Source organism: Xenopus laevis, chromosome 3S (genome assembly GCF_017654675.1).
Source record: "Xenopus laevis strain J_2021 chromosome 3S, Xenopus_laevis_v10.1, whole genome shotgun sequence".
NCBI classification, from domain to species: Eukaryota; Metazoa; Chordata; class Amphibia; order Anura; family Pipidae; genus Xenopus; species Xenopus laevis.
Window position 1 is genome coordinate 88,885,516 of NC_054376.1, and position 144,179 is coordinate 89,029,694.

Genomic DNA, 144,179 nt, shown 5'->3' on the forward strand with positions numbered 1-144,179 from the left:
TGTTAATGTGAGCCTGTAAATGTGATTTAGATCATCAAGATTAACAGGGCAATAACTTAAAACGGAGAGTGGCACCGTCACACCTAAATTGATCATCCAACTCTTTCATTTACAAAATAGCTTCAGAAATAAGATCTTACAAGTTTTCAGAAAATCCACACCTACACAAACCTTGAGTACACAGGTATCTGAAATATTAAACATTTCTGTGTATGACTAAAGGCAGGTAGGTGTACTATGAACCAGCAGGAAAATGTAAGTATGACAAATGCTTAAATCATGAAGGATATTTACTTAAACATGCACAGACTCCTGTGTATTAATGCATACAAAGTAAGAAATATGTACAATCAATGAGAAGTTCTTTGATTTAAAAAACAAAACCCTTATGGAGTGAGGTACAGACTTCAGTTTCAGGGGGCCCCGTTGTGATTTGCAGTTCTAAAGTTCTAAAAGTTCCCTGACCTGCGTGTCTGAATGAGTTTTGGGAGGGGGACAACTAAAGTCCTCTGGTCACCCACCCATTTTATGCACACGGCCTTGTAAACCAACGTTAATATCTTTATATCCAGGATTTGGCCTTTTTCAGCAGGATTTGGATTCAGCCGAATTCTTCTTCCTGGCAGAATGGAATCCTAATCCTAATTCACATATGTAAATTAGGGGCAGGGAGGAAAATTGCATGATTTTTTGTCACAAAACAAGGACGTAAAGGCAAGTAGAAAATGTTTTCCCCTTCCCACCCCTAATTTGCATATTCAAATTAGGATTTGGTTCAGTATTCGACGAATCTTTCGCAAAGGATTCAGGTGTTCGGCCGAATCCAAAATAGTGGATTCGGTGCAACCCTAATCTTTATAAATGCAATTAGGTGTGCAATATCATATATATCCTTAGCAGCTCTGCCCCCCCCCCACTCCTGCCAAAGCCACTCAGTATTCCCATAAAAGATGCTTATATGGCAACAGATCTTTGTATCTGACTGTGAAACTTACGAAGTACTAAAGGAGGTAGGGGCACAAACATAAAAATTTAGTATGGCCAGTATAGTTTTGTAGAAAAGGTGGTATAGGTATACTGTATATCCATTTAGTTTGGATTCTTTGTTCAATCAACACTTTCTTCATTGTCTTAAAAAATGTAATCACCTACTCGTGAGGTTCCAAATTTTAATGTGTGCTTATTATGTTGATATACTGAATTTGATGGATTTTTTTTCTCTATTCCCTGTAAAGTTTAGAACTTTACAGCATGCATTCCTATGCGTCTGGCCACATGATGGAGCTGACACACTTGTTGGTATATATAGGGATTTATAAGCAATATGGGTTATGTACAATAATGAATAACCACCTGGTGAAGGATAACTGGAAAATGACTGGATAATTGACTTGGTTCTTCAGAGTGAAATTTGCGCTGACTTATGAAGTCTGGATGGTTTGACGGTACCCCCAACTCTGTTTAAAGAACCTCAAAACAAACTGGACATTTGGAGAACATCACCTACTTTACAAGAATATATTTGAAGCATCCAGTCACATCATCCATTACTATCATTGCCAACAGGGGTGATTCTGCCATGAGGCAAGTTGAGCACTGTGACTGCACTTCCCCAGATGTTACTAGGGGCGGCAAAAAGTCTCTCCTGGTAACTTTAAGAGTGGCATTTCCAGTTAAACTGGAAATTTAATTTTTCTAGCTCAGAGAGAGCAATTACACTCTCTGCGCTAGGGATGTGACCCCATCCGACCCCCACCAGCAATGTGCACCTGGGCGCATTGATTTCAACTGAGAAACTGCAATCCCAGGGGAATAACATATGGTGACAGGAAACTAGGATGGGGGTCCAAACTGGTTCATGCTAGGCAAAATCTGGGTTCACATGATTGTAGACAATATTGGAGAACAACATCCAATAAGTTGTGCACCCCAGTGACTAAAGTTGTTAAGCTTTCCCCAGGATTGTATATTGTATTCTTTAAAAAAAAATGAATTCTTTGATTTAGGGTCCCCTTAAAAACTGTTACACAAGTCGGTTTTATGCTACGTTATTACGAAATTGTAATATGACTTAAAAGGGTAAAAAAATATAAGAATTTTTATAGGTGTATACCGACCAGCTAGATGTACAGATATTTCATGCCATAATTTGTTCTAAACTCTCCCACAAATCTTTGCACAACATTACATCAATCAGAGCTTCATCACACGTATTCCTGCATACAATAACTTGATGTGCAATAATGACAAACCTTTTGTACAGTGCATGATTAAGCATGCTATGCTTATATCAGTATTGACTCTTGTAATCATCACTGGCACCAAAATGCCACATAAAAATGCAGCATCTGGTGTTTTTGGCTAATACAGTTATGGGATCTGTTATCCAAAATGCCTGGGGTTTTCTGTAATTTGTATCTTCATACCTTAAGTCTACTAGAAAACATTAAATAAACCCAATAGGTTGGTTTTGCTTCCGATAAGGATTCATTTTATATTAGTTTAGATGACGTATTGTTTTATTATTATAGAGAAAAAGGAAATAACTTTTAAAAATGTAGATTATTCAGATAAAATGGATTCTATGGGAGACAACCTTTCTGTAATTCAGAACTTTCTGGATAATGAGTTTCCAGATAATGGATCCCATACCTGTACCATCATGTAAAATTAGTAGTGATAGTAATAGTGATGCTTATTTGGTGTTTTTACATTGACATTGGCATGCCTGGTACACCTGGGTGAACAGAAAAATGGTGCCATCAATTTGTAGAAAAGTAGTCCAGACCTGATCCTTTTTTAAAAAGGCACACAGGCTCCTATTAATGGGGTACTCTGGTCCCACGGCTCTTTTCCTTTACTTGTCGCTGTTGCTCCTTTCTGAAAATGTTATATTCATTTCTGCCCTGTATTTATTTTGTGTTGTAGCATGTTGCAGGCACAATAGTTCTCCAGCAGTACATTCCCACAGCCATTTGGCTGTGTGTTTGAGGGGGTGTTTTGTACTGCACCAGACAGTCTGCCTTGTGCAGAATTACACTGTCTCTGTCTGGAACTGTTTGGGCAATCCTAGTGTTCACTGTGCAATAAGGATGCACCTTTTATGGTCTGATCCTGTCAGTAATATGTGTGTGTGTCTTGGCAGGTCTCTAGCGCTCTACAGTCTTTTAGTTCTGTTTACACATGTTGGCAAATAGTTCTTGTAAAGTAGCCTGGAGGTGTGGAATGAAGAAATACTCAGCATAATTCATCACTCTCGCTTACATTAGATTTTATGTTTGGCTTTCACTTAGTGCATTATAGTTTGTAAAGTGAAATAATGGTTATTGTGGAAAAATGTTTGTCCAGCGCACATACACAAAAGAACTGGTAAATCAGGTTGGTGAGCACTATTTGCTTAATCCTAAAGCATAGAATAAATGGATTTGCATTTCATTTCCAAGCATGGAGAATAAAGACAAAGTTGAACTGACGACATTTGGTCTCATTTAAAAAAGGGACAAAGTGCATAGTACAAAACACAGGTTCAAAGTATAATGTCTTTGCACTTTTTACCCTTATGCCCTTGGTGTATTACATCCCACTTAAATCACTATGACCATGTAACCTTCTTTTATCTTTAATGACAAGCTAGAGGCGGAACTGTCAACCCATCTTGATTTTCCTGGAGGCTCCCAGATAGATATGAAAAGCTGCAATGTAACTGGTGGTGTATTAGGAAGTCCCAGGGTGTGAAAAAAATCTTCCAGAAATCACCTCCAGGAAGCTGACATCTCAGTACAGGTATAGCATTGTGTTTTTGTAAGGTACCTGAGTTTGGAGTTCTGTAAAGAGCAGTGGGACTCTTGCACCATGTGTAAAATATGTCTGCATCTGAGTTTAATACAGGGAATCATACTGTAGAGAAGAAGCAGACGATAAGGTCCAAAAGCAAAGTGGATTCAGAGACATATCAATCCAAGATTTGTCCAAAGAACATAAGCCAGTCTGCAGGCAAGCATAATCCACATTTAAGATGGGTAAAAATCGATAAGATAAATATTTGATGAATAATTCAAGTAAGAAAACAGATCCTCATCTATAATCAAACACCATCTTACAGATGACTTAGTTAGGTTATACCTGGATGCATGAAAGTGTAACAGGCCTTTTAGCAAGGTCAGGTCCAAAAACCTCCCGTGGCACAGCAAAACAATGTGTGAGCAAGCAAGGGTTCTGGATAGACACAGATGCCTAGAAACATGCAGGTACCAAATTGCCATACACATCACAGTGATATTTTAATACAGGTACCATTTCATAATAGTACTACAGTAGCTGGGCTCCAGCCAGGTGTAGTATTGTGTTTAAAGGAGAATTCAACCCATAACTAAAAAAAACCCCTACCCTACATTGACCCCTCTCCCTCCTCCCCCCCCCCCAGCCTAGCTGCCCCCCAGGCAAATGCCCCTAACTTTTTACTTACCCCTCAGAGCAGATTCAGGGATTGCAGTTCATCGCAGCCATCTTCCGGGTCTTCGGTAAACTGAGACTGAGACCGGCGAAGCAGCGCATGCGCAGTTGGAGCAATTTACCGGTTTGAGACAACTGTGCATGCGCCGAAATAGACGGAAATTGCCAAAGCGCCAGAAGAAGATACAAAACCCAGAAGATGGCTGCGGTGAACTTTGAAACCTGAAACTGCGCTGAGAGGTAAGTAAAATGTTAGGGGCATTTGCCCAGGGGGGGCAGCAAGGCAGGGGGAGGAGGGAGGGGGGGTCTACGTAGGGTAGGTTTTTTTTAGTTATGGGTTGAATTCTACTTTAAGGTAACAAACATTGGCTAATATGGCCTGGAACTGTGGGAAAAATTACCTTTTTTGTTTCAGTTAATTTTGTAGAGCAGGTTTTGGCCTGGGCCATACAATAGTTGTCCCCCTACCCATATTGTTATATATTTCAGTTTTAATTCAAAATGTATGCTTTGTTTCCAGTTCCCAGGTGCTGCACTGACCAATATTTTAGTGGTGCTGTATATAGCATCAGCATGCCTCCCAACATTTGAAAAATGTAAAGAGAACCAAAAACACCAGCCGCATATTATGAAAATTTGAACACATTTATGGAAGTTTTGGGCAATGTTTATGTTATAAAAGTTTGGCTAATGAAGGTGAAATTGCGTGCGTTTCAGTTCTCCCAAGAGACTGGCTTATCTTAAATAGTTACAATTGTTTCTTTGCTTAACGTTTTACAAATGTATCGAAGTGAAGATGCCGAGTTCTCTGCCAAAAAGGCTCTTATTTTAATTTTAAGTTTCAGAAATCTTTTTCTGGCATCAGTGCAGGAGATCTACCCGGGACTGTGGGCTGAGCTGTCAAAATCGTAACTATCAAAAAACGGGACAGTTGGGAGGTATGTACCAGTTTTTTAAAGTTTACTAGTGTAACACTATTATGGGCTATACAGACCAATGGGGTTAATCACCAGCTAGTGCACTAGAGCATGGGTTACACGTGACCGCAGGCTAGGGCCTTCGCTAAATAGAAGAATACAGGTGTAGTATAACTAAAACTCCCACAGGCTATGGTGCAATAAAACAGGAAAGAATGGCGCCAGGAGGTACTTGCAGTTAAATAGAATAAACTTTTATTTGTCAGAGACAAATGATTCACAGGGTACTTACATAAGTACAGAGGCATTTGCAGAATATACAGTATGTAGGAACACACATAGCTTCAGAGGTAGAGGCAGGTACATAAAGTACAAGCACAAAGCTGCTCTTTCTATTTTACCTCTCTGCTTTTCTCTCCTAGAGAGTCTATAACATTATATTCCTGCCACTCACTAGCCTCATTCACGGGGGCCCTGCTCCCCGACTTATCTCTCTAGAGGTACTGGTCCCTCTAGAGCACATGCCTTTTCTGGGCCTTTGCTATACCCAGGCTTCCCTGGGCACACCCAGCTGGATCAGCAACCAGAAGCCAAAGAGGATGTGGTCACAGCGCCTCCTGGCCAATAATATAACTATGCAAATGACATCTAGCTACATGGGCATCTGCCCAGCAACTAGGGAGATCAGGAAGTGTAGTGAATAAAAGCCATAAGGACACATTAATCCTATGGGTCCCTATACTAGCAAATAAATACAGGGTGCCTACATGCTTCCCTCCCTCCTGCCCATCAGCTACTGACTAACTCATTCAGCACTGTATTTTTGGGGCAAGCATCAGGTCTCTGAACAGGAGGCAGAGACTTGCAGCAATATAGGTAAGGCAGGAAGTAGAATAAAAAGGCAAATTGGCAAATTCTAACAAATCATTTTCTTTTTTAATAATCACCCTAAGGGGCAGATTTATCAAAACGTGAGTTTAGATTTTAAAAAGATAAAAACTCACTCAAGATCTGTTGATTCCTATGGGATGTTTGGAAACTTATTTATCAAATGATGAGTTCTAGTTTCACCCCAGGGCCGCCATCAGGGTGGGACAGGAGGAGCGTTGTCACGGGCTCAGAGAGTTTTAGGTCTTATGGGGGCAGAACGTGCTGCACTTTCTTGGATAGCCGGGCGGCCCGGGCCCCCCGTTGTCACTGAGCTGCAGACTTCGGAAGCAAGGGTGGGCAGAAGCTCCGATGGCTGCATCTTTTTTCTAACTGCTCTGATTTGCTGATGAAGTCCTGGTTAAGCTGCATGGGGATTCGATGGGTGAAGTTTGAACCTCCCCTCTAGCTTATCCAATCTCCATGCGGCATTACCAGGACTCACACTGCACTGGCAAATCAGAGCGCAAGAAAGCTACAAATGCAGGCACCTGCGCTCCCCCAAACTCTGCAACTGAGGTAAGTGCACTGTTATTTGTTTTTTTATTAATAACTTACAGGGGCCCTGGCCACCAGTTTTTTTATATAATTTATAGGGGCCCTGGTCACCAATTATTTAATATAACTTGCTGGAGCCCTGGTCACCAATTTTCTTTATATAACTTATTGGGGCCCTGCCCAAAAATTGTTTAATATAACTTATAGGGGCCCTGGCCCTCAAATTTTTTGTAATAACTTGTTGGGCTCAGTGATTTCTGATGGCAGCCCTGTTTCACCCATTGATAAATTTGCTTTTAGAAATACCATAGGAATGAATAGAACTTGGGTGAGTTTTTATTTATTAAAATCTATGTTGATAATTCTGCCCTAAATGTTTAAAATGGCAGCAGTAAATTTTTTTGTGCAGAGTTTTCTGTATTTGCATGCATAAAACTGCTCAATCCATTAAAGTTAGACATCAGCTTTAGCTGTTATTTTAACTTTCAGAAGGGGTGGGAAGAAATGTTTAGTGTAATAACATTACAGCCACCTACACCAAGTTTCTTTACACCAACACCTTTCAGGGATATAGGCAACTGCTGCCATTCAATCTATGCCTGGGGGCAAGCAGCAGATTACAGTCACCACCTCTGCATTCATTCTCTTTCCCAATGTAAATGTTTATTGCATCATAGGAATAACTGTAAATGAAATGTAACCAAGTAAATATCAAGAGTAAAGGACCTCAGATTGTATTTATTAAATCTATGAATCCTTGCCAAACACATATGAAATTTCAGAGGGCTACCAAGAATATATGAAAAGAAATAGAATTTCACTGGAAAACATGTGTATGGTCCGCACTCTCAGGCCTTTCTCAAAGTACAGACAAACAATGAAAATGCCTTAAATACATGATATGGCGGGAAAGTTAGTCTGTTTGGAGCTGATGTGTCAGCATCATCATCAGAATGCGTCAAATAGTTAACTAACACATTCAAGCCATATACAAATTAAATACTGAATACACAAAACGCCAACATTTAAACTACACCTCCCCTACAATGATACTATTGTATATTGATACTATATTGATACTTAATTTGGACACTGCACCCAGGTATTTTTTGAACCTTGTATTGAGAGTGCTGACTCCTCCTTGGACTGTATATATATATATATATATATATATATATATATATATATATATATATATATATATATATATATCCAGAACCAAAGCGAGCACTCTCAGGTCTTATTAGTCCAATAAAAGTGTTTTGACGTTTCGGCTAGCACTCTAGCCTTTCTCAAAGTGAGAAAAGGGAAAGGCTAGCCGAAACGTCAACTTCTGTTTCTTAAATAAAAACACTTTTATTGGACTAATAAGACCTGAGAGTGCTCGCTTTGGTTCTGGATATTCATGATGCTTTTTTGCTGATAGCACCCAGGCAAATAACACAGCGGATTACAAATTGTGCAGGCTCTTCACGGATTATATATATATATATATATATATATATATATATATATATATATATATATATATATATATATATATATATATATATATATATATATATACAGATATGGGATTTGTTATCAGGAAACCATTCTCCAGAAAGCTTCAATTTACGAGAAGGCTCTCTCCTATAGAATTAATTTTAATAGAATAATTAATTTTTTTTAATGTATTTATTTATTCTCTGTAAGAATAAAACAGTACCTTATACTTGATCCTAATTTAGATATAATTAATCTTTATTGGGGGCACAATGATCCTATTGGGTTTATTCAGTGGCATATTTATCAAGGGTCGAATTTCGAATTGAAAAAAAAGACCAACTGAAATGAAGTCGAAGATTTTTTTTGGTTTTTGGTCGAATAGGTCCGTTTTCAAACGAATAGGTCCGTATTCGAATTGTACGAATCGAAGGAACAGCACATTAGATCGAATTCGATTCAAAGTTTTTCCCAAAAAAAACTTTGATTTTTCAAAGTCCACCAATTGACTCCAAATAGGTTCTAGGAGGTCCCCCATAGGCTAAAACTGCAATTCAGCAGGTTTTAGATAGTGAATGGTCGAAGTTGAATTTTTAAAGAGATAGTACATGATAAATTCCGATATTTGAATTTTTAAATTTTTTTCAATTTCTAATCGAATTTGGACTATTCCGTAGTCGAAGTACACAAAAAATAGCTTGAAATTCGATTTTTTTTCATTTGAAAATTCACCTCGACCTTTGATAAATCTGCCCCTCAATATTTAATTGATGTTTCAGTAGACTGAAAGTATGGAGATCCAAGTTACAAAAAGACCCCTTATCCGGAAACCCCCATGTCCAATACCTGTTTATATATATTTGTATCAGTGTCCAGACCTGTCTAACGTAGAAAAAATCCAAAGGCACACAGGATCAATGCAAGCAAGCTGCCTTGCGTGTTTATTGCGAAGAGCACTTTTCGCAATAAACACGCAGCTTGCTTGCATTGATCCTGTGTGCCTTTGGATTTCTCTACAGAATATTGTTTGTGAGGGGCCAATCCTCTACCTTTGTGCACCAAGTATCGCTACTTTATTTATCAGAGGGTGTGCGGGAGCCAAAGTTGATTCTACCAGACCTGTCTAACTTCAGTAATACTTCAGGAGCTTGATCAATATGTATATGTACTACCAGCATATATTTATTAAATTCTGCTTTCCAATTTTCCAATGCTTCAAGTGATAATCTGTCGCTACAGGGAACGAAGTGTTGGAATGCACAGTGCAATAATAAATATGGCCCATCACAAGCGCCCTTGTTTTAAAGAGACTATAAAAATTTATATGTGAAATGTGTCATTAGCATCTTGATTTTTTTTCAAACATAAAGGTTCACTGTGTGCTACATATTACTCACAGAGGGAGATCCACAAACCCATTACTGGGCTTGCTGTTTATTCCACAGGGCACACGTACAAAGACAAACTTGTAGGCGCTGCCCTTTTTGCAGCAGTGGAGTGTTTGTACATATCCAGTTGTGAATAGATCCGTTTATATAACTGCATAATAAAATTGCATGAAGAGTGATCATGCTGAGGGCAGGCAGAGGACAGCAACGGCCGTTATGTTACAAACAAACTTTTAACTCTTAAAATAAGTGCCTACAACCAATAGCCTAAAATACACTATTTTGTGTATATTTCTCCCAGAGTGTTGTAAATTATTCTACATATACTACATAAAGCAGAGCATCTCAGGTTTGACAAGGAAACTATTGATAAATAATCTGGTAACCAAATGCCCTCCTTTTTTAAAAACCATAGTTTACCAAAATGTTGCTGGACTACAACTCCTAGCACACTTTATAATTTTTGCAATTGTTAAAGCATGAAGCGTATAGACCATGAATATCACTTAATATTTAATTTCATGTTATTGAAGTTACTTTTATTAACTTAAACACATTTATTCTCCTGCACCCAAGATCATAGGTAGAAAACGAACATTTCTACCCGCATTTCTGGTTACTTCTTTTATACAGTTAGAAATCTGTCTAGAGAAAATCATGTTTTGTCCTTAGACATTTACATTTTAATGTGTTTTGAAATTCCAGCATTTCAAAATTCAGAAGCTCAACCTATTTTAGAGTCTGTACGCCCAACTTAGCCTAACCATTATAACCCACAACTTTGGATCTATTTGTTACACCATTACTACAGAACCCAAATTTATAAGACCATTAGATGGAAATGTTCCTCAAAACAGTTGTGGCTATCCATCTCAGGCCCCTCTTTGGACTTACTGCCATTTTTAAATTATTCTTCACCCCTAAAGTGTTTTGCCACCCACTTTGCATTGCGAAAACGCATTTGCATTGTCAGATATTCGTTGTCAGTTAGATCCAATATATTTTATACGGGGAGCTCACTAAAATAACTGATTCCAGTACAAACAAAATCTAACAAAATAACTGCCTTTTGTACAAATCCTGCATGTAGAGAGACAGGTTTTCTGGTGGTTTTAATAGAGTGAGCTCTATTACATCTTCCAGGCAAAATAAGCCCCCCGATGAGATATATTGGGTCTAACTTTCAATGAATATCTAACACCCAACTCCTGCATGAAGAGAGAATAAAGAGAAACAGATGCTGAGAGAGGAATAGTGAAGATAAACTTGATTAGTTTAGAAACAGCACAGAATATTTTGTATTTAGAAAGTTTATATTTTCAGTATGATGAAGCTAATATTACATTTTCATGTTTGTGATAGTCCCCCTTTAGTCTTTCCAACCCACTTTTAACAAAAAGATCCAGAGCTGCCCCCTCCCAGCCCCAATCTGCACATTCTCTATCCCTACGATGTTACTATCCTGTGATGTCACTGCCACGCTGCACCTACACAGGCTCATATGTTTACAGAAAAAGGTGGCAACCCTACTGTTAAATAGGTATATGGGTTTCAGATAATCAAGAGGCTGTAATATTAGGAGATGTATAATGAGAAGTCTATGTCTGAGTGTAGGTTTTCGGGCTTTTCGGGCTTTTCTTAGTTGCATACATTTTAATAAAATCCATCAAAATAAAAAAACACATCAAAAGCAGATACAGTCTTGCCTTTGCAAATAAAGAAGCCTCATTTATATCTGATGTGTTACTCCTTTAGTTGTTAAGATTGTGTCTTTCAATCTAACAACCTGTGATTACAAGGGTTATTTATTAAAGTCCGATTTTTTTCTGGCACAATTTTTTTCATATAAAAAAAACTAGAGTTTTTCGAGATTTATTAAACTCAGATGGTGTTAAAAGTCTGAATAAAAAAGTACTCCAACTCCTGCCGAGTTCATGTAGAAGTCAATGGTAGGTGTCCCGTTGACATTTTGAAAATATACTGACCTGCGATGGGTTTCGTACAATAATCCGAAGATTTTGTGGTTTTGAGCGTCACATCTGAAAAAGTCGCAGTTTTTGGTGACAAATCCAAAAAGATCCCACAATTCTGATTTTTGTTTCATGATTTTATCTGTTTTTTTTCTGCACAAAACTTTTTTGTGAAAACTTATTGATAAATAGGGTGCAAAGTCGGTGCGGATTTGGTCAGAGTGGTTTTCAGAAAAAAGTGAGAACATTTCATATCCTGATAAATAACCCCCTACGTGTCTGATGTACATGAAATGCTTACGGCAATCCTTATGTGTACCTAAATAAATTACTTTTGCTTTTTACCCTGTTTGGGAGATTGCTTCTTGAGTGCCTGCTTTCATCAATACGTTTGAGTCCGCTTCACTAGCTGAGTTTTGTGAACCACTCTTGGGAATTTTGATGTTATTTATCGTCTTTTCGTCTATCACTCTGGGCAGCTTTTTGTCCAATGTCCCTGTAAGGGAGGATTTCTAAATCTGTGCATCACCCATTATAAAAAGCACACAGACATCAAATCCCAGATTGGAACAAGATGAGGGAGGGGTTTTACTGTTAGCCTATTGGGAATTGGTTTATCAGGGTCAGGCATATCATGGATCTGGGGAATCAGGTATGTTTGTGTATATAAATACATTTATATTTATTTTCTGAAGTTCAGGTCGTATTTTTTTTTCCAAAAAAGGGTATTTATCATTTAAACTGTGAGATGCTTTCGGTTCAGGGGTCTGTCTGATGGAAAATGAAATGTTATCTCTCTCCAGATTCATCTCAGGCATTACCCTTCTTATATCTACACAATACCCTTATTTTTCTTTTTACCAAAGGAGGAACTGTATTTTACATAATACACAAATGCCAATTAGTCATATGATACAGTGACACATCACTACCGCATCAATATAACAATATCTTTACAGATTATTCATGGCTCTTGTGCCAATAATCAATAACAACAAAATTACAAAATTGTATGGGTATGAATTGCTTTTGTGTATTATATACTGATATAATAAATAATTATAGTAAAATAACTCAATATATTAGTACTTAATATATGCCTGTCTGAATCGAGAGAGTTTGTATATGTATATCATAAGGTTGTTGTACCAACATACAACTGACAGCAAGCAACAACAAAAGAATTGTCCTTTTCGACTACTACTACTTTTGAGTCATTCCAACTTTTTTTTCTGGGCTGAAATTTTTTTCTGTGATACCTCAGGGCCCTCTAGTGTTCATGGGAACGAAATATGCTCTCTCTTGCTAAAATAACACAAGGTTTAGCTCTGTTATGGTGTATGTTCATGTCTATTCATAGAAAAGGGTCAAAGCTAACATATTTTCTCACTATATACTATGTTTTAATAGAAACAGTAATGATAATGCAATAGGTCTATGTAAGTTGAGGAACCCATGGAACAGTTTATTCTAATTAGTTTCTGGTCAAATCATTTTTTAATGCCAGTGAGAAAACCACTGCATCATGGGACATGCTAAAGAAAAACCATAGCTTCAAAATGAATACTTAACCAACAGATAAAAATGTACTTATTCAAGTATCTTACCAAATTGACATGTATAGTAAGATTCTTTAATAAACTCAAGGTAACCCACATAAAAAGACAATGTTTAAAAATGATATATATGGTAACCTTTTACAGCTTTGCCCTGGGCCCTCTAAGCAACCTTTTCAACTGTTCTAATTTAGAAAAAAACAAACACCGCAGAAGAGCTCTATAACCTGTTCAAAACATGGTAAATGGTTGCTTTATTATATTTTCTGTCCTGCCAAACCTTGAAAAAATACAAGAATATGCAGTATCTGCAGTATCTACGTCTGGTTCCTTTAAGAGCCCAATTGCGCTCTCCGCACTAGCGTTACTGCCTCCCCCGGAAATGTAATCAGGATGGGGGGGCGGCATTACTGGAGCTGCCTCAGGCAGCAATGCGAACAGGAACGGCACTGGGTCCTTACATGCAGGGCTGGAACTAGGGGTAGGCAAAAGAGGCATGTGCTTAAGGTGCCCTAATGGGGGGGGGACTGGGCATGCACCTCTTATGTCTGCCTTCTCCTTAGTCTCCTTTGGAGGCAGTGTTGGACTGGCCCACCGGGATACCAGGAAAACTCCCGGTGGGCCCAGGTGTCAGGGGGCACTTGTGCTGCTAAAGATTTGGCCTATTTCATGGCCATTTCATATTTCTTTAAAAGGCTAAATAGATGGAATAATATATTATAGTATGTAAAGAATAGAGACTAGGAGAATAGAGGTTGAATGAGGAGAAAAATAATAAAAGTACTGAGAATGGGCCCCTGGTCTAGGTTTTTTGGTGGGCCCCTGGTCTAAGGTTTTTGGGTGGGCCCCTGGTGTCCCAGTCTGACACTGTTGAGAGGTGTTAGTGTGCATGCCAAGGAGACAAGTGGGCACATGCTTGCCTTTGGCACCCTCAAGTTCACACCCACCACTGCCTACATGCCACATATTTGGTAAACATATGCATAACAGGTAGCAGTCATATTTAGTCATATTTTAGCTTGGCACCTAATGACCTGTGGGAGGTAAGATCCTGTAAACTGGTGATCTAAAAAAAATATTTTAGATTTTTAATAATTCCTTAAAATATGGCATCCTTGGCAAATCTATTTCCAACTTGAAGACCCAGACAGATGGAGGGCTGACAAACCCCTAGACAAATTCTCGATTGATGTGTGGAATTTGCCTATGTTGCCAACATTATTTATACTTATAAATCATTTTTTTCTGTTTCCCTTAATTTCTTTTACTCCAACATTGTTTAAGAAACTTATGGTATTATTTATAAGTACTTCCTTTTAGTTTGTAATCTACCTGATCAAGATTTTGTTTAATCACAATTAGAATTGTGGCTGAGGAACACATATCGGGCATTGCTACTGCTACTGTGATGTTGTATTACCCTTTTACCTCATTCATGCGCTACCTTTTGATATGATAACTGTGCTGAACAATTGTTAAAAGAAAAAAATATACAGGTATGGGACCTGTTATCCAGAATGCTTAGGACCTGGGGTTTTCCGGATAATGGATCTTTCCGTTATTTGGGTCTTCCTGCCTTAAGTCTACTAGAGATTCATTTAAACATTAAATAAACCCAATAGGCTGGTTTTGCTTCCAATAAGGATTAATTATATCTTAGTTGGGATCAAGTACAAGCTACTGTTTTATTATTACAGAGAAAGAGGAAATCATTTTTAAAAATTTGGATTATTTGGATAAAATGGAGTCTATGGGAGACATCCATTCCGTAATTCGGAGCTTTCTGGATATCAGGTTTCCGGATAAGGGATCCTTTACCTGTATATATATTTTGGAAGCATTTTTAAAACGGATTTAAGCATACGCCTAAAGTGGTAGACCCCCCCTCAATATTTGTATTTTTTTATTAAAAATACATTTGTATTTTTTTATTAATCTTGAGAATATTTCCTATATAAAGCTGCCATCTTCAGTTTTTTTGTTTCCATGGTGTAGAACAGTGGTCCCCAACCAGTAGCTTGTGAGCAACATGTTGCTCACAAACTCCTTGGATGTTGCTCCCAGTGGCCTTAAAGCAGGTGCTTATTGAATTCTTGGCTTGAAGGCAAGTTTTAGTTGCATAAAAACCAGGTGTACTTCCAAGCAGAGCCTCCTGTAGGCTACCAGTACATATAGAGGCTACCAAACAGCCCCATGGACTTTTTCATGCTTGTGTTTAAAAAAGGTTGGGGACCCCTAGTGTAGAAGCTACATAATTAGATGGCCATTCTATCTGTTGCAGAAATTAAACCCAATCAACATTATATTAGCATTGTTATTCCATACAGATTACTGAAATTGCAAACACTAGAGCTGCTGAGCAAAAGCTAAATAACTGAAAAAACACAAATAATATTTTTTTTCAATAAAACATTTAAAGTTACTTTTAAGATTAACAACCTCTTTTATTTTATACTTGAAATGTTTATTGATTTTCAATGTAACAAATAAAAAATGCAATAAAGTACAGCATGTATTCAGCTGCAAGTTGCGGAACATTCTCAGTATCTGGTCATTTCCCATGATTTCTCAGGCTATTCCAATTCAGTACTATTCATGCAGCTGGCTTGTAGATGGGGAAGAAGGAACAGTTATTGGGAAGGGGGAGAAAAGAAAAGGGGGGGGGGAAGTTTAAGAAGAGAGACAGTTATCATAGCTACAATATATCTTTACCAGATGACATCTTATCTATTGCATTGTTCAAGTAGTTCCAGATTCAGGGGAGTTAGACTCAAATTGGGTTTCCTCCAGGTATCGGGCCCACGGATACCACTCCAGCTCCCCTTCATAACACTTGTCCAGAAGTATATTTCTGATAGATTCCATCGCTCGGATCCAGTTTACTTTGGTTATCAGTGATTGTCGAACCAGGCAATTGTGGTCATTTCCAATTCGCTGCTAGAAGAGATCTTGCTGCTGTCAGGATGTGTGTGGCTAATTTATGGGATAGTTTAGAATTAATGGTATTGATTCTCATGCCTAATAGAAATGTGTGTGTCTGTTTAGAATCATCTTCCAGAATTCCTGGGCCACTATGCATGTCCACCATGTGTGTAGAAATGATCCTTGTTCGCCACATCCTCTAAAACAAGTGTCGTGTTCTGGGTTGCCACTAATTTTACTTATGCGTGTTGGAGTATAGTACCAGCGATAAATGATTTTATATGCCCCTTCGCTGGAGGTTGCACATATGGATGTTTTTTTGGCATTTTCCCAGATATATGACCATGTCTTATCTGAGATAGGGAGATCTAAAGGTTAACAACCTCTTTAATACACACACACTTGTACTTTTGTTTTGCAAAAAAAGTACTTTGATGAATAAATGAATGAGCCCTATAGTGTTAAAAAATACATAAATATCACACTTATAAAACTGGTTAACAAAATTATATTACAAAAGAAAGTACTTAAACTACTAGTACTTGACCACTAGTCAGCAACTCCTTATATTATCTGAATTTGCTAGCTATAAGTAGGTGTATTTTGCATTATCATGTGACAGGCTAGGAAAAACCTAGTGTCAAGTGTTTTGTTGGCTGTGGGAAGTGCATGCCAAAAGGCGCCTGTGACATTGTCCTAATAAAGTTTTAACAAATAAGCTGCTGTTGCAGCTATTTAAGTTAAAATTGCGATATAGGACGTTTGTTTAAATAAGTAATTCCTACCTGTCGGCAAGATGACATTCAGAATAGTCTGTTGATTCAGTTCAGTGTGAAAATAAAAACTGTGTAAATAGATAGGCCGTGCAAAATAAAACATGTTTCCAATATAGTTAATTAGGCAGAAATGTAATGTATAAAGGCTGGAGTGACTGGATGTGTAACATAATAGCCAGAACACTACTTCCTGTTTTCAGATCTCTCAGTTCTAGTCAGTGACTTGAAGGGGGGCCACATGGTACATATCTGTTCATTGAGTTTGCAATTGATCCTCAGCATTCAGCTTAGATTCAAAAACAATGGTTATGAACCATGTGGCCCCCTCAAGTCTCTGATTGGTTACTGCCTGGTTACCAGGGTAACCAGTCAGTGTATAATTAAAGATCATAGAAAGCATGGACATGTGCGATATAAAGATAAGCTTACTGCTTTCCACAAAGAGTCCGGGTGCACATGCTCCAAATCCTCAGCAAAGGGGAAATACATACAAAGACCTAAAATATCAAGCTGGCACCATTCCAGAATCCCAAAAAAAGTTGATTAGTTAGTAGAATCCAGGAGTCCAAAAGTTTTAATAAAGTAATACAAAAATCTTTATTTACATCTTGTATAAAAAAATAATAGCCTGACGCATTTCGTGTCCCCACAGGACACTTAATCATAGTCAAGTCAGTGTAAACCAAGAGAGCTGCAAAGCAGGAAGTAGCGTTCTGGCTATTATATTAGACATCCAGTCACTCCAGCCTTTATACATTACATTTTTGGCTAACTAACTATATTAGAAACATTTTTTTTTGCACAACCTATCTATTTACCCAGTTTTTATTTTTACACTGAACAATTCCTTTAAGGGCCATATTGATACATAGGCACCGTAGGTCTGTTCCAGGGTGGCAGCTTTAGGGGCAGCTGTCGGCTGCATATACATTAAAAAATGGTAATAAAAGAAAAAAAATACCCCCAACCACCACTCAACTGGCAGTAGAGCTAGAGGAGGGTAGCTCTTACATTTGTGTGATACTCAAACTGTACTGCATATGTACCAGTTGCCAAAGGGATGGTGAGTGGTCAGAGTTCCAATGTTTAGGGCAGCACCAGGCAGAAATACAGCTCTGAGTTAAGATGAAACATCCTTTCTTCTAATATTAATGGATGCTCCCACATTCGCTAGAAGGATCTACTGTTGACTAAAGCATCAGAGTTTATTATATGGTCCCCTTATATTGTTATACATAGTTATGTCCCCCTTTTGCACCTCTTCTCCAGTGTAAACATTCTCAGCTTGCAGTGGTGTAACTAGATGTTTCTGGGCCCTACAGCAAATTGATTTTAGAGCCCCCAAAATCTCATGAGGTTGTCCTGTTTTACAAAAATATATGAATTGCTCATTAATTAGGACCTCATGGGGTCTCCTGTATCTCTTGGGACCCCAGCAGCCACAGGGTCTGCTTCCTCCGTAATTACGCCTAGGGTTGCCTAGGGAGACCGGGCAGGGGGCGGGAAAGTGACATCAGTGGGTGTGGCATGATGTAGATAGGCGTGACTATGACATCAGGGGCTGTTCTATGGCGCAGTGTCAATCAAGGGAATCCTGCCCGGTTTTCCTTATTTGGGAAACCGGGCAGGTTCCACTTATCTGCATTGTGTTTGACCCGGGCAGCTCTTCAAAATATCGGGCTGTCCGGGTCAAAACCAGACAGATGGAAACCTTAATTACGCCCCTGACCAGCTTTTCTTCATAAGGGAGAACTTACATACCTTTAACCAGCTTATATGGTCATTTTCTATTCTTAATTATATGGCACCATTGTATACTTACTTAATGGATTACAAGTGTCACTGTTCCTTAGAAGGGTAAGTTCAGTTTAAAATGGATTTTTGGTATAATTCTGACAGTAACAAAGTAAGACAAGTTGGAGCTGGGTTTGCAGCCTATGGAATTTTACCAGCCATATGGTTGGTAATGGTAGAGCTTCATAAAAGAATAAAAAAGACTCATGTTCATGAGACCCTGTGGCTGCAGAGGGGCCCCTTGAGGCCTTAATTCATATACAGTTTCAATAAATATCGGCATACCTCCCAACTGTCCCTTTTCCAGAGGGACAGTCCCTCTTTTGACAGCTCAACCTGCAGTCCCTCATTTGTACTGGAAAGTCCCTATTTTCTCTGCACTGAACAGCCAGAAAAAGAAACAAAGTTTCTCACTTAATTGGCTTTTAGCAGAGAGCACAGAACAGCTAACAGGTACAAATAAGATACTTTGTAACACTTTTGAGACACAAAAAAAATCCAGTTTAGATAAGAAGAAATACTTTCATAACCTGCCAAATTTTGTAAAATGAACATGGTAATCAGGGGTGTGGCCAAAGAAAAAGTGTGAATAAGTGCAAAAAAAAATGTTGTCCCTCTTTTTACGTCCAAAATTTTGGGAGGTATGTATTGGTAAAACAGGTCAACCAATAGACATTTTGGGGGCCTGAAAAATAATTTACTGTGGGGCCGTAATATCTAATTATGCCACTGGTTGCTATGGTCAGTGATCCTGACAACATGAACCAAACTGATATTCAGACTAGTCCCTGGCATAGAAAAGAGAGGTTCGTGAGTAAGAAGATTCTGATGCAAGTCCCAGTACTTTTCATGTACGGCACCGACAGACCATAGAAGCCTACTAACAGACGGTAGTGACGTTACTCAGCGATTACAGGTCATCCAAATGGAACATTATGGCAATGTATTTATTTCTGTGCAACCAAGCAATACGCCGCCCTGATTCAGTCTTTCATCACATTTGCCTCCTTTCCAACTGCTTTCTTATAGGAGGAAGAGGAGTCAGGGGCAGGGCATGGACGCGTTGCGTCAGCACTACTGCCATTTATTTATTTATGCATTTTATATACTTTGGTGAGGATTCGCCATCTTTGTCAAGGGCTGCTTAGCCAAACCACAGCACTGACTGACTGCTCACCGTTGTCATTGGCTTCTTCCTCCTTGCGATCCGCCGCTTCGTGCCGGCCTTGAATGTAGCTGCTGTGACGTGTCAAGCAACTTGCGCGAGCTTCTTCCCCGCCCTGTCTCCTACCACATGGCAGGCAGTCAGGAAAGGGGCGGGGAGGAGGAGAAGGAGGAAGATGTGTGAGTGAGGCGCTAGATATATTGGGAATGTCACTATGCCTTGAGCTACAGAGTTGCACTTACGAAAAGCTGTCGTTTCCTCCTTCTCCACTCTCCCTCCCCATACTCCAACTACAGCCCGAGCCCTTCAGCTTGCTTCCTTTATTTTGAGGGGAACTGAGACCCCCTGCTCGTGGATATGGCTGCCTATAGCCCGTGGAGGATTGCTGCTGGTCTCCTGGCCAACCTGCTGTCATCTATCTGCATTGTGTTTGTAAACAAGTGGATTTATGTGCATTATGGATTTCCCAACATGAGCCTGACGCTGGTGCACTTCCTGGTAACCTGGCTTGGACTGTACATGTGCCAAAGACTGCGGCTCTTCTGCCCAAAGAGTCTGTCTGCTTCCAAAGTGGCCCTGCTAGCACTTAGCTTCTGCGGCTTTGTCGTATTCACTAACTTGTCGCTTCAGAACAACACCATAGGTACTTACCAGCTGGCCAAGGTCATGACCACTCCAGTCATCATTCTCATCCAAACAATGTGCTATGGGAAGACTTTCTCCTTAAGGATTAAGCTCACGTTGGTGAGTGTGCCATTTTGTGCCTTAAATCCAGGGGCAATCCTGGCCCCTCCGCCGCCTGAGGCAGCAGCAGTTGCTGCCCCCCCCTCCCCTGTGCGCTTATCTTTTTGCTCCTGAGGGGGTCCATGAGGGTGGCAAAGAGGGCCAGTACACTTGCACAAAGAGGCTAACTGCGCTCTCTGTGCTAGAAGAGCCGAATTTCCGGTTTGAAAACTGGAAATACGGCTTTTAAATAACCAGGAGTGGCATTTTTGCCGCCCCTGGTACATAGTGGGGCGCTGCTGCCTGAGACGACAGCCTCAACTCGCCTCATTGGCGAAGCACCCCTGCTTACATCATCTTCAAACAGCAACAGGGCATTGACCAAGTTACCAAGCCGCTGAACTCCAGACCAGCACGCGCCAAACTAGCCCTGAAATATTGAATTCGCAAAAGTCAGATGATTCAACTGCTATGAAGGAGGTGATCCAGTTAATCTTGGGTCTAGTTATAGAAAAGAAATGTGCTAAACTGACAATAGAAGTGTTGTGTGTGTGTAATGACCATATCTTATCATTAGATATATAAATATTTATTTTTGTAGGAAAATAAATCATCAAACTGCTGCTGGGAGTACAATGGGTGTTTTGACATATTTTTCATATTTTATTTATATGACTTTTTAACCTCACAAGTTTTCCACAGTTTATGGGCTGTTATCTTTTAAGTGAATTTTCCCCAGTGTCTCCGATTTAGGGATGTCCAGACTATGGTTGTAGAAATTATCTACCATAAATATACAGACATAAGCAAATCCTTGGCATTTAGCACCACAGTTGACAAAATAACATGTTAGTTTCTACTCTTTTGGATGTAAGAGAATGAGGAATAACCCTTAATGCAGGCCCGGACTGGCAATCTGTGGGTTCTGGCAAATGCTACAAGGTCCCATAGAAAGTCAGTATTTAGTGGGCTGTTTGGGCCTCTATGTGGGCTGATTGGGCCTCTGTGTACCTGAAATGCGAGGGCCGGACCTGCCTTAATGTATGAATGTCCTCTACAGCACTGAAAGCATATAAAACACAAGAGCCATGAATATCATGTAAATTAAATCTTTATAAACAGTACTTAGTACGGATGCACCGAATCCACTATTTTGGAATCGGCCGAATTCTTTGCGAAAGATTCGGCCGAATCAGAATTTGCATATGCAAATTAGGGGTGGGAAGGGGAAAACATTTTTTACTTCCTTGTTTTGTGACAAAAAGTCATCCGGTTTCCCTCCCCTAATTTGCATATGCAAATTAGGATTCGGTTCGGCCTGAACCGAATCCTGGATTCGGTGCATTCCTAGTACTTAGTGGTGTAATTTCACATGACTCTGAAACATGAGTATTTTAATAAATACCACCTGTTGTAAAATACAGTATAAGCATACAGTGGTGTGAAAAACTATTTTCCCCCTTCCTGATTTCTTATTCTTTTGCATGTTTGTCACACAAAATGTTTCTGATCATCAAACACATTTAACTATTAGTCAAAGATAACACAAGTAAACACAAAATGCAGTTTTTAAATGAGGGTTTTTATTATTTAGGGAGAAAAGAAATCCAAACCTGTGTGAAAAAGTAATTGCCCCCTGAACCTAATAACTGGTTGGGCCACCCTTAGCAGCAATAACTGCAATCAAGCGTTTGCGATAACTTGCAACGAGTCTTTTACAGCACTCTGGAGGAATTTTGGCCCACTCATCTTTGCAGAATTGTTGTAATTCAGCTTTATTTGAGGGTTTTCTAGCATGAACCGCCTTTTTAAGGTCATGCCACAACATCTCAATAGGATTCAGGTCAGGACTTTGACTAGGCCACTCCAAAGTCTTCATTTTGTTTTTCTTCAGCCATTCAGAGGTGGATTTGCTGGTGTGTTTTGGGTCATTGTCCTGCTGCAGCACCCAAGATCGCTTCAGATTGAGTTGACGAACAGATGGCCGGACATTCTCCTTCAGGATTTTTTGGTAGACAGTAGAATTCATGGTTCCATCTATCACATCAAGTCTTCCAGGTCCTGAAGCAGCAAAACAACCCCAGACCATCACACTACCACCACCATATTTTACTGTTGGTATGATGTTCTTTTTCTGAAATGCTGTGTTACTTTTACGCCAGATGTAACGGGACGCGCACCTTCCAAAAAGTTCAACTTTTGTCTCGTCGGTCCACAAGGTATTTTCCCAAAAGTCTTGGCAATCATTGAGATGTTTTTCAGCAAAATTGAGACGAGCCTTAATGTTCTTTTTGCTTAAAAGTGGTTTGCACCTTGGAAATCTGCCATGCAGGCCGTTTTTGCCCAGTCTCTTTCTTATGGTGGAGTCGTGAACACTGACCTTAATTGAGGCAAGTGAGGCCTGCAGTTCTTTAGATGTTGTCCTGGGGTCTTTTGTGGCCTCTCGGATGAGTTGTCTCTGCGCTCTTGGGGTAATTTTGGTCGGCCGGCCACTCCTGGGAAGGTTCACCACTGTTCCATGTTTTTGCCATTTGTGGATAATGGCTCTCACTGTGGTTCGCTGGAGTCCCAAAGCTTTAGAAATGGCTTTATAACCTTTGAAATTGAACTCAGGTGTGATAAACCACAGTTAAGTTATTTTTTAACAAGGGGGGCAATCACTTTTTCACACAGGCCCATGTAGATTTGGAGTTTTTTTTCTCCCTTAATAACGTAAACCTTCATTTAAAAACTGCATTTTGTGTTCAATTATGTTATCTTTGACTAATAGTTAACGGTTTTTGATGAGCAGAAACATTTAAGTGTGACAAACATGCAAAAGAATAAGAAATCAGGAAGGGGGCAAATAGTTTTTCACACCACTGTATATTTTCCATGACCTGTATAAAAGCACTCGGCCTTTGACGTCTTGCCTTTTCACTAATATATAGATATATATATATAGTATTACACTATTGTTTGTAAGATGCACACTGTTAAAAACAGTTACTACCTAAGTGCCTGTACAGGTATGGGATCTGTTATAAAGAAAAGCTTTAAATTATGAAATTGCCATAATAAAGCAGTACCATGTACTTGATCCAAACTAAGATATAATTAATCCTTATTGGAAGCAAAACCAGTTTTTTTTGGGTTTATTTAATGTTTACATGTTTTTTTCATGAAATGTATTAAAAGATCTGAATTTAAAAAGCACAACCGGGAAAAGGTAGTAAAACGCTGAATGATCCAAAAAATACAATTACCTCTAACAATTACTAGTGAAAAAAAATCAGAAAAACTATAAAAGTCCAAATTGATTACTAATGGACCAAAAAGTTTAGCGCAGCTCTCATTGAATTCTATAGGACCTCAATGGCTACAAATTTTTAGAGATTCGTGGAAAAATGTGATTGTTAATATTGTCCCATTCTTAGTCTTTAAGGCGGCTTATTTCAGGACAGATGCGTGCAATAATGAACATTTTTGCTCTGTGTTCTTTTGCAGATACCAATTACATTGGGAGTGTTCCTGAACTCTTACTATGATGTGAAGTTTAATGCTCTGGGAATTCTATTTGCTGCTCTTGGTGTTTTGGTGACATCAGTATATCAAGTGGTTTGTACTTTTTAAATTACTACTGTTAGTTATATGGAGAGGCAGTAACGCTAGGGGGAAGTCTCAATCACATATCTCAAACAATGTTAAATACATACATACAAAATATTTTATCAAGCTACTGGAGGACCTCAGCAGGCCATGGTATGCATATATTTTTCTTTTCAAATGTTTTTGGCCACATAGTGGCCTTTAATAGTTTGAGCCAAAACGTTAGCTACAGATTAATGAACAAATGGCTTGCTGGTCCATCTTGAAAGTCTGACATTTGAATATTGCTGCATAAATATGGCTTAAAACATGATCTGTTTTTCATGCAAGTCCTAAAACGAGATAAATAAATTTTAAAGGACCAGTAACATAAAAAAATGTTTAAAAATTCGTTAGTGCACAACGAAAAATAAACACCAAGACAAATGAAACTTTTAAATAGTAAAGCCTTTATTAAGAAATAACTTACAGAAAGTCCACTTCCTGTCCTCTTCAGAAACGGCGACCATCCATCCTGCAGCGATCGATTTCTCATCCCTGGCTATTCACTGAAAAGGCATCTCCTTCATCCTCCTCCCGGTGTCCAGCAGCAGCGTTGTCCAGCATCAGCAGTGTCACGGGCTCTCCTGCAATTTCCCGACTCCTGGTGTGACAGCAGTGTCAAGTTTGTTCCTGTGCTGGCGCGATCAACTCACATCCCTTCCACTAGAGTCTCCCGACTCACACTTGTTCGTGTTAGTAACTGTAATAGTGCTACCAGGACAGAGCGCAAGACTTCCCCGGGCGCAGTTTAGTTCCAGCCGGGCGCAGTCAGCCTTTCCAGAAGCCGCTTTGCTGCCTCTCCTCTCAGTCTCCTCCTCGCTCCGAAATCTAACTGATCCCCACACACACAGGGGCTGCTTATTTTAAGGGCTGTTTCTTATTTTCACCAAAGGGTTAATCGCCTGACAAGGTGAAGCCAGAAGCAGCCAAAGTGCGCTGAACTGGAGAAACCCCTGGCGCAAGACGAAGCTCTTCATTCATTAGGGACAAGAGAAAAGGAACGAGAGGAGAGGCAGCAAAGCAGCTTCAGGAAAGGCGGACTGCGCCCGGCTGGAACTAAACTGCGCCCAGGGAAGTCTTGCGCTCTGTTCTGGCAGCACTATTGCAGCTACTAGCACGAACGGGAGACTCTAGTGGAAGGGATGTGAGAGGACCCGCTGCTGTTAGTTGATCGCGCCAGCACAGGAACAAACTTGACACTGCTGTCACACCAGGAGTCGGGAAATTGCAGGAGAGCCCGTGACACCGCTGCTGCTGGACACCGCTGCTGCTGGACACCAGGAGGAGGATGAAGGCGATGCCTTTTCAGTGAATAGCCAGGGATGGTGTTTATTTTTCATTGTGCACTAACACATTTTTAAACATTTTTTTTTATGTTACTGGTCCTTTAAAGCACCACTGAAGATAGATAGATAGATAGATAAGAAAGTGATCCATTGTCTCAATCTGTGTATCTTATGCGTCAATGCTAAAGACAGATTTATATTTTAGTGGGTTGGATCGAAGCAGCATGAGTTACAAGTGAATTCCATGCAACTGCTTTACTACCAGGCCCCTTTGTCATCTGCTATGCTGCTGGGTATCGTTCCCATATTTGAACCAGTTTTTGGAGAAGGGGGCATTTTTGGACCTTGGTCGCCTTCTGCTATAGTAAGTTATATTTGTCATTTGTCTGTTAATCTCTGTGTTACATGGAGTTGCACTTTGTTGGATGTTCATGAAGCAATCATTATTTTTCTTTCACAGGCCATGGTACTCCTCTCTGGTGTAATTGCCTTTACGGTAAATTTATCCATCTACTGGATTATAGGAAACACTTCACCTGTCACGTATCCTTTTCTTGATTGTTGCAGTTAAAGGGGAGGTTCACCTTTTGGACAATTTTGCTAATTTAACAGCCTATGTCATAAAAAAAAAATTTTTGTTATTATTTTAAATGTTTCTTCAGAGATACATACCATTGGCTGGCAAGATTCAGTCAACTGTATCAAAGTTATGCAAATGAAGCAGGAGAGAGAAGACATGCACAGTGCAGATTCAGTCCTGAACTTCCTTATTTGGCAACCTGCAATTTTTGGTATGAAAAGTTGGTTTCTTTAATTATGCGGAAAAAAATAGGGGGCACTATTAAGATACTGGTAGAAACGGAGATCTGGAGTTGTTCACATGTAATGGTGACATAGGGACCACTGTTCAGAAATGCTCAACCAAACATTTTTTTAGTGAGCCCCATGCTTTGCCACTTCTTCCAGCATTCAGTTGTTTTCATAGATAACCATAGGAAGCAGTGACATGTAGACAGGGGCATTTGGCCACTGTTGTTTCTTGTTGCAAGTGCCAGCAGTGATCAGATTTTTCGGTGTACCATTATTCTTAAAGAAGAGAGTTTGTAGGATAATGCAAATAAGGATCACTACATAAATCTGGGCGGTCTTCCGGCTATTCCTGAGCTGCAGCTTCTAATATCATCTGTATGAGTTTATCAAAACCTGGAGGGTGAGAAACTAGATAAGCTGAAAAAGCTGAAATATACAGTGTCTGTTTCTAAGGCTTGTAATACGGTAGTGACCTAAAACCATTCAAATTTAAATGTAGTCATCTCGGCTTTTGTATCTGTTGTAGCATTGTATGTATAGTTTTATTAAATGATTTGTTTTCCCAAATACGACTTTAGTTTAAGAGCATGCATAAAATATATATTTAAAATGTAACAACCATCCTTAACAAACATCTTTCAGGTACAATATGTTTGGACATTTCAAATTTTGCATTACTCTTTTGGGAGGATACCTACTATTTCAGGACCCCCTTTCTCTGAACCAGGGCTTTGGAATTCTCTGCACGCTTTTGGGAATTTTAGCTTATACCCACTTCAAAATCAATGAACAGGAAGTGTTTAAAAGTAAATTAGCTCAACGACCATGAGATTTTTTTTTTTAAGTATTTTTTAAAAGACAATTTAATTTGAATGCTGATAGAATTCATTTGTCTGAAAGGAAGAACTGTATTTAATAACTATATTCAAATAAATTGTGTCGATTTCTACATACAATTTTGTAATCCAGCATATTATAGCATGTCATCATATTCAATTTTGTTTTCACAAGATGTTTTTTTTTATTTTTAAAATAATTCTAGAGATGTTCCATGTGGCCTTGAAGCACAGACTGAAGCTTGTCCTTTCCCTGAGGAAACTACTAGAATTTGTCAGTACAACATACAAGGGTGCAGTCTCTTTTACCCCCCTACAGGAAGATCGTTTCAGTGAAAATTGTATTGAATATTCAATAATATAAAGACCACACAAATATTTATTGAATATACAATTTCTCCAAGTGGAACCTGCAGAAGAAATACACATTTGCATACAAGTGGTTTGCTTTAATCCGCTTTATAAACTTCCACCAAATGTATTTCCTCAGGTGTAAGGTAATTTTGTTTGTGTTCTATCCATGTTCTATCTATATCATGCACTGCCTGTGATGAATGGAATGACTCCAACCTACTATACAGCAAATAATGGTTATTTATATATTATATACAGTATATTACATTGTAGGTGAGATTGAAAAAAAAGATAGGATTCCACTTTTTATCATTAAAACCTGCCAAACTTAGAGGAAGGCACCCCCAAGTTCTAGGCAGATGACACACAGAAATGCTTTAAAAGGTGACCTGTCACATTAAAACATGTATAATAAAAATCCCTTTTATAATTAAATATCCATAGTTTTTATACATTATTGCCTTGAGCATCTGCACAATCACTACACATTCTGCATTCCACCTCCCTCCTTGCTGTCTATAACCCCCACATCATTTCCTACTTTTTGGCACATACACAAGATTTAGGGATGATGCAAAGCTTGCAAGTAACTCCACCTTTAAAGTGTTACTCTTATTTAGCATTCACCACCACCAAGGGGTTACAAAACTTTCCTTTAAAGACCTTGTTTAGATGGGTACTCACAAACACATATTGTCAACTTGCATGTAAAAAAAATCATGAAGTACGTCTCCTGGTAAAAGCTGTAAGATGACATGCAGCAGCAGATAGTGTAAAATACCTTTTTATTTTTTAAAAAGTAAAATGTTAAAATGCACTTACATGGTGTTTGTTATAAAAAAGCATATCTATGCCCCGTCCTGCTGGAAGCTCCCCCTTGAAATGTCCGCGCAGAGTCCCAAAAGGCGAGCCTTTTTTTAGGGAGTTGTAAACTTAGCTTATATCGTCCTTTCCTCGTGTGTGGTATGGGGTGCCTTCCAGTGACGTTACTTGCCTTACATGTTTCGTCCTGCGACTTCCTCAGAGGCTTAATTCTACTGCGCATGTCTCCTGGCAACACTTCCGCAAATCCTACATTCATTTCCATGGGGAAGCGTACTTCTCTGTCTCTTATGTTTAGCTCCTCCTACTACTGCGACCCAACTCTCCACAGAGTCCTAGGTCCTACAAATGTTCTACTTCAACTTCTGATCCCCATTTACAACATTTTTCACAAATACAGTGCTATTATTAATTCGATTTTAAACTCACATATTTACACAACATTGGTCGATACTAAACGGTTATAAAGGATCTCTTACATAAAAAAATGTTTATAAAGGATCTCCTATATAGAAAAAGGGGGTCTCCTATACAAAAAAAATGTCCTATATAGAAGAAGGGGGAGGCACCTATAGAAACATTTTTCTTTGGAACAAAACTTTCAGATGAAATACTCTACATTAACACCACCTTATAGACATATCTCTATGTTATCCAATAAGTTAATGTTTTTCACTTTTCCTGTTTCCCCTTCATCTGACCCAAGAGTAGACGACTCATAGGAATGCTCTTAGGTTTATATCTATATTTATCCAATTGGGTACAGATGATTCCATTTTATGTATCCATTTACTCTATACCTGACTTTTGGACTGCATAAGGGATCCCCTTTAAGGAAGTGTAAAAGGGGTGTTTTTTTGTTTATTTGTCTCCAATTAACAAAATATATACCAAAAATATATACCAAAATTCCTGACGTGGAGGCAAGTTTTAGATGCATAAAAACCAAGTGTCCTGCCAAATAGATCCTCCAGTAGGCTGCCAGCCCATTTAGAGGCTACTAAATAGCCAATCATATCCTTTAGTTAGCACCCCCCAACAACATTTTTCATGCTTCTGTAGCTCACTAACTCTTTTTTATTTAACTGTGGCTCATGGGTAAAAAAGGTTAGGGATCTCTGTTCTACGGTAAGATCTGCCTTCCACCATATCTAACTCTTAATGCTTCATGTCCTTAACCAAAAGTTGTTTTCAGGTAGTTTCACCAGAAATAAAGATTTTTGTTTTTAAAATGTTTTCTATTTTGTATTTTTGACCTTTTTTAAAATATTGAAGTGATTGAAATATTTAAACGTGAACTTATACAATAGTTTTTAACATACCACAGAGTTTGCAACTGGATTACTGAACTGCCAAACACCTGTTGATTATGCAGCATATATTAGATTAGCAGAAAACCATACTCTAGGTATGGGGTATTTACTGAAGCTTGAATTTTTCTACTCGAGTTTTAAAGGGGAAAAATAATTTTTTTTGAGATTAAAAAACTTGCATTTTTCAATTTATTAAATCCTGAAGTTGCTAACAAATTGAAGCAGTCTGCCCGCATAGTCAGGAAATCAGGGATTTTCTATCCAGAATTCGACCCCCGGGTATTCAGTGGGTAACCGACTCGGGGGAGGACTCTACCACCAGCAATTCACTTAATTGCTGGTGGGAAAGCATTAAGAAGAGATTAGCCACCTGCAGAAGAGTTATCGTGGGGGATTAATCTCCTTGTGGACAACTGCACTAAAGGGGTGGTTCACCTTAACTTTTAGGGGGTTATTTACTTTTTTTTTTTTATAAAATCAGACTTTTAAAAAAAATCACAAATCTTTCAGAATTTATTAAACCCCGAGGATAGAAAAGTCTGAATCTGAAAATCCGCCATATCAGACCTGTCGAAGTTGCATATAAGTCATTGGGAGAAGTCCCAATGATTTTTTGATGTGCTCTGGGTTTTTGGCAATTTGGAGTTTTCTGGTGAAAAATCCGGAAAAAAAACTTGAAAATATAATGAAAAATCCAAAATTGGATTTTTGCAATTATTTCCTGCAAACAAAATTTTCGGGAAAGTGTATTATTAAATAAGCACAAAAAACCTCTGAGGATTTGGTCAGAGTTTTTTTTTCAGAAAATATTGAGATAAATTCGGACTTTGATAAATAACCCCCTTAAATAGCCAATTCTCAGCAACAATTTATCTTAATTTTTAATTTATTTGAAATATATTTGTTTTCTTGTGGCTCTTTTCAGCTGTCAGATGGGGTCCAACACTATTGCTTTTTGAGGCTACAATGTTTTTGTTTTTTTTATTACTTATCTCTCTATTCAGAGCCTCTACTATTCATATTCTTGTTTCTTATTTAATCCACTGGCTGGTGACTAGGGTTATTTGGACCCTAGAAACCAGATAGCAGCTAACTGGAAAGCTGATGAATAAAAAGATAATTAATTAAATAATAAAAAATCAAAACTAATTGCAAATTACCTCAGTAAAGCACTCCCTACAACATATGCCTGAAGGAAACTTCAGACGACTTTGTGATGCATTGGTGTTACCATCAGCGATTTCAGTTATTGTCATTCAATCTCATGGTGTGCCATCATTGAAGGACAATTTATCTTAAGATGTGAAAAGGGTTTTTAACAGTGAGAGATGTGAAATGATAAATTTTCTACTTAAAGAGGACCTGTCACCTTGAGACATAAGTAATATATATCTTTTCCCTCCTTAGTTTAACCCTTTAGTCAGCTGTTTTTGTCTATATCTGAAACGGATTAGAAAATCTCCTACATGTAAAAAGTGCTTCATAGGCGCTGCTATGTTGAAACAGGACCCCTTTGTTTTCTGTGTGTGGATTGTGCCAAACTGCCAAATCTCATGGATGCTTAGTGATAGAGTATACTCTGTGATAGACTGGCTCTGTACCACTCATGTCACACCAGCACTTGATATTCTATAAGGATTGTTTGAAACACATTGTTCTATTCAGATTGTGTGGGCTTTTACTAAAAAATCTCATAAACGATGAAATTACCGAAATGCTAAAACTGTGCAGTTCTTGGGGCCCATTCATAAACACTGGGCAAATCTGCACCTGGACAATAACCAATTAAATGTTTGCTTTCAAAGTTCAACCTGCAGCTGCCTGTAAAAAGCCAGTCACCGATTGGTTGCTATGGGCTACTGCCCAGGTGCACATTTGCCCAGTAAATGAGCCCCCTTTAGCTTAAAGTCAACCCCAAACTAAAAATGTGCCTAATGAAATAAATAAATAATAAATAAAGACACTGCTGGGATTTAGGGTTAAATATAAAAATCAGGAAAGTGTGTGTGAAGGGTAAAGTAACTCAATACTTTTGCTTGTCAAGAGTAGACTAATTGTTTACATGAAGAGCAGAAAGCAGCAGCATTATGGTTAAACTTTAGCTGCTACTTCTGCTAATACCGGCAAACGGAGCTCCTTATCTGACATATGACACCCCCTCCCTTCTTCCTCCTCCGTGCTGATAAACCTTACCGATGTTGTGCTTCCCAGTACTATCTGTGATTAGAGCAGAAAGCAGCAGGACTATAGTTAAACTTTAGCTGCTACTTCTGCTCTGTAATGCCGGCAAACGGAGCTCCTTATCTGACACCCCCTCCCTTCTCCCTCCTCCGTGCTGAACCGATGTTCTTCCCCATTCTGTCTGTGCTTTTGAACTCCTATACAAATTCACGACCTGTAGTCCTCCAGCCCCTGACAACTGCAGAAACTGGAGATATCGTGAGAGGAGTGTGCAGGGCTGATTCTACCCATGATGCCTTGCTCTCCTGACTTTCAGGAAAGTCGGGGCTTCAGTCAGTATCTCGCGGACATTTTCAAAAGTAGTTATAAATTGAGATTTAGTGAGATTTGAGTTGAATAAATTGAGGTATGTGGTTTGTTTTAACAGTTTTATTGACTTCCTAGTGTTAACTCAATCGTGACAGGTTTCCTTTAAATCGGTTATATGGCAGATGCATTTGATAGTTACAAGCAGTAACATAACTACTGGGTGCAGCCTTGCCCACTCTACCCCCCTCCAGAAGTGATGTTTGCTACGGATTCATATTCGGGGAAACGCTGCCAGGAACGAGGGTGCCCTGGTAGTTCCAAGAAACTGTTGGATATCGTTACATACGCGACAAAATGCAAAGCTGCTAAATGAACTCTTAGTCTGACTGGTCTGATTATAATAATAATAATAATAACATATAATAATAAGAATATACAGTGAAACCTCAAATGTACATCCCTCATATTACATCATTTTTTGTGGTCCCATCTACAGTTGTGTTCAGAATAATAGCAGTCATCACTAACCTGATCAATCACTGTTTTTGTAGAAATTATACTAGTTATAATGTACTAGTAGTAGTACAGTAATAGAAAACTAACAGACTCAACTGTTGCTGATTTTGAATCATTAATTGAGGCTTGTTCAAAATAATAGCAGTGTGGAGTTCAATTAGTGAGGTCTTTCAGGCTGTGAAAAAACAGGTGTCAATTATGGGTCCTTATTTAAGGAAGAAGACAGCAAGGGGCAGATTTATCAAAGGTCAAGATGAATTTTCGAATGAAAAAAATTTAAATTTTGAGCTTTTTTTGTGTACTTCGACTAGGGAATAGTCCAAATTCAAAAATTTGAATATTCAAATATTTGACTTCGACCATTCACCATCTAAAATCTGGCGAATTGCTGTTTTAGGCTATGGGCGACCTCCTAGAACCTATTTGGAGTCAATTGGTGGACTTTAAAATTCGAAGGTTTTTTTTGGGGAAAAACTTGGATTCGAATTCGATCAAATACGGACCTATTCGGACGAAAACTGACCTATTCGCCTTTGGCTTGATTTCGGTTGGTCTTTTTGAATTCGAATTTCGAAGTATTTTCAATTCAAAATTCGACTCTTGATAAATATGCCTCCAAATGTTGTGCATGTTGGTTATAGTGCATTTCTCTCTGAAAATCTGAGTAAAATGGGTTGCTCCAGACATTGTTTAGAAGAACAGCGTACTTTGATTAAAAAGTTGATTGGAGAGGGGAAAACAAATAATGAAGTGCAGAAAATGGTAGGCTATTTAGCTAAAATTATCTCAAATGCTTTAAAATGGCAACAAAACCAGAAAGAGGTGGAAGAAAACTGCCATTGGAATGGATAGAAGAATAGCCAAAATGACAAATGATTAGCTTCAGGAATATCAAAGCAGGTCTAAAGTTACCTGTGAGTTCTGTTACAATTAGAAAACGCCTATGTGAAGCCAAGGTATCGGCAAGTCCTATTGGTGAAAAACACTTGCTGAATAGGTTAGTTTGCCAAAGAACACATTGACTGGCCTAAAGAGAAATGTGCAACATTTTGTGGACTGATGAAAAAAAATGTGCCGGGTTAGTAAAGATTGAATACATTTCTGGGAGTTTTAGGGCCATCTGTTATGTGTTATTACAGTTTTGTTAACAAAGGTGAAATTGCCCTTTAAAGGAACAGTTCAGTGTAAAAATAAAAACTGGGTAAATAGGCTGTGCAAAATAAAAAATGTTTCTAATATAATTAGTTAGCCAAAGATGTAATGTATAAAGGCTGCAGTGACTGGGTGTGTAACAGAACACAACACAACCTGCTTTTCAGCTGTGAGTCAGTTAGTGACTTGAAGGGGGGCCACGTGGGACATAACTTTTGAATCTGAGCATTCAGCTCAGATTCAAAAGCAACAGTTACAACCCATGTGGCCCCCCTCAAGTCACCATGTTACTGCCTGTCTGGTAAATCAGTGAAAACCAAGTAAGCTGAAAAGCAGGAAGTAGTGTTTTGGCTATTATGTGAGACATCCAGTCACTCCAGCCTTTATACATTACATTTTTGGCTAACTAACTACTGAATATTAGAAACGTTTTTTTTTATTTTGCACAGCCTATTTACCCAGTTTTTATTTTTACACTAAACAATTCCTTTAAGATGCTAATCTCAGTTCTCTCAAGAGACCTGTTTATCTTATTAGTTACAATTGTATATTTGCTTATCTTAAACTGTTACAAATGTTTCAAATAGGGATGCACCGAATCCAGGATTCAGTTTGGTATTCAGCCAGGATTCTGACATTTTCAGCAGGATTCGGCTGAATCTTTGTGCCTAGCCGAACTGAATCCAAATCCTTAAAATAATGTGACTTCGTCACAAAACATGGAAGTGCGCAGCACTATTTTCCCCCTCACTGATTTGCATATGCAAATTAGGGTTCGGTTCGGCCGAATCTTTCACAAAGGATTCAGGGGTTCGGCCGAATCCAAAAAAGTGGATTTGGTGCATAGTTTCAAAGTGCAGGCGCTGAGTGTTCTGGGCTCTCTGCCAAAAAGCCTCTTATTATGTTTTGGAAATGTTGTATCTATTTCTGTCATCAGTGTAGGACATACATAGTTACAAACATAGTTAGATCGGGTTGAAAAAAGACCAAAGTTCATCTAGTTCAACCCCTCCAAATGAAACCCAGCATCCATACATACACAGACTGCCCCCTCCATACACTCACATAAATTATAAATACCCAAACACTAACTATAGAGTTATTATCACAATAGCCTTGGATATTATGTTTGTACAAAAAATTATCAAAGTCACTCTTAAGGGCATTAACAGAATCAGCCATCACAACATCACCCGGCAGTACATTCCACAACCTCACTGTGAAAAGTGGGCAAGAAAAGTTCTTTTCCTCTAGTCTGAAGGGGTGGCCCCTGGTACGGTGATCCTCTTTATGGGTAAAAAGGTCCCCTGTTATTTGTCTATAATGTCCTCTAATGTACTTGTAAAGTGTAATCATGTCCCCTCTCATGGCCTTTTTTCCAGAGAAAACACCAACCTTGACAGTCTACCCACATCATTTAAATCTTCCATCCCACTAACCAATTTAGTTGCACGTCTCTGCACTCTCTCCAGCTCATTTATATCCCTCATAAGGACTGGAGACCAAAACTGCACTGCATACTCCAGATGAGTCCTCACCAGGGACCTATAAAGAGGCATAATTATGTTTTCATCCCTTGAGTTAATGCCCTTTTTTATACAAGATAGAACTTTATTTGCTTTAGTAGCCACAGAATGACACTGCCCAGAATTAGACAACTTGTTATCCACAAAAACTCCTAGAACCTTTTCAGTTAAGGAAACGCCCAACACACTGCCATTTAGTGTATAACTTGCATTTATATTATGTTTGCCAAAGTGCATAACCTTGCATTTATCAACATTGAACCTCATTTTCCAGTTTTCTGCCCAGTTTTCCAATTTAGACAAATCACTCTGCAAAGTGTCAGCATCCTGCATGGAACCTATAGTTCTGCACAATTTAGTATCATCTGCAAAAATAGAAACAGTACTTTCAATGCCCACCTCCAGGTCATTAATAAACAAGTTGAAAAGCAAAGAACCAAGTTCAGAGCCCTGTGGTCCTCCACTAACAAGTCTGGCAAGATCTATTACACATAAAACCATGCTGGCACAAACTCATAGTATTATGATTTGCAATGAAGTCCAGTATCTTATGCCTTGATACCCTTTCAAAAAGCTTTCCTACCACTGATGTCAGACTAACTGGCCTGTAGTTTTGATCCCTTTTTGAATATCGGCACCACATTAGCAATTTGCCAGTCCCTCAGCACCATGCCAGACCTCAATGAGTCCTGAAAAATTAAGTAAAGAAGTTTGGCAATCATAGAGCTAAGCTCTCTAAGTACCTTGGGATGAATACCATCTGGTCCATTTGTTTATCTTAACATGTTTTAGTCTCTTTCGAATTTCCTCATGTGTAAATCATGCAACATTATTTGTATTACTAGGATTGGGACTATAAGGAAGGAAACCTTCATTTACTAGTTCCACATTTGTGTAGACAGATGAAAAATAACCTGCTGACTCCCCTCTGTTATTAAGGGTCCATACCCTTCCTGCTTCATTTTTTTACTATTTACATATTTAAAAAATAATTTTGGATTCTTTTTACTGCTTGCAGCAATAGCCTTTTCCAACTGAGATCAAGAAGAAACTGTACTTTTTATTTAAAATCCGGGACTACGGGTTGAGGTGTCAAAATCTGGACTGTTATGCAGAAAATACGACAGTTGGTAGAACCAAATAGAAAACACAGGTAAAAGAAAAAGGCACATCAGAATAGAAGGCTAAGTGCCAAGAAAGAGGTGGCAAAGAAAGTAAAACAGAAAGACAAAGGAAGGAATTGAAGCACTTAGACAGAATGGACAAAAATGTTACAGGATTCTGTCATGATTTTTATGGTGTCGTTTTTATTCCTAAATTACAGTGCAAATAACGTACTATGTAAAATTTAATTTTTAACCCAACAAGTGTATTTTGTTTAGTTGTAAATTTGGCAAATGGTGTGTAGGCAGCCACCTTAAGTAATTTTGCTTGGTCATGTGCTTTCAGAAAGAGCCAGAACTGCACTATGGAACTGCTTTCTGGCAGGCTTTTGTTTCTCTTCCTCAATGTAACTGAAGACCTCATATTTTATTTTTTAGCATACTTCCCAAGGTGAGGGGTACAGTTATCAGCAAAAGCCTAGGGCAGCACATGGAGGTTTTTGCTTTGAGAACCATTGCCTTTACTGTATTTTTTTGGGGGAATTGCAAATAATAGACTATGGGACAGATTCACGAACATTTGGGTCTCAAGAAGCATCCCATCTAGAAAATGAAAGCAAACATCTGATATTGGCAACTACAATTGCGCAGCTTAGCGCCTACATTAGTAACTAAGACCTTACAGGAAAACTGTAGGGACGAAACGTGCAGCTAGCGCTCTTGAGTTAACTCGTTAACTGGCTCAATCACACTTATATCGGTGGAACACTGGATGTGCCCACTCAAGAGATTTCTGATGTCAGTCAGTATTTATGCAGATGACCCAAATCTGTAGAAAGGAAATGCTTAGTGCACAGCGGTTAAAATGACTGATGGTCATCAGTACACCTTTTAATATTTTGCAGCTATTCCTTAAAGGGATGCTGTCATGATTTTTATGATGTGGTTTTATTTCTAAAGTACACTGTTAATAATTCACTCTACAATATAAAATTTCATTACTGAACAACAAGTGTGGTTTTTTTTCAGCTGTGTAGGCAGCCATCTCAGGTCATTTTGCCTGGTCATGTGCTTTCAGAAAGAGCCAGCACTTTAGGAAGGAACTGCTTTCTGGCAGGCTGTTGTTTCTCCTACTCAATGTAACTAAATGTGTCGCAGAGGGACCTGGATTTTACCATTGAGCACTGTTCTTAGATCTATCAGGCAGCTGTTATCTAGTGTTAGGGAGCTGCTATCTGGTTACCTTCCCATTGTTTTGCTGCTGGGGGGGGGGGTTGATATCACTCCAACTTGCACTACAGCAGTAAAGAGTGACTGAAGTTTATCAGAGAGTTTATCAGAGCACAAGTCACATGACTGGGGGCACCTGGGAAACTGACAATATGTCTAGCCCCATGTCAGATTACAAAATGAAATATAAAAAAAAATCTGTTTGCTCTTTTAAAGGAGAAGGAAAGGTTAAAACTAAGTAAGCCTTATCAGAAAGGTCCATCTAAATATACCAGTAAACCCCCAAAGTAATGTTGCTCTGAGTCCCCTGTCAAAAGAAATACTGCATTTCTTTCCTTCTATTGTGTACACATGGGCTTCTGTATCAGACTTCCTGCCTTCAGCTTAAACCTCATTGCCCTGGGCAAGTGCATGCTCAGTTTGCTCCTCTCTCCCCCACCCCTCCCTTCTCTACTGTAATCTGAGCCCAGAGCAGGGAGAGACTCAGGCAGGAAGTGATGTCACACCAAATTAATACTGCAGCTCCTATTCTAAACAAACAGAGAGTTTCTAGAGCTTTTACTCAGGTATGGTAAAACATTCTACAGAATAAATATAGCATTCTAGCTTGAACTATTGCAGCTAATCTATTGGCAATAAAATGCCTCCGTAGCTTTCCTTCTCCTTTAAGAACCGGATTTGAGTGCAATTTGAAAACGTTTTTTCCCCATGACAGTGTATTTGGCCATACACGGGCCAATAAAAGCTGCTGACAGACCGAGTCGGCAGCTTATTGGCCCGTGTATGGGGCCCCCTGACAGGCTTCCCCGATTGAGATCTGGCCGAAAGTCGGCCAGATCTTGATCGGATGGGACTAAAAATCCTGTTGGATCGCGACCGCATATGTTCATTGATGCGGTCCCGTGATCCGACCGCCCGTAAAGCCACTGTAGGATCCGTTCGTTGGGCCCTAGAGCCCACGATCAGATCAGCCCGATATTGCCCATCTCAAGGTGGGCATATCGGAGAGAGATCAGCTCGTTTGGTGACTTCGCCAAACGAGAGGATCTCTCCGTGTATGGCCGCCTTAACTCTTTAAAGCGAGTACCTGTATCCAGGGGTGCTTCGCCAATGAGGCGAGTTGAGGCTGTCGCCTCAGGCGGCAGCGCCCCACTAGGTACCAGGGGCAGCAAAAATGCAAATTTCCAGGGGAGGGGGGGCAGCAACAACTGCTGCTGCCTCAGGTGGCAGAGGGGCAAGGATCGCCGTTATCAATTGTATTTATATCGTTTGAATCGATGTCGCTCAGTGCCTCATTTTTTCCACCAGGGGGGCCGCAACGTTCGACACTTGAGAGAAATTGTTCAATACCATGCAGTGGCTGCAGGGGGAGACATTCTCAATTACGCAACAGGCCGAAAACGCAGGAATGCGAAATGGCGCTACTCTGGCCGTATTGTGATGTCTCCAATTGTTATACTTAAATTCCATGAAGTAACATAAAGCGACTAGGCGAAATGTCGGAGGGAGAGGGCTGCTCCCAGTGGAGGTCAGTGTTGTTGGGGGTTAGAGAATAGACGGAAGCTTTCACTTAACATTGTGAGGAGACAGAGGCCTAGGGACCCGAGCATGTTACACACGGACACAGTATACTGGTTCGCTCCAGGCTTGGCGAGGAGAACTGCCATGTGTAGGCCTTAGCCTGCTGCTGTAGTAGGACTAGATTCTCAGCGCACCCCGAGTGATGAAGGAAAGAAAGCGGAAGTAGCGCCGCGGCCTAGCGCACGCACAGAAAGCAGACCAGGCACAATTTAGTCGGTCACCGTGTTAAGGAAAGAGCTTGGTATATTGTGCCGCCGCTCTCTGTGCCCAGCTCGCGCTATAGTTGCCCCATTCCAGGCTTGCGGCCCAACTGCCCCCCCATTGTTTGTGCTTCTATATCACTCCCTGCAGCCCGAAGTAATAGTTGCCTTAATGCGCGCTGTTTCACATAGAAGCCATGTGGGGCGGGTTACTAATGAAAGGTATAATGTGGTAAATGCCGTGCGGCCCTATTAACCAGACTATTGTAGCAGCCGTGTAACTGCGCGTAGACTTGTTTCGGGGCGTGCCATTATGGCAGCGGGGGGTGCAAATACTTGGGACTCGTGTCTGTGGTATTAGTGCGGAGGTTCCTGAGACGACAGTGGGCGCCATGCGGTCAGTGCAAGGTCCGAAGGGATTGTCAGGGCAGCTGGTAGAGCCGGTGTGGCAGCGCTGACGAGTAAGAGCAGGTGTTGAGTCAGCGCTTGGTGCTGCGGGTCATTCTCAGACATGCCCTGACTTGTCTGCTCCCTCTTATTTATAACTACTGCGAGCACTTTACGTGAGGAGAACTGCATCTCCCCCTGCACTAGCACTTTACACTTCTGCGACAGGTAACTGCGGCTTTCCCTCACATTGACCAGGGCAACAACGATCCCATGATATAGTTAACTACATCTTCCTGTTAATGCCATTTGTGACTGCTGCTTGAAGAATATTTGTTTTTGTGTTGACAGGCAGCCGTGCAATATGAACCTCACTTCCACTACAAATTGCTTAGAAAACAACCACATCAGCACTTCAGATCAAGAGAAACTGGTGAGTATCAAACATTTTATAGAAAGGAGACCAAATATGGTCACAGGGGAAATGTTATCAAAATGACAAGGCGTACATCAGTGGAGAATAGTGACAGCTCCATTAGCTGCCTGTTTTCCACTTCCAGAAATCTGCACTTTTAAAAAAAATATAAATAAAATGATCCTGTAAATGTCATTGAGCCTAATGGCTTTACACTTAAAGAAAAAAAATAAACCCTCACAAATGAATTGATGGAAACTTATCAGAGTTTAAGGGCGCCATCTTCTTCTCTTCGGAAATCTGCGAATGAGACCGGCATGGTGGTGGATGTGCAGTTGGAGCAATTTTCTGCTTTGCGGCAACTGCGCATGCACGAAAATTGCAGAAGCGCCGGTTTCATTCCGAAGATTACCAAAGCGTCTGAAGATTGCGCCTGAGAACTCCAGTGCCTGAATCTGCACCGAGGGGTAAGTAAAACGTTAGGGGCATTTGCCCGGGTTTAGGCTGGGGGGAGGAGGGAGGGCAGTATATGTAGAGTAGGGCTTTTTTATCTTTAGGGTTGAATTCTCCTTTAAAGCAGGAGTACCCACACTTTACTAATATGAGGTCTACTTTTAGTGAAGTAGTCCCATTATGATCTACATCCATAAAAGCATTGTTAGCATTCTGTTCCATAGGAGGTATTGCTTAAATATTGATTTATAAGAAAATGTTGTGGTGAGGTCACTACTAGGATACCGGGGAAAATCCAGATCGGAGCTTATTTATGCCCCAGGTTCCTAACAGAGTGGTTCTAGGACTGCTAGTCCAGCCCGGGTGTTTTGAGTTGTTCTGAGGCATTTCAGGTGGTTAATTAAAAAGGCAGCTCAAGCCTGAGTGGGAGAACTGCAGTCTGAGAAAGAAAGACACAGGGAAGCTGTCTGTGTGAGTACAGAGAGATTTTGGAATCCCTACAAGGTTGGAACTTTGTACTACCTTTTCATTTGGGTTGAGGAGACAGGCAGTAGGTCTACTCCTGGTTAGTTAGGAGAACCGGCTTGTATTAGTTAGAAGCCCATTAAGTGGCAAGGATTTTTTTTTTAATTGTTTGTTTTGTTTATTCTGCTGCAAGCGATAATAAACTGCCTAAAAGAGACTATACTCTCACGAGTTGTGCTTGTGCCATGGGCTGTGTTATCCCCAGGAAAGTGATCCCAGCTACCTAAACCCATACAATGTATATTGCTATATTTAACAAACAACTATTTCTTAATAAATATCTGAATGAAAAGAATGAAACAGGAGGGTAATTTAGAGTTAGACAACCTGTTTGTTGACAGTGTCTTGAGATCTACTGATCACCAGCTAAAGGTCTACTGGTTTGGCCTGTTTTTCCTTACCTCATGGAACGAAGGGAAAGTGTGACATTAGAATTCGACGCTTGTATGTGGCAAATATTAAAAGTTATTATGGAGACAGTGCTCTGATAAAGGCACTCTGTACCCACACTGAGGGTGTCGTAGCACTACACTCTGCTTGGGGACACTGCAGCATCCCTCTAGAGCCTGGAATAGATTCATCATATTAAAAGTACTGGGGGGCAGCCTGTTCAAAAGAACTGTGATTGGGGTGGCTTTGAGTAACCACTGACGCACACTTGTAGCTATTTTTGTATTTCTGCAGGATGAGGTAAAAAAATTATTTTTGAAGACTTTTTATCAAACAGCTGATTTGCACAAGGTAGCACTTCTGCACATCTAATTCATTTTTTTTCTGAGATTTTAGTTTCCCTTTTCAGATTTCTTAGAGTATCAAAGTGTAACAGTTTTTCTTTTTTTTAGGTTCAACCCACACCACTGTTGTTATCCTTGTTAAAATCTGCAGGTGCCCAGAAGGAAACCTTTACAATGAAAGAGGTAAGGTCTCAATAAATACCTTTCACATAAATCACATAATTATGAAGATGAAATAAAAGGTTTACATTATGTAAAAATGGTATAGTTCATTGCATTGTCTCCATACTTGCGCTATAGGTTATTTACCATCTTGGTCAGTACATAATGGCCAAGCAGTTGTATGACGAGAAGCAGCAACATATTGTCCACTGCTCCAATGATCCTCTTGGAGAACTATTTGGTGTACAGGAATTTTCTGTAAAAGAGCCAAGGTAATATAAAGCATTTTGACAACTGTACAATTTAATGTTAATTTATAGCAGTATGGAAAATAAATGTTTCATGTCAGCTGTTAGGGCAGTTTATTGATACTTTTTTTTCCCTCCTCAATCATTTAATTTTGATTTCATTTTGTAATACTTGTATTTTATTTTAGGAGACTGTATGCAATGATTTCTAGGAATTTGGTTTCAGCAAATGTAAAAGGTAAGTTATTAAAATATGGTTTTTCAGTTAGTATACTGGCAGATTATTTTCACAGATTCTTTGACTTGCCTTTAGCTCTAAATGCCAGACTGGCGTTCCCTTATGATTGAAAATAAAATAGCTACCAGTGAAATAAAACAAATAATTTTATCCGAAATCAGGATACCTCCCATAGTCAATATTCAGTATAGCAGAAATGTGGCTTCAGTAAGTATAGCGACTTTACTACTGAAACAAATGAAGAGATGAACTCTGAAGCACATTTGTTATTTTTGTTTGTTTTAACACATATGGCTGTTTCACTTTTTTTCTGAAATACAAAAGATTTCTCACCTTAACCAAGACTTAAAGACATAGTAAAATACAAGTATGAGATCTGTTACCCACAACTGGTAATTTGTATTACCATGCGTTAAGTCTACCAAAAAATTATTTCAAAATTAAGTACACTCAATAGGATTCATGCAGCTTATTTAGGATCAAGTACAAGGTACTGTTTATTATTACAAAGAAAAAAAGGAAATTATTTTTAACAATTAGAAGTTGTAGTTTGGAGTATACTGGATAAGGGGTCCCATACCTGATGGGTTTGCTTTCTCCCTCAATAGGAAGTAAATTAAGAGGAAATTTCTTAAGGTGCCCATACACTGAGAGATCCGCTCATTTGGCAATGTCGCCAAACGAGCGGATCTCCCTCCGATATGCCCACCTTGAGGTGGGCAATATCCGGCTGATTGGGCCCAACGATCGGATCCTAACGGGTGGTCAGATCGCAGGACCGCATCAACGAATAGATGCGGCCGCGATCCGACAGGATTTTTTGTCCCATCCGATTGAGATGGCCAGATCTCGATCGGTGAAGCCCGTCGGGGGGACCCCATACACGGGCCAATAAGCTGCCGACACAGTCTGTCGGCAGCTTTTATCGGCCCGTGTATGGCCACCTTTAGTTTGTGCATACATTTGTTTTTGCATTTAAAGATAAGTGTTTCCCATAAAATGCAATTTTGAGGATCATTTATTTGGTTTACGTAAAGATGAGCTCCTAGCACCCTCTGGCCTTTTCCAGCATGTCTAACTGATCTTCATTCTCGTACTGTAATATTAAGGCCCCCCATACACGGGCCGATAAAAGCTGCCAACAGACCGAGTTGACGGGCTTCCCTGATCGATATCTGGACGAATGTCGGCCAGATCTCGATCGGTGAAGCCCGTCGGGGGGGCCCCATACACGGGCCAATAAGCTGCCGACACAGTCTGTCGGCAGCTTTTATCGGCCCGTGTATGGCCACCTTTAGTTTGTGCATACATTTGTTTTTGCATTTAAAGATAAGTGTTTCCCATAAAATGCAATTTTGAGGATCATTTATTTGGTTTACGTAAAGATGAGCTCCTAGCACCCTCTGGCCTTTTCCAGCATGTCTAACTGATCTTCATTCTCGTACTGTAATATTAAGGCCCCCCATACACGGGCCGATAAAAGCTGCCAACAGACCGAGTCGACGGGCTTTCCTGATCGATATCTAGACGAATGTCAGCCAGATCTCGATCGGGTCGGATCGCGGCTGCATCTATGTGTGTATGTGGTCCCGCAATCAGACTGCAAGTATCGGATCCATTCTAATCCGATCGTTGGGCCCTAGGGCCCACGATCGGATCAGCCCGATATCTCCCACTTCAATGTGGACATATCGGGGTGAGATCTGCTCGTTTGATCACCAAACAAGCGTCTCTCTACGTCTATGGCCACCTTAAAATGCTTGTTTAGGACATTGTCAGTAATAACTTATTATAAATTTCCATAACTTATAAATTTCCATGTAGAATCATCTGAAGACATTTTTGGAAATGTGTGCTGTTTTCCTGACAAACAGAGCAGTCAGAAGGTATGAAATTACTCTATAATTATTTTGAAATCATTTATAACTAACCTTACCTCATTGGAATGTTATTTTTAAATTGGTAATCTCAGTTTGTTTTTGTTTACTTCCTGTTTGAATAGGAAGCAGGTCAAAGAGCTATCTACTGCATATGAGCATTGGAGAAGGAGGCCGCAAGCATACACAGCAGACCTCTCTTTGACTGCCTTTCTGTTCAAACCAGAAAAGTCAAATGACTTGTAGAGGCTCCTTTGAGTCTTTTTAGAGAAATTAACATAAACTACTTACCTATCCTTTAATAAGGTGTAAACTTTGTGCTCAGTACTAGTTTGTATTCTTAAAATGTTTTTTATGTTTATTTTGAAAAATTCATCTTAGAGGGAAAATATACCCTGGTATGTCTATGTGAAAAAATAAACATTTATAATTATTTTTGAAAGTTCATATATTATGTATGCATTTTTTTACATAAGCACAGTTGAATACGCTTGCTAGCTCATGTCTTAAAGGGGGTTGTATTTTCTCTTTACACCATAAACAAAGCAACTGTCACACTACAACAGTGATCTCCAACCAGTGGCTTGTGTGTTGCTCACAACCCTTTGATGTTGCTCCCAGTGGCGTCAAAGGAGATGCACAGTTTTGGATTTCTGGTTTGGGGCAAGTGTACTGCCAAACAGAGGCACCTGTAGTTTTCCAATCCATATAGAAGCCACCAAATAATCACAGCCCTTCTTGGGCACCCCTAGGAACTTTTTTCATGTTTGTGTTGCTTAAATGTGCTTCACAGGTGAAAAGGGTTGGCGACCCCAGCACCACAACATAAAAATTAGTCATTTTTCATTGGCATTGCTGAACACAGAGTGACCTCAATGGCCTCTAATCTATTGTTACGCCTCCCTGCAGTAATGCTTGAATGTGATTTGGTAGTTCAAAAACTGCAACATTGTATTGATCAGTTAGATTGCCTTTGTTGTGCAGAGGAATTGCCGAATTGTATGTGCATTTCTTTTTCATCATGCAACATGGATTTGCAGCACTTTACAATGTACAGTTCATTTTTCAAGAGTTTTATGTCAAGAAGAAAGGGAGTGTGATCACTGTTTCAATGGCAATTTAGCCTGCATCAATTTATAACCAGCATAATCTGCTGTTGGATATTCCATTTGAATCATAAATACATTAAAGGGGTTGTTCACCTTCCAAATGTTTTTTTTTTTAGTTTAGATGTTTTCAGATTATTCACCACAGTTTTTCCAAAAATTGATGTTTAATGTTTTTAAGTTTTTTATGTTTGTGTCTGTCTGGCAGCTTGGTGATCCAGGAGCAGATTCTGAACTGATACTATTGGATACATTTAGTGGCTACATGAGTTGATACATTTATCAGCAGTGTCTTTGGAATATTAGCAACTATTGTATGAATTCTAACGGCTGCCTTTGATAAAACTCAGGGAATCTGCTCAGCAGGGACAAAGATAAAATAAATTATCCCCTAAATGTATCAATTTAGAACAGTTACAGAGTCTGCGACCACCCCCTCCCAGCGCTGCTTTAGAAGGTGAAAAATGAAACTTTACACTTCAGTATTAGAAAAAGATTCACAAATAGAAAATAGAAAGTAATTAGTGATCACTACAGTGTTTTTGAGCTCTGTGTGGTCCAGTAGTCCCACAATGCAATTCCCTACACTTAAATGCTACAATGTGTACAGGAGTATTCATTCTCGCCACAAATCATGCCATTTAAAGAAGAAATTAAAGTTATGGATAAATCAATTCCAGGTTGATCCAATCCCCAGTGCTGCCCCATGTTGTATACCTGTTGAGAAAAGCAGGGTTAGTAGATGCCCTCTGTTGCTGCTTAATCATCTCCTGCACAGAGCATGTGTAGCTGAAGCCAGCTGAAGCCAGCTTTAGATCAGCTTGCTCAGTGTCGTCAGTTATTTGGAGGAGAAGATTGAACAATATAAGATGGCTCCTGCTAATACCTCTGCACCACAGCACGTGTCTATAAAATTTGCCCTTTATACACATTTTCGAAAGTTACATTCTAGTAATTGCTTAAACAGTGGGATTCAGGCATTGCAGATTTTAGTCTATTTTATTTTGTAATAAAGGTTATCACGTATTTTTGCAGAAGTAAATGTTTCTAGCAAAATATTTAGTTGATGTTTCTTTAATTTAACCTAGGAAAAACTTCAGGAGCTGCCTGATAAACTAATAGCTCCAGCTTCTGACTCAAAACCATGCAACTTATCCCAGAGGAAAAGTAGCAATGAAACAGGTAAATCCATGGCCTCTGGTACTGTTTTTTTTGCTCTTTTCGGGTATTTCCTGGATCAATTTATACGTATATAATTCTGTATTGGTTTCTGTTTGTGTAGAAGAAATATCTTCAGTCGATCATCCTGCAGAGCAACAAAGAAAGCGACACAAGTCAGACAGTTTTTCTTTAACCTTTGATGAAAGCCTTTCGTGGTGGGTAATAAGTGGCTTACGGTGTGATAGAAATAGCAGCGAATCGACAGACTCTTCCTCTAATTCAGTAAGTAAGGCTACAGAAAAGTATAAAAATTAAGACTTTGCTGAATATTTAACAGGGAAGGTAAATATGTAGAAAAGACTATTACATTTTTGCTCTGTGCCTTTTGAGTAGGAACATTTTGTCCTTCCTTTTTATGATTGTAACAGGCATTATACCTGCTCAAAATTATGATCGCTGTAGTCTTGTTATTGAGGAGAGATGTAGCCCTTGTCTGTTGTAAAGAATCAATCAATCTCTCTCTCTCTCTCTCTCTCTCTCTCTCTCTCTCTCTCTCTCTCTCTCTCTCTCTCTCTCTCTCTCTCTCTCTCTCTCTCTCTCTCTCTCTCTCTCTCTCTCTCTCTCTCTCTCTCAAATTAAAAATGAATATTCTTTGTTAATACATTAGTTTTACAAGTAATAATATTACCCTTTTTAATAAAAATTAGGATTTTGAATAAAGGTTGTTTCACTTCAGTTTAGCAATTTGAAAATTAAAGGGATACTGTCATGGGAAATTTTTTTTTTTCAAAATGAATCAGTTAATAGTGCTGCTCCAGCAGAATTCTGCACTGAAATCCATTTCTCAAAAGAGCAAATATATATTTTTATATTCAATTTTGAAATCTGACATGGGGCTAGACATATTGTCTCTGATAAACTTCAATCACTCTTTACTGCTGTACTGCAAGTTGGAGTGATATCAACCCCCTCCCTTTTCCCCCCCAGCAGCCAAACAAAAGAACAATGGGAAGGTAACCAGATAACAGCTCTCTAACACAAGATAACAGCTGCCTGATAGATCTAAGAACAGCACTCAATAGTAAAAACCCATGTCCCACTGAGACACATTCAGTTACATTGAAAAGGAAAAACAGTAGCCTGCCAGAAAGCATTTCTCTCCTAAAGTGCAGGCACATGACCAGGGGCAGCTGGGAAATTGACAAAATGTCTAGCCCCATGTCAGATTTCAAAATTAAATATAAAAAAATCTGTTTGCTCTTTTGAGAAATGGATTTCAGTGCAGAATTCTGCTGGAGCAGCACTATTAACTGATTCATTTTGGAAAAAAATTTTTTCCCATGACAGTATCCCTTTAAAGAGGATGAAAACTGAATTTATACCAAATACAAGTATACTTTACATGGATGAACTAAATCAAGGATTGGATGTCACTTAATAACATTTTTTTGTAGGGTACTGTCAAATCCTGCTCTCTCTGTGTACAGACAGCTCTCTGTTCTCTTTTTCAAATGATGATTACTGATTTTTTAAGCATCTTACACCTAATCAGCACAATTTCTGCATGTTTAAAAGTTTTGCATAAGTGTAAGTTGTCCACTCTGTTGGTAGTTTATTCTACTTCACTATTTTGTAGACTGAAGTAATCGAATATAGGTACTGAACAATTTCCTATGTGTGGAAGCCATAGATAATGATTTAGCCATTTTTATTTCTATTTTGTATTTAAGTGTGCCAAAGCATGTTTCTTGTGTGTATGACTTAATATTTTTGTAATTCTAGGATCCAGAGAGACACTCTACCAATGACAACTCCGAACATGATTCTGATCAGTTTAGTGTGGAATTTGAAGTAGAATCTGTGTGTTCAGATGACTATAGTCCTAGTGGAGATGAACATGGTGTTTCGGAGGAGGAGGAGATCAATGATGAGGTAGGATTATATTTCATTGTGTTAGGAAATCTGTTTTCCCTTCACTAGCCCTGATAATCAATAATTAGATGCTTCAGTGCCAAATGTTTAACTCGTTAACCACCAGGGATTATAAAATCTACAGCACTTTTATAAAACTAGTAGCTTGGTAGTGCACTAGATTTCGTGGGTTCTTTGTATGGGCTAAAGTCACTATACATCCTTCTTTTGCATATGCTGTTATTTTATTTAAATCTTAACTCAAAGGTTTTCTTTTTGCCACTAGATGACAGCACAGTTCCAAAAATCTTAAGTATTTTAATGTATATCTGGTCTATGTAGTTGTTCATCCTCTTTGTTTCCATAGTTAGGCGTTTTTATGCACTAGAACTTGCATTGTGCTAATCTAGAGGAAGTATTTTTAGGTTTATGGTCTAGAACACTGCATGTACAACTTTTTATATGTAATTATGTTGTCTATAAGGTTGGGTGACGTTACAGTAATATCACAGTGAAGTCTTTGGACACTTAAAAAGCCAGCTGGGCAAAAATGTGTTGTCGGGCCACAATACATTGGTTAGTAAAGGGTGTTAGATTTAATAAGACTTAAATATATTTTTTGTTACCACATAGGTATATCAGGTGACTATATATGAGACTGAAGAGAGCGAGACCGATTCTTTTGATGTTGATACTGAGATTTCAGAAGCTGTAAGTTAATATTTATTTTCACTGTTCTTGATAAAAAAAAATAAAATAAACCTGATTATAAATGTATCTATTTATTTAACCTCACTCTCCTAGTGTGCATGTTCTGGCTTAGGGACAGGCTCATTCTTTTTGCCTTATGGAACCACTATTAGGGAAAGAAAATGCTGTAAATATTCAAATATTACATTAAATCGGTCTGCACTTATGCAAATTTGGCACCATTTATGGGAAACATTTTGTTTTTTATATGTCATATACTGTGTGTGTATGTATGTGTATGTGTGTGTGTGTGTGTGTGTGTATATATATATATATATTGTATTTGTCTTGTATTTGTCTATATATATATATATATATATATATATATACATACACACACACACACACACACACACACATACTATTTAGTGTGTATGTAATATGTGAATATATATATATATATCCTAGATATGCATATATATCTATCCTAGATATGCATGTGTTTATTTAATATCATATTTTATATAACTATTGCAAATGTAACCCCTTCACTGTTCCCATTTTATCACAGTGCTGGGTAGTGCAAGTTGTGTCCATGGTGACTGACAGGGTGGTGGGTGGGGCAGAGCTGTCTTTCAAAGAAAGGGACTGATCCTGGCAGCTCTATAACCGTCCCACCCCCTGTCAGTTGGAATTTCGCCAGAGAAAGATCTCTGCAGCTGCATTGTAACTGAATAAAAATAAAGGTAACTTTTTCTCCATAATCAGTTTTGTATTGTATATGGACAACACTGTTAATAAGGAGTAGCTAAAACGCTGGGCTAAAAATTATTTCTAGTACAGGTTCTTATGCCAATGCCATTGAGACCACGGACCACAGAATTTTGCATAAAAGTTACATACCCCTTACTCGGGGGTGCCTTAAATAATGACAACCTATGGGAGTTCAGTGGAGGCAAAACATATGCTGGGCGGTATACTTCTTCAGAGGGCTGTCTGGAACACAGGTTTAACAAGGATTAGCAAGGTTCCAGAGAGAAATGGTTTGAAGGACACTAACTTTGTGCCATAGGCCTTCTGAACCATACCTTGTTACAGCAACTTTAACACATATGTTTTGCTACATAGGTAAAATTACATTATAATGTTAGTTGGTCTTTAAATAAGAATGCTGTGGTACTTCCCCTTTATATTTTTTTGTTTAACTTATTTTGATGTTCCTTGTCAACTGATTTTCAGGATTATTGGAAATGCCCAGAGTGTGGAGAAGTAAATCCCCCTCTTCCAAGTTATTGCCCTAGATGTTGGACTGTCCGCAAGGACTGGCTTCCTGAACAAAGGCGAAAAGAGCCTCCGCCCTCAAAGAGAAAATTAATGGAGATCGAGGAAGATGAAGGCTTTGATGTCCCTGATTGTAAGAAAAGTAAACTTACAAGCTCTCAGGATACAAATGTTGATAAAAAAGAAGCCGAAAACATACAAAATTCTGAGTCTCAGGAAACTGAGGATTGCTCTCAGCCTTCTACATCTGGCAGTATTGCTTCGTGCAGTCAAGAGGTGACCAAGGAAGATTCAAGCGAGGAAAGTATGGAGTCTAGTCTCCCGCTTACAAGCATTGATCCATGTGTCATATGTCAGACTCGCCCCAAGAATGGCTGTATTGTTCATGGCAGAACAGGTCATCTGATGGCATGCTATACCTGTGCAAAAAAGCTCAAGAAGAGGAACAAACCTTGCCCTGTGTGTAGAGAGCCAATCCAGATGATTGTGCTAACTTACTTTAGCTAGAACATTCTAACAGAACTTTATATGAAACTCCAAAATCTTGTACACTCGTAGACTTATTAATAATTTAAGAACAATTACTACATGCGTATTTATATATTTTTTCCCATATGGTACAAAATAAATATCCAAAATTGAAGGCAAATCAGTTCAAAAACGACTCTTACCAGCATAGCAACCACGGATCTAATATATTAAGAATTGTGCACTGTTTTCCCATATGTAAAGACTACAGTTTCTAGCTAAATATGGAATCTGAGTGTATGATATGTTTAGTGCAAGTAGATTCTATTGACAGGTCTAAATACAATTTGTTTTATTTAGATTTTTTTTCTCTAGATATTTATAAATGCAGATTTTTTCATTCCTTTGCGGATTTTAAAGATGTATTGTTGGCAGACTAGATAGTCATAAGGAGTGCAAAATATTAGTGCAGGGCTATTCTAGGCTATAACTTGGGGTGGAATTCTAAGTTTTATGCAATATTAAGGACAACCACGTTTCCTCATAACATGGTGTGAACATGTTTTCATTAGCTTCTGTTACCGAAAACTCCTGTATGAAACGTGTATTACGTGTTCATCCGATTTGCTACTTTCTGATTTAGGCATAACATAAGATGTCCCATTATTAATTTTTTTGTTTTGCAATGGAAATTTGGTAGTGTTCCTAAATGTTACTTGTAGAGATGAGGTATTTTTTAAATTTTTATTTACTCTGCCAGTTTCACATGGGGCATTTTAATTGTAGCCGTTTACTCTGGAAGAACCACTGTTCTTCTTCCTACTGGCAGCAGCTTTACATTTTGCTACTTTTTTTCCGAGCAATACTCATCTAAAGAAAATTGAAGTGTATCAATGTGTACCAGGGTGTGAAACAGCTGCTGGTGGGTACCCGCATCTTCGTTGCAGTGGTTATCCCTGAGATGCTTGTGTGCCATAACTTCTTCCCAGGAGGCTTGTGGTTTCCCACTGACTCGCAAGTGGCTAGCACTAGTACAGACCATTTTTAGGGCTCTTGCAGACGAGCGTTTTTACCTGCACTCCCCTGCGTTCCGGTTTCATGCGTTCAGCTGCAGGGCAGTGCAGAAGTAGACACACTGAATTCTTTTCAATGTGGTTGTACTCACACAGATTGCATGTAAGGGCCGAACACAGGTAAAATGCAACATGCTGCGTCCCAACCTGCGTTTGGTGCTTAACGTGCGTCTGTGTGAGTACAACCACATTGAAAAGAATTCGGTGCATCTACTTCTACCGGAACGCAGGTAAAAACACTCGTCTGCAAGCGCCCTAAACGCTCGTCTTAGCCTGAAATCTGTACAGGTACACTGGAGCGTTCTCAGGTCAACAACCACCCTGTAGTAATTTTGTCAGGCAGATCCCATTGAAGTTAATGGGAGGCAGCTGGCCATTGGTCGAAAGTTGGCCTGAGATAATAGTGTAATGTGCAACAGGAAATTCCCCATTTAGTTGCGCCTTATTAATGTAATGTATTTAAAAGGAAAATAAAGCCTGTTTTAGGGCATATTAGAACAGTGCTACTATCTCACAGGGCTGCAGCAAATGGGACAGAGATACTATTTTTGGTATGCACTTTTTGTGGCATGTTGCACTTTGTATGGTTCTCTTAAGATGCATTCTGAGTTCTTTTTCGAGACACTTGCATCCTATTGATACCTGGATAATACAGTAATGGTCATTGTCACCAGAGCACTGTACGATCATACAGGAATTAATGGGGTTATATAGACTAAATTCCTTCTGTGTATCTGCGCTTTCTCTTTGCTTTGCTGTACTATAAAACTAAAATTTATATAAGATGAAATAGTATAAAGCTAGTCTTATTTTGAGAAAGGAAAGTGGCTCGAGCTGACATGACGGATGTTCTGAAGATACAGGAAGTGAAGGAGAAATCGCAGGTAAGAACTACATTTATCCGACTGTCGAATGAAAACGCAGCATAGAATTTTCATCCGACAGTCGGATAAATGTAGTTTTTACCTGAAATATCTCCTTCACTTCCTGTATCTTCAGAACAGGTATGCCCTTTCATATTTTTTAGTTTTATTAGGTTTTCAGTAATGGCTTTGCTGCTGCTGAGAAAATCAAGTTAATGGGCTCCTGACAAATGACTCGTGGTTTGGCAAAACTTGTTTTACATTCGTAGCATTTTTCCAGGTATTTTTTGATCTTGCAACACACCAGGATCGCTTTAGCAATTAGAAAATTGACATTTTCTTACTAAGAGAGGAATAATTAAATGAACATATGAAGGAAGGTATGTTTATAACAACAAATCATATTGTTTGGTGTAGGGTTGCCAAAATATTACATTCAGTTCTTAATAAATAAGTAGCTAAATATTATGATTTTGCTTGCAACCAACCTAAAGCTTGGATGTTTGTTTTACTGTGTTGGTTCTACACAAGCTGCAGTATCAATGGCTGTGGCGCTAAAGTTTATTAATTGTTTGTACTTATGTGCCAAAGTCATACGGGAATAAATACACATAAGCAATAAGAAAAAGAAAAAAGAATAAAATTGAAGCCTCATCGTCAGTCTTTTATTTGTGGTTGCTAAGGTTAGTAACCCTGACAACTTAATAAGAAGGATAGGAACAATAATAATTTTAAAAAAACACAAAATAAAATACTAAATCACAGTTACAGTAAATCCATCTGCAGCATATGATGTTTATTTAAAGGGGAACTTGTGTTGATGTCCGTTTTCTATGAGCTGCTGGTATAACATATTACTAATATATTTTTGGTAAGTATAAAAGTTCAGAAATACTGGATTGTGTTTGGTTTAACTGTATTGTTAAATTGATTTTATAGCTTAGTTATTAAGCTGAAATTAACGATGGCTATATTAAAGGGGTTGTTCACTTTTTTTTTTTAATTTTTAGTATGATGTAAAGAGTAATATTCTGAGACGATTTGCACTATTTGTTATTTAGTTTTCATTTATCAGCTCTCCAGTTCAGTTTCAGCAGCTTGGTTGCTAGGGTCCAAATACCCTAGCAACTATGAATTGGTTTGAGGAGACTGGAATATGAATAGGAGAGGCCTGAATATATATATATAAAGATGAGTAATAAAAAGTAGCAATAACAAATGTGTAGCCTTACAGAGCATTTGTTTTTTTTGGATGAGGTCAGTGACCCCCATTTGTAAGCTGGAAAGAGTCAAAACAAGAAAACAAATTTAAAAACTAAAAAAAAATTAAAAAAAAAAAAAGTTGCTTAGAATTAACAATTCTATAACATACTTTTAAAAGTTAATTGAAAAGTGAACAACATCTGTAATTGATGACAGTTTAATATGCTTTATTTAATACAAGTCTGTGTGTTTTTTGTGAGATAACCATGTATTTCTCTTTAAATATATCTTCATGTGTCCATAGAAATGCAGAAATGACTGGTTAAATGCCAATCTGAGGCAGTATAACTGGAACCTGTTTGCTCAAACGTCTCACACTCCTGCGTGTAAGAGTCTTAATTTCAATTCTTTTGAATGCACCATAAGATAAAATCTGTAAATCATGTAATTGGTATGTTAATTTGAACACATTCAGCATATATGACTTCTAATTAGGGATGGGCGAATTTTTTCGCCGAAAAAATGACGCCCATAGACTTGTATGGTGTTGTGTGTCAAAATAAAAAAGGCGCGCGTCAAAACAATTTCGCCGCGTGACAGTTTTATCAGCGAATGTTTGGCGAAACCAAACAGGACAAATTCGCCCATCCCTATTTCTAATTTAATTGTTGCATGTATTTATTAAGTGTTGTAGTATTTATTTACAATTCCATCTCAGTGTTGTGCTTTCGCAGTGCATTAATATCGTAACGAATAGCTGCACAATCCACCTAAATTAATTTATATGATGAAGCAAATCCAGCCAGGAATCCAGCACCCACGTATCACAACAGGTGAGTCTGCTCCATTAGCAAGATAGGCAAGCAAGTATTTATATTGGATATTACTACAGGAAGCATTGGTTTCTGAACCTCAACTTAACATGCCAGCTGTCAGTCAATGAAAGTGACACTTGATACAAACCCAATAAAATACATTCTGTGGATAGGAAAGAGTACATTTCTTTCCTTCCTTGAGGATGTATGGGTTAAAGGAGAAGAAATGGTTAAAATTAAGTATGCTTTATCAGAAAGGTTTGTACAAATACACCATTAAACCCTCAAAGTAATGCTGCTCTGAGTCCTCTGTCAAAAGAAACACCACATTTCTTTCCATCGATTGTGTACACATGGGCTTCTGTATCAGACTTCCTGTTTTCAACTTAAAGGAGAGTTTAACCTGTGGGCAAAAAACCCTGTACCCCCGAGGAGATACTCCATACTAACCACTCGCTGCAGATTCTTTCAGCGGAGTTCCACGCATCCGTCTTCTGCGTCCTCTCTAAGCCGACTGGGAGATTTCTGCGCATTCACAGTTGGAGCAGTTAGCCGTTTGCGACAACTGCGCATGCGTGGAATCACCCGGAAATTGACAATCTCTCAGTTTACATAGAACGCGGAAGATGCGTGGGTTTTTTCCCCACAGGTTGAATTCTCCTTTAAACCTCCAGGGCTCGGCATGAGCATGCTCAGTTTGCTCATCCTTCCCTTTTCCATCCTCCCCAACCTGCTGTAATCTGAGCCCAGAGCTATGAATGAGTAGGGAGAGATTCAGGCAGGAAGTGATGTCACAACAAGCTAATATGGCAGCTACTATCCTAAACGAACAGCCTCTAGAACGGTTTACTCGGGTATGGTAAAGCATTCTGCAGCATAAATATAGTGGTATAACTTGCACTATTGTGGCTAATCTATTGGCAATAAACTGCTTTGGTAGCTTTCCTTCTCCTTTAACCAAGCAACTGGGTCTCTTGTTATCTAACGTCTTCTTTCATAGACTCGGGTCAGGTTCTGACGGTTGTAAGAAGTGACTGCAGACATTCGGCTAAAATGTAATATTGTATTCTGTGGTGTATATTTTGGGCTCTGAGCCCCCCTGCAAATACTCCTCTGTATAAAAACAGTGAGTAGCTACCGGCATTGCTACGTGCTATCTATTGTAGATATTATTGGCAGTACTTTTTTTTTTATTCCTTTCTTCCTGAGAATCACTGCTCTCCACCAGACACTTTACCTCTTTGTACTTGTACTGTGAAATACATGCAAATCCTCAGCTAGTAATTGCCTTAAAGGTAAACAAACAATCCTAATGTCCTTAACATGAACGCTTCCATTTTCAGTCTATATCTGGAGATAGATGCCTTATTCAGAATATTTACTTAACGGTCTTAATGAGCATTTTTGGGAACAAATGTGTGAAGTGGTTTTCATCCCCGTGTTGTTTGCTCTTTAGGAATTGCTAAAACTGATCTATTTTACTGGTTACTGAATATTTTGCCCAAAGTGTTCCTTTTTTGCAGCACATAAATAAAAACAGGAAAGGTATCTTGTATGCTTGCTCTGTATGAGGAGGTGGCATATTGCTGCTGTCCTTGCAGTAGGAGAGCTTTTATTTCTTTTCAAAATACAATTCAGTGTGTGCTATTTCTTAGCATTTCTGGTGTTAAAGTGCAGACAACACAAAAATATTGTAACCCTTAAATTAACTTAATAAACTGATTTAGATACATTTACTTGTGTTCCTTTACATATATACATTTTGTGGTGTTTCTGTAACTTCATACAGAATTCTCATGCCCCCTCCTCTTCACTAGAGCAGTTCTGTGAAAACATGTCTGACTTTGCATCAGTGTGACTATTGCACAGATACTAACTTTGTACAGCACCTGCTAGTAGTTTCTTATCACTGGGGACCTTTGAAAACCTGTAGTAGAATGTTCCTTTCCGACAGAATGTAGGACTAATCTAGTGCTTTTAGTCTATAGTCGGTAGTCTTCTAACTCACTCAGCTTATATACTGTATTTAATAATGCCGTTATAGAGCACCAGAAATCTCTTGCTACTGCTCCCCAGTAGAACAAATACTACATTGAGACCCCATACACACTGAATGCACAATAATCAGACTCTTTTACTAAAACTAGGAATATTTGCACATGTTCAGTAACTGATAAGCTTTGTTCAGACACATCTCAATTCTTTTAATAGAATACTAAGGGGCATATTTATCAAGGGTCGAATTTCGAATTGAAAAAACTTCGAAATCCGAATTCAAAAAGACCAATCGAAATTAAGTCGAAGTTTTTTTTATTGGTCGAACAGGTCAGTTTTCGATCGAATAGGTCCATATTCGGCCGAATTTGAATTGTACGTATTGAAGGAATAGAGCATTAGATCGAATTCGATTAGAAGTTTTTCATTAAAAAAAGCGTTAATTTTTCATTGACTCCAGATAGGTTCTAGGAGGTCCCCCATAGGCTAAAACAGCAATTCTTCAGGTTTTAGATGGTGAATGGTTGAAGTTCAATTTTTGAGGAGACTACATGATAAATTTCAGTATTCGAATTTGGACTATTTCCTAGTCAAAGTACACAAAAAATAGCTTGAAATTAGAATTTTTTTCTTTCGAAAATTCACCTCGACCTTTGATAAATCTGCCCCTAAATATTTTTGCTGTAGGCTAAAAATGTACATTATGTTTTGAGCTTCTGGACCAGCCCAAGGCAACCACGGCCCTTTAGCAGTAAAGATCTGTGTTTCTAAATATGCCCCATTAGTTCCCCATCTTCTTATCTACTGATTCACTGCACATGCTCTGTGCTGCTGTCACTTACTGAGCTTAGGGGCCCACTCACAATATACTGAATATACAGTGGGGAAAATAAGTATTGAACATGTCAATGTTTTTCTTGACAAAACGCAGACGACAAGTCGACTGTAGTCGCATGTGTCCAAAGATAATGTGACTTATAGAAAAATCGACTTATAGAAGACTGATGTGAACGCCACATGCAGTGTCTTCATCCGACAGCCCTTAGGGCTCTTACATACGGCAGTTTTCTCCTGCGCTTTATTTTCTTCTGTTCAGCCGCAGGAGTAGAGGCACTCAATTATTACTTTCTGTGCCTTTTTGCACCTCTTTTTCTTCATGTGTTCAATACTTATTCCCTGTGTCTTTCCATTTTATTACACATAATTAATGGACTTATTTGTTTTTAGTTCTTTGTATGTGTGGATTACTTGGGTTGTTACCGACATCTGGGGCAGATTTATTATAAACCAGCCTCAAAAAAATTAAACTATGCAGTGGGATATTCCCAGATAAAACCCACAAAGGAAGTCTTAGTCTTGCTCTCATTTCACAGACCCATAAGGCAGTATTTAATCATACTGACAAATGCAAAGGTCAGATTAGTTTATGTCGGACAAATAATTACAAAATATCCATCAGGGAAAGATAAATATTTAGTATATAGTTAGTCATAGCTATCTCATAATGCTTTCCTTAATGAAAATCAGACATTAACCTTATCCTTGCCACATATTGTAGAATCTATGGAACTTAAGGAAAAGTAGCAATGTGCCATTTAGTCTGTTTTCTTCAACTTCAAGGTGACTTGTAATAGTTGTATCAGTTTTAATACACTCTACGTTATCCATTATAGTTTAGGAGTGACCGCATTTGCAATGTTCTGTTAACAAACTGCAACATTCAAATCCCCTAATGGTTGTCCGTTTTAGCTTGGGGAGCTGCAGATGGCTTGTTTCTAGTGGGACCATCCTGTTGAGCACAGCAAGTGAGATGTAAAGAGACGTTCCAACAGATTTGGTGGTGGGGGAAGTCCTTCCAGAGAAAAGTCTTTACCTTCTCACTGTTGCAGACATTTCTACAGGTAAAACCAGTGCAGATAATAAGGGTGGAACATTAAATTATACTGTAATTCCTTTAAAACACTTTCATTTTTATGATGATATTGTTTGTCATGATTTTTATAGTTTAGTTTTTATTTCTAAATTACACTGTTTACACTGCAAATAATTCACTCTACAATAAAAAAAATTCATTCCTGAACCAGCAAGTTTATTTTTTTTTTTTTTTTAGTTTAGCCATCTCAGGTTATTTTGCCTGGTCATGTTCTTTCAGAAAGATTACAAAATGGGTTTCTTGGTTTTTCCGCACCTTCTAAACACCCATCACCACTGTTTAGAAACCATAAAATGAATAATTAATGCCTTAAACATTTTTTTTCATGAGTGCAAACAAATTGATTCAAAATAAATTCATTGTGTCCACACTTTGATGTGTTGTCATTATTATATCTTGTGATAAACAATTAGGAGTTAATAAAGTGCAACAGTGTAAGGGGTGCTAATTACGTAAGCAACAGTTCGCATTCCACTAGTCTGTAGAAGAAGGAATCACTCAATAAAACATAACATTTAATAGTTCATTTAAAATCAAAAGGGAGAATTAATGAAATATAAAAACACTTAAATGATGATGTATCCCGATCTGGTTTCACAGTTGTAAGGATTGCAGTATATCTGAGTAATGAGAATACCGGTCCCACCTATATCATTACATCAGCCTCTATGCCCTGTTTTTCAGTTCCTTTCTTTCTGGTACAATTACATGCTTTCAGAAAGAGCCAGCACTTTAGGATGGAACTGCTTTCTGGCAGGCTGTTGTTTCTCCTACTCAATGTAACTGAATGTGTCACAGTGGGACCTGGATTTTACTATTGAGTGCTGTTCTTAGATCTACCAGGCAGCTGTTATCTTGTGTTAAGGAGCTGCTATATGCTTACCCTCCCATTGTTCTTTTGTTTGGCTGCTGGAGGGTGAAAAGGGAGGGGTGATATCACTCCAACTTGCAGAACAGCAGTAAAGAGTGACTGAAGTTTATCAGAGGACAAGTCACATGACTGGGTGCAGCTGGGAAACTTACAAAATATCTAGCCCATGTCAGATTTCAAAATTGAATATAAAAAAATCTGTTTGCTCTTTTGAGAAATTGATTTCAGTGCAGAATTCTGCTGGAGCAGCACTATTAACTGATGCGTTTTGAACATGTTTTCCCATGACCGTATCCCTTTAAGGTATATTTTTGCCTTCAGAATGTGCCGTTTGTAAAGAAGTAATTTACAAGGCGATGCATGGAAAGAAATCAGCAGATCTTGTAAATTATAAATATCATAAGTCATTAAGGAGATTTGTTTTATAAAATACTGAGACTGAAGTCTGGCTGACAGAATTCCAAGAGTAAATTTAATAGCAGAATACTTTTAAATAATAAAGTCACTAATAGACATATAAGGACACTTTATTAATGTATAACAGAAGACTCAAATAAAATCAGGAGACTTTTGAGCAGACACGACCAACAATCAAGAAAGAAACATTTATGCACAATGTTTTTATACAGTGAAATATTGCCCTGCAAATGCCATTATTCACACCTATTCAATACTCCAGCACCGTGGGTATTTCTGCAGTGTGAAACAATATTGTAGATACTTTATTTCAAGTACAAATATTTGACATTTACTGTAAACATTACTACACCATTGGTACTTTTGAAAGGGTGTTGTTGCATTGAGGAACGGAATGTTAACAGGGAAATACCATTGTGATGTCACAGGCACTTTATTAGAAGCTTAGAATTACTGCTTAAAATATGCTTGCCCATTTTTGAATTGAGAAAAAAAGGTAATTTATAATAAATACCCAGTTTTTCTTTCTCTTAGTAAGAAAAAAAAACACAATTTAGGGGGTTATTTATCAAAGTCTGAATTTATCTCAATATTTTCTGCTACAAACTCCAAGCAAATCCGCTCCGGTTTTTTTATGCTGATTTATTATTACATTTTAACCGAAAATTTGCTTTGCAGCAAAAAAAAAAATCTGTTTTTTTCCCCAGATTTTTTCATCCCATTTCCACTTTTTTCATAATTTTCACCCAGACAACTTTGGGGTATTGCATGAAACCCAGCGCACATAAAAAATCATTGTGACTGCTCCCATTGACGTTTATGCAACCTGGACAGGTCTGAGATCCCGGATTTTCAGATTCTGACTTGTCCATCGTCTGGGTTTAATAAATTCCCGAAAAATTTATGATTTTTTGTAAAAGTCTGATTTAAAAAAAAAAATCACTAATTTTTCATGATTTTTGCATTCGGAGTTCAGTAAATAACCCCCTTAGTCTCAGTTTGGTCACGGAACATGAATGTATTCCTAACTAAAAAAGAGTGTACTATTGTATAAAAAACTTCCAAAGGAAATTGTAGTTACAGCAAAAAATTCAGACAACTTCTTTGGTCTGATATGAGAAAAGGCACCCTTGCATGTGCCTGAATATCTTAAAGGGATGCTGTCGTAGTAAAACGTTTTTGGTTTTTTTTCAAAACGCATCAGTTAATAGTGCTGCTCCAGCAGAATTCTGCACTGAAATCCATTTTTTAAAAGAGCAAACAGATTTTTTTATATTTGATTTTGAAATTTGGCATGGGGCTAGACATATTGTCAGTTTCCCAGGTGCCCTCAAACCATGTGATTTGTAATCTGATAAACTTCAGTCACTCTTTACTGCTACACTGCCAGCAGCCTATTAACAGAACAATGTGTAGCTAACCAGGTAGCAGCTCCCTAACACCTCTGCTGAAGGATTTGTTTGCATTGCTAAAACATTGTTTTTAAAAAAAAAAAACAAACAAAAAAAACAGATTTTTCCTGTTTGGTTGCTAATCTCATGTCTACCACTAGGTAGGGCTGGTGAACATGACTTAGGTCATGGTTAAATACAATGAAGAAGGGAGAAAATAGCTGTCTCAAAACAGTTCCATTTTGAAGTGGTGGCTCCTTCTGAAGCACAGAATCAGGCACACTACGCTGAGATGCCTGCCTCCACACCAATATTACAGCTAAAAAAAATAAAATTTGTTGGTTCAAGAATTGCATTTTAAATGGTAAAGTGAATTATTTGCAATTTAAACAGATATAAAAAAATATATTTGAGGAAGTATGCACATTGCACCACTGTAACATGGCAACTAGAATTGTTCTCCGTGTACTTTATTCTGATACATTCACTTTCATACATAGATATTTATTTAATGCATTATATATTTAAATACACACAGATGCCATTTTTTAACCATAACTAAAATGTTGTCATTTCCTGCAGATATTTCTTGGCAGCGTCTCTATGCACCAACGGCAGAGCAATAAGGCAGTTTTGTGTCAGTAGATTTCTCTAGTTCAGCTTCTTGGGACAATCAAGTACAGAATATTACCAATATGGTACTTAAGAAGGAGAGTAAAGTACAAATTTGTAGATGGCTATTTACACTTGACGTTGGCAAATGTAATAAAAAGTCCTGTTTCATTGCATAAAGATTCTGACTTTCTTTGATATTAACAGTCTGAAGAGTTGACACACCTGAGGCTGACACCTAAAATAAAAAAAAAAACAATTAAGAAAAAATCCAATTTTCTTTCTTTGTATGAAATTGTTTGAATTTGCATAATTATTTCATAATGGAAGATAAGCAATGCAGCATAGCCTGTATCACCCTGCTTCTGAATTGATTCAGATTCATTTGTGGTCGTGTAATAAAAGGTACAAAGTATGCTACTAGGTCTGACACTTGCTGCTATTGGATTGGCCTAGCCAGTAATTGTGGCTCAGCATTACAAATGTACACGTAATGTACAGTATTTGCTGGTAAATTTGAAAATCATACAAATCCCTCCCTTCTCTGATCATCTCCGCTGCCCAATTACCGCTTTTGAGTCAAGGCCTACCTCTGCTCCACTCATTACCCAATCCATCCGGGAGGGGGAGAGCAGCTGAAGTGCAGTTTGTTTTTAATAACTTGTAGTGGCCCTGGCCACCATGTTCTTTTTTATAACTTGCAGGGCTCCCAGCACTAATGTATTTTTTTAAAATAATTTGTAATTACGCGAAAAGTCGCATAAAAGGACGTCAGAAGCCTGAATCTTTGCCCGATTATAGGTTCTTCTACTTAGAGTTCCTGGGTGTGTTTTTTGTGTGTATTTCTGATCCTTGACCCAAGCCTGAATCCTGACCACGAAATCTTGCTGCCTGAACCGACCTTTGCCTGAACTGACGATTCTTCTGCCTAATCCTTCTGTACCGTGAACTGTGTTCCTCCTATACCGCTTCCTCCTTGGTTCACACTGCAAACTGCGTCTTTGGGCCTTGACACTAATCAGTTCAGAATTTCTGAAGCAAATGTATTGCTTTTACAAGTCCTGGCGCTTTAGTTCTCCTTTAAGTACAATAGATTACAAAAACTATAGATATTATTAAAGAGAAACTACCATGAAAATTAAAAATGTAATATAAGCATTTCTTGTGGAAATGAGCAACTTTCTAAATGTAAGCAATTAAAACTTCACTGAAAATTGAAGACAAAAGTTAAAGGGGACCTATCACCCAAAAAAATGATTCAAAATCCTATTCTATCACATTAGTCAAGCAAAATGAACTTTTATTACACAATATCAATTATTTGAATCTTGTTTCCTTCAGTCTGGGATTTCAAAATCATGGCAAGCAGGCAGCAGCCATTTTGTGGACACTGTTATTAAGACAAGCCTTGCATCATATCAGAATCTTGTTTGTGCACCAGAATGGGGGACCTGATGTCCATCCCCATGCCCTGGCTACACAATTAAACGGTAAAGAGAACGGGGGAATGTGGGGAGAGCAGTGACATCTAGGAAGTGCTGAATGGAAAGTGAAAGTAATGGTCTGCCCCGCCTCTATGCCCAGGGCATAGAGGAGGGGCAGACAATATTTGATTGACAGCTGAGATTTTAAAATGAGCTTACAACAGCTATGAATGCTTTAATAAAAAATAGAAATTGGATTTCATGTTTAATTTGAAAAGGACTTTTATTATACAGATTTTTGTGTCTGGGTGACAGGTCCACTTTAAGGTCTAGCAGCCTCTTTGTGCCCTATGTAAATCATGCAGTTAAGGAGTAAAGATATTTAGGTCTACACTGTAACCCCTTTAGAGTTATATATTGATTATAATTTCAGAGCATCTGTGCAATAATCATGTTACATAATTTGTATTTTTTATATAGTTACTATACTGAGGGTGTAGGAAGTGTATTTGACTACTTTTTAATCTTGGGTCTTCAGTTGGCCCTGATATCACATAAATTATCTCCTGTGTTTCCATTTGGTGGAAATCTCAAAAAATTCACTGCACAGCAATGTAATTGAAATAAAAGTTAGACACAAATACTTACAATGACTGTGTAGACTCCTGGTAGGAGGAGAAGATAATATTCACCATTACTATTGGTTTTATAAGGTTTAATGTGGTTTCTGTCTTTAACTTCCACAATTGCATTAGGAATGGGATATCCTAGCAGGTCAAACACCTGTCCTTTTACTCCTGTGATGACATAGAGAAGATAAAATGATTTGTTATCACTGATGTATGATCTCAAGCTCAGGCCTCTCTCTTGGCCAGTATGGTGCCATAACACTTCATAAGCTACTTGATCCATATTTGATCTATTAGTCCAGTCCCTTTTTTAAAAAAAAAAAATAATAATAATAATAATAATCCTTACTGGAATGACGAAAATCTGACAATGATCCTTTTTGCAGAAAGGACAAAAGTAATTGAAAGCCCAATATGGCATCCCATATCCAAATTAAAGGCAATGAGATTCCTTTTGTTTTAATCTTGTGGGTATGCAGTTTTGGAGTTGTTTTTTCCTTTTTTTAGTAAAATACTTTCTAGATAAGAACATTCCTGTTAACACTAGTTAAATAGGGCAGTTTGTTTGGGCACCTTTATCTATTGTTGAAATGAAGATCAGAGATCTTTTTAACCATAAAAGGTATCACCGCACCAGAGGCCACCCCGAAAAGATTTGGGGAGATTAGTCGCCTGGTGACAAATCGGCTCTTATTCGGGCGATTAATCTCCCCGAACTACCTACCGGCCAGCTAGAATCTATTTAAAGGCTAAAATATGCTTACTGATATGTAAAGTAATGGCATTCATGTTTATGCTAAGAGTAGAGGCACACAATGCTATTTGGGGGAGATTAGTCGCCCAGTGACAAATCGCCTCTTCAGACGACTAATCTCACCGCAATGCCTTTGCGCTGACTAGAATCTAAATCGTTGATGGGATGGCACTCAGAGCGCTTCATTTTCCGATGTTGTCCCAAGTTTCCTCGTGAGGCAACTTCGACCAATCTCCCCCAAATACCATTGTGTGCCTCTACCCTTAGGATAGGGGCAGACTGGCAGATTCGGGGAGATTTAGTCGCCTGGCGACTAATCGCCTCTTCTGTGGGGCGACAATCTCCCCAAACTGCCTTCTATTTTGTGGTGCTTCAATTTCCAAAATCGCCCAAAGTTTCCTCGTGAGGCAACTTCCGGTGATTTCAGAAAACGAAGCGCCATGAGTGCATTACGCTGGTGTTTTCTCATTCAAGCAGGAAGAAGGCAGTTCGGGGAGATTGTCGCCCCGCAGAAAGGGCGATTAGTCGCCAGGCGACTAAATCTCCCGAATCTGCCTGTCTGCCGTTAGCATTAGAGGAAAAGAACTTTCATTTGAAGCAACGTAGGGGGTTCTTCACAGTGAGGACAGTGAGGTTGTGGAATGCACTGCCGGGTGATGTTGTGATGGCTGATTCTGTTAATGCCTTTAAGAGGAGCTTGGATGATTTCTTGGAAAAGCATAATATCCAAGAGTATTGTGATATTAAAATCTACAATTAATATAGATATTGGTATATACAGTTTCAGTGGGTGCAGGGCCGGACTGGCAATCTGTGGGTTCTGGCAAATGCCAGAGGGGCTGCTGTAAGTTGCCATAGACAGTCAGTATTTATTGGGTTGGTGGGGGGCTGCTTGGGCCTCTGTGTACTTGGAATGCCAGGACCTACTGTGAATCCCAGTCCGGACTTGAGTGGGTGTGCGTAGGTGTGTGCACTGGGTTTCATTTGGAGGGGTTGAACTTGATGGACTTTTTTTCAACCCAACATAACTATGTAACTATGTATGTATAAAAATTAAAAAACTGCTAGGAACACAAATTAGCAGAGTCCATTGTAAAGTATGGTGACTGTACCCACAGCTCTGTACTAAATTGCCAAATGCAGATTGAATTCTGTTGTGTTGCATCTCGCCTGTGTATGGTGGTTCAGTGTGGTGCATTAGGTACAGTCACTATAGTTTCTGCTAATTCATGTATTACTGTTTGGTGCAATGCATTAAAAAGCTACCTGACTGGATTGAATGAAGCAACCCCATGTCTTTAGATTGGATCAGCCTTCAAATTCATTAACAAAAACTTCTATTTTTTTTTTTATTCAAACAAATAGAACCAAAAAAACATAGACTCCTCACTACTGAGACCAAAATCAGGTCAGCAGGAAAACTGCTTAGCTTCATATATTTCCTGTTTACTATAAATAGCATTAATTATTCAGTATGATTTATGATAGCCTTAGACAGTATATTTAAAGGCTAAAACATGCTTACTGGTATGTAAAGTAATGCTATGTACAGTGGTGTGAAAAACTATTTGCCCCCTTCCTGATTTCTTATTCTTTTGCATGTTTGTCACACTTAAATGTTTCTGCTCATCAAAAACCGTTAACTATTAGTCAAAGATAACATAATTGAACACAAAATGCAGTTTTTAAATGAAGGTTTACGTTATTAAGGGAGAAAAAAAACTCCAAATCTACATGGGCCTGTGTGAAAAAGTGATTGCCCCCCTTGTTAAAAAATAACTTAACTGTGGTTTATCACACCTGAGTTCAATTTCAAAGGTTATAAAGCCATTTCTAAAGCTTTGGGACTCCAGCGAACCACAGTGAGAGCCATTATCCACAAATGGCAAAAACATGGAACAGTGGTGAACCTTCCCAGGAGTGGCCGGCCGACCAAAATTACCCCAAGAGCGCAGAGACAACTCATCCGAGAGGCCACAAAAGACCCCAGGACAACATCTAAAGAACTGCAGGCCTCACTTGCCTCAATTAAGGTCAGTGTTCACGACTCCACCATAAGAAAGAGACTGGGCAAAAACGGCCTGCATGGCAGATTTTCCAAGAATGTCCGGCCATCTGTTCGTCAACTCAATCTGAAGCGATCTTGGGTGCTGCAGCAGGACAATGAACCAAAACACACCAGCAAATCCACCTCTGAATGGCTGAAGAAAAACAAAATGAAGACTTTGGAGTGGCCTAGTCAAAGTCCTGACCTGAATCCTATTGAGATGTTGTGGCATGACCTTAAAAAGGCGGTTCATGCTAGAAAACCCTCAAATAAAGCTGAATTACAACAATTCTGCAAAGATGAGTGGGCCAAAATTCCTCCAGAGCGCTGTAAAAGACTCGTTGCAAGTTATCGCAAACGCTTGATTGCAGTTATTGCTGCTAAGGGTGGCCCAACCAGTTATTAGGTTCAGGGGGCAATTACTTTTTCACACAGGTTTGGATTTCTTTTCTCCCTAAATAATAAAAACCCTCATTTAAAAACTGCATTTTGTGTTTACTTGTGTTATCTTTGACTAATAGTTAAATGTGTTTGATGATCAGAAACATTTTGTGTGACAAACATGCAAAAAAATAAGAAATCAGGAAGGGGGCAAATAGTTTTTCACACCACTGTATGTGTATGCTTGCACGCAGGAAAACCAGTGTAACTTCCTTTGTTTGCTCAAGGGACATTTCAGCATTCTTTTATGTTAGAAAGAAATCTTAAGAACATAGAAAAATACATTTGGATATTTTGTTGTTTAGACATTTAAGCCTTTGGGGGAAGTCTGTAGCAGTTTTACAGGCTCTTTGGGATGTATTTGGGTCATTGTGTTGGCAGATTTGCTTCTCATTATACAGATTAGTTTGATGGATCTCAATTTTGAAATAGTGCCACAGATTATAAACTAGATTGAGATCAGGGCTTGACTAACTCATTGTAGGATATTCCCCTCTCATTGTTCAGATGCTCCATTGTAACTTTGGCCTTGTGATTGGGAACATTGAGGAATGAATTTGCTTTGTGAACACTCAAGTTTGTATAGTGTCCGGTTTCAGGTGACAAGTAACAAGTGATGTGTAATTTTCTTTGTATAGAAAATCCATCTTGTATCCTAAGTAAAAATGTCCATATGTAAAAGTGTGAATTACATTTTTACTTAGGATACAAAATGGATTTCCTATACAAAGAAAATTACACATCACTTGTTAATTGTATTCATGGCCACTGAGAGTGTGTGATTCACTAACAAAGACTTGTGAACTGGATTTATGGACACAAAGTGTTTTATACACAATATGGATCATTTTCTCTGAATGTTTTGTATTGAATTGAGTGTCACTAAGCATCATGGGAGTTGTACCTCATTGTGGAAGGTGGGGCTTGTTTACCACTTCCTCCTAACACATACATTTAGAGAGTGATGTTACACAGTTACACAGGATTGAGAAAGGCATCGGCCCGAAACATTGCCTAGTTTGTTGGCACAATAAATCACTTTTCACAGGATTCGGAGTGCTGCATTGTGTATTTCTTGGAGTTATAAGTGGGTCCCTGGCAGGGGGACCAGGAGCTTGCACCCGATGCTACAACAAGCGGTGAGTTATAGTTGAGCATCGCCTGCATTTGATTAATAATTTTTAGTGTTGCTGGTCCTTTAACTCTTAAAATGCTTTGTCTCGTATTAAGTAAAGAATTCTGGGAGTTGTAGTCAACCAACATCTGAGGGTGGATATAGGGTTGAATTGGAAGGAAATATCTTTTTATTGGAAACAAATGGTTTAGACATGATTTCTACATACCCTTATGAACTTGCTTTATGTATTCAATTAGAGCAACTTTATTTTCACTCCAAAACTCGGACAGCATTGATGCATCTGGATATTTGCAACATGAAAGTTCAATGGTAATTTCAAAACACTGGCCATAGATGTAATTGTAATCCTGCATCCCACCTAAAATAAATTACATATTATGTTATTTTGTTTTCCAAGTTGATCATTTTGTTGAAATTAACAAATGACTAATTCCTAAGGGCTCCTACTGACGAGCGGTTGAAGCTGTGCTCCCCTGCGTTCCGTTTTTCTGCGTTCAGCCGCAGGGGAGCGCAGGAATATACGTATTTAGCTTTTTACAATGGGGCTGTACTCACACTGGCGCGTGTAGGCGCCAAACGCAGGTTGAGACGCGTTCCTGTGTTCTGCGCCATTGAAAAAAGCTAAATGTGTCTATTCCTGCGCTCCCCTGTGGCTGAACGCAGAAAAACGGAACGCAGGGGAGCGCAGCTTTAACCGCTCGTCAGTAAGAGCCCTTAGTTCTTCAAGCCTGCTACACAATGAACAGATGCACATTATAAAGAAACAAGATGAACTTAACCCTTTTCTTTCCAAATGCTCCATTTTTCAGGGGAAGAAAATCATTTCTTATGAATCCCAGATATTTTGGAATGTTATATTGTAACACAATCCTCTCACCAACCTGATGCTGTAGATTTCCCTGCCTGCTCTGCTTCTTCTAGCCTAGCTCAATCTCTACCACGGAGGACTGGATTGGCGGGAGATTCAAACAACTGTCAAAATTTGCTACTGTCATTTTTTTTTACTTATTTGCCTTTTTGTTATATTCAGATTCACTCCTATATATTTGGAAAACCACTGTCTGGTTGCCAGAGTAAAGTGTACCCCAATTAACAGCAGCTGGAATTTCAAACTGGAGAGCTGCTGAACAAAAAATGGAATCATTAAAAAACCGCAACATCTAAAAAAATGTAGATTAATTGAGAATTGTCTGTATCAAACTAAAAGTTCAATTAAACTTTAAGCTTTAATAGTAAGTGTAAGAGGACTGATAAATGTATTTGAACTGAAATGTAGTATTTGTCATTAGTTGGCCAGTTATACTAGAACGGGGTTCCCTAAGCTTTTACATTTGTGAGCCACATTCAAATGTAAAAAGAGTTGGGGAGCAACACAATCATGAAAAGAGTTCCTGGGATGCGAAATAAAAGCTGTGACTGGTAGACTGTCCCTATTTGGACTGCCAGACTACAGGCTCTGTTTGGCAGTACACCATGGGGCAGATTCACTAAAGGGCGAATTGTTACCAGCGCATTTTTCAACACACTTCTCGCAACTTCTCCAGGAGAAAATTCATTACCACTACGCTAATTCACTAAAATGCGAAGTTGCGTCCTGGGTGGCTTTTCGCTAGTGTGCTAGTGGAAGTGCAATTGTTTCAAAGTGAAAGTACGCTAGAGATCGCTTCTGCTTAGCGAAACTTCGTTAGTCCTCTTATGCTCAGGTGAGTTTAAATAGGGCGGGTACATTAAAGTCGTATCGACATCTTAATTAGAAATGTTGGTACAAATACTTGAAGTGGCCACTTTTTATTACAAATGTCCAAGGAACCCGAACAAAGACAAAAGAAATCCTCTAATGCCCTACACATGAGCCCACCCTAAAGTGAATGTTCCATGCCCCTCAAATGACTGGGGAAAAATGTGAACCCAAAAAAGATTAATGGTTAGGACTTTTGCAGGCAATCCCGCTTAGAAAAAGAAAAGTCGCCAGTGTTTTTACAAACTTAATGCATTTCCGACATACAGGATATGATGTCACTAACATAAGATTGAGGAAGATCTAGCTTCATTTTAGCAGTTCGCCCAAGAATACTCTGCTGAAAGTAAAATTCACACTTTGCTGAATTTGTGGAGTAACGAGTGAAAAGCCGCCTGGTGATAGAGTGCGAATAAACGATAGCGACAGTCTGGTTCGCTAGGGAATTGTCACCTACACCTGTTAATAAATTGGTGATGGGATTTCTGGAGAGATGTCGCTAGCGTTAGCCACTTTGCCCTTAAAAAATCTGCCCCCTTGTTTTTGTGCAACCAAGCTTTCCTCCAAAAATTATAAAATAAGCTCCTGCTTTGAGGCCACTGGGAACAACATGTTGCTCCAAAAGTCCCACTGTGCAGGGATCACTGGACTAGAACATCTGCCATTGCACAGCCATATCTCTTTTTAGAAAACCACAAGACAAACAACATATCTGTAAACCGGCTTACCTCGAACTGGGTACCACAAGTAACCATTGGTGATGCCATTAGGAAAAATAGCCGTGTTTAGACACTGAACGCCTTGATGCATGTTAGCATGGTTGGTTGCATACAATGTTGCAAGATTCTTGAAGAAATCATTGTCTGGACTTATTTCATTGTTTTCTAAAAGATGAAAATATTGTGTAAGTTTGTAATCTGTTTAGTAACTGGATCCCATTCAAAGTTGCAAAACACTTCAAATATAATACCAAATGTTTTATATAACAAGTCAGTTAATGCACGAGGCTGAAAACAAATTATGGAAAAAACACTATAAATGAGGAAACCTCCCCACAGTTAATTATTTATCTAAGCCAACTGCAATTTATTCGAGATGGATTTTAGTGTAAGGGACAGTCAGTTTTAGGGTGATGTCACATGGTATTTATTCACCTGTACCAATAAAGCAGGTCACCTTGAATAATCTCTGTCTGTTTGACCAGTGTGCTGATTGGTTGGAGAAGATGGTCAGGCCCATGTAAAGGGGTTGTTCACCTTTCAAACTCTTTTTTTCATTTCAGTTGTTTTCAGATTGTTCACCATAAACAAAGATTTTTTTCAATTGTTTCCATCTCTTATCTTTTACCATTTTCGCAGAATTTAAGTTGAATATTCCTGTCTCTGGTGTCTCAGTCTGGCGCATTCTGAACTGTTACAATTTGCTGCATTTAGAGGCACATTTATCAAGGGTCGAATTTCGAATTCATGTGTTTTTTTTAACTCACATAAATGCGATTTTACTCAAAATTCAATTGGGGGTTATTTATGAAAAATCGAATACGTCAAACTCGGACGAATTTTACCAACCTGAAAACTCGAATCGAATTTGACCAAACTCGATTGAGTTTTTTCTCTAAAAAAATACCTTGAATGTCAGGAAGGCTACAAACATTTCCAAATTGGTCACTAGACCTCTGCCATTGACATATACATGAATTCAGCAGGTTTTAGGTGGCGAATAGTCAAATTCGAATTCTTAAAGGGCCAGAGTATGATAAATCTCTAATGTTTTAATTTTTCTAATTCCCTAGTCAAATTTGAGAGCTTTGACCATAAAAAAGCTTGAAAATTAAAATTTTCAACTCGACCCTTAATAAATCTGCCCCTAAAATATTATCAACTATTGTATCAATTCTAACAGCTACCTTTAATGAACCTCAGGGATTCTGCTCAGCAGGGACAAAGATAAGAAATGTATCAACTGTGGGGCAGATTTATCAAGGGTCGAAGTTCGAAGTTAAAAAATCTGCGAACTCCGAATTCAAAAAGACCAACCGATTATAGGTTGAAGGTTTTTGGGGGTCGAAGTGGTCTGTTTTCAAATCGTACGATCGAAGGAATAGCGCCTTCAATCTACTTCGATTCAAAGTTTTCTCCCAAAAAACTGCGATCTCTCAAACTCCACCAATTGTCTCCATATAGGTTCTAGGAGGCCCCCCATAGGCTAAAACAGCACTTCGGCAGCTTTTAGGTGGCGAATGGTCGAAGTCGAAGTATTAAAGAGACAGTAAATTATAAATTTCGATATTCGAATTTTAAACTTTTTTTCAACTTCAAATCGAAGTTGGACTATTCGATGGTCGAAGTACCCAAAAATTAATTCGAAGTTTTCAATTTAGAACAGTTAAAGGAAAACTATACCCCCAAAATGAACACTTAAGCAACAGATAGTTCATATCATATTAAGTGGCATATTAAAGAATCTTACCAAACTGGAATATATATTTAAGTAAATATTGCCCTTTTACATTTTTTGCCTTGAGCCACCATTTCGTGATGGTCTCTATGCTGTCTCAGCGATCACCTGACCGAAATACTTCAACTCTAACTGTAACAGGAAGAAGTGTTGAAGCAAAAGACAAAACTCTGTCTGTTAATTGGCTCATGTGACCTAACATGTATGGTTTGTTGGTTTGTTTGTGAGTACAGTGAATCCTACGATCCCAGGGGGCGGCCCTTATTTTTTAAAATGGCAATTTTCTATTTATGGTTACCCAATGGCACATACTACTAGAAAAGTATATTATTATGAAAATGGTTTATTTACATGAAGCAGGATTTTACATATGAGCTGTTTTATGCAATATCTTTTTATAGAGACCTACATTGTTTGGCGGGTATAGTTTTCCTTTAAAGAGTTGGCGACCCCCTCCCAGAGCTGCTTTAGAAGGTGAAAAATGAAACTTTACACTTCAATATTATAAAAACAAATAGATCACAAATAGTCACAAATAGCAAATAGAAAGTAATTGGGAAAAGACTTCATTTCTGGTGAACAATCTGAAACAAACTGAAAAAAGTGTTTGAAGGCAAACAACTCCTTTAAGTCTGTGACAGATATTTCATTATCATTTTAACAAACACTGCTCACTATAGTGAGAACAAGGAGGTGGTAGTATGTGAAAAAATAAAACACTGAACCATTAGAAGTTTATAATAAATAAATAAATAATAAATTACCAGTCGGTAACCAATCAGTGACTTGAGTGGGAGCACATGGGTCATAACTGTTGCTTTTGAATCTGAGCTGAATGCTAAGGATCAATTGCAAACTCACTGAATAGTTATGTCCCATGTGGGCCCCCTTCAAGTCACTGACTAACTCAGAGTTAGAGAGCTGAAAAGAAGGACGTTGTGTTCTGTTATGTTAGACATCCAGTCACTCCAGCCTTTATGCCTTACATTTTTGGCTAACTAACTATATTAGAAACAGAGAGACTACAATGAAAAGGGGTACAAAACAGAAGGTGTGCTAATGGGAAAGATCAGGAGTCAGCAAACCAAGATGTAGCACTGTTATGTTAAGCTGGATGGAGATAAACTTCTCCACACACACACTCTCACAATTTAATAACCATCTGAACTAGCAGTGTTGGCCATTAGAACTGTGGCATTTTATCCGCAAGTGGTCTGGGCAGCTTAAATGCTACTCCTGATAATATTAAATGAAAAGCACATTGAGTGAAAGTAGGACCTCAACCTGTCACTTGTGTACACCAGCCAAATAGCATTTCATGTTATTGGAAGCCATGACAGGCAGAAAAGGTTGTTTCCTCTGAAGCAAAGCAGCAAAGAATAGCTGAAATTCATCAGAGCACAAATCACATGACCGAGGGAATGTGGCAGCCCCTGGGCTGCATGGTCCTAGAGCCCAACTGGCCACCATCACACACACTCCTACCCGCGAGTGTGTGTGCGCATGTGCCACTCAGGAGCTACGAGTCCTCTGTGCTTCTTAGAATGCTGCTGGGGGCATGCTTTGACACATACCTGAATTTGCATTATCATAAGGATAACTAGCCACTACAGCTCCACCATGGAAGTTGGCAGACAAGACAAAGTTTTCATTATTAATCCAGTCCATCACTGCCCTGGTCTCTGGCTGGATAGGATTAGGGTTTAAATCAAAGGCATCAGGAAAGTTTCTGTTCAGGTCATATCCATTTTTATTCGTCCTTGAAAAAAAACAAGCATTGTTGTGATTAGATAGGTACGCCAATAAGTGCATATATTGCTGAGATGTTGAATCAGGAAGAATTCTAAATTTCATGTTCCCTTTACAATATTATTGATCCCTAAGTCAAATAAGGGACCAGCAAGGTGCTGACTTTATTAATATCTGTCAAGAATGCACCAGGGCCTGGTGTTACGTTCCTGCTACTTGATAGTCCCTTCACCACCTCTTTTTGACCCATCATCTAATATACCCAGTTTCTTAAAGGAAAACTATACGCCCAAAATGAATACTTAAGCAACAGATAGTTTATATCAAATTGAATGACATATTAAAGAATCTTACCAAACTGGAATATATATTTACATAAATATTGCCCTTTTACATCTCTTGCCTTGAACCACCATTTTGTGACTCTATCTGTGCTGTCTCAGAGATCACCTGACCAGAAATACTACAACTCTAACTGTAACAGGAAGAAGTGAGGAAGCAAAAGGCAGAACTCTGTCTGTTAATTGGCTCATGTGACCTTACTTGTGGTTTATTTGTGAGTACAGTGAATCTTACGATCTCAGGGGGCGGCCCTTTTTTTTTAAAATGGCAATTTTCTATTTATGATTACCCAATGGCACATACTACTAGAAAAGTATATTATTATGATAATGGTTCATTTACATGAAGCAGGGTTTTACACATGAGCTGTTTTACTCAGTATCTTTTAATAGAGACCTACATTGTTTGGGGGGTATAATTTTCCTTTAATGGAGCCTGGGAATTTCTGTATAAGCAATCAATCTATAATTTGGATCTCAGTACCTTTAGTCTATTAAAACATTGAATTATGAAATAAACCCAATATGATTGTTTTGCCACAAATATGGATTCATGCAGCTTAGCTACCATCAAACTCTTCAAATGAACCCCATTCCCTAGTACCCATGCTTGAAATTCAGAATTATGCTTTGAGGTTGGCATTTGTAATGTCTGATCACAGACATGAGTCCAAACATGGCGGCCAGTAAACCCACCTTATAACTCTGCATTTAGGACCAAAGTACTGGGGAGTGAAGACCTTTTTATCAATCTGTTGATGCCAATAAATATATTAGGTAAGGATAATGGCATTATTATTTTTATAATAAAAATCCTTACCTGCCAATTATGCCGTAACAATCTTGAACTGATGCATCAAACCCATCTGGATTCATAGAAGGCATGATATGGATCCTGGTATTGTTTATCAATTGTGATATCACCATATCAGTTTTATAACTTGTGACCAAGTATTCTATTAGGTGAAGCATTAATTCCCTGCCAACCACCTGAAAGACAATGATTGATAATGGGACATAACACACAAGTGGAGCCTGGATTCATCTATATGTAGTAACCAAAAAATAACATGTTCATTTTTAAAGTCACACTGTCATCATGTATTTGGTTTATGATCCCATAACTGGCTTCCCAACTGTGCAAATAAAAAGTAACACCACATTACAATATTTATGGGTTTTTTACTAGCTTTTTTCAGTTGGGTTTGATTTTTTTTGCAGTTTTTACAACAAATAGGTTTAAAGAGCACACAGCTACAAGCCTGTCCATCACCTCACCCATACAGTATGTTTCTGTCTTTTGAGAGAGGTAGGATGCTGACGTTGCAAAGCGAGAAGGCTTATGTATATGTATAAATCCTAATAATAAACCTTTTCTTAGATAGAGATATTAGAATTCTGTTGGTAAACTCCCCTAAATCAATGACCTATGGGTGGGGAGTGACACGGAGAGGAGCCTGCATGTTTAAAAAAAATGTGCGATGAAGAAAGCGATGACGCGCACCTCTCACGATAACTGAATGAAGTCACATGCAGAAGCTTTAAAGAGCGACGCAGAGACCAGCCAGCCAAATTCTGCCTTGACAAAGCAAATGCTAAACGTGCGTCGGCATAACTTCTGCTCTTTTATATTTTAAATAACTTTTTAAAAAAGCACTGATCACGACGCTCAATAGCCGCACAAGGATTTGGGTTAATATCAAAGCAGCTCTTCATTTCTCCAATTCTCTTTTATTCTATGGCTCTGAGGATTTGCGTTTTTTTAGTTAGTTCTTTCACAGATTAGTTAAAAATTGAGACTGAAGTCCCCAGTGTCCAGTCTTTCTTCCCATGTGGTGTCCCAGGGCATAGATAGAAAAAGAATCAGTTAGGAGAAATCGGGACAGCTCCACCTCTACTCTATTTTGCATTTCAATCTCTTTTTTTCCTTTTAAATCATTTTTAAATAATCTGATATTTATTGGCACTGGCACCTTAATTAATTGATGATCTAAAATGAATTCATAATTACTTGATATTATATTGAAGCACAGGCACTTTAATGAATGAACTATAGTTGATGATTAAATGAATTAATAAATGAATTGATGGTTTTATCGATAAATTAGTTGGTTGTCATGCTAGTATTGAAATGATTGCTCAAAGTGCCTAGCACTAAGCACTTTCACTAATTGATGCACCTTAAGGGTAACTTTTTTGGAGTAATAAAATAATCAGATAATGTAGGGTTACTACTGTCCGTTTTTAAATAATAAAATCTGATTAACTAATTGTAAAATTTAAAATAAACTATAAGAATAATCCTTTGGTTATGAGGGAAAATAATCATGATTCTGCAATCCCATTTGTTTTTCTTGAGTGCTAGCATATTTTAGAAAAAACTCGACCCAAATAGTCATGGTTGGAATTTTCACAGAATATAAGATTTGTACAGAAGTGAGAATCACATTGTTCCACTCATTTTCAATGAGGCTTTTGTCTTTAGCATATTTGGACTGTTTGAAGTATCAGAAAAAACTTGCCTGTATAGTCATTTACATATTTTTCATTGTTTCAGGATTTATCAACCCTGATTTTTGATAGACCTGTCCCCAAGTGTCGATATCAAAAAACAGCATCTATTCAATAGTAGAGACTTTTAATCTGCCAGTACATGTGCGCAAAAAGGAGATTTTGTTTACTTATCATTAAATCTCTTTCTTTCAGTCACTTGGGGGACACAGGGACCTTGGGTATAGCTAGTACCACTAGGAGGCAGGACACAACCATAAAACAAAACTGACTCCTCAGTCACTGGCTATACACCCAGCAGGCGGAGCTTAAGACAGTTTGTATCAAAGTCAACAGGAATAAAACTAGATGTAGAAAAAAACAACCTAAAAACTTGTTAACCACAACATTTCTGAAGGAAGTGAAGGCCTCAATCCAGGGAGGGAAGCCTTGTGTCCCCCAAGTGACTGAAGAAAAAGAGATTTAACGGTAAGTAAACAAAATCTCCTTTTCTCCAAGTCAGCTTGGGGGACACAGGGACCTTGGGACATACCAAAGCTGTCCCCAGAAAACCGGGTGGGATAAGAGGCCTGAGAAGAAACCACCGCGGCTTGCAGCACCCTTCTGCCAAAGCAAGTGTCAGATGCCGCAAAGGTATCAAAGTGGTAAAATTTGGAAAAGGAATGAACGGAAGTCCACGTTGCCACTTTGCACAGCTGCTCAGCTGAAACCTGGTTATGGAACGCCCAGGAAGTACTCACACCCCTGGTGGAATGAGCAGTGACTCTGTTTGGTGGATCCTTCCCCTTTGCTGTGTAAGCTCTTTGGATAGCTTGTTTGATCCATCGAGAAATGGTCTGCTTGGTAGCCAGACTACCCTGGCGAGGTCATGAAGGGAGCACCAACAGTGCATCGCACTTACGGATGTCTTGAACTCTATGCAGGTACAACTTTAAGGCTCTGACAGGATCAAGAGTGTGCAAGGCTCTTTCCTTAGGATTTGCTGGAGCAGGACAGAAGGATGGCACAACAATTTCCTGGTTAAGGTGAAATTCCGAAACGACCTTTGGTAGGAACAAAGGGATGGTACGAAGAACAGCTCTGTCCGGATGGAAGATGAGATAGGGAGCTTTACATGATAGTGCACTGACTTCAGAGACACGTCTCGCTGAGGCAATAGCTAGCAGGAAAACCACTTTCCAGGTGAGCCACTGGAGAGGCACTGAGTCTAGAGGTTCGAATGGGGGCAGTTGAAGAGCGTGTAACACTAGGGTCAGATCCCAGAAAGGAAATGGTGCTCGAACTGGTGGAGCCACATGAGCCACTCCCTGTATGAATGTCTTAACGTCTGGAAGTAGAGCTAGACGTTTCTGGAAAAGAACCGAAAAGGGCTGAGATTTGAGATTTCAGGGACCCTAGAGACATGCCCAGGGAGAGACCTTCTTGCAGGAACTCCAGGATGTGTGGAATGGATAACTCCCGGAACTTTACCCTGTGTTTAGAGCACCACTGGCGGTAGGTGGACCAAACTCTGTTGTAGGCCCTGGCTGAAATAGGCTTCCGCGCTGCGCACATTGTGTGTGCAACGGCCTTGGAAAAACCCTTCTGGGTTAGGATTTGGGTCTCAAGAGCCAGGCCATTAAGTTGAGGTTTCCTGGGTTTGGATGCCGAATCGGCCCCTGGGTGAGAAGGTCTGGAAATGACAGTAAGGTCCATGGTTCTGCCACGGATAGATTGAGGAGGTCTGAGAACCAAGACCATCGGGGCCACCTTGGAGCAATCAGAATAAGTGTGGTCCGTTCTCTTTGAACCTTTCTGATGGTTCTGGGGATGAGCGGCAGAGGTGGGAAGGCATACGCCAGCTGAAAGGGCCAAGGAGCCGCTATGGCGTCGACATTGTGAGCCAGGGGATCCCTGTAACGAGCTAGGAACATCGGAACCTTTCTGTTGTGCCTGGTTGCCTTGAGATCTACCTCTGGGATGCCCCACCGTAGTGATATCTTTTGGAAGACTTCATCTTTTAGTGACCACTCGCCCGGGTCCAGGGACTGATGGCTGAGGAAGTCCGCTTCCCAATTCAGCAAACCTGGAATGTAGATGGCCGACAGGTGAACTTGCTGAGCTTCGACCCATCGAAAGATAAGCTTTATCTCGTTTAGCGCTCCCCTGGCTTCTTGTACCGCCTTGGTGGTTGATGAAAGCCACAGCCGTTGAGTTGTCCGACTGAACTTTCACCGCTTGGCCCCTGAGGACTTGTTGCCAGTGAAGGAGACCTAGTCGTATTGCCTGGATCTCCAGCAGGTTGATCTGCAGATGTCTTTCGTTCTGCTTCCACTTTCCTTGAGCAGACCTGCCCCCGAGAACTGCTCCCCAACTGAAGAGGCTCGCATCCATTGTCAGGATGCGCCAGCAAGGTTCACCTAAGCGTTTCCCCTTGGTGAGATGAGAGGTCTGTAACCACCAGAGGAGGGAGGACCTTGTCTGTTGAGAGAGTTGTATCTCCTGTAGTAGAGATTTTCATTTCCAAGAGGTGAGAATGTTCCACTTAAGTTCCCTGAGATGGAATTGGGCAAATGGTACTGCTTCTATGGTGGATACCATAACTCCTAGAACCTTCATGCAGAATCTCGCAGTATGTCGTGGCTTCTGAAGTAGACTCGTCACAAATTTTTGAAGGCAGACGACTTTCTCGTTTGGAAGAGATATCGTTTGAGATTGAGTGTTGAACGTCATGCCTAAGAAAACCATGGAGTGGCTGGGTACTAGTGAGGACTTGGTTAGGTTCAGAACCCAGCCCAGATCCTGTAGTTTGGTCATGAAGGTTTTTAGAGCTTGTTGAGCCTCCTGAATGAAGGTGCCTTGATCAGTAGGTCGTCGAGGTAGGGAGTGATGTTTATCCCTACACTGTAAATGTCTGCCGTGGCTGCGGCCATGATCTTTTTGAAGACCCGAGGGGCCGAGGTGAGGCCGAAGGGCAGACTCGTGAATTGGAAATGACGATTTTGGAAGGCAAATCTCAAGTATTTCTGATGCGGAGGGAAAATGGGCATGTGCAGATAAGCATCCTTTATATCGAGGGACATGAGAAATTGATCTGGTGACATCGCTGCAATGACGGCCCGTAAGGATTCCATTTTGAACTTCCAAGGATGGAGAAATTTGTTCAGTTCTTTTAGGTCTAGGATAGGTCGAACCGATCCGTCCTTTTTGGGAACTACAAAAAGGTTCGAGTAGTAACCCTTGAATCGCTCGGCAGGAGGTACAGGAAGAATAACTTATGCGAGGAGAAGACTGGCAATCACGTCTTGGAATGCTGATCGTTTGTTTGGTTCTTGTGGGAGCCGTGACATGAAGAAAAGTGGAGGGGGAGGAGATGAAAACTCTAGGTGGTAGCCTCGGGTAAAGACCTAGTGAATCCATGAGTCTTGAATTAGTGTGACCCACGTTTCTGGGAAAAGTCTTAATCTCCCCCCCCCACTGGCATTGCTCTCGGGAACATGGCGTCATGCTGAGGTAGTCTTATCTGTGGTCTTAGAGACGTGCTTCCTGTTTTGCCAGGAAGGTCTTTGTTTGTTTCCGAAACGACCTCTGTTTGTGAATGATGTTCTTGGAGGAGAAGATCTCGATCCTTTGGATTGGATGGTACGAAAAAACTTTCCCCTACAAAAGGTGGGACGAGCTTTTGGTTGTGGCAGCAGAGTGCTCTTACCTCCCGTAGCCTGGCTAATGATCTTATCGAGGTCGGGCCCGATGAGAAGTTTACGCTTGAAGGGAATGGAGGTAAGAGACTTTTTGGAGGAGAGGTCGGCGGACCATAATTTTATCCAAAGGGACCGTCGTGCTGCAACTGCGAGGGCTGATGACATAGGGGGTCTTTGTGCCCCCTTGTCAGACGCTTGAGTGCAGGTCAAGGAGAGCCTCCCACACCCCCAGATACTAAGGACTACACGCTAACCTGCAATGGAATAGACAGGGAAGAAGGAGTAGTTTGGTCTGGTAACCTGGAGAGGACCGAGTGGATCCCTCTGCCCCTGTGTGCTGCGCCTTGTCCTTGTCTCTGAAGGAAGATGCACGCAAAAACAGTGCGCTCCTTAATCTAAAAGCACTGAGGCCGTGCTACGCATGCGCGTATGTGCGCATCGTAAAAATTCCCCGCCAGTGAAGGAAGCGCCGTTCCACAGTGCGCTCCTGCTGTAATGGCGGCGCTCCCCTACTGAAGCTCAGTAGTAAGGCAGGGGTAGGACACCCCCAGATACTAAGGGTGTAGTGGACCTCTTGGCGCCTGTAGTGCGCTTGTCTCTCTTCCACCCAGGAGTCTCTTGGCCCATGATAGAGTCTCTTCCCCCCCCATAGATAAGGTAGAGTCCTTGCCAGGGGAATGAAGGGGAGAATTAGGGAAGCCTGGTCTGTTCTCTTTGTGAACACCATGCCTGAGAGAGGAAGGATAGGGACTGAGGAAACATACTTACCTCAGGCCCAAAGGACCCTATGCTCTCCTTGTCTGCTGGCCAGCATTAGCTCCTCCTGCAAGGGAAGGCAGACATTCGTTGAGCTGGGTGGTCTGTGCCAGAGCACAAGATGACCCCGGAGACAGGCTCCCAAGTTGGGGGATAGCATTAAGAGCCTTTACGCTGTGTAAAGGGTCTGCATTGCCCCTGGTGTCAGCTTAGCTGACTTAGAAGTAAGCAAAAAAATAAAAAGCGTCCTAACCTCCCGAGGACACAACTCAAAATTGGCTTAAGCTCCGCCTGCTGGGGGTATAGCCAGTGAGGGAGGAGTCAGTTTTATTTTATGGTTGTGTCCTGCCTCCTAGTGGTACTAGCTATACCCAAGGTCCCTGTGTCCCCCAAGCTGACTTGGAGAAAATATTTTTTTGGTTTTTGGATCCCCCCATTTCTGGGTTCATCACACCCATTTATGGGAGCAAAAAATAGTCAAAACAATGGAAAAATGTGTATATATATATATATATATATATATATATATATATATATATAGTGACATGCCACTGGCCTGCACATGCACTTTTATGGGGGAATTAGCATGTGGTAGACAGGTACCACTTTATTCTCCTAGTCTTTTCTCTACATACTATACTGTGTTTCCATATAGAAATAGGCCATTAAATAGGCTAAATTGTGAGAAGCAAGAGGACCACTGACACCTGGGCCCACCAGGTATCCCAGTGGGCCAGTCCAACACTGCACTAGCCTCTGCCACACTCTTGCTGGCAGCATGACACCTTTTCCCAGGCACCGTCTCTCCCCGCAGCACCACACTTCCCTCCACTCTAGGAGGTATCAGGAGAGCTCTCAGGTGTGGTAACACAGCCGTTTTACCTTTCCTAGGTAGAACCTCTCTCAGCTGCCACTTAATGACATTACTGATAGGGAATATTAACCCTACCTGAGCTGACTATTCCTTTACCACACATATAATGCAGTTTAAATGCACTCTTTTCAATGCATTTTCCTCTAAGACAGTGTTGTTTCTCAAACACCCTGTCACAATATACAGTGGTGTGAAAAACTATTTGCCCCCTTCCTGATTTCTTATTCTTTTGCATGTTTGTCACACAAAATGTTTCTGATCATCAAACACATTTAACTATTAGTCAAAGATAACACAAGTAAACACAAAATGCAGTTTTTAAATGAGGGTTTTTATTATTTAGGGAGAAAAGAAATCCAAACCTGTGTGAAAAAGTAATTGCCCCCTGAACCTAATAACTGGTTGGGCTACCCTTAGCAGCAATAACTGCAATCAAGCATTTGCGATAACTTGCAACGAGTCTTTTACAGCGCTCTGGAGGAATTTTGGCCCACTCATCTTTGCAGAATTGTTGTAATTCAGCTTTATTTGAGGGTTTTCTAGCATGAACCGCCTTTTTAAGGTCATGCCACAACATCTCAATAGGATTCAGGTCAGGACTTTGACTAGGCCACTCCAAAGTCTTCATTTTGTTTTTCTTCAGCCATTCAGAGGTGGATTTGCTGGTGTGTTTTGGGTCATTGTCCTGCTGCAGCACCCAAGATCGCTTCAGCTTGAGTTGACGAACAGATGGCCGGACATTCTCCTTCAGGATTTTTTGGTAGACAGTAGAATTCATGGTTCCATCTATCACAGCAAGTCTTCCAGGTCCTGAAGCAGCAAAACAACCCCAGACCATCACACTACCACCACTATATTTTACTGTTGGTATGATGTTCTTTTTCTGAAATGCTGTGTTACTTTTACGCCAGATGTAACGGGACGCGCACCTTCCAAAAAGTTCAACTTTTGTCTCGTCGGTCCACAAGGTATTTTCCCAAAAGTCTTGGCAATCATTGAGATGTTTTTTAGCAAAATTGAGACGAGCCTTAATGTTCTTTTTGCTTAAAAGTGGTTTGCGCCTTGGAAATCTGCCATGCAGGCCGTTTTTGCCCAGTCTCTTTCTTATGGTGGAGTCGTGAACACTGACCTTAATTGAGGCAAGTGAGGCCTGCAGTTCTTTAGATGTTGTCCTGGGGTCTTTTGTGGCCTCTCGGATGAGTTGTCTCTGCGCTCTTGGGGTAATTTTGGTCGGCCGGCCACTCCTGGGAAGGTTCACCACTGTTCCATGTTTTTGCCATTTGTGGATAATGGCTCTCACTGTGATTCGCTGGAGTCCCAAAGCTTTAGAAATGGCTTTATAACCTTTACCAGACTGATAGATCTCAATTACTTTTAAGAGTTTATTTTTTAACAAGGGGGGCAATCACTTTTTCACACAGGCCCATGTAGATTTGGAGTTTTTTTTCTCCCATTTTGTGTTCAATTATGTTATCTTTGACTAATAGTTAACAGTTTTTGATGAGCAGAAACATTTAAGTGTGACAATTATGCAAAAGAATAAGAAATCAGGAAGGGGGCAAATAGTTTTTCACACCACTGTATATATATATATATATATATATATATATATATATATATATATATATATATATATTTATATACAGTTAGGTCCATAACTGCTGTGCAGCTTATTAAGGAGCAAAATAATACATACCTCATTACCATGCATATTTGCAACATATTTCATTTCTGGAATGCCAATCATATGATGGGAAGGATGTAATCCAATGACCAAAACCCATAGTTGGTTACCTTAAAGTCATAAGAAATAAGCATTAAAAAGTTCTAATGTAAAACAAAAAGAAAAAAAACGATACATGAACAAACACTGAGTTACTGTCCTTGGGCTTCAAATTGACAATGAATTTGGAATGACCTCTTTGGAAGGCAATTAATCTCTTTGTAAATATAAGGAATAATTTTTCCTAGGTATAATATATATCATTTTTTTCAGGACAATCTTAGCTTTTGAAAACTGTGTTTTGTGTACATCCTTGTCTGTTAAAAATATAAGATTCCAGATACCTACACAATTAAAAAATATTCTTGTATGGAAAGCCTTGTTTTTCCTAAGTGTGTCTATGTGAAATATTATTATAATAATATTATTGACATTTATAACTTGTATAGATCACTATTTCGCTAATTGATTTTCAAAGCACTGCACTAGAATTGTACTAGAAAATATATTACTACTGTAGATTGCACAGATTCTTAGTTGCTGGCACTTTGAGCCTTTGCCTCTTAACACATAGACTAAAGTGGTTAAACAGGACCACTTTACTCAACTCTGTGCTTTGAATAAGGCAACAGAAGACAACTTGGATAACTTTTGCTATGCAGTAGGATCAATGCCCAAAACGTTTCTCTACTTTCACACCTTATTTTAGCCAGGGGATCACAGCCTGAGAGTCAAAGGAGGATCCTCACATAATAACACACGTGTTTCTAGGGCCACTAGAGTGCAATATTCAATGCATACCACTGCAGGAGGGTTTTGGCTTTACCAATACTGGGCTCAGTACTCACCGGATCATGAGCCCATATGACTTCACTGGTTACTCTTAACAGGAAAAACATGGCTATATATATGTATATATATGTATATATATAATTAGTTGTAGGCAGTCACACTCTGATCCAGATTCTTTAATTTGCTATGGGTGCTGGATCAAATGTTACACATAAATTTCACATAGAGCCACACTCCGATTTTAAGTGAATCACGTCCCATAAATTTGTGTGTCCAACGTTTTGGCCCTCTCTAGGGCCTTTATCAAGGATGTATATATATATATCTATATATCTATCTATATATATATATATATATATATATATATATATATATATATATGCTTTTTGAAACAGTAAATGGCCTTTCTAAAATTGTTTGAAGAAAGAATCAATTGCAGACTTTATTGTGCACTGTAGCATTAAGCTTTGCTTAACACATTTAAGCAAGTACATAGCTTCTGTAATAGTTCAAAACCAGTTTACTGTGGAAATTTTTAACCTTATGTACGTATAGAGTGCTATAGTAACCAGAGGAGCAGGTTATTATGATTATGCCGCCTGTATCATCATCTTTTTAACCTTGCTCCTGCTCATCACGATAAATAAAAAATGCAAGTAATTGTTACTGGCTGTGAAGAGTTAACTATGCCCATGTATTTAATTGCATATTTATAGAAAAATAATGCATTGTTGAAATAATAACAGAGCAGAGAGTACAGCCCTCCCTAAACACAGACGTACTTTATACTCAATAACCAGCTTTGTTTTTATGCTGGCTAACTGATCCATGCAAAACATTTACTATGGGAAAACATACTGTGTGGTTTCTCATGCTACATGTACGAAGAGATTACAATAATTTCAAAACTAAAAACATCTAAGTGCATTAGATATAACATATATATAATATACAAAATAACAAAAAAGTACTGCACTCAACAGGATCAGTTAGAGAACCTGATTTTAATAAACAAACAAAAGAAATTCCATTTGTTTTGTTATTTTATACACATTTTACCTGCACGTAGTCATGCTGTGTTGTTGTTTGGTGAGTACTCCTCCATGTTCCATATTATATATATAGTTTAGCATTCAACAGGTCTTAAACAAGGGTACTTTTTCTTTTGTTTCTTTTGAGAAACTTTGGGCTCTTAATAAAGATTTTTAACTTTTTCAACACCTGTTGAGTGCTATTACTGCTGTTATTTTTATACTCATTTGTCATTAGTACCCAGGCTTCTTATATTTAGTGCAGAGTGCTCTTTCCAGTTCCTACATATTCTGTTGCCCCTTACAGATATTATAAATAATTTACTTCAGTTCCTGCCTGAATGGATCTTATGACTGAAGGTCTCTATCACATACACACATGGCAGGGTCAATTGTTATCCTAAATCAATAAATCTGCCTTTAAGTATTTGGAGTGTAGCAGGGAGCCAGAATACCCAGAGAAAACCCACGCAATTAATGCACTGGCCTGGGGTACTTCTTGTGAGCACCACAGAGTGATCATATATCATAAGAAGCAGGAACATTTGGCACCCCTGGTGATTTATACTTTCTTTCTCCTTTAAGGGATTCTATAGAGTATGGCAAAAAAAGCAGCCCTATGTCACCTTTGATTTTGTCAGCTTCCTCTATAGCTAAACTATACCTCCCAACATTTTGGAAATAGAAAGAGGGACAAAAAGATTTGCTGCATGGAGCACGGTGCAATTTTTTGACCATGCCCGTTTTTTGGCCACGCCCCCAAATTCCAAGTCTGTTTTACAAAATTTGCCAGATAATGAAAGTTTGAACAAATTTCTGTGGTTGTTAGGTGTTATGACAGTTTTGCTAATGAAGGTGAATTGGCCTTTAAACTGCAAGTCACACTTTCCCCAGAGACCTGCTTATCTTAAATTGCTACAATTATTTCTTTGTTTATTTTAAATGTTACAAAAGTATCTAAGTATCTATTCTGGGCTCTCTGCCAAAAGCAAATTAAGTTAGAAACTTTGTATCTTTTTTCTGGCTGTTCAGTGCAGGAGATCAAAGAGAAAGTCGGGACATTTCAGTAACAAACCCGGGACTGCAGGTTGAGCTGTCAAAATCAGGACTGTCCCGCGAAAAACGGGACAGTTGGGAAATATGCTATACCAGTGGTTTCTTTAGTTTAGGTATGAGATGTCAGAGTACCATAGCTATGAGGGCTTCGACCCCATGTAAACAGAGAGAAGATAAATGAACTAAGGGCAGAGACACACGGGCAGATTTCTTCGGGTCGACTAATCTCCCTAAACTGCCTTCCCGCCAGCTAGAATGTAAATCACCAGCGATGGCCCTCGGAGCGCTTCGTTTTCACTTCGACTCCTTAACCTCTCCCATAGCAACTCCTTCAAGTCTCGCCATTACAGCAGCACCTTCTGCATAGTTTGCCTTAATACTTTTCCCCCAATTAGTCTACTGCAAACCTCTGAATAGTGTGAGACGCATGCCTTTCCTCTCTCCTCAGTTTCCCTTTCCTTTTTTTTCACTTTTCATTTGATAACTATGTGGATGAAATATGCATTTGAGTGTCCAAGATGAAAATAGAGCAAGCAAGGGGAAAATGCATCCACAGTATACTTTAGTAAATTAGGTGTTATTATTTTAGAGCTGGTTTATTGGTATGCTTCCTGCTACAGAAAATTCATTAATTTTACAGTGGGCTCATCTGTAGGACATTATAACAACTCTATTGTCTTTATTAAGGATCCCTGGACATGTGTTTTAAATAGTGGAATTTGTAAGTATTTGCACCAACATTAACATAATGATGTCCATACAACTTTAAATTATCCTGCCCTATGCAAATTGACCTGAGAGCAAGATCACTAGTGAAATTTCGGTAGGAACAAATGAGTGCTAGCTTATTGCCAAAGTAAAGCTAGCGAAAAGTCGCCAGTGGTTGCCATCCAGGACGAAACTCTGCATATTAGTGAATTGGCATAGTCTGAGCACATTTGTGCCTGGCAAAGTGTTGCGATGGGTGTGAAACAGACGCTGGCGGAAATTCGCCGGTTAGTAAATCTGCCCCATGTGGTTTGTCAGATGGCTTACTGCTGAAATAAGTCTGTAATCTGTCTCACAGCATAGGTACATCAGCAAATTAGTCCATGTGATGGGGCAAAGTAATGGCTTGCCCAATCAGAAAGGTTTAAAAATTCTATCAGGCAAGAACTGCATTGACCCAATGTAGTTTCATTGGTGATTTGATTAAGGGCTTTAAACAAATCAATCGTCACATTTTCATCATGCCAAAAATATAAATATGTGATAAAACGTGACAATTACTGAAGCGAATAATTACAGAAATGTAGTAAATACAAAAAATGTAATTGTAGAATAATTCTCAATCAAGTTTTGTCACAATTATAAAAGTTTTTCTACCGTCTTCCAAAATATTAATTTTAGAACATTTTCATTTTCTGGATCTATCTGTCTCTTGAATAAATGGTAGATTGCCTCTGTTTTTGCAATTTGCACCCCTCCCTCTATGTCATAAATAAGCCCGCTGGACTTTAAGAAATTATGTTTTGCACGTTATAGAAATAAATACTATATCACCTTAAAATGAGTTTTACTTAAATGAGCTGTTCACCTTCCTAACACTTTTTTCAGTTCAATTTTTTTCAGATTGTTCACCATAAACAATGGGTTTTTTTTCAATTACTTTGCATCTTTTATTTGTTACTGTTTTTCCCAAATTTAATTATTAAGTTTAATGTCCCTGTGTTTCAATCTGACAGCTCGATAATTCAGCAGCATCTCTGGAGTATTAGCAACTATTGTATCAATTCTAACAGCTGCCTTTAAAGGAACAGTAACATCAACAAATTAAAGTGTCTTAAAGTAATAAAAATATAATGCAGTGTTGCCCTGCACTGGTAAGACTGGTGTGTTTGCTTCAGAAACACTACTATTGCTATGTAGCAATGGAGGCAGCCATTCAAAGGAGAAAAGGCTCAGGTTACACAGCATATAAACTCTGTAGAACATAATGGTGTTATCCACTATTTAATCTGTGCCATATAACCTTTTTTCAATTTCCACCATTGCTACACAGCACCTTATTTTTATAAACTATAGTAGTGTTTCTGAAACAAACAGATCAGTTTTACCAGTGAAGGGGAACACAACAAGATATTTTCATTACTTTAAAACACTTTAATTTTTTTGATGTTACTGTTCCTTTAATGAAACTCAGGGATTATGCTCACCAGGGACAAAGATAAGAAATGTATCAACTAAATGTATCAATTTAGAACAGTTTACAGAGTCAGCGACCCCCTACCCTCCCAAACCTGCTTTACAAGGTGAAAAATGACACTTTACACTTCAATATTAGAAAAACAGTCCCACATAGAAAATAGAAAGTAACTGGAAAAAGTCTTTATTTCTGGTGAACTGTCTGAAACCAACTCAACTGAAAAAAGTGTTGGAAGGTGAACAAGTATCTCTACTGAAACAATATCCTTTCTCCTCATACTTGAACAAAAAGGATACAATTTCAGTAAATATTTCTGCTTAATTATAAAAAGTAATATAAGATGATATACCCAGAGGGGAAAGGGAAAAGTGTCTGGTGCTATAATCAGGTTTCAAAGCTTAACTGGTGTAGCTTAGAAGTGGGTTACTGTACAAAGCTCACTTTTGTACGTACCGGTCATATTAATATCAGCAATAATGAATGTGAACAAAGGACCTTAATATGCATCTTTTAGAGATTAAAAGGTAACATACAGCTGTCTAAAAGCAAAGAGCAGCTACAAGTTACAATTTAAGCAAGGCTGAGAGATTGGCATTACAGGAAATCACATCTTGGGAGGATGTTATCATTAAGCCTTCAGATAAAGGTGCTAACATTGTCATATGGCCCCGGGTCATGTACCTCACAGAGGCTCTTAAACAATTAAATGATACATCTTGTTATAAGAAACTTCTGTCGGATCCCTCTGATCGTTTTAGGTCCCTATATAATGGACTGATTACTGATGGCTATCAAACAGGCTTAATTTCAAAATGTGAGCATAAAGCATTATACAACACGACCTCTGTCACTCCAACTTTCTATATGTTACCTAAAGTGCACAAAAATTTACAGAAACCCCCTGGCCGCCCCATAGTCTCGGGTAATGGCAATCTCTGTGAGAGAGCAAGCCAATACATAGACAAGAAGCTACGCAAGTTCGTTGTCACATTACCATCATACATCCGTGACACAGGAGACTTGCTATATAAACTCTCACATGTGAAGGTAGATAAAGGGACCCTTCTTGTGAGTTGTGATGTTGAATCACTTTACTCATCTATCTCACACAAACAGGGGCTTCAAGCAATTCGTTTTTTTTATGGAGACAGAAAGTGATTGGGGAGGTCAATATAGAGATTTTCTGGCAGATCTTGTTGACTTCTGCCTCAATCACAATTTCTTTGTATTCCATGATAAATTTTATCTGCAAACCAGAGGAGTGGCAATGGGTGCTGCCTTTGCACCCACATATGCCAATCTATTTATGGGCTGGTGGGAGGCCAACTGTGTCTTTAATGACCAGATGTCCCCATATATTCAACATATTTCACACTGGTTTCGCTACGTTGACGACCTGGTGTTCCTGTGGACAGGCGATGGGACTTCCTTAACAGAATTCCTATGTCTTCTTAATGACAATAATTTGAACATCAAATTGACCCATTTAATTAGTGACAAGAGTCAGATTTTCTAGACGTAACACTTATTATTCAGGAAGATGGTTCCATTAATACGGATTTATTTCATAAGACCACTGCGACTAATTCCATCCTACACTTTGAAAGTCATCATCCGATGTCTACCAAAAGAGGTATTCCCATTGGAGAGTTCCTACGTTTGAGACGGAACTGTTCAGACTTACCTACATTCAAACTAAGAGCATCTGAACTAACTAAACGGTTACAGGAAAGGGGATACTCACTAACTGTGATTAGAAAGGCATATACGAGAGCTATAAAAACTCAGAGAAATTCTTTGTTACAAGGTCACAAACGTCCAGTGTCCAGTGCAGAACAGCCTGTTCGCTTTATTGGCACCTATTGTAAACAATGGTCAATGATCGATGCCATCCTAAAGCGACATTGGCATATTTTACATACTGATCCAATACTAGACAACTTACTGGGCCCACGACCACTGACTTGTTGCCGCAGGGCACCCAATCTGAAGGACCGACTGGTCAAAAGTCATCTGACCAGACCCCCAATAAAACCTATACGCATGGGTACATTTGCTTGTGGCAAATGTAGGGCTTGTATTTATATGCATAATGAACATTCAGTAGTTGATAGATTTGGTAAGCAACATCGGATTACACAAACCTTTACTTGTACTACGGATAATGTTATTTACATGACCTGTTATTTACATGACCTGTCCATGTAATAAGATTTATATTGGCAAAACAAATAGGCCTCTTAAAAAACGCCTTCTGGAACATGTGGCCAGCATTAACAATGCACCAGAATGGATACAAAACAACCGCAAGTTGCCACCAGTTAGGTTCCATTTTCTGGAATTCCATAATAACTCTAGTGCAAACCTCAGAGTTATGGGTCTTTATAGAGTTTCTCTTGGGATCAGAGGTGGGGACATTGAAACAGCATTATTGTCTAAAGAAAGTGAGTGGATTTTCCGGATGAACGCGTTAGGTCCAATGGGACTCAATGAAAGCATCACAATGAATGTATTCATTTGATGATAAAGGATTCATCATTCCCTGGCCACACACTTTATATTGTTACATTGACCTGTTACCCATTCAACAAACAGTAACATTGTTGCTGACACTGTATGAGATACTTTGTGCTCTATGAGCTAATTAGTCTCTTCCGACATCCATGATATCTATCTTAAGAAACGCTAGGAGCTTCACTCTTTTTGAATATATACTAAATAAGGTGAATCCAGTTGGGAGGTATGTGGCAGCACTATATGTTTTATCTCTATATTCATACCATGGGTGCCCACATATGTGTATTACTCTCACGCCATATGGTTAATATGATAATGTCAGTTTCATTCTCTAACAATGAACGGCTACTATCAGTGCTTACAGGGATGCATCGCTTGAATATATTTATGACTTTCCCTGTGGCAGCCCTGGGACACAAAATTTGCTTAACATGGCAGATGGGATCGAGCGACATGGATGCTCCTCCCCCTATGATGCGCAACCGTATGATTGGTTGATTCAAATTCTCAACCGTTCCCCCACTGTCTATATATAGGGGTGATCCTCCGGCGTACCATTAGCCTTTGACAAAGCCTGCTATGAGCAGGTGAAACGCGCGTCAGGCGCTTAGTAGAATTGTTAGGCAGGGGGTGTAAACTAATACGGCTTGTTACAGGCCTTGATCCACGGCGATACTGGGAGGGACGCTCTGTGGGTGAAGGGGAGGGCGAACAACGGAGCCTTGCTGGGGTAGAATTTGGGAGTACTCGCTAGCACTTACACATCTCCCTGATAGAATTTTGTGGGGGGGATTGTGCGGTCGATAATCCTAACGGCTGCGAAGTGTGCAGCAGAAAGACTTCCTGTGTATGGGTCTGTGACCCTTATTGTTATTTTGGTCTAGCTATCAATTGGTTTCCCTTCCAAGGAACCGGGAGGGTTAAACTGAGGGTGAAGGGGTGGATGGGGAATCAAGCAAGGGAACTTGCGGACGGGTATTTACCCATTGCTTCCCAGGAAACTAAGCATTAAGCCCCCCCCATCCATATACCGGATTATCCCAAGACCTTTGGATTGGTCGTATATTCACCCCACTTCTTGCATATATCGCACAATATAATTATAGTTCGTTTATCCCCCTGATCTTAACATCATTTTAATTAATCTTTTCTGGACGCTTTGTTTCAATTTTAGTAATAATAAACGTTAAGTTTTAATTGGTTCTTTGAGTCATCGGATTTAACAATGGGGAGGTGCAATTTTTAGGGTTTTCTTTTCCCTTTTTTCTTTCAAATACTATATATAATTTAACCCTGCACACCATCTTATTGTTTCTCGAGGGTGATTGTCAGTGCTCCCTTAACCTCCATTTATTTCTATTGCTACAAGTTACAGCTATGAGGTTACCTTTAAACTTTAAAAACATATTTTTATATGAAATGATAATATGGGTAGAATGTTCTCTGTCGCTTTCTATGAAACAAAAGTTTATTAAAGCCTGTTTAGTGATAAAATATAGGTTATCAACAAGGGCCATCTTTATCAAAGAGTAAAAAAAAAACATTTTCAAATTTCAGGAGTGACCAAATAAAGGTGAAACATGAAAAACAAATCTCACATGTATTTTTTAACTCAAGGCACAGTATATCAATTACTTTGGAAGGAGGAGGGGACAGGAACAAAGCAGATTCTGCTGAGTATAACAGTTGCTGTACTAATATCCAAGATTAGTCCAGTGAATTATCCAAAAGTCTATTATCGATGAAACCAAGAAAGTCCATGAGAGAAACAAATTCTTATTGTAGAAACTGCCTCAGTTATGGGCCTCCCTAAAAGTTCTAGTCAAAGAGAAGTTCACAGAAACACATAGCAATTATAATTGTTGCCCAAATAATCTTATCATTAGATATTTTCTACTAACACTTTTTCCTCTAACCTTTAATCCAGATAAGCCCAATTCCTGTTATGCTATACACATCAATATTTATAAATCTATTAAATACATTTGTAAAAGTAAATGTTAGTGAAAGCAGTATCCCTTGCTAAACTCACTATAGGACCCTGGCTACCAATGTTTTTTAAAACTATTCTATGGGGCCCCTGACCACCACTGTTTCTTTTTAAATTTTAAGGGGGGGCCATGGCCACCAATGTTTTTTTAAAAACTTTTATGGGGGCCTTGGTACCAATGTGTTTTTTTTTTTAATTACAAGGGGGTCCTGATCACCAATGGCTTTTTATAACTTGTGTGTGTGGAGGGGTTTTACCGTTTTTAGCACTGATATCTGTGTGGCCTGGGCAGGATCTGGGTTGGGGCTTGGGTGCTGGGCTGAGGTGTGAGGGGACCAGGGGGCCCCGAAAATGTTGTTGTACAGGGCCCCATGATTTCTGATGGCAGCCCTGGTGCTGTCTATAGCAATACAAATATAATTATCATTAGAGGAAAATGCTAAAAGGGGAACTCCGGCTTCCAAATCAAAATTTGATACAGGGGCCCACATAACACAGAAACCCCTAATATACCCATCACAGTTACCTGTTTCTTCAAAAAGTATGAATAAATGCCATTTTCTATGCTGAAATCCAACTGGTTAACAGTTCTTCTCTTTCTGCATCATTTGCAATTCCTGACAGGGAAGGAGGGTCTAAACACTGATGTTACAAATTGTATCAACTTCTCCACAGTTTACAGACAGCATGCAGGAACTACATAACCCACAATGCATTGCACTGTGATGTTCCTTTCCTTATTGAAATCACATGTGCAGGGAATTGTGGGGTTTGGAGGATGCAGGCTGAGGACAGCTGGCTGTTGATACAAAGAAACAGTAGTCAGCCAGCTCAGCAAAGTAGTCAGATAGATCAGCAGGAGAGCAGGGGGCTAGGCTTAGGGAACTGTTCCAAATCACAAAAAATCATGAAAAGACTGCATATTTTTTAATTGATGTATATTGCAAAGTTGCTTGAAACGATGTTTACTTTTCAAAAAGCTTAAGTTATGTTTGTGTGAAGCTCCCCTTTAAGTGGTATCTTGTTTATAGTGCTTTCTATAAACTCTTGCTGAAATGGATACAATGTTTATTAAAATCTCTGCCTCACCTTTTGTACCGATATTGATTGTGATTTATGTAACTCCATGTGGGACATTCACTAAGATTCGTAGTTGCGCCAGGCGTAACTTCGCCGCACTTCACCGCACTTCGCCAGGCGTAGTTTTGCCAGCGCTCCGCAAATTCACTAAAATCCAAAGTTGCGCTCAGGGGTAGCGTAAGGTTGCGAAGTTGCGCTAGCGTTGATTCGCTAAGCAAAGCGAAGTTACGCTAGTGATGGTTAATTTGCATACGGCGCCAAATTCAAATTTCAATGGAGGACTATGTAGCAGCACTACAAATGCCTGGGAAACCTTCAAAACATCAAATAAAATTCTTATTTTGCCCTACACGTGTGCCCATTGTATAGTTAAGTTGCCATGAGTTAAGAAATGTAGGGGGGAAGGAGGGGAGCCCCAAAAAAATTTCAAAATTTTTAAACTTTTTTTGAAGAAATCCCTATCTACTCTCTATTGCGCTTCGCCTGGTCTGAGGTGGCGAAGGAAGTCTAGCGTAAAAGGTAGCGTTCAGAACAATGCGCGCGTTAGTGAATTTGCGTAGTTATGTCCGTTGCGCAAATTTGCCAGGCGTAAGGGTGCGAAGTTACATTAGCCAGCGTCCGTTAGTGAATTTGCGAAGTAACGAAAATGCCCAACGCTAGCGAATTGACGCTAGCGTTAGACGCTTCGGCGCATAGTAAATTTGCCCCCATATGTTCAATGTATGTAATTCATGTGATTTAGTTGTATAAACACATTTACTTTACAGCGCTACGAAATATGCTGGCACTATATAAATACATGTTAATAATAATATAAATACATGTTAATAATATGTTTATATTCAGGGAACAGGCTTTATGTCACATACATAGACACATTTCCTACAGTTTCCATGGCTGCAGAGGCCATTCACTGTGCATGCTCATGTCACTTCCATCTGTGTTTTTGGATTTACAGTATAAGTACTAGATCCATTAAAAAAAACCTACACAATTATTTTTATACTGAATTTATGCACGAATGGCATATTCCATGAGTTCTTAATCCCTAGCCCCCTGTCAATCATACTGAAACATAAAGAGTATACAGTGAAACCTCAATTCTACATACCCTGACTAAGTTTCCCTCATTTTTACACTGTTTTTTTTGTGGTCCCACTAATATATAATACATTCCCTGATTTTACATTTTCCCAGATTATACCAATTTTTTTCTCGTCCTCTGAAAAACATAATATGGGGGTTCTACTGTACAGAATATCACAGCTAATTCAATTAGCCATTTATTAAAAATAAGGAGGCATTCATGAACTCCTAGAATCATCGTTAATAAAAACAAGTAACTTTATTCTTCTTGTATCTAAATAAAGACCATTGCGTGTGATGTAGAAAATGTTTTGTTTTTTTAAACTTTATCCAATGAAACTTTTTCTGACTACGTAATATTATCACTTTTTCCTAATCATTATGGCTCCATAAAGGCTGATGAATCAATCACACACTTCAAGACTTAAAACGGTCTGGCACCCAAACAGAAACATTTCTGTACAATGGTGTTTAGCTTGGCAAAATGCTTAAATGATACTAGCATTGAATTTAAAACAATTTGCAAACCGTGCCTTTATGCTGAATTAATTTGCACATAAGCCTTACAAGTCACAAAATAGTGCTCTAGAAAAGTATCTCACTTGTGTTGTTATAATGAGTCTAACATCAGCTATATAGCTCTTTTAAGCCTAAAAGCCATGATAAAAATGTTGCATTACAAACAACTAAGAGCCATGTTTAAAAATAAAAATAAAACAGGTTATTCCTGTATTTGATATTGTTAAATCAAAGCAAACATCATTCCATTTCAATCAGGTCTCTGTTTTGAACAACCAATGGCTGTGGATATAAAACATACTAAGGATCCACTGAATGTAGAACCTAAAGGCCCCCATACATGGGCCGATAAAAACTGTGTGGCCCTCCGACAGGCTTCCCCGATCGATATCTGGCCGAAAATCGGCCATATCTCGATCAGGCAGGGTAAAAAATCCCATCAGATCGCAGACACATCTGTTTGTTGATGCGGTCTAGCGATCTGACCGCCCATATGGACTACATTGTGATCTGATCGTTGGGCCCTAGGGGCCAATATCGCCGACCTCAATGGGGGAAAATTGGGTAGAGAGGTAGCAGATCTCCCTTTGTGTGGCCAACTTTAGGCCATATGTTCTGTTTTCTCTGCTTGCCTGTAAATGTTTAAGAATGTATATTGAGGAATTATGTAATGTGTTGTGTAGGTCAAACTATGTCTGGGAGCTGTTTGCCTTAAAAGGTAAAATTAACTCTCATGAGACAGATTCTGTCACTGGCAAAATTACTTAAAATACTGATTAAAATACTGATGAAATTACTGCTCGCATCTACCAAGCATTAAGTACTGAATCATCTCTGAGACTCTGTTTTAATTGGCCAAAAGCCATTTCAACAATTTTGACTTGATCAAATAACTTTTAAAGGAGAAACAAACCTTTAACATAAAAAACCCCTACCCCCCTACCCTTTGTAGACCCCCTCTCTCCTCCCCTCCAGTCTAGGTGATACCCAGGGCAAATGCCCCTAACTTTTTACTTAGCCCGTCTCGTGGCAGATTCTGTCCCCCGCAGTTCACGGCAGCCATCTTCTGTTCTTTGCTAAACTTCCGAAGCTGACCTTCGTTTTCGGTGCATGCGCATGGAGTAATTTTCTGGTCCCGAACAACTGTGCATGCGCTGAAAGTCATGGAAAATTTCCAATCGGAAATTTTTGTGACTTTTGGTGTATGCGCCGAAAACGAAGGTTGGCTTCCGAAGTTAAACGGCATTGTCGGCGCATGCGCAGTTGTTTGGGACCAGAACGTTACTCCAACTGCGCATGCGCCGAAACTCTTTGCTGCTTTTGAAGTTTAACAAAGAAAAGAAGATGGCTGCCGTGAACTCCCGAGGACAGAATCTGCACCGAGGGTTAAGTAAAAAGTTTGGGGCATTTGCCCGGGGGGGGGGCAGCTAGGCTGGGAGGGAGGAAGGAGGGGGTTCTACGTAGGGTAGGGGGGTAGGGGTTTTTATGTTACGCGTTGAATTCTCCTTTAAGTCTACTAGAAAATGATGTAAACAATAAATAAACCCAATAAGCTGTTTTTTTTTATCCAAAAATTATTACTTATATCTTAGTTTGGATCATGTACAAGCTAATGTTTTATTATTACAGAGAAAAATTATTATTATTATTATTTTTAAAAAATGTATATTATTTGGATAAAATAAAGTCTAAGGGGCAAATTTACTAAGATTCGTAGTTGCGCCAGGCGTAACTTCGCCGCACTTCGCCAGGCGTAGTTTCGCCAGCGCTCCGCAAATTCACATAAATCCGAAGTTGCGCTCAGGGGTAGCGTAAGGTTGCGAAGTTGCGCTATCGTTGATTCGCTAAGCGAAGCGAAGTTACGCTAGCGATGGTTAATTTGCATACGGCGCCAAATTCAAATTTCAATGGAGGAATATGTAGCAGCACTACAAATGCCTGGGAAACCTTCAAAACATCAAATAAAATTTTTATTTTGCCCTACACATGTGCCCACTGTATAGTTAAGTTGCCATGAGTTAGGAAATGTAGGGGGGAAGGAGGGGAGCCCCAAAAAAAATTTCGATCTTTTTCAGCCTATCACCCATAATATAGAAAAAACGCCAGCATTTTTTGGGACTTAGAAAAATTTGAACTTTTCAATCCCTAGCTACTCTATTGCGCTTCGCCTGGTCTGAGGTGGCGAAGGAAGTCTAGCGTAAAAGGTAGCGTTCAGTACAATGTGCGTGTTAGTGAATTTGCGTAGTTACATCCGTTGCGCAAATTCGCCAGGCGTAAGGGTGCGAAGTAACACTAGCGAAGTTACGCCAGCGTTCGTTGATTCCCCCATGTAAAGGTGGCCATTCATGGGCAGATTAAAGCTGACAATATCTGTCCCTTAGATTGATTGGGAATTTATCTGCCTGTGTGTGGGGGCTTCCGACAGGTTTCCCTGATCGATATCAGGTCAAAAATCGGCATGATATCGATCAGGCAGGTTTGATTTTTACTGTGACGAGGACCGCATTGGCTAGTTGATGCAGTCCTATGACCCTTTGGTGCCCATTCTCTTCATTGTAGTCCAATCATTAGGCCCTAGGATTAACCCGATATCGCCCTGCTGTGGGTGGGCATATTGGGGAAAGATCCAATTGTTTGGCGATCTTTATGCAAAGGTATCACTAAAAGAAGAATAAATGCATGTATGCGTTAGCAATTCACACTGTTGAGGGTATTTGAGTGGGGGTCAAAACTGAAGTGTTTTTATGTGTTACTATTACACTTTGACCATTATGGTGCAGTCTTTTACTTATGCAGATGTAGCAACATTTGAATTTCAAAATTTCAAAAACTTTAATTAAAAAATAGCTTGATATTTGAAAATACAACTCCCAGTAGCTTCTGTGAGAACTTCCAGTTTTAGATGCTCAATTGTTTTATTTGAGTTTTTAAGTTTATTGCGTTTATTAAATTTTGAAGATTTGGGAACCTAAATTCATGATTTTTGCCAAAATAAGCTGGAATTGTGGTACAAATTTGAATATTGATAAATCTGTCCCTTTCTATATTTAATCTCAAGTACTGGCAGAACTACCGGAGGTGCAAAGGGTGCAATCGCACCAGGGTCTGTACTCCCCTCCTGTACCCCCTTCAGGCCAGGCGGCGGTTCAAGCGAATCCGCTGAAAATATCTCTTCTGGAGGGGGGTGGGGGGCACGGCTGCATGTCCTGCCCCCCAGGCCCCGCTCCCTGTAGTTAAGTTACAGAGTGCTGGCTTTTCAGCATTTTCTTAGGGGCAGATTCATTAAAGGGATACTGTCATGGGAAAAAAATTTTTTTCCAAAATGAATCAGTTAATAGTGCTGCTCCAGCAGAATTCTGCACTGAAATCCATTTCTCAAAAGAGCAAACAGATTTTTTTATATTCAATTTAGAAATCTGACATGGGGCTAGACATTTTGTCAATTTCCCAGCTGCCCCATGTCATGTGACTTGTGCTCTGATAAACTTCAATCACTCTTTACTGCTGTACTGCAAGTTAGAGTAATATCACCCCCTCCCTTTCCCCCCCCCCCAGCAGCCAAACAAAAGAACAATGGGAAGGTAACCAGATAGCAGCTCCCTAACACAAGATAACAGCTGCCTGGTAGATCTAAGAACAACACTCAATAGTAAAAACCCATGTCCCACTGGGACACATTCAGTTACATTGAGAAGGAAAAACAGCAGCCTGCCAGAAAGCATTTCTCTCCTGAAGTGCAGGCACAAGTCACATGACATGGGGCAGCTGGGAAATGGACAAAATGTCTAGCCCCATGTCAGATTTCAAAATTGAATATAAAAAAATCTGTTTGCTCTTTTGAGAAATGGATTTCAATGCAGAATTCTGCTGGAGCAGCACTATTAACTGATTCATTTTGAAAATTTTTTTTTTTCCCATGACAGTATCCCTTTAAGGGTCGAATTTCGAAGTTAAAAATACTTCGAAATTCGACCCTCGAATTGAAATCCTTCGACTTCGAATATCGAAGTCGAAGGATTTAGCGCTAATCCTGCGAACGATTCGAAGGATTTTAATCCAACGATCGAAGGAAAATCCTTCAATCAAAAAATCACAGGCAAGCCTATGGGGACCTTCCCCATAGGCTAACATTGACTTCGGTAGGTTTTACCTGCCGAAGTAGGGGGTCGAAGTTTTTTTAAAGGGAAAGTACTTCGACTATCGAATGGTCGAATAGTCGAACGATTTTTCGTTCGATTCGTTCGATTTAGTTCGAATTCGAACGAATTTAACCAATTCGATGGTCGAAGTACCCAAAAAATACTTCGAAATTCGAATTTTTTTCATTCGAATCCTTCACTCGAGCTTAGTGAATCGGCCCCTTAGTGTCACAAGTAAATGCTCACTGCAGCATTCCAAAAATAGTGTTTAAGCTGTATTTGCTAAAGTGACTCTTCATGTCATGTCATGCCTTTCTTTACTATTTAACTATTTATAAGAAAAAAAAAGCTACTCATCCCGTCCTTGGGTAAAAATGTACCTTGTGCCGGATAAGAGTGCTATGATTCAAGCAAGTACAGACAGAAAAAGCATTATGTCAAATGACTTCAGGTACATAAAACTGAAACCTTTTGTTCTACTATTTAAATATTAAATACTGTGAGACTGCTTGAGTTTCTAGTAACCGTCTGTATCTACAATAGTTGCTTGTTTTCAAATAAATGGAAGTGTTTGAATGTCAGCATTGGGGTCAAATTTAAAATGCAAGAGCAACAGACTCGGTGCCAAATCACAAAGCAAATTGTCAAGATTTTAACTGCCCTGTTACCCATAACTGCTGACAAAACACAGATCTGCACAGAGATTAACATTGAGAATGCCTATCCATATTATTCCATTCCCAGGCTCCCTTGGGCTGATCAATTGTGTGTTTTTTCCCCTCTAGAATAACTTAGTTTATTGATCAAATACAGATTGCTTACCCCCACAAAAAAAGACTCTGAGGCTCATAGCTATATTGACTGATATCAATACTGATCAAATGAACAAGAAATAGTCAGCACTGCCCATAGCTGGCAATTGAATTTTATTAGACTAGTTGCTTTTTTATGGGGTCTGATATACTGACTCCCTGAAAGTTATGATAAATTATGATAAATAATGATTTTCATAAAATGTAAATTTCCCTTTCGTTAACTGAATACTTAACTGATCAATTTGATTTAAAAAAACAAAAACAAATCAACTGGCTTGGAATGCTACAGTTCACAGGGATTTACCTACCACGTAATCATCAATTGCTTTTCATTACCAGTGATATTTTTCTATGGACAAGTGTACTTAGTGCAACTTAGTCACAAACTTGCAAAGCAGCCTTACTATTTAATCTCTGATGAAAGTGGGCATGCCACAGAATGATGAGTGTTATACTATATATATAAGGTACATTTAGTTTGGATATACAAATGTTGCCATCTATCAATATTGCCATTACAAAACATATCTTCTGTGTTTTCGTCTGGATTTCTAAAGTCGTCTGAAGTTTCCTCACGAGATAACTTTGGTCGACTTCGGAAAGACGAAACAATATGTATGCCTACCAGCGATTTGTAATCTTGCCGGCGGGGAGGCATTTGGGGAGATTAGTCGCCCACAGTAGAGAAGATTTGTCGTTGGGCGATTAACCTCCCATGTGCCACCACCCTTAGAAGGCATTTTTCAGGACACTGAACTGACTAAGATGAGGACATTTCTAAAATACTTGTTTCCCTAAATTAGCAGCTTCACTAAGGGTATTAATCTTTAAAATGGTTTCTGTACCCCATTTTAATAAAAATATTCTATTATACAGTATGGAACCTATTATTCAGAATGTTCTGGACCTAGGGTTTTCTGGATATATGGGGTATTTCCATAAAATGGATCTCCATGCCTTCAGTCTACTAAAAAATAATTTAAACATTAAATAAACCCAATGAGATTGTTTTGCCTCCAATAAGCATTATTATATCCCATTTGGGATCAAGTACCAGATACTGTTATATTATTACAGAGAAAGAAGAAATATATATTTTTTTAATTTGAACTGATTAAAACTGAGTCTATGGGAGATGGCTTTTCATAATTGTGAGATTTCTGGCTAACGGGTTTCAGGAAAACAGAACCCATACCTGTATGAGGAAAATGTACTGTATTCAATGGGATCATGGTGACCCATGTGTGGTGTTTATACAAAATGGCCTGTTGGTGTCACTGTGCACAAGAGTTATACTGTGTATACATAGTACTTTCAATACTGCTTAAAGTGTTAGAGTTGAAGTGTATTAGCTGCATGAACCTGCTAATAAAGCACTGCTATACTCTACTCATCCTCGGCTACGAAAACATAACACCATGCTAAACAGTTATATAGTTCCAATTAGTCACAATTCTCCAGTCTATATTATCTCAAGGGAACATAGTTACATATCATTGATAAGCAGCGGATGTGTAATATACAACAGTAACAGAAATTATTTTTCACTTACCTGCTACAGAGGCCCCGATACTGTGAAGATATGTTATTGATGAGTAATTTTTATTTATAGCCTTCAAATAGTTTTCCACAGCTTTATTGTCATGGTAGGTAAAATCCAGACTACACAACACTGTGGTAACTCCCAGAAAGAAACAGCATGTCGCTACCTGCTGGGTAAAAGAAAATTTAGAAGATTAGGGAGGTTATTTATAACAATTTGAAAATATCTCATTCTTTTCTAAAATTTACTCTGACCAAATCCACACGGGTTATTTCCCCTTATTTATCAATAAATTTTCCTGAAAAATTCCAGATTTTTGCCGAAAACCATGAAATCTTAAGATAATTGCACAAAACCCACCGCAGATCAGGATATATTTAAGACTTCTCCCATTGACTTATATACAAACTCAGTAGGTCTGAGATGCTGGATTTTCAGATACAGACTTTTTCCATCCTCGGGGTATAATAAATCCCAAAAAAATCTAGGTTTTTTTCCACTAATAATTCAGATTTTAGAGTAAAAAAAAAAATCGAGTTTTTCAAGTTTTTGGAATTCGGACTAAATGAAAAAAGACCCTGTCATAAGGTGATTGCGTGCACAGAATCCATTATTTTAAGATTTGGACAAATTGGCATATGCAGATTAGGGCAATGTAGCAGAAGCCAGCTGATTAAGAGACCTGGAGGAAAATAAATGTATGTTGCTACACTGTAGCAAGAGTCACAACCAAACAACAGAAATGTGTGGACAAATACTGTTCAATTGTAGGCAGGGCAATTGGATACTGATAAAATTGACCCTGCTGTGTGTGAATGCAACAGCGACTTTAGATTGTAAACTCCAATGTGAATGATGTAAAATCTCTGTAATGCACTGTGTAAATGTAGCAATGCTATATAAATACATAATTTTTCTGATAAATGTGTATGGGGAATGTGCTTACTTTTTCTTGTTATGGGATAGAGTTTCCCTTTAACAGGGTTGAACTGGGCTGGAGGGAAACCAGGAAAAAACCCAGAGGGTCCTGGTCCTTGTGGATCCCATTGACACAGACCTGCTCCCGCTGAAGCCGTGGGTGCTGCAGCCTGATCGTGGCACAAAAAGAGACCAAGGTATGCGCAGGGGGCCCCCAGCCTGACCCTGCCTTTTAATATTGCTCACAACCCATGAGCAAACAAAAGCAGAAGAAACAAAAAGGACTGTACAAAACAGAATGAAAATTGTTATGACTTTATTCATTAAAGCTCTATATTGCTAGGACTAGTCATTTTAGCCATCAGTATAGTAGTATTACATGAGAGTTAGAAGAAAAGGGTAAAGAATTGAAACCCTAGTCCCTAATTTTAAAAAAATGCAGATCAGCTGTACACTGGCTTAAGCTTGGCAATCTTTGTGGTGGACCTAATCAGAATCATAACTGAGGGGCTTAGCAGACACATCAGAAGAGCACAGCATTGGAACCCTCAAATGGATCTTACCCTACAAAATGTTCAAACCTGCTTGATAACAAACAGTTCCATCCCTGGCCAGATAGCAGTCAGATCTGTTTGGCTCCATACATGGGCCAATAGACTTTTCAATCGAGTTGAGTTTGCACCTAATATTGTCCCTTAAGAGAAGTTTAGATTACGTCTGGCTTCCTATTATTAAAACTTTACCGTCAAGTGACCCTTCTTTTTACTAAGTATAATAGGTCTTATATACCAAAAATTATAAATGTAAAATAGTTGCCATCCGATATATATGCACCCATGCAGCTAGACAGAACACAGTCACACTGTGCAACACTGTTTCTGCCCAAGGAATTAGTACAGGGCCCTGAACCCCTGGGGTCCCCTTGTCACACATGGTTTGTGCAAAAATAATTTGTCACTTCACTGTAAGTCCCCACTGGCTCCAGAAGTGAACTGCAATGTAGGCAGAAGCTGAGTTATGGAAAAAAAGATAATTGGAGTAAACTAACTTGCTCACTTTGTGCCCCACATGAAGTTTCCTTTGACACACACACAGACACAGACACACAGACACACACACACAGACACACACACACACACACAGACACACACACACACTGGATTATGCAGGGGGCCATGGAGGACTGCTCCTTCCTAGGTTTCTTGTTGGGGTTCACAGGAAACTTAACACTTATTTAATGATAATGACTTGTCTCAGCAGAAGTTTTCTATTCTAATTTGAACAGCCCCCACATTCCCATGATATTACAGAGAAAAGACGAGAGAGAGAGACACAGACAGACAGAGATATAAGTGCAGGTAGAAATGACAAGTCCCTAGAGAATAAATGTCAGTCCCACTCCCAACATTACCCAGTTCATCCTCGTTGCTGTCCTGGAAACGCTCCGAAGTCACCAGGAAGTGTGTATGGCTCTATATCTGCTCATCACCGACACTGAAACTTCCTAAAGTATGTCCCTCACCTACGTCTGTATTGTCTCCAACTCATCCCACCCCCGGTCTGACCTTTCTATCTCAAAACACTCAGCACCAGAGCTCTTACCCCTCTCTAACTCGCTCCCTTAGTCCAACCCTGCACTTTAGCGCCGCCTGTGGGAGTTATTCATTTGTCTCGCAGGGTCACATTGTGAATGAGCCTGATGTTTTCTCTCCCTCTGCCTTCGGTTCTTACTTTCTGACTTGTGCCGCTGCAGTGGAGAAGGAATGGGGGGCGGGTGGATTTTTGTTCAAAACCAGCAGCCTTAGAAACAACGTTTGAAAAAGGGCTGGAGGAGAGGTCCTTGCCTATTGTGGAGTGAAAAACTTTTTTTTAGGTAGTATTGGTGACCTGCTTTTGTGCTCATTAGCTCCTATGTCCTCCACTCCATGTTATAATCCTATATCACCAGTATTCCATTGCTTCCTTTTTGTGCTATCTTAATAAATGCCATTGTTTTTATTCTGCCATGTGTTCTGGTAGCAGCGACACCAGGAGCCCACCAAAAAACCTTAGACCAGGGGCCCACTCTCAGTACTATTTTCTTCCACTCCTCAATCAACCTCTAGTCTCCTATTCTCTTTACATACTATAATCTATTATTCCATCTATTTAGCCACTTTGTTCTCATAGAAATAGGGAATGGCCATGAAATAGTCCAAATGCAGCATGAGGGCCCACTGACACCTGGGACTTTTCCTGGTATCCCGGTGGGCCAGTCCAACACTGTCTGGTAGTATTATTCATGGAATTGGCACTGTATTTATCCTTCTTTGTGTTCTGGTAGCATTATACATGAAAGCGGCACTATATTTATCTTGCTTTGGGTTCTGGTAGTATAATAATATAATAGTAGTATAATAATTCACTGTACCTGCAGGTGTTCTTGATTCAAATTTGCTGCAACGTGCCCAGCGTGACACACAATCTTTCAACTGAAGTCTATAATGTGGGTGTAGCCAATTTAAACATGGGCGTGGCCTAAAATTTTGTAGCGTGCTTAGCCCCCATTCAAAAACCATATTCTGCTGCCCTTGGTTCCTACATCACTCACAGGGCCAGATTTACATAGCGGGAGCCCCTAGGCCTGCTGCCCTTTGTCGCCCCCGTCCCCTCCCTATTATTCACGCAAATTTTCGTGAAATTGGGATTGGCACAAGGGAAGTTCAAAAAACAATAGCTTCTCCTGCGCATCTTCAGTGTTTCTGAACCAATGTGGGTGTGGTTAGGCAGTATGTTGCCCCCTAAAATCCTGCCGCCCTAGGCCTTGGTGGCCTTTCCACAAATCCAGGCCTGATCACTCGTAGGGAGGGGTTATGCTAAAAAAATGCAGGCGCCCATGACCTTCAGCCTCAGTGGCGGAACTACCGGGGGAGCAGGGGGTGCGAGTGGGCCAGGGCCCGCACCCCCTCAGGGCCCCCCGGCAGTCCGCGCGCCACTTTGCATCGCATATTCCCGGCCAGTTCCGGGTGTACGGAGGGGGACGGGGGGCCCGGCTGCGCGTCCTGCCCAGGGCCCGCCCCCCTCTAGTTACGTTTCTGTTCAGCCTCATTTTTAAAGCCGCACACAATAACCTGACTCATAACCTTGCTTCTGCAATAAAAATAAAGTGACTCACACAACAAAAGTGCAGTGTACTAAATTTAAAACTAGGCCAACTCTAATCCAGCCCCTCCCTACCAAATTTAAAGTTGTATTATTACAAAGCCAGTGGGAAAGCATTTTGGGGAGAATAGTTGCCTACGGTAGGGCAGATTTAAACACAGGTAACAAATCTCCCCACGTGCAAGTACCCTTATAGCAAGGACACACGTAGCGACTTGTGCAGTAACCTATTGTTGTTTAGTCATGGCAATCATGGTTTCTAAAAAGTCACAGTGAGTCGCAGTGACCAATCACCACATGTGTTTTAGCCCTTAGACTTTTCTTATTTCTTTGGCTTGTAACAAAGCTTATCAGTAGCACTGTTTCTGGGGCTGCTGGCACCCACAAAATATTCTTACTTCTTTGTCTTTTAAGCCGGTGAAGGGGGCACCGTTGTTAGTACAGATAGTTCAGCCTCATTTTTAAAGCCGCACACAATAACCTGACCCATAACCTTGCTTCTGCAATAAAAATAAAGTGACTCACACAACAAAAGTGCAGTGTACTAAATTTAAAACTAGGCCAACTCTAATCCAGCCCCTCCCTACCAAATTTAAAGTTTTTACGTTTGGAAATGGTGTATACAACAGGATTGTAAAGCAATTGCAAGCGGTATGCATCTTTTGTTGTCTGTTTTTTAATTTGTTTTTGTTCTGCAGCTTTCAGGCTTGGAATTTAAACTGATTACTGGTTGCGAGGAATTAATTAGCCTATCAACCTTAAAGTGGAGTTAAATTCAAAACAGAGGATGAATAGAAGAAGAAAGATGAGCTTTATAAATTGTGTGTGTATTGTTTGGTTTGTGGGCACAGTGACCCTGCCAACTAGATAAGCATCCTCAGTTGCAGAATAGTAATGACCAAATGAAAAGCTAAACCTTTATCATTTGTCATAATTAGTTCACTTTTCTAATTATATTTTACCAAGAGATAACAGATCAAATACCCTGTACAACATAGTTCCAATATATTTTCACAGACACTCAGTCACCAATCTTGTTGTGCTCCATAAAAGTTGTGTACAAAAGTTAGAGGTGAGGGGCAAGAGACTTAAAGTGCCACAAGTACAATCAATATTACAAAATGTTCTTTTTCAGGCAGTAACTCTAGGGGGCACATTCACTAAGCTTTGGTAAAGGAATAGAGGGAAAAAACCCCGAATTTAAAGGAGTTTTTTGTGCTAGAATGATTGGAATAGATCGAGCGAAAAAACGCTGCGACTATTCGCCCATTCGATAGTCGAAGTACTGTCTCTTTTAAAAATCATTCGACTGCCTACTTCGCCAGATTAAACCTACCGAATTGCTTTAAAAGCCTATGGGGAAGTCCCATAGGCTTTTTTTCTAAGTTTTTGATCAAATAAAAAGGCATTTGATCGATCATTCGATCGAATGAAAATCCTTCGATCGAATATTCGATCGCTCGACTATTCGCCATTCGACTATTCGCCAGTGCGTAAATTCGCCCGAATTCCCTATTCGATTCTATTCCCCAGTCGAATTTCGAGGGATTTAACCCCTCGAAATTCAACCCTTGATACATCTGCCCCTAGGTATGTGCCAAGGTAAAGTGAGGTGTGGAGAGTTGCTCCAGTTTGCTCCTTGGAAGTACTACTCAACACACGTCTCAAACAGTAATAATAAACTGCAATACTGTTGTATGCAACTGAAGTGTAATTCTTACTGGCTGCAATGAAAAGGTATTTTTAAGTGCTTTATTGCCCACATGAAATGTAATCTACAAACACTGTCATTGAACTTTTTAGTTCAAGCTTACTTAGAGGTGCAACCTTGGTTTAGGTCTCCCCTAAGCTCAAAATTACAAATACAACGTGCCCAGCGTGACACACAATCTTTCAACTGAAGTCTATAATGTGGACATGGGCATGGCCTCAAATTTTGTAGCGTGCTTAGCCCCCATTCAAAAACCATATTCTGCTGCCCTTGGTTCCTACATCACTCACAGGGCCAGATTTACATAGCGGGAGCCCCTAGGCCTGCTGCCCTTTGTCACCCCCGTCCCCTCCCTATTATTCACGCAAATTTTCGTGAAATTGGGATTGGCACAAGGGAAGTTCAAAAAACAATAGCTTCTCCTGCGCATCTTCAGTGTTTCTGAACCAATGTGGGTGTGGTTAGGCAGTATGTTGCCCCCTAAAATCCTGCCGCCCTAGGCCTTGGTGGCCTTTCCACAAATCCGGGCCTGATCACTTGTAGGGAGGGGTTATGCTAAAAAAAATGCAGGCGCCCATGACCTTCAGCCTCAGTGGCGGAACTACCGGGGGAGCAGGGGGTGCAAGTGGGCCAGGGCCCGCACCCCCTCAGGGCCCCCCGGCAGTCCGCGCGCCAATTTGCACTGCATATTCCCGGCCAGTTCCGGGTGTACGGAGGGGGACGGGGGGTCCGGCTGCGCGTCCTGCGCTAGGGCCCGCCCCCCTCTATTTACGTTTCTGTTCAGCCTCATTTTTAAAGCCACACACAATAACCTGACTCATAACCTTGCTTCTGCAATAAAAATAAAGTGACTCACACAACAAAAGTGCAGTGTACTAAATTTAAAACTAGGCCAACTCTAATCCAGCCCCTCCCTACCAAATTTAAAGTTGTATTATTACAAAGCCAGTGGGAAAGCATTTTGGGGAGAATAGTTGCCTACGGTAGAGCAGATTTAAACACAGGTAACAAATCTCCCCACGTGCAAGTACCCTTATAGCAAGGACACACGTGGCGACTTGTGCAGTAACCTATTGTTGTTTAGTCATCGCAATCATGGTTTCTAAAAAGTCACAGTGAGTCGCAGTGACCAATCACCACATGTGTTTTAGCCCTTAGACTTTTCTTATTTCTTTGGCTTGTAATAAAGCTTATCAGTAGCACTGTTTCTGGGGCTGCTGCCACCCACAAAATATTCTTACTTCTTTGGCTTTTAAGCCGGTGAAGGGGGGCACCGTTGTTAATACAGATAGTGCTATTGCTCTCTATGCACTAGGAGAGCACAGTTTCCATTTAAAAAAAAGGAAATAAGGCCCTTAAGGTGGCCATAGATGCACAGATAATGTCGTACAAAACAAATTTTAGTCATATATTCGGGCGTGTATGGTGGGAAAAGAGCTGACCAATATCGACAGAAGACTTGGATATCGGTCGGCTCGTCAGCAAAGCATGATTAGCATGAGGAAACGCATAGGGATTAGGTTGTGAAATTAGATCAATATATTTCCTTTCTGAAAAATTTTGTCAGCAAAAGCATGATTGCTGACAAATATGTCTAATATTGTCAACATGTTTAAGTATTAGTGTATCTTTGCTACGTGCAAAATAACACACAGCATTTAATGATTTTATACTGTGAGAGAAGATTTTATTTTAATTTTATAACCTCCATATTTATGCTGGTGACATAGTTACATGGTAAGATAGGGTTGAAAAAAGACCAAAGTCCATCTCCAAGTTCAACCCTTCCAAATGAAACCCAGCATCCATACATACACACACACACTGACTCCTCCATACACTCACATAAACTATATATACTGTTAGGGATTAGGTAGCTGGGATCAGTTTTCTTGGATACAGCAAAGAGCAAAATCACAACTCATGAGAGCATAGTCTCTTTTCGGCAGTTTATTTTCACCTGCAGCAAATAAACAAAATAAACAGTTCAAAATAAAATTCTTGCCACTTAATGGGCTTCTAAATAACACAGGTTAGTTGCAGGGCCAGAACTAGGGGTAGGCAGAGTAGGCACCTGGGACATAAATAAGCTCCATCCTGGACTTTCCGAGGTATCTTAGTGGTGACTTCACCACAATACTCATACACTAACTATAGATTTTAGTATCACAATAGCTTTGGATATTATTCTTATCCAAGAAATCATCCAAGCCACCCTTAAAGGAGAATTCAACCCGTAGTTTAAAAAAACCCTCCCCCCTACCCTGGGTGGACGCCCCTCCTTCCTCCCCCCAGCCTGCATGCCCCCCCCCTGGGCAAATGCCCTTAATTTTTTACTTACCCCTCTGTGCAGATTGTGGCCATGGGTGCCATCTTCTTTCTTCTGTCTTTTTCTAAAGTTTCGGGGCATGTACACTTGGAGTACATTTCCGGCCCCGAATTGCTGTGCAAGCGCCGAAAGTACGTAAATTTCTGGAAATTTTTCTGACATTTTCGTTTCTTTGGGAGTATGAGCACTGTTTTTTTTTATTACGGGTTGAATTCTCCTTTAAAAGCATTAACAGAATCAGTTGTCACTACTTCATTCGGCAGTGCATTCCACAACCTCACTGCCCTCACTGTGAAGAATCACCTACGTTGCTTCAAATGAAAGTTCTTTTCTTCTAGTCTGAAGGGGTGGCCTCTGGTACGGTGATCCTCTTTATGGGTAAAAAGGTCCCCTGCTATTTGTCTATAATGTCCTCTAATGTACTTGTAAAGTGTAATCATTTCCCCTCGCAAGTGCCTTTTTTCCAGAGAAAAACCGTGACAGTCTACCATCATAATTTAAGTCTTCCATCCCTCTAACCAGTTCAGTTGCACTTAGTCTCTGCACCCTCTCCGGCTCATTTATATGCCCTCTTAAAGGGGTTGTTCACCTTCCAAACACTTTTTTTCAGTTCAGTTGTTTTCAGATTGTTCACCTTAAACAAAGACTTTTTTCAATTGCTCTCCATCTTTACAGTTTTCAAAAAAATAAAGGTTAAAATGTAATGTTTCTGTCTCTGCTGTTTCAGTCTGGCAGCTCACTGATCCAGGAGCAGATTCTGAACTGTTACAGTTTGCTACATTTAGTTGATACATTAGTTGATACATTAGTTGATACATTTATCAGCAGTATCTGTGGAATATTAGCAACTATTGTATCAATTCTAACAGCTGTCTTTAAAGGGGTTGTTCACCTTTGAGATAACTTTTAGTATGATGTAGAGAGTGATATTGTAAGACAATTTGCAATTGGTTTTCTTATAATTTGTGGTGTTTGAGTTATTTAGCTTTTTATGCAGCAGCTCTTCAATTTGCCTTTTAACCAATCTGGTAACTAGGGTCCAAATTTCCCTAGCAACCATGCATTGGTTTGAATAAGAGACTGGTATATGAATAGGTGAGAGCCTGAATAGAAGGATCAGTTATACAAAGTAACAATAACAATACATTTGTAGCCTCACAGAGCATTTGTTTTTTTAGAAGGGAGTCAGTGACGCCCATTTAAAAGCTGCAAAGAGTCAGAAGAAAAAGACAAATAACTATAAAACTGTAAAAAGAAAAAATAAAGAAAACAAATTGAAAAGTTGCTTAGAATTGGCCATTCTATAACATAATAAAAGTTACTTTAAAGGTGAGCCACCCCTTTAATGAACCTCAGGGATTCTTCTTAGCAGAGCCAAAGATAAAAAAAAATGTACTATCCCCCCCCCCCACAGCTGCTTTAGAAAGTGAAAAATGAAACTTTACAGTCACAAATAGAAAGTAATTAGAAAAAGTCTTTCTGGTGAACTATCTGAAACCAGCTGAACTGAAAAATGTGTCTAAAGGTAAACAACCCCTTTACGAGGGCGTTTAAATGAGCTGGTGAGAGTGCAGAGATGTTTTAGAGGGATGGAAGACTGGAGCCCCAAACTGCACCGCATACTCCAGATGAGGCCTTACCAGGAACCTATACAATTATATTTTCATCCCTTGAGTTAATGCCTTTTTTATGAAAGACAGAACTTTATTTGCTTTAGTGGCCAGAATTAGACAACTTGTTATCTACAAAAAAAACCTAGATCCTTCTCAGTTAAGGAAAATCCCAACACACTGCCATTTAATGTACAGTATAACTTGCATTAATATTATTTTTTGCCAAAGTGCATAACCTTGCATTTATCAACATTGAACCTCATTTTCCAGTTTGCTGCCCAGTTTTCCAGTTTAGTCAAATCACTTTGCTAAGTCACAGCATCCTGCATGGAACCTATAGTTCTGCACAATTTTGTATCATCAGCAAAAACAAAAACAGTACTTTCAATGCCCACCTCCAGGTCACTAATAAACAAGTTGAAAAGCAAGGGACCTAGTACAGAGCCCTGCGGTACTCCACTAACAACACTGGTCCAAATTAGGAAATGTTCCATTTACCACCACTCTTTGTAGTCTATCTTTTAGCCAGTTCTCTATCCAGGTACAAATACTATGTTCCAGGGCAAAATTCTGTAATTTAAACAGTAACCTTCTGTGTGGCACTGAAATGCTTTAGCAAAGGCTAAGTAAATCACATCCACCGCTCACCTTCTCATAAAGGAAAATTAGGAAATTAAATCAGTCATTGATTTTAATAAGAGACTGGAATATGAATGGGAGAGGACCTTAATATAAATATGAGTAATACGTAACAAGTAGATCACATCCCTACCTTCCCAGAATCTAGGCCCCACTCACCTTCTTAAAATAGTCTGGCAAGATCTGTTAAGCATAAAACCATGCTGGCACAAACTCAATGTATTATGATTTGCAATTAAGTCTAGTATCTTATCCCTTAATACCTCCTTCAAAAAAAAAGCTTTCCTACCTCTGATGTCAGAGACTAGTTTTGAGGCTGAGAACGAGATCCCTTTTTGAATAGCGGCACCACATTAGTAATTCGCTAGTCTCTCAGCACTGTGCCAGACCTCAATGAATCCTGAAAAATTATGTAAAGCGATTTGGCAATCACAGAGCTAAGCTCTCTTAGTACCCTGGAATGAATACCATCCGGTCCCGGACCTTTGTTTATCTTAACATGTTCTAGTCTTTTTTGAATTTCCTCATGTGTGAACCATAAATCATTAGTTGTTTTACTAGGATTGGGACTATTAAAAATGAAACCTTCATTAACTGGTTACTCATTTGTGTAGACAGATGAAAAACAAGAGTTCAGAATCTCAGATTTTTTTCTGTTCTCATCTACCAGCTGACCCTCCTCTGATATAAGGGTCCCACCCCTTCCTGTTTATTTTTTTTATTTACATATTTTTTTTTTAACCCTATGAAAAGTATTTTCCACTTAATATGTTGCAGAGATGCTTATACTGTCAAAGTTTGCACGTCTAAAACGTAGTGGTTTAGTTGCTCCTTTATGAAGTTGTCTCTGCAACAGAATCTCAAAGGAGACCATGTTATGATCACTATTCCCTAAATGCTCACCCACACAAATGCTAGAGATAAATTCAGTATTATTATTTATTGCAAGATCCACAAGAGACTGATTCCTAGTTTGTTCTTGAACGAGCTAAAATAAAAAGTTGTCATTCAGCATATTTACAAACCTGCTAGCTTTTTCTAACTCGGTCATTCGGCAAGAGAAATCTTTGCGTCTATGGGGACCTTTAGACTTTTTCATTTTTTTTTCAAAATTGGCTGAAAAACTAGAATTTTTAGAGGTATTTGTGTTTTTAGTGCATCATTCAGTGCTTTTTTGTGTTCGTATTTTTATATTGATTCATTTGTGGTTTTAGAGAAAGTGAGTTTAGTCGTTTAGTCCAAAACCACTAAAACCACTAAAATTGACCTTTAATAAAAAAAAGCCTCTCAGTCAGTGAAGCAAGAGGGTGGCTGGGGGGAATAGGTTCTTCTGCTGCACCTCATTCTGGCTGGATATGAAGTCAAACTTCTCCCCTGTTCTTCCCATATCCCAGCAGTTCACAAGGCCTAGTAGCATCATCCAGTAGGTTTTCAGTCTCCACCCCAAGATGCAGAATCAAGGACAGTTGTGGGGACTTCTAAAAGTGTGGGGAGTAATTGACTCCCACATACACAAACGATAATTGAAACTAAGCAAGTAACTTTAGACAAGCAGCTTCCATTAACACTAATAAATATAAATATAGTATAGAGCCTCACTTTGCTAAATAAACTTTGCATTATGATATATTACATATTTATATGCAAATACATAGGAATTGAGTTATATTTAGATGTTTTGTAGTTTTTTTATAGGTTTCATTTTAGCTGATAAAGAAGGTGTGGGTTGGTTTGAGGAAAAGTCGTCCAGCAAAGTCTTTGTACTTAATATCATTTAAAGCCCAAAATAATTGACACTGACACTTTTAGTTGTATTATTAACAGCACAAATAAATAAATAAATGGATAAATGGCGCACACAGAGCAGTACATTAGTTTCAGCACAAACAGTTTATGCCTGACCCCTAGTGCAAAACAAATGTCAGTACATGTAGTAAAAAAAACCCAGAAACCCAAAACGAATGCAAAATAATGCAACAGCTCTCTGTTCACAACACCACATACAGTAGAACTAAAAACTTGTTAAAGGGGACCCGTCACCCAAACAAAATTATTCCAAATCCTATTTTATCATGTTAGTCAAGCAAAATGAACTTTAATTACACTGTATAAATTATTTGAATATTGCTTCCATCAGTCTGGGAACTCATAATTATAATAACCAGGAAGGAGCCATTTTGTGGACACTGTTATTAAGGCAAGCCTTGTATCATCTCAGAATCTTGTTTGTGCACCAGGGGACAGGGACCCAATGTCCATCCCCATGCCCTGGATACACAATTAAATCGTTAAGAGAGCTGGGGGAATGTGGGGAGAGCAGTGACATCTAGGAAGTGCTGAATGGAAAGTGAAAGTAATTGTTTGCCCCGCCTCTATGCCTAGGCATAGAGGCGGGGTAGGCAATATTTGATTGACAGCTGATATTTTTAAATGAGTTTAGAACAGCTATGAATGCTTTAATAAAAAAAAGAAATTGGCTTTCATGTTTAATTTAAAAAGGACTTTTATTATACAAATTTTTATGTCTGGATAACGGGTCCACTTTAATACTGTCTGGTGATGGTAGGGGTTAGCAGTCCACTGTACATGAAATAAGGAAAAATGCAGTACAAAAGAATCAGACCCCCTCCCCCATCAAGCATGGGGTTGAAACCCCGCAACCTTTTCCCTAGACCCCATACCCTCTCGCTTCCTTTATCCAATCTCTGATACACTCTCGCCTGCACTTATGCACCTACTTAACCTTTCACTCTCTACTGGTACTTTACAAAAAAGCACTAATCACTACTATCCTCAAAGAACCTTCCCTTAATTCTAACTCTGCTGCAAACTATTTGTCCAATTTCCCTTCTTCCATTTATAACCAAATTGCTGGAAAGCCTTGTTTACAAATGCTTGGTCCAGCATCACACTCAAAACACCCTTCTCGACCCCCTGCAATCTGGCTTCTGCCCAACACACTCAACTGAACCTGCACTCACCAAAGTTACCAATGATACTCATCCTTATAGATCTCTTTGCAGCCTTTGACACAGTTGACCACACACTCCTCCTAGACATTCTTTACTCAGCTGGCATTCAAGAAACTGCTCTTTCATGATCGATATCTTATCTTTCTGATCGCTCCTTTAAAGTTGCCTTCTGTAACTATATTTCTACTACCTTCCCTATCTTTGTTGGAGTTCCTCAAGGCTCTGTCTCAGGCCCTCTGCTGTTCTCAGTCTATGCTACTTTGCTAGGAAAACGTATTCAGTAATTTGTACTTCAGTATCACCTTTATGCTGATGAAACCCAACTCTGTTTGTCTACTCCTGACCCCTCTCTCTCTCCTTCTGTCCTTTCCCAAGTTACAGGCTGCCTTTCTGCTGTCTCAGAGCCACCTGAAACTGAATCTTCCTCCAAGATCTTCCCCTGTCCCTCAGATCTCACTCACAGATCTCACAGTTAGGGGCCGATTCATGAAGCTCGAGTGAAGGATTCGAAGTAAAAAAACTTCGAATTTCAAAGTGTTTTTTGGGCTACTTCGACCATCGAATGGGCTACTTCGACCTTCGACTACGACTACGAATCGAACGATTCGAACTAAAAATCGTTCGACTATTCGACCATTCGATAGTCGAAGTACTGCCTCTTTAAAAAAAACTTCGACCCCCTACTTCGGCAGCTAAAAGCTACCGAAGTCAATGTTAGCCTATGGGGATGGCGATCGTTGTATTAAAATCCTTCGAATCATTCGATTCGAAGGATTTAATCGTTCGATCGAAGGAATAATCCTTTGATCGTTCGATCGCAGCATTTGCGCTAAATCCTTCGACTTCGATATTCGAAGTCGAAGGATTTTAGTTCCTAGTCGAATATCGAGGGTTAATTAACCCTCGATATTCGACCCTTCATACATCTGCCCCTTAATAACATTACCTTTCATTCAACTACACAGGCATGTTGTCTAGGAGTTATCTTAGACTCGCATCTGTCTTTTTCACCACACATCCAAACACTTGCAAAATCTTGTATTCAGCTGCGCAATATTGCCTGAATACAACTGTATCTTAGTTCAAACACAACCAAAACACTTATACAGTCTCTCATTATCTCCATTACTGCATATTACTGCAACCTACTCCTCACAGGTAGTGATGGGAGAATAAATTTGGCAGGTACGAATTTGCTGTGAATTTTTGTGTTTTGCCGCCATCTAATAAATTTGCGAAACTGCGACAAAATATCCACCACATTAAAAAAAAATTGCCGTGCTTCAGAACAGTTGCATAAAAATTGCCGCTCTTCAAAATTAATCCAACGTGCATTGCCTTTAATGCATTTGGACAAGATAGTCATGCATATAAAAATTGTGGCGGGCGTCAAAATTGATACATGTCAAAATTATTTTGACGCCCATTGACTTCAATGCATTTCATGGATTTTTTGCAGTTTCGCAATATTTTTTTGGGACAAATTTGCCCATCACTACGCAAAGGTATTTCAAGTTGCCTTTCACAAATCGAATCTGTTCTAAAAGCAGCTGTTAGACTCATTCATCTATCTCACTGTTCAATATCATCTACTCCCATATCCCTTCACTGGCTCTTATCTAGAATCAAACTACTCACACCTACATTCAAGGCCCTGAGAAATGAAGTCCCTCCCTATATTTCAACTCTGATCTCAAAATACCCTCCTTTACGCAACTTTCACTATGCATCTGACCTTTGCCTCTCCTCATCACTTCAGCTCATTCTCGTCTCCTTCTCTCAGCTTTTCTCTGAAACTCTCTGCCTCAAGCTGTCAGACTTTCTCCTTCTTTCCAAACTTTCAAACGCTCCTTAAAGACCCACCTGTTTAGAAAAGCTTATTCAATGTACCTTAATTAATCAGTCCTAGCTGTATCATAAATCACAAATGTGTTTCTGAAATCCTTATGTCTCAATCGTACCCTAAGCTTTAGTTTCTAAACCCTAAACCTATTGTACTCTGTAGACCCTTGTTTATTATTCACCATTTGTCCCCTGTTTGTTATAAACTAATGTAAAGCACTGCATAACTTGTTGGTGCTATATAATTAAATGATGACAGGGGGTTTAAAGCATAACATATAGAATTATGTGTCTTAAATTCCAAATGTTTGGACAATCAGTATTGTGAATTGGCAGATGTAGTGTTTTAGCAGCAGCTAGGGTTGCCATCTGGCCGGTATTTTAACAGCGTGGCCGGTAAAAATGATGGTTGATCCCAATATTATTAATAGGAAAAAAATATAAATATATAGGAAGGCCCGTATTTTTTTCCAGAAAAGGTGGCAACCCTAGCAGCAGCCCTTGTAAGGACATGTTTATCATGCCTTGTTCATGTTTGTTGCTAGGGGGGACTGCTGACATTACTGGCCAGGTGGCAACCCTACTCTAAAATGATGTCAAAAGTTTGTTTACTTTAATGTTTTACTGATTTTTTTAATATGGTAATTTAAAGGACAAGGAATCCCAAATTGATTGAGAGTGCCAATATATAACTGTGCAAAGTGAAGCCTTTTTTCACCTTCTGAAGCAGCCCTGGGACTCTGGGAGGGGGGTCGCCGACCCTGTAAACTGTTCTAAATTGATACATTTATTTGATACATTTCTTATCTTTGTCCCTGCTGAGCAGAATCTTTGGGTTTCATTACAGCCAGCTGTTAGAATTGATACAATTGTTGCTAATACTCCAGAGATGCTGCTGAGAAATGTATCAACTCAATGTTGCAAAATTGTAACAGTTCAGAGTCTGCTCCTGAATTACTGAGCTGCCAGACTGGAACACCAGAGACACGAACATTCAACTTTAAACTTAGATTTTGGAAAAACAGTAAAAAAATAAATAATGGAGGGTAATTGAAAAAAGTCTTTATTTCTGGGGAACAATGTGAAAACAACTGAATTGAAAAAAAGTTTTGGAAGGTGAACAGTCCCTTTAAGGTTCCCTCGCACTATTTGTAAATTGTTTATTTGTATTGAAATTCTAAATAAATACGTCACGTGGTGTTCTGACAAGAATATGTGTTTCCAACTACTGGATTTGATTTGAGCAAACAAAGTTTAGGGATATTGTACATTGTTTACGTTCAGCGTTTGTACGATAAAAATTATACTAAGTGAAAAAAAGCGCACTTCGTATCGAGTACAGGAAGTGACGTACCAATCCCGCCTCTTCCCCTTTCACGCTCCTCTGAGCTCGCGCCGCCTCCGTGACTGGGTAGCGCTGCCGCTCGATGCGGAAGATGGCGGACGGAGTGGATCATATCGATATCTACGCAGATGTGGGCGAGGAGTTTAACCAGGTATCGCGGGTTTGAAATACGTCTGCAGCAAGTGATTCTTAAACAAGTGCGAGTCGTTTGTGTGTGCTTAGGCCGCATTCCGAGTTGTTGCAGAGAAATTAAGGGCCTGTAAGCTCTTGTTGTTATTTGTGGACCTATGTGCATTGGCTGTAACCTGCAAGCAGTTATTTTTAACCTTGGGATTCGCAGACTTCGTAAAGGGAAGCGCAAAACAAAGGCAGTCAACAAGCTTTCTACTCTTGCTTTGTGTAGGCCTTCAATTCCATGCAACTTCTGCCTAGTGCAGGGGACAGCGTTTCAACCACAGGATACACAGTAGATAACAGATACAGTTTGAACAATCCCATTGTATACTACAGAGCTTATCTGTTATCAGCTGTGTCTCCTGTGCCTTTTTTCAGCTTTCAGCATGGCTGCCCCCATGTCCACACCACAGCTTGTTTATATAAACTGTAGTAGTGTTACTGAAACAACCCCACCAGCTGTACTAGTGCAGTGCAACGATACATTATATTTTCATTACTTTAAAACACTTTTTGGTGTTACTGTTCTTTTAATGCATGCAGTACCGTACAGCAAAACAGTCAATTAATAGAACAAACACTGGTCATTACTATAGTAAATACAAAGAACAATAATAAGTGCAAATAAATACAAAGTAAAGTTACAATATAGTGAGCTTAGTGTCAGAGGCAAGAGGATGGAGGTCCCTGTCCTGTTGAGCTTACAATCTTCAGGTCTTTCCCCAACATCTCAGAGCTGTCAACCCCTCTCCCCCTATTTTTCTTGGAATTACCAGATTTTGGGCTCCTTCCCCCGCTCTTCCGTTGCTCTTAAGCATTCCCCGATTTATGAAGATTTGCAGTGAAAATCCGATGTGACGTCAATGGGAGCGATGTGCTAGACAGAATCTTTGGCTTCAGGGTAGGTCGAGATGTGACGTCACTTCTTCCTACGTCGCTGCCGGGAACAAGGAAATTTTCCAGGGCCCTAAAAAATGAACATTGGAAGTTGACAGCTCTGATATCTGCTTTATCCAACCCCACAGTTGTTGCGACTATTGGTCTTAAGGGTTATATAACATGTAAGCTTCTTGTACTACATCTTACATAGTCTAATAGAGCATCTTCCCTACCACTAACTATTTTTGGGATACAGGTAAATAGGGCCAATAAATAGTATAGGACAATATGTAAAATGCACCTGCGTGTGTTTTTCTGTGCTGTTCTCTATAGAAAATGTAAACTTTAAAGGAAAACTATACCCCCCAAACAATGTAGGTCTCTATAAAAAGATATTGCATAAAACAGCTCATATGTAAAATCCTGCTTCATGTAAATAAACCATTTTCATAATAATATACTTTTCTAGTAGTATGTGCCATTGGGTAATCATAACTAGTAAATTGCCATTTTAAAAAATAAGGGCCGCCCCCTGGGATCGTAGGATTCACTGTGCTCACAAACATACCAACAAACCATACATGTTAGGTCACATGAGCCAATTAACAGACAGAGTTGTGTCTTTTGCTTCGACACTTCTTCCTGTTACAGTTAGAGTTCAAGTATTTCTGGTCAGGTGATCTCTGAGACAGCTCACAGACCATCACGAAATGGTGGCTCAAGGCAAGAGTTTTCCTTTAAAGGAGAAGGAAAGCTACGGAGGCCTTTTATTGCCAATAGATTAGCTGCAATAGTGTAAGCTAGAATGCTATATTTATTCTGTAGAATGTTTTACCATACCTGAGTAAAAAGCTCTAGAAACTCTGTTTGTTTAGAATAGGAGCTGCAGTATTACTCTGCAGTATTAACATGGTGTGACATCACTTCCTGCCTGAGTCTCTCCCTGCTCTGGGCTCAGATTACAGTAGAGAAGGGAGGGGTGGGGGAAGAGAAGCAAACTGAGCATGCTCTTGCCCAGGGCAATGAGGTTTAAGCTGAAGGCAGGAAGTCTGATACAGAAGCCCGTGTGTACACAATAGAAGGAAAGAAATGCAGTATTTCTTTTGACAGGGGACTCAGAGCAACATTACTTTGGGGGTTTAGTGGTATATTTAGATGGACCTTTCTGATAAGGCTTACTTAGTTTTAACCTTTCCTTCTCCTTTAAAGATCATAAGAAATTGTGTGCTTTTCCTGTCTATGCCATAACTTAGTGTAGACAAACAGCCCTACTTGTAACTGCAAGACTCTGATGTCTTGCATATTTGCTTATTCACCAAATGTCAATAGAAAGAAAAGTCTCATTTAAAATGTAGTCTGTTTAAATGTTTGTTACCACTTTATATACATAGCTTTAAAGGAGACATATTATGTAAAAAAAACAATGTGCCAGTGCATTATACTCTTTTATTATGGAAGGAATATGCTTAAAGTGCTGTTTTTGGTTACTTAACTGAAAAAAAAAAAAAATGTCTGCAAAAAAAATTCCTTCTAATCCCACCCATCTGTTCCAATTCACGCTGCCTCCTTTTCCAGCTGCACACTGCACTTTAGGATAGGAACCAATTGGAAGCTGGTCTGACCTGATAGGAACTGAAGCCTATCTCTGCTTGTAGGATTGCTGGGCTGTGATTGTCTATATCCCCTCATACTGTGCTTGTGGCAGGGACCATTAGGGCACACCCGCTCTTCATTTGAAACATGGACAGAGGTGAATTTTTAGTCCAAAGTGAAATCAGCACTATATATTATTCAATATTGCCTACAATATTAGTTCAGATTTCTATTTATACTATATGTCTCATATGGTGTCGTTTGAGGAACACTCAAACAATTTCTTTACAGGGCATAAGTTGATATACTTATTGTCTGTTTATTTCCCTCAGGGAAATTTAAATTTGATTTGCCACACTAGAAGAACTGTTAATGTGTCCTTTAACAAAGGGCATGTTTAATGAACCGCACTCTGCATCATTGTGTTAAAATCTGTACTGCAGTCCAACCTAAGGAACAGACCGCTGCTTGAAGATGTGTACATATGTACTTTTGTTTCTGTTAAAGGAGGCAGAATATGGTGCACATGATCAGATTGAACTTTATGAAGATGTTCTCTCACCATCTGCAAACAATGGAGATGCTCCAGAGGACAGAGACTACATGGATAATCTAGCAGCCTCTGTTGGAGATGATGTAGTGAAAGGATCCGTTCCTAATATTGTGTATACCTATACTGGAAAAAGAATAGCACTGTACATTGGAAATCTAACATGGGTAAGTAAAGGCTAGTGTTCTTCCAGAAAAAAATGCCAGGTGGGAATTGGTCCTGGGGAAAGGGAAAAAAATATGCCACCAAACCCATCCTATGCTAAAATATTTTTTTTTTTATACATGCCAATAGGACTGTGCATCTCAAAACACAGCACACAGTCCTATTGGCTTCAATAAACAAAGTACAAGTATGAGTGCAACGTGGGGATAGGGAGAAGCCGGGCAGTAGGGGAAATCAGCTTGGCAATGCATCCGTCCAAAACCACCTGGGGAGAACACTAAAGGCACAATACTTTGCTGTTCCTTTTGTGCATTAGTATACTTTCTATGGTAAAATGCAATGTGTAGCAAATACTATAACTATTGTGCTCTTCGTGATCAGTTTTATTTCTCTGTAAAAAGCTCATAGCAAAATATATTGACTGCATGTGACTACAGGTGACATGAAGAGCATCTGTATGCTAGTTCAACACTTCTTCCTACCCCACACTGCATTCCTTTCGCATATTGGTGCATATCCTACCATATTTACCTTCCAAGATTGTAATACTGAAAATAAAGAAAACCTTTGGCAGAATAAGTTGAAATGCCACTATTTTACATAGTTTAGCTGAAATAGGACAGTTAAAGGTGAGCACGGTGGGACATGTGCCCATATGTAAAATGAATTTGGAGAGCTGTGCAGAATTTTATTTTTGAGATCTGGAGTGCAGCAATTCTTCTATTCAAGGCTATAATTTTATGTTATCAGGCATATTAGCTCTTGGGCGTAAAGCAACTGGCTAGTTTTGCTGAAAACAATGGCCCTGTATGTCTATAACTGACAACTGTGACAGGCAGGTCTCTGCTGAAAAAATGCATTTTTGTAGCCTAAGGGCTCTGTTTCTTCAATGGTTTCCTTTTTGAAATAAATAAACGTGTTTTATGCCTTTGCAGAATCAGATTTTCCATTTTCCTGAATATACTAGATTAACATACTTTTATTCACATAAGTGGAGCAAAACCTGCCTGTGTATTTTAGCAAACCAGTAATATTTGCATCATTTCTTTTGTATCTTTGCAAATGTGAGAAATCAGTTACATTTAAATATATAAATATATGCGTGTGTGTTTTCACATTTATTTCAGCGCATGGTAGCTTATTCCAGAATTTTGTATTGCTTCAAATGTTTGCATAGAATAGTTTATTTTTCTGTATGTTGAATATTTCTCATTATTTACCTTTCTTTGTGCAGTGGACAACTGATGAAGACTTGACAGATGCTGTGCATTCTTTGGGTGTTAATGATATTTTGGAAATAAAATTTTTTGAAAATCGTGCCAATGGCCAGTCAAAGGGGTAAGTTTGGATGTGTTTCTAGATATTCTGTTAATTGTTTTAGTTAGAAAATAGAATTGTTTGCATGTTCAGTTTTGACAAAGGTGAACACTTTAATGTAAACATGTTACAGTTAATATCAGTTTATTGTCTAAGTGCAGGCTTTAGGATTTTAAAGAGTAAAACATTTTTGGATGCATTTTAATAAATACATATGTGAATAAAGCACATCAATTTTCTTCACTGTAAATAAGGAGTGTGGGTCCATTTAATACATGTAAATACATATACAAATATACATGTTCTGTTACCTGCACTGGTAACTGTGTTGAGGCCAGTGTCATTCTGGCTATTTTCTCTGCTGGTTTTTACACATCAATAGGAAAAAGCCTATCCACTGGCTATTGCACCCCCAACGTGTGATTAGAAACAGGTACTGGATCAGCCTGTTAAAGGAACAGTAACAATAAACTCTGCAATACAATGGATTTAGTTATTAAAATTAGTGTCACATGTAGCATTCCTTAACATTCAGTTTTGAATCACCAGTCTAGTGTTTCCCAAGAGGATTTCTGTCTAGTGCATTTTACTTTACACATAGTTCAGTGCTATCATCGAAAAAGCTTTGTTTTCATAAAAGGAAGTAGAGGTTAGTAGGGTTGAAATGTAATTCATAGCAATATACCGTAATATAAAAGTAATTTAAAGGGAATCTGTCATGATTTTTATGGTGTACTTTAATTTCTAAATTATATGGTTTACATTTAAAATTCACTCTACCAATTAAAAATATAATTTTGAACGAACAAATGTATTTGTTTAGCTTTAATATTGGTGTGGAGGCAGCCATGTCAGTGCATTGTACCTGATTCTGAGCTTTTAAAAAGGAGCCAGCACTTCCCTCTGGAACTGCGTTGGGACAGCTATTGATTCTTCCCTTCCATTGTATTAACCACGACTTAGGTTTGCCCTCTAGCCGCTGCTCCTAGTAGTAGACGTGAGAATGGCATCCAAGCAGGTAAAATCAAACAAATCCTTCAGCAGAGGTGTCCGGTAGCTGCTATCTGGTTAGCTATCCATTGTTCTGTTGGTAGGCTGCTGATGGGCTGCTGGGAGGGGGGGAGTAGGGGGTGATATCATTCCAACTTGCAGTATAGCAGTAAAGAGTGGCTGAAGTTTATCAGAGCACAATTCACATGACCTGAGGGACATGGGAAACTGACAATATGTCTAGCCCCATGCCAAATTTCAAAATTAAATATAAAAGAATCTGCTTTTAAAAACCAGATTTGTGCAGAATTCTCCTGGAGCAGAATTGATGTGTTTTGGGAAAAAAAAACATGAAAAGTTTTCCCTCAACAGTATTTCAGATACTGAAAAACATAAAAGCGTTTATTATAAAATCAATATAGCTTTTTTTAAGCTGAAGAGGCCGTGACCTAGTAGATGCATAAATTAGAGACAAGAAAACTAAAAATTGAGGATTTTTTTTTAATTTAACGGTTTAGAAGTTGATCTAGTAATTCATCTGCCAAATGTGGCATGGACTAATGTAGTAGAATTTAAATTCTTGTTGGATGCAAAGCTATGTTATGGACTTTAGTCTAGAACTAAGAACTGGGTATACTGACAGAGCAACTGTCTCTTATCATGTTCTCACTAAACGTTCAGCTATAAGCTCCTGCCACTTGATATGGAGAGATTTTGAGCATTTATTACCCCGCCCATGGGTGGGATAGGTTTGATTACTATGTGCTGTTATCCTTTCCAGTTAGAGGACTCTAATATATTATTGTAATTGTATATGGCATTCAATTATTTGAAATTGACATAATTTGCTTTACTGTTTCACTATAGCTTTAATCCTTTGTGAGTGTGCAGTATATATTGCTTGCTTATATGTATTTGTGACATCTCAGTTGTTTAGTATTTCAACTTACCCTGTTTCAAAACGGCAAGCTATATTGACTAGATATCCATTCCCTAAATTCTCGTAACCCTTCTGCTGCTTTTGTTTAGTTTGCTTGCATTATATGACATTTATTCATTTTTTAATTTCATAATTTTATTTTAATGCATCCTTTTTGTCTTAAAGGTTCGCTCTAATATGTGTTAGTTCAGAATCCTCATCAAAAAAGCTTATGGATCTTTTGCCAAAAAGAGAGATGCATGGCCAGAAGCCAATAGTTACACCTTGCAACAAGCAATTCCTTAGTCAGTTTGAAATGCAGTCAAGGAAAAGTAAGTATTATGTTAGTTTTTAAATGTATTATTCTTTATTTATATAGCATTTAAATATTCACAGCACTTTACAGAAATAATATATCATTTGCATTAGCCCCTGCCCTGGTTCAGCTTATGGTATTAAAGGAACAGCAATGCCAAAAAATGAAATTGTTTTAAAGTAATTCAAATATAATGTACGATAGTTTTATAGTAGTATATAAATAATGTTCTGGGCAGCTGCGGGGGTGACAAAAGGAGAAAAGGCTTGGGTTACAGAGCAATATAGCTAGTAAACTGTGTAGAATAGTATGGTGTTCTACAGAACTGATCTGTTATTTGCTATTTAAAGGGGACCTGTCACCCAATCATAAAAAGTTGTATAACAAATGTCTTTTTCAAATTAAACATGAAGCCCAAATTCTGTTTTTTTGTTTTTTTTTTAATAAACATCCATACCTGTTATAAACTCTTAAAACTCTCAACTGTCAATCATATATTGCCTTGGGCGCAGAGGCAGGACAGGCAATTACTTCACTTTCCATTCAGCCCTTCTAGTTGTCACTGCCCTCCCCACATTCCCCCCCTCCCTCTTCATCATCTATTTGTGTTGCCAGTGCATGGACATAGGCATCAGGTGCCCCATTCTGGCACATAAATAAGACTTTGGCATGACGACAAAACTTGCCTTAAAGAGATACTGACATCGGAACATAACCTTTTTATTATCTATCATAACATTGTCTTTGAATGCTATTTATCATTTTTCCATAAGTATTTGCCTGATGCTTTTACATGAATTTTCTTACACCCATGTTTCACTATGAGGGGGCTGCCATATTTTTGTAGCAGTAGTCCGTTAGCATTAGACTTTTAATGTAGATTCATATTTTGAAAAGAAAAGTTTGTGTCCGTATCACTTTAATAACACTGTCAACAAAATGGCTCCTGTCAACTTGATGTAATTGTGAACAAGAATTATATAATATATATAGTGTAAGTGAAGTTTATTTTGCTTGACTAATATCTTAAAATATGATTTGGAATTATTTTTTTTAGGGTGACAGGTCTCCTTTAACTTGCATCATTTAGTCCTATTTCCGTTTCCTCCATTACTACACAGTGGCTTATTTACATAAACTGTAGTAGTGTTTCTGAAGCAAATACACCAGTTTTATAAGAGTAGGGCAACCTGCCTCTATGTTATTGGCATGTGGGAGGAAACCCACCCCGACACGATTATGTAAATATGATGTGTTTTGTAGCGTAATGCGAGTTTTGTCCCTGGCCGAATCCTGAACTAAATCCTGGATTCGGTGCATCCCTAGTAGAAACATATGAATTAAACCACAAAAATTAAGAACTGCAAAATCGCTAAGTTGGCTTTCAGCAACAGCATACTAAAAGTTCATTTATTGGTGTACTTCACTTTAAATTGAAATGGTACCAAATAATTATTTTGTGCTTTTCAATATATATATATATATATATATATATATATATATATATATATATATATATATATATATAGACAAATACAAGATTCCTCTGCACTCAACCCATTATCAATATATTTAAGACAGAGACATTTTGTGCATACTGCTACTGAAAAATGCCTTACCCTTTAAACAAAACAGGGATTGTTTGTCCATATATTGCAATATATTTAAGCTGGCCAACTACGTCAAAGTCATCCCATATCTGGCCAGTCCTATGCTCAATTTTCATTTGATTCATTAAGAATTCTATGGTTTCATTATACATTTTATAAAAGGGACGAATGCGTTTTACCTGCAACTTACTAGCTGCTTTCAAAGTAAAACTCCCAAACTTGGCTGCCCTTTTATTAGACACCAGTGGGATCACCTGACTATAGTTGGAGGGGGTGGGAGCTACAACATGGAGCTGGTCACTGCTCTTGTAGAACTATAACAAACAGAGGAAAGTTGTGCTCACCACTAGTTTTTAAAATCATTAGGCGGGGGTGCAATTAGACCCCCGCCTAATGTTTTTAAAAACTAGTGGTGAGCACAACTTTCCTCTGTTTGTTATAGTTCTACAAGAGCAGTGACCAGCTCCATGTTGTAGCTCCCACCCCCTCCAACTATAGTCAGGTGATCCCACTGGTGTCTAATAAAAGGGCAGCCAAGTTTGGGAGTTTTACTTTGAAAGCAGCTAGTAAGTTGCAGGTAAAACGCATTCGTCCCTTTTATAAAATGTATAATGAAACCATAGAATTCTTAATGAATCAAATGAAAATTGAGCATAGGACTGGCCAGATATGGGATGACTTTGACGTAGTTGGCCAGCTTAAATATATTGCAATATATGGACAAACAATCCCTGTTTTGTTTAAAGGGTAAGGCATTTTTCAGTAGCAGTATGCACAAAATGTCTCTGTCTTAAATATATTGATAATGGGTTGAGTGCAGAGGAATCTTGTATTTGTCTATATGTATTTTGTGGTCACACCCTCATTGCACCCCCGCCTAATGATTTTAAAAACTAGTGGTGAGCACAACTTTCCTCTGTTTGTTATATATATATATATATATATATATATATATATATATATATATATATATATATATAATAAATAATATATACACTTTCCTAGATGGTGACCCCCTGTTACAAGTTTTTAGGCTGGTGCAATAAGTTCAGTATATTAAATATGGCCTTTTTCAGCCATATTCATATTTAGGGTTTAGTTTTGTACAGCTTTGTTCCAAGCATCATCTTGCTATTTTTAGACTGACTTGAGCCAGTTTTTGTAAAGCAAATGTAGAAAGCAGAGCAGGTTTTGTAGAGATGTAGATACTTTTTGTTGTATTTTCATTGTTGCAGCTACACAGGCTGGCCAAATGTCTGGAGAAGGAAAAGCCGGTCCCCCTGGCATCAATGCTCGTTTACCATTTCCACCGGGTGGCAGAGGGAGGGGCCGCTTCCCAACTTCAGGTCCTGGTGGTGACAGGTTCCCTGGACCTGCTGGACCTGGAGGGCCTCCACCACCTTTTTCAGGTAGAAACTTGTTCGTGCAGGAAAATAAGCTGGCGTTTACATAGTACCAACATGTTTTATTTATTTACTGCTTATCAAATGTGACTTTTTGATGTTCATGTAATCACAGGTTCTACTTGTAAAAAACAGTAATGGGATAGAGATCATTTTAAGTTATTAATTTGATCTAGGGCAGTTTAAGCAAATGTTAGATATATCTAGTTCAGATTAGTTAATATTTTGAATTGCTGTTTCTCAGCAGGAATGACCCCACCAAGACCTCCTATGTGCCCTCCAGGTCCACCAGGACCCCCTGGCCCGCCTCCACCTGGACAACCTCTTCCTCCTCCTTTGCCTGGACCTCCAAATCGTGGTGAACGCCCTCCTCCTCCTGTTATGTTTCCTGGACAACCTTATGGTCAACCGTCCATAGTCACACTCCCACCTGGTCCACCTCCTCCTGGTTATGGTCCTCCACCTGGTCCACCTCCACCACAACAAGGCCCACCCCCTCCTCCAGGTGCTTTCCCTCCACGTCCTCCAGGTCCTCCTATGGCACTTGGCCCTCCTCCTCACTTACCAGGACCACCTCCAGGTGGACCACCACCAGCTCCACATGTGAATCCAAACTTCTTTCCCCCACCCGGTAATGCTGGTATGACTTCTTCAGATAGTCGGGGACCTCCACCATCCGATCCATATGGTCGACCGCCTCCGTATGAAAGAGGAGACTATGGCCCACCAGGAAGGTTAGACCGTATAGTACTCAGAATTGACCTTCAAATTCAATGCTGACATTGTGATTTAAGACTTTCTATATGTTCCAGGGATATGGACGTTGTCCGAACGCCTTTAAGTGAGGCAGAGTTTGAAGAAATAATGAACAGAAACAGAGCAATTTCAAGCAGTGCCATCTCAAGAGCAGTCTCTGATGCCAGTGCTGGTTGGTTAATGTTTTCATCAGATTATGCTTAATTGGCGTCTGATTGTTTTGTTTTTGTTTTTTAAATATAAATGTAGAAGGATTACTGAACATACGATTTTTCTTTCGTCATTTTAATTAGCTTAATTATATGAACACAAGCTTGCTCACTTTTATAATCAAGTATTTGAATATTCAGGAGTAGTTGATTTTCTTCTTTGAACATAATTAAGTATTGGTGCCCCTCCAAGTAATAATAAAGTTTGGGAAGATAAGTACCTTTAACACTTAGCTATCGAGAGTTAAGAAACAAAGAAAGACAATAGCTGAAGGAATAGACTTCAAAGTATTTGTTTTTGCAAAATTTGGAGATTGTTACAAAATATGATGAAATTAAAGTAGAAACTAGATCTATAAGAACTCCTCTGAGTTGACCTATTGTTTTGATCAAACCATGAGGTCCTTTATTAACAGGTTTTTATGAAATACCAACATATTCCACATCGCTGTATAACGTGTTTACATAGAATATACAGATTACATTTTTAAAAAAATAAGAGTTAACGGGTCTCTGACAAAAAGAGTTTACATTCTGGAATCTAGTGAGAAAATTAACAAAAAAAATCCTTGTTGCAGAAAACGATATAATGATAAAATATCAAAATGATAATCACCACCCAAAACACATTCTATATAGACAATCAAAACTGCCCATTACTACCATTTCAATTTCTATATACTAAGCAGCTATTAGTATCTGTATGAGTCTTCGGTCTGCACTTGTAAAGAGCTTGGACCATTTTCTATTTTGGTTGGTTTATTTGTAACAGCAACTCATTTGCTTAAACACATATAAGTATTAACACATGTACAAAAATGTTATCTTGATAATACTTGTTTGTAATTCTTTACATTTATTTTCAGGTGACTATGGAAGTGCTATTGAAACTTTGGTCACTGCAATTTCTTTGATAAAACAGTCTAAAGTTTCAGCAGATGATCGTTGCAAAGTTCTGATTAGTTCCTTGCAGGATTGCCTTCATGGAATTGAATCAAAGTCTTATGGTTCAGGATCCAGGTAAAGTGTTTGCTTTTCATTTAACTGTCACTGTTTAATATAGAAGCTGGTATAGATAATGTAAAAAAAAAAAAGCTATGCAATTCTTTTTGTGTGTAATATTTTGTCTTTTATTGTGAGAACAACATTAAATTAAAAAAAAAACGCTACATTAACCTTTGTAGGATTTGGATTTTTAAATTGAAACCCTTAAATGCTATATTTTCTCACATTGCAGAAATATTTCAGCTTACCCTAACTGGCCATTAAGAAAGGTTTTCTTCTCTCCTAGTGTCTGTCTGCCTAAGAGAGCTTAGCAATGGCTGAATCTCCACAAATGACTGTAAAATAACTTCATCTAGTGAGAAGTTGGTTGTTTGAGACAATTTCATTCATGAGGAGGAAAGCAATTAATGGCCAATAACAACTCAAAGTCTGCTTAATCTGAAGATCTTCTGTGACTTTTCACGTGTTAGCAGTCTCATCCCTTTAGTGAAGACTATTTCTTGTTTTTCCCATTTGTGTACGCTGACTTGTGTTTTGTATGTAAAGGGGTAAAAGTCATTCTGTGTTGTAGCTAGTGTATTGATTTTGAGGTGGAATTAATCAAGTGATTTCCTTTAGAAGACGTGAGCGTTCAAGGGAAAGGGACCACAGTAGGTCAAGAGAAAAGAGCAGGCGTCATAAATCCCGTAGTAGAGATCGTCATGATGACTACTATCGGGAAAGAAGTCGGGAGAGGGAGAGACACCGGGATAGAGAGCGGGATCGCGACAGGGAGAGGGACAGAGAGAGAGAGTATCGTCATCGCTAACAGGTGGGTATATGAGAAATGGTAAATAGAAATTTGTGGCGCAAGTTAAATTATCCTTCTGTTTTTAGGAAATTGTACTTTTTGACTGTGATACTTGGAGATCATACAAATACTTTGTTTTTGTATAAACTTTAAAGCTTCCAGCTCTGTTTTCAGGAACAAAGAACATGGAGCCAGAGTTACATATGACAGGTGTAATTTACATTGAAGGGTTCTTTGCACTTTATGAATACAAGTATTATAGTGTTCACCTCCTAAATTGCAGCACCCGTCATAATATGTAAAGTATGCTGCAATCAGTAGACCAGCAGTAAAAATGTGGTGGAGGAACAGTTTTACTTAAATTTTATGTAACAACATAATTTCTCGGGGATTAAAACATAAATTTTGCCCCGTTACAGCCTAATAAATTTAATTAAGCATGAATGTGCATTAAAATATCTCAAATGTGATCATGTATGCCATACGTCTCACAAACATAAACTGAAATATAGAATGTATACAATAAAAGCAAATTCGAACTGACTTTGCAATATACATTAATGGATATGTAAACCTCCTAAGCACTTTTGCATTTTTTACCATTTATCCAAAATTGAAGTTTGTTCAATGTTCGAGTCTCTGGTGTTTGTCTGGCAGCTCAGTAATCCAGATGTAGATTGTGAACTCTTACAATTTGCTACATCAATTGATACATTTCTCAGCAGCATCTGTGGAATATTAGCAACTATCTTATTGGTTATAACAGCCGCTGTTAATGAAACTCAGGGATTTTGCTCAGTGGGGCCAAAGATAAGAAATGTATCAACTAATATATCCTATAGAACATTTTCCAGTGTCCGAGACCCCCCCGGTAAAAATAAGAAAAAGGCGAATAATGAATTCTTAACTTCAATATTAGAAAAAATGGTCACAAATAAAAAATATAAAGTAATGAAAATATTTATTTCTAGTGAACTATCTGAAAACAACTGAACTAAAATAAGTATCTGAGTGAATAACTCCTTTTAGGAAAGCAAAACTGTTTTCAGACAAACTTTTTCCTTTCTTTCCTGAGCAGAAAAAATGTAGAACTGTTATCTGTATATATTCTTTTCAACTGTGAAGTCCGTAAAACTGTCAGGAGGTGATGATGTTACAAAATTCATTGTATTAGCAGTTTATACATTTTTAATAGCTCTGAAACAACCCCCCCCTCAAAAAATGTGCTTAGAAGACTATAACAAGCAATTTTACTTTGCTTTTTCAAGGTTTACGTATCAATTAAAATATCCAGTGAGAGAGCTTGCTACTGCTACAATGGTACATGTAGTCAGGGCTAATATAGAAGGGAACGCTTAAAGGACCAGTAACATCAAAAAATTAAATTGTTTTAAAGTAATAAAAATATAATGCAGTGTTGCCCTGCACTGGTAAAACTGCTGTGTTTGCTTCAGAAACACTACTATTGTTTATATAAATAAGCAGCTGTGTTGCCATGGGGGCAGCCATTCAAAGGAGAAAAGGCTCAAGTTACACAGCAGATAGCAGATAAGCTCTGTAGAACATAATGCTATCTGTTATCCATTATTTATCCTGTGCCATATAGCCGTTTTTCAATTTCCACCATTGCTACTCAGCAGCTTGTTTATATGAACTATAGTAGTGTTTTTGAAGCAAACAGATCAGTTTTACCAGTGCAGGGCAACATTACATGATATTTTCATTACTTTTAAACACTTTCAGTTTTTGGTGTTACTGTTCCTTTAAAGCATATAATAGTAGCATATAATTAAAAACTTTAATTGCAGTGCCACCCCTGGCCCCAGTGGGGGACTTGTAATTGTGTGTCACCCATGATTCCCAACACCCTTGAATAGTGAAAGCAAACATGGGCCATTTGGTCTTGTTCCTCTAAAGTTATGCCACTGCTTATGTGGCTATGTTCTGTTGGCAGTTGAATGTATTTTGGATTGCTGTAGCTCTGAAAACACTGCAAGTTGCACAAAACTTGGTGCCGTCCCTAGGATACTGGGTATTAGTTACAAATGTGGTACTTATCTGTGTTATTTTAGTGCAGGGTTAGTTTACCGTTTTAAAACTGACTTCCATTAACTAAATCTAAATTAATGTAGATGTCCAATGTATATCTATTGATTAAAATGATTGAAATAATTTGAAATAATTGAAATTGCTAGTGCTTTGACCACCATATCGCCCGAAATTGCTTCTACTTTATGCAAATAAGCGAAATGTTGGTCAATTTTTTCAAATGGAGCGGCATTTTCAGGAGGTTTATCACACGCACTAGCTCATAAATGGTCGTGGGCGACAAATCTCCCTGTCTGCCACTGCCCTTAGTTGAATAATAGAACAGTGGTGCATTGTTGGGCACACAAATACCAACACAATGTAGTTAATACACAAGTTTGGAATCCTTTTATTATGTCCCTTATTTGTCAGTACTCAAAATAGCATTAGAACGTATATAAAAAATATACCTGTAATTAAGTTTAAAATACAAGGGGCGTCCCCTTAAAGCAAAACTATACCCCCCCCAAACAATGTAGGGCTCTATAAAAAACAGCTCATATGTAAAACCCTGCTTCATGTAAATCAACCATTTTCATAATATTATACCTTTCTAGTAGTATGTTACCATGGGATTTTTAGAATCGTATTTATCAATGGCGTTCACCATTTGATAAGTATTGTTTAGAAATCCCATAGGAATGAATTAGAACATGGGTGAGTTTTTCTGTGATGAGTTCTAAACTCACACTTTGATAAATCTGGCCCAAAATGTCAAGAATATAGTATTACAAAAACCAGATGTGGAAGTGAAGCATATCGGCAAGAATGAAGTTTTTTCTTCAAAATGGCAATTCAGGTAGGTTTTGAAACAATTCCCTCTGTGAAAACGTAGTGCTCTAAAAAGTGGAATGCTAGAATCTTGTTTGCTGTTTAGAGAGTCTCTACAAATATACACTAAATTCTAATAGTAGTGTCAGTGTTATGCCCTGGAACAAATGGCAGAAAGTTATATATACATTATGGTTGTACAATTTGCCAGCATAAATCTGGTCTTAATGTGTTAGCCTGCACAAGAGGGATAATTAACACACACATTTGTTTGCATTCTACATATATAAATGTAATTGAGATGCAAATTAAATGCTAATAAAGTTATACATGTTTTATTGCAACACTAAACCTGTATCGATTGGAAGCTTATTCAATATGTTAAAATTGTTAAATATGTAAAAACACTAACTAGATAATGTTCATTCAACCCGTGATTTATTTTTGTGCATTTAAGGGATACTGTCATGGGAAAACATGTTTTTTTTTCAAAACGCATCAGTAAATAGTGCTGCTCCAGCAGAATTCTACACTGAAATCTGTTTCTCAAAAGAGAAAACTGATTTTTTTATATTTAATCAAATTGTCAGTTTCCCAGCTGCCCCTAGTCATGTGACTTTTGCTGTAATAAACTTCAGTCACTCATTACTGCTGTACTGCAAGTTGGAGTGATATCACCCCTGCCCCAGCAGCCTAACAGAACAATGGGAAGGTAACCAGATAGCAGCTCTCTAACACAAGATAACAGCTCCCTGCTAGATCTAAGAACAGCACTAAAATCCAGGTCCCACTGCGACACATTCAGTTACATTGAGTATAAGAAACAACAGCCTGTCAGAAAGCAGTTCCATTCTAGTGCTGGCTCTTTCTAAAAGCACATGACTTGAGATGGCTGCCTACACACCAATACTACAACTAGAAAAAATACACTTGCTGATTCAGGAATTACATTTTATATCATACTGAATTATTTGCAGTCTAAACAGTGTAATTTAGAGATTAAAACTACATTATAAAAATCATGACCGAATCCCCTTTAAGCTGTTGTTTTTTAGTGATTATTTATGCAATTTTGAGCATCTGTTTTATAGGTTTTCTCCCACTGGTTGTAGCATGCAATGGCATCTGTGAGTATGTGTGGGTAAAATTGTTGCAAACTGGCTTTAAATCAGTTCAGGTTTAGGTTTCTGCTGTTATTTTTTAGCAGATTTTCTCGTATACACTTTACTTAGCTCGAGTGAAGGAATAGAGGAAAAAAACTTCGAATTTGGAATGTGTTTTTTTTGGCTACTTTGACCATCGAATGGGCTACTTCGACCTTCGACTATGACTTCGAATCGAACATTTCGAACTAAAAATCATTCGATCGATGGGTTAAAATCCTTAGAATCGAAAGATTCGAAGGATTTAATCGTTCGATCGAACGAATAGCGCTAAATCCTTCGACTTCGATATTCGAAGTCGAAGGATTTAACTTCGACAGTCGAATATCGAGGGTTAAATAACCCTCGATATTCGACCCTAAGTAAATCTGCCCCTTAATAGGCCAATGACACAAGGATCATTTTGACTGGCAAGACCTTTTCAGAGATGACCGTAGTTCCGAACAACCCTTTTGCCCACAGATGAATCCCTTTCAGTTTAATAGAAAGCACAATTCCTTTAGTAGATACAAGTTAAGACAGCACCACTGACAAGTTAATACAAAATAAAGAGGCTGTTGGCAGGAAGGGAGCAATTATAGTTGAGATTTTTGGGGAAGGGCTGTGGTGTCCAAATGTAGCTCTTAATGAGGCTCATTGAAAACTCAAGTATTAAGAAAATACTTAATATTATAAAAAATATAGCTGCTGTTACAGAAAGATACATTTTTATATATATATTTATACACACACATTTATCTTTGTGTGTGGATACTTAAGTGAAGCATAGAAGTTACGCCACAGAAACTGTAATGCCATAATCGGCATTATGTATTAATACACAGCCTAAAAATGGAAATTGAGCCTGCATTTGAAATGAGTGTTGCAGAAGTGGTTTGTACTTGTTAGTATACGGGAGGAAGTATTCTGAACATGCATCTTTGGAAGTGTTTTTTTCTGGTTTTGTTGCTGTATTTATTTTGTTTAAAAAAAAAAAAAACTTGTACAGCATTCTGGATGTCTGTTTACTCATTTCCCTTCTTTTGGTTTTCCTTTGGCAAATTGAAATTAAATGTTTAATAAATAGACTCCTTAAGAAAAGCAAATATATAAATGCATGTTATCTTACCATGACACAATATTTTGTAAACCTAAACACCAAAGTTTGATATTGGGGAAATAAAATATATACATTTTGAAATAGCGGGCATCCCTTCTTTTTTTTGTGGCTCCACTATTGTTTGATAACTGTTTTGTGGACAATTCCAGTTTAATGTCTGTGAAGTGATATTAACCAAAATCTTTCATTGCATTTTAAACCAAAATATTAAAAAAAAAAAAAAAAAAAAAAAATTATTTTCTGAAGTCTTTCTGTTACTAATTGCTTTTGTTCCTTTTATATTAGCCACTAAATAAACATCATGTAATACTAGTAGGTTTTAAATACACTGTTTTAATTAAACCACTTTTGTACAGTTTCTCTTTAAAGCCAGTAGTATTTGCTAACAAATATTGTTCTTTGTTTTTATTCCACTGTACTGTTTTATGTTCCCTTGTGCCTAATAAGTGTAGGGAGGATATTGATTTCAATGTATATTAAAAAAATAAATAAATAAAAAAACAACAACACCGTTTAGCAGTAATTTAGATGCAATAAATGAACATATTCAGTGTTTAAATGCTGTTCACCACAGCTTTTAAGAAATGCTAGAAGTTAATTAATATCTGTTTATTGCTATTGGATTATACAATAATTTAATAAACATGCTATGACTTTTAGATGTACAAGTGTATAATTTGTAAGGAAAAATTGAGCTTGTGCTTTAAAAAAACAAAAAAAAAACTACTCACTGTAGGTGTTTTTTTGATGTTCCCCCGGTACATGAAGAACTTTCATACAGGTTATAGGACTTGACTTTTTTATAATTTAAATAGGGGTTTTATTCTTAAATGCATATGACGCTGTTACTCATGATTTGTAAATTACTACATCATTATTCATGTTTTATAAGGGCAAATTTTACACTTTCAATATATTTGTCTGTGGATGTCACATACCTTGTATGTAAAAAACACCCACACACTAAGTAATGTCTCATGGGATTTCACACACATACCCCCATCTAGTAATGTCCTGTGGGATTTGCTGCCGTCTGTTGGGGGGGGGGAGCAAAACCTATGCTGACCCACAGTGGGAACTCTTACAGGGGTTGTTCACTTTAATTGCAGATGGTTTTTTATTTATTTATTTATTTTAATTATTTAATGTTTTGTTCATTAGCCCTCTGATTTGGAATTTCTGTAAGTGTATCTGCAGTGCATGTGAATGGGAGACTGGAATATGAATAAGTAACAGTAACTAAAATTGTAGTCTGGGAGAGTAAGTTAGACATTTAAAATGGTCTTCCTTTAAAAAAAATACTTTGAAAAAAGGGACAGAAGAGAGCCAAATACAGTTTTTACATTGGGAGCACTGACTCCTGAAGCAAAGGAAGGGTTAAGAGGGGCAACAAACCATGTGAATGGAATTAGGATATATTAAATAATAAACAGGCACACTGTGTGCATCAAATTAGGTTTCTGCTTTTAATATGGTAGGTCTGATGCTTCCAGAGTGAGAGCAGCAATTAACTTTAAGTGACTAAACACAGCTGCATTAATGAAAGAAGAAATCTACTTGTTTGATAAAGGTTATAGTAAATGGAAGATGAGGAACTATGTGTCAATGAGCAGTAGCAACATAATTCCTGTATGGCTATTTAGTCTAGGGGTGCCCAAAAGGTAGATCGGGATCTACCAGTAGACCGTTAGCTGGTGATCAGTAGATCTGAAGACACTGTCATTAAACGGCTTGACTAAATTACTCCTATTTTTATGTTTTTCATTCAGATATTTATTATGTTAAGGTTATAGAATAAATAGTTTTTTTATATAAATATAGCAATATACACTTTCTTAACAATCAATATTTAAAGTGGACCTGTTACCCAAACACAAAAATCTGTATAATAAAAGTCCTTTTCAAATTAAACATGAAATCCAATTTCTATTTTTTATTAAAGCATTCATAGCTGTTGTAAGCTCATTTAAAAATCTCAGCTGTCAATCAAATATTGTCTGCCGCCACTCTATGCCCTGGGCATAGAGACGGGGCAGACAATTACTTTCACTTTCCATTCAGCATTTCCTAGATGTCATTGCTTTCCACGTATTCCCCTTTTCTCTTTAATTGTGTAGCCAGGGCATAGGGATGGACATCGGGTCCCCCATTCTGGTGTACAAACAAGATTCTGAGATGATCCAAGGCTTGTCTTAATAACAGTGTCCACAAAATGGCCTCTGCCTGCTTGCCATGATTTTGAAATCCCAGACTGAAGGAAACAAGATTCAAATAATTTATATGGTGTAATTAAAGTAAATTTTGTTTGACTAATGTGATAAAATAGGATTTTGAATTATTTTTTTTTTGGTGACGGGTAATAGTTTCCATGGAACAGAATGGCAACAGTGATATTATGGATGTAGATCATAATAGGACAAGATCACTCAAAGTAGACCTTGCATTAGTAAAGTATGGGCACTCCTGATTTAGGCTATTAAACCCCCGATGGTATTAAAATCCAGAATAAAAAAGTACTCCATGTCAGACCTGCCAAGTTCATGTAGAAATCAGTGACCAATGTCTTGCTTACAATTGGAAGATATCCTGATCTGCACTGGATTTTGTTCAATAATCCAAAGATATATTGGTTTTAAGGTCTTTTCCAGCACAAAACATTTTTGTGAAAATATATTGATAAATAGGGGGGAAAAGTCAATGTGGATTTTCAGTGGTTTTTAGAAAATCGTGAGAACATTTAAGATTTTGATTGATAAACCCCTAAATGTTTTGAATCTGGCCTCACAAACAGCACCTTGTAAATAAAAATGCAAACTTTGTCATTGGATACATTTTATGCATGTAAAATGTTTAAATATGCTGCAAGCTATTTTTCTTGGCAAAATGTTCAAAAGTCTAGACTAAAAAAAAAAAGTCTAGACTAGTATAATTTATTTCCATTGCAATTTAACTACCACTGTTAATGGCAAACTAAATCTGTCCTGCATATTATGTTATAGTGTAATTGCCAAGTAGGTAGCATTGTACTGTATATAAAGAGACGGTAATGGAAAAGAAGGCGGATCTTAGAGCAAACGTTGTGACAGTAGCAAATATATGTAGATTTAAAAGACTTGTAAATGCAAAAATAAAATCTTCCCAGTCAAAGGAAATGTTATCCAAAACAATCTCCTTATAAACAGGCACACTGTCTATTCAATCACATTTCCAAACAGCTGAAATGATCAGTGTATTTGGGAAGTTGTTAAATTCAATCCAATTAATTTCTGTTATTTTGGATCGCAGTTTGGAATAGGAGCAATTTTTTTCTGTTTAATACAGTTACGGGTCTCCTATAAAATATACTTTAATATACTCTGGTAAAATATTTGTTAAATCTCAAATTTGCATCTGATGATAACATTTTGTTATCCTCTATTGTGCAAGTGTGCACTGTATATAAAATCTGGATTGTTGGGCACATTTGTGGATTAAACTGTATATGTTGTGTAATATTTTTTTTAATAAATGCTTTTGGGGAAATGTTTGTTTATTATTGGTTTGTTAGTTCTTCTGTACACAGTTAAATGTAAAATATGCCTGGTTATACATTTTAAAATTTGTAAAGTGTTTTAATAAAAATGCAATATGTGTTAATACGTTTCCTGTTGTGCCAGTAAAACTCTTTTGCACAATGGCAAAAGCTTAATTTGCTGAAGCTGAGAGTGTCTTGTGATGCTTAACTGCTCTACATTGCGCAGAGTGAAATTATTGAGAAGAGTCAGGAGACAACCTTCAATAAATTAAGCCTGTGTCTTTGTAGAAAGCACTGGTTCCAATTATGCCTTATTCACACCTGTGGCTCTGCCTTTGTCCATAAAAGGCTGAAGCATCAAAGTAGAAAGTAGTAGAGCCAGACACTAGCAGATTAACTGCAAAACATGTAACACAACATGTTTTGGGCAAAGCCCTTTTTCAAGTGTTATCCACAGAGTATCCCACCTTTCATTTACATAGACATAGTCACACCCACCATGTGTAATGATTAGAATGAACCACTGCTAAAGGGAGTATACTTAATTAGCCTATCCCCTGGTGAAACACATACCATACCAAAATACGTGAAGGTAAAATAGTAATCACAGTATAAAGTTCACAGGTTCCAAATTCATAAGTCCCATTTCATAGTTCCAAGATTACAATTAATAGTTTAAGTCCTTAGTCCGTTTCTCCCAGGTACTGCTAAAAAAAACATACCAGAAAAAAGGCAATTGCAGGATAATCCATCAGCAAGAACAATTTATGCATCCGTAAATAAAATCAATTTATATCAATTTATAACTGCCCATAACAAATGTTAACCTTAATCTTACCACTCATAGCAGAAAAGGGCAGCGGACTTGTTCTGTTTTACTTGATCTGTAAAGAAGGGGAAAAATATCAGTCACAAAATCCAAAAAAGGTACAAAACTTAAGTATTCATTTAACCCCATTGGGACCAAGCTGATCAGCTTCTTTATCCTCATTGCCTTCCTTTGCAAAAGCAACTTCTTAAAATCCCCACCTCTCTGGGGTTTACACACCACTTCAAGGACTAACCATTTTAGTTGGGACTGATTAGGTTTGTTACTCCAAAAATGCCTTGAAATTAAGCCTGGGTAATCCTTTTTGGCTCATACTTGGGCAGAACCCCAGATAATATTTATGCTTTTAGCTGTGTGAATACTATTATTATAAAATCACAGATCAAGGTGGAATTGAGTCCACAACATAGTTAAAACACTCTGACAGATATTTAATTTTCATGTGGCAGCCATAGTATGATGAAAAAGAAAATGTATGTATTCAGGATCCCATTGAATCTGCAAAGTTTTCACCCAGGGATCTTGGAAGTCCCAACAGTGAGGCAATATGCATTTTACTTATCAAAGTCTGTAAATGCGGATTACTGGCACACTTATAAAATGGTCACCAGATATGTTACACCTATTGCATTTTATAAAACCAAGCCAATTTCTGTTTAAACCGAATAACACGGGCTCTTTTATAGTTCTATATTTATAGTGTTTAGATGAATTTGTCAATTGCATAGCATTTCATAACCTTGTATGTGGAAATGTTCTGGCAAGTATTGTAGTTACAATGATGTAAAATATTAAGTTATTGGTTGCGTATTGTAGCAGAAATCTACATCACGAAATTTTAACACATTACAGCTGAAAGAAGAGGAAGGCCTTGAAAGAGCAGAAGTTCTCATCATGCAGAGGAGAAAGCTTTGCCCGTCTCTTTGCTTCTTATCATTCACCTTCTCAGAATTCATGGATATTATGAGCAGAGATAGATGTGAATAAAGCAAATCTGCAAACATGGTAACCAGTAGATCTTTTATACTTTACATTGCTTAAATGTTTTATTTCAATGAAACCTGTGTGACTCAAACATTAATAGCTTTTGCAACCCTGACTGGTTATAAAATACATTTTGACAGTTTATAATGGGCAAGCAATTGTTCTTTCTTGTTTTTATAGTAGTTTGTTCTTGTTAAAAATGTTCATATAATGTCTGTAAATGTCACCATCCTGATTACAATAGATGTAGTGTTGGAATAAACTGTTAAATGGGGCTGATGTGTAAAACTGTTCAAGTTATTTGGTGTTTACACCTCAGGGAAAGTCTTGCAGGAGCAATATTTTTACAAATAATACAAAGAAAAACATTTTATACCACATAAATTGCACAGCTTTTTTTTTTTTTCTTTAAGATGTGCATTGTATTCATACATTTGTTTTAAAGAACACAATTGCTTGTTTTGTTTTTAGATAAACTCCATTGTTAACTGTTTTATTACATTGCTTTTCTGAATAGTTTCATGGAGACGTGACATTTTTCTTGTCCCTAAACTGTGATGGTAAAACACTAGAGAGCTGACAAAGCAGTGGCAGTTATGCTCCGCTTACTATGTTTTGTATTTTATGACCCTGTAAGTAGAATTGATTTTTTTCTACTTTCCCAACCCAATTTTGACTCAATTTTTCTAAAATACTTAAAGCAGTGCTAACTTTGTTCTGTACTGTTTACATGACTGTTTACCTTTTTAGAACACATTTATTTTCTTTCTGTGAAAGACCATGTAAATTGTGGCTTATTTTCCAACATGTAAAGTTTGGCTATTACACATGTCAAAAAGTTTGACCCTGTTTTTACAGTATAAACTGGGCATGTTTCACTTATTTTCCCTAAATTACTAAAGTATGAGGGCATAGTTGCTGAACATAGCCTTGCATATTTACATAAAATTAAGAAAAGTGATCATACTGCTTGTTTTAAATTAGCATATTGTGCTTTTGTTCATGTCGAACACGAAGTATGACAGCTGCCACAAAGATTTTTAGATGTAAATATGCAAAAAAGTAATGTTCACTACAGTGTTATATACTGATGCTTTTATTTTTACATAAGGGTAAATAAGTGGAATTAAAGCTTTCCTTGAAAACAGGGTCTCATTTCTCTTTAATGGGCTGATATGCTCATATATACATATATATATATATATATATATATATATATATATATATATATATATATATATATATATATATATATATATATATATATATATATATATAT

At 38.7% G+C, this 144,179-nt stretch overlaps 4 protein-coding genes and 1 long non-coding RNA gene across 20 annotated transcripts in view; 4 read left to right on the plus strand and 1 right to left on the minus strand.

The window, feature by feature from the left end:
- Positions 1-19,764: 19,764 nt before the first annotated feature.
- slc35e3.S (solute carrier family 35 member E3 S homeolog) lies at positions 19,765-29,547 on the plus strand. Of its 2 annotated transcripts, none has more exons than XM_018255963.2 (6): positions 19,765-20,594; positions 24,060-24,170; positions 25,695-25,853; positions 25,950-26,032; positions 26,152-26,280; positions 27,342-27,472. In XM_018255963.2, coding segments are annotated over exons 1-6 (870 nt in total). In that variant the 5' UTR covers positions 19,765-20,207; the 3' UTR covers positions 27,343-27,472. The 2 variants fall into 2 exon arrangements, with proteins under 2 accessions (XP_018111452.1, XP_018111450.1); XM_018255961.2 differs by lacking the exon at positions 26,152-26,280 and adding an exon at positions 26,942-27,105 and having other exon boundaries at positions 19,766-20,594; positions 27,342-29,547.
- Positions 29,548-39,006: 9,459 nt separating this feature from the next.
- On the plus strand, positions 39,007-51,437 carry LOC108713153 (E3 ubiquitin-protein ligase Mdm2). 3 transcript variants are annotated; one of them, XM_018255966.2, is made up of 11 exons: positions 39,007-39,169; positions 40,161-40,242; positions 42,045-42,119; positions 42,237-42,370; positions 42,535-42,584; positions 44,409-44,470; positions 46,656-46,749; positions 46,850-47,010; positions 48,511-48,660; positions 49,273-49,350; positions 50,569-51,437. In XM_018255966.2, exons 1-11 carry the CDS (start codon positions 39,138-39,140, stop codon positions 51,115-51,117), a joined length of 1,467 nt encoding a protein of 488 aa, XP_018111455.1. In that variant the 5' UTR covers positions 39,007-39,137; the 3' UTR covers positions 51,118-51,437. The 3 variants fall into 3 exon arrangements, with proteins under 3 accessions (XP_018111455.1, XP_018111457.1, XP_018111456.1); XM_018255968.2 differs by lacking the exon at positions 39,007-39,169 and adding an exon at positions 39,196-39,463; XM_018255967.2 differs by lacking the exon at positions 39,007-39,169 and adding an exon at positions 39,519-40,037.
- A 2,850-nt stretch (positions 51,438-54,287) lies between these two features.
- On the plus strand, positions 54,288-62,352 carry LOC108713155. The gene is made up of 3 exons (XR_001935119.2): positions 54,288-55,050; positions 58,777-58,928; positions 62,222-62,352. It is a non-coding gene; the product is annotated as an uncharacterized LOC108713155 (long non-coding RNA).
- cpm.S (carboxypeptidase M S homeolog) lies at positions 62,077-105,906 on the minus strand. 2 transcript variants are annotated; one of them, XM_018255969.2, is made up of 9 exons: positions 105,596-105,906; positions 103,276-103,432; positions 84,487-84,584; positions 75,790-75,959; positions 74,454-74,638; positions 71,151-71,306; positions 68,890-69,042; positions 64,324-64,472; positions 62,077-62,489 (listed from the first exon to the last, which is right to left on the minus strand). In XM_018255969.2, the coding sequence occupies exons 1-9, from the start codon at positions 105,602-105,604 to the stop codon at positions 62,313-62,315; spliced, it is 1,254 nt and encodes a 417-aa protein (XP_018111458.1). In that variant the 5' UTR covers positions 105,605-105,906; the 3' UTR covers positions 62,077-62,312. The 2 variants fall into 2 exon arrangements, with proteins under 2 accessions (XP_018111458.1, XP_041444547.1); XM_041588613.1 differs by having other exon boundaries at positions 103,276-103,435.
- A 13,856-nt stretch (positions 105,907-119,762) lies between these two features.
- The window catches only part of cpsf6.S (cleavage and polyadenylation specific factor 6 S homeolog), a 24,741-nt gene continuing 324 nt past the window's right edge, over positions 119,763-144,179 (plus strand). Inside the window, exons 1-10 of one of the 12 annotated variants that reach the window (XM_041587637.1) lie at positions 119,763-119,927; positions 122,930-123,139; positions 124,372-124,475; positions 126,550-126,695; positions 129,525-129,698; positions 129,937-130,426; positions 130,487-130,620; positions 131,524-131,677; positions 132,281-132,473; positions 142,769-143,174. In XM_041587637.1, coding sequence (XP_041443571.1) covers positions 119,859-119,927; positions 122,930-123,139; positions 124,372-124,475; positions 126,550-126,695; positions 129,525-129,698; positions 129,937-130,426; positions 130,487-130,620; positions 131,524-131,677; positions 132,281-132,470 — 1,671 coding nt within the window. In that variant the 5' untranslated portion in view covers positions 119,763-119,858 and the 3' untranslated portion in view covers positions 132,471-132,473; positions 142,769-143,174. 12 annotated transcript variants of the gene reach the window in all.

Bases quoted from the DNA above. Each gene is read 5' to 3' on its own strand.
- cpm.S (XM_041588613.1), bottom strand. The intron at 74,639-75,789 runs GTAAGGATTTTT...TTTTTTTTCAAG, and splicing joins TGTTACGGCATAATTGGCAG to GACGAATAAAAATGGATATG. The intron at 71,307-74,453 runs GTATGTGTCAAA...TTCATCTTTTAG, and splicing joins TTATGATAATGCAAATTCAG to AAAACAATGAAATAAGTCCA.
- LOC108713153 (XM_018255966.2), top strand. From the start codon at position 39,138: ATGTCGGAGGGAGAGGGCTGCTCCCAGTGGAG. The intron at 44,471-46,655 runs GTATGAAATTAC...AATTTAACCTAG, and splicing joins ACAAACAGAGCAGTCAGAAG to GAAAAACTTCAGGAGCTGCC. The intron at 46,750-46,849 runs GTAAATCCATGG...CTGTTTGTGTAG, and splicing joins GAAAAGTAGCAATGAAACAG to AAGAAATATCTTCAGTCGAT.
- slc35e3.S (XM_018255961.2), top strand. From the start codon at position 20,208: ATGGCTGCCTATAGCCCGTGGAGGATTGCTGCTGGTCTCCTGGCCAAC. The intron at 20,595-24,059 runs GTGAGTGTGCCA...GTTCTTTTGCAG, and splicing joins TAAGGATTAAGCTCACGTTG to ATACCAATTACATTGGGAGT. The intron at 27,106-27,341 runs GTAAATTAGCTC...AAATAATTCTAG, and splicing joins TGAACAGGAAGTGTTTAAAA to AGATGTTCCATGTGGCCTTG.